Source organism: Schistocerca cancellata, chromosome 9, assembly GCF_023864275.1.
Source record: "Schistocerca cancellata isolate TAMUIC-IGC-003103 chromosome 9, iqSchCanc2.1, whole genome shotgun sequence".
Lineage (NCBI taxonomy): Eukaryota > Metazoa > Arthropoda > Insecta > Orthoptera > Acrididae > Schistocerca > Schistocerca cancellata.
The window spans coordinates 323,328,745-323,472,923 of NC_064634.1; the positions used below are offsets into that span (position 1 = coordinate 323,328,745).

The following is a 144,179-nucleotide window of genomic DNA, read 5'->3' on the forward strand; positions in this document are numbered from 1 at the left end:
AACAGCCCCGAAATACCTTTTAGTGATGCTGTGCTGTCACTTTCTTTGGATCATTAATTTTCAACAAAACAAAATATATTATGTTCTTATTGTTCTGGATCTGGCTTTCTATTAAAGGAACATTTTTTCGTTACCGTAACTCGCCATAAAGTTCAACATATCTTCCTTACTTTACAGGTTAACCTTGAAAAAGTTAATGAAAATTATTTCGTTATCAATACTGATGTTACAGTAAGCAATGATTGTTCAACATCAAAATTTTGCAGTAGATTTTTGTTAACAGTAAGACACCAATAAGTACCACGACTATCACGAGAACATGAGACTATTATCAACGAAAAAGATGTTTTTCCTATAAGGTTTGCCAGACCGGAACTACGCACAGCAAGATTTCTTTTATGTTATGAAGGTAAATTATCTTTTTGCACTGTTAATAATATATTATCAGCAGCCCGCGTCAACCTGTAAAACACATCATAAAATCTGCTGCTCTGCTCTGCAATTCCAGAAGCTGAAAGAAATAATTTTAGTTCACTATTACCTGCCCGCTTCTTTGCGGTATGATTGATTTCATTTAATGCAGTTTGAATGCGCCGCGGTAGCGGCTCGTTCGTTCGTACCGCAGCTCTGCACCATGAATAATATTTAAATAACTGAAAATGTCATAAAGGGATGGGATAAAATGCCAGGCAAGCTTATTACAAATCATAATGCAAGTTTTCACTAAGTAACTCTATTCAAAACATTTAAACAGATTAAGTTATTACATACCTTTCCAAATCTATGTCTAATGGCGTCCCTCCCACAATCTTGACAAAAGAATGCTACGCAAGCGTACAATATAACGTCACAGGCTCTTCCTACTCACGTAACTACAAGAAGACGACAGAGAAATTGATGTTCGGTATTACTATTTATAGTAGTCACATATTCTCATCTTTGTTTGATATTTAATCAGTATCGTCTGTGGCGGTTTCAGTACTCGCCGACACAGATATTATTTTTTAAAAAGCAGTACATAATTCTATACAATAACAAAACATGACACATAATGCTTTCTCTTTATTACATAAGGGTCACACAATCGTTGTCCACGCAATTACAATCATCCAGTTCAATTATTCTTTTCTCCTTTTTTTAACCACATGTAATACGTGTTTTGCTAAGAGACGTTACAACAAATACCCAAGATAAGTTGAGTATCATTCCAAAGTTGTGATCTGTACATATCGCATTTTGTTTACGACTGCCAACAACCTCAGCGATGTAGTAACAAGGCGGCGTCTCGTGTTATGTGTGTCAATGAGAAATAAATAACGCAAGTCGTGTTTGAATGTGAAAGTCTGTATAATATGCTTTCACGAAATCATTTTATTCCATGTCGTAATTTATGTCATAGCTACTAATCACATGTGCGTATGGAGCACGCATGACTAAATGTTGGCACCATTTCGAGCCGATACGTCCCTTTGTCCACGGAACTGTCTCAATATTTATCTGCCCGCACCCTTGTTAGAACATGGTTGACGCTGTACAGTAGAGGGGAGCTCCCACAGGGGGCAAATTTGAACTCCCAATGCAGAACGGAGGTGTATATGTTTGACCCGTAAGTCTGTCTGTCTGTCTGCCTCAAAATAGTTCTCAAACGAAAGTTCCAATTTTAAAGCTGTTCGTTTATTTGAAAGCTGGTTTACTCGGGACGTTTCTTAGCTATATTTCTGAAAGTCTGTTCAGCCGTTTAAATTTCATCAGCTATATGAAGTAAAAATATTTTCCGCCAGTGTGCTCTCTTGAAAAATGTTGGGTTGGGGTTGGGTTGTTTGGGGAAGGAGACCAGACAGCGAGGTCATCGGTTTCATCGGATTAGGTAAGGATGGGGAAGGAAGTCGGCCGTGCCCTTTCAGAGGAACCATCCCGGCATTTGCCTGGCGTGACTTAGGGAAATCACGGAAAACCTAAAACAGGATAGCCGGACGCGGGATTGAACCGTCGTCCTCCCTAATGCGAGTCCACTGTTCTAACCACTGCGCCACCTCGCTCGGCGAAATACGTTATAGTCCATAAGAACTACATCACGTTATGTAGCACCAGATTATAGAGCCCAAAAAGATGTACCTAAATAAAAGATTACGGTTGAACGATAATGATGATTTTTGTCTTCTGAAGTCGCCTGTTTCAGCACCTACAAAGCAGAAACAGTGTGATTGTGGCTCAACTGTGAAAGACAAACGTATGCTCTCGCCGACTTTTTGTGGCTCTTTTTGTGGTCCACAATTCATTACTAAATCAAATGATTTTGCTCTAATAGTTTAAGCAGCGTACTGCAAGAGAGCGCGACGGCAGCCCACTTTCTTGCGACTTGGCTTATAATTATAGCCACAGCTTATTTCTTGTGCTGCCTAAAGTAGCTGAATATATACTAATAGATAGTAAATGAATACATCTGTGAGTTAAAGAAAGAAACATGTAAATCTCATAAGTGGTTCTTGAGTTATAATTGCCTATCTGTATGTCTGTTTGTGAATTCAATCTTTGTAGTCCACGATTCAGACAGGTCGTGTCTACGGCTTTTTCAATTTGAATCAGTTTACCTTGTTAGCCATCACTCCCTCACAGAAAAGCCAACAAACAGTCCAACAGGCACTTTCGGAATTCACAGTCAACAATATTACTTACTCATTCTATGTACGTCAGTCGCTTGCAGTTCAGTTGTTGTTCTGCTCAGAACCGACAGCATTGTTTCGGTTTGTTCGTAGTATTTATTTACACATTGTGAATGTGAGTGGACACGAGAGTTTAATAGTTATGTATATCTCTACAAAAATTAGTGACTACTTTAAACCTAAAAAACAAAAAGTTAGTGAGAGCAATGAAAACCGCAGTTGAGATGTAGAATCCACGACTTCAGCTGTGGCTGGAGAAGAAGATGCAAACAACAAAGCAGACGATCCTTCTCCTACATCGTCGTCGCTAAAGGAAAATTTCTGTAAGTTGATGGATATAGATACGGACAAAACTACTATAGACAGCAATAATAATTGTAATGATTATGAAAAGACAGATAGTTGGTCTATCGAACAATGAACAGATTATAAAGCTAAAAACCCGTGGTTAATTATTTTAAAAAAGCTAGGTTGCCAAGTTTGTAGAAGTGTATCTGCACTAAGTGCTGAAAAAACGAAAGGGTTAAAGCTGAGTTAGCAATGAGCTGTAGGAACTGTAAGCTCATATGTGACAAATAAAAAAGAACAACTAACGTCTCTCAGGAAAAAAAAAAAACTATTTGATCACCGCACATCTCAATGTCACGGTTTAGCGAACAAAATCCAGACAAACGCAGAAAAACATCACATTCAGAGCTCAGTTGCTTCCATGGTAAAGAAACAACAAGTTGTTACTGAGCTTTTATTTCGCACAGCTTATAAGCAAGCAAACCTAAATAGACCATTTTATGAGTTTGAGACAGAAATTGATCTCCAAATAAAAAATGGTTTGGATATGGGCCGAATACTACATTCAAATGTTGCTTGCTCTAATATAGTGCTTCATATTTCTGACCAGATGACATCAGATCTAATAAATAATTTAATAAAGGATGACTCCAAATTTTCACTTCTTTTGGATGAAGCCACTTCTCTTTCAAACAAAAACGCTTTGGTTGTATACTTTAGAACCTTGTTAAAAGGAACCCCATGACAGTTTTTGACGCTTTTTGAGCTAAATGACACAACAGCATCTGGTATCTTGAAATAACTTTTAAAGCAGTTAGAATCAAAAAAGTCTAGGCTATGACTTTTTGGAAGACCATGAGCGTCTGTCACGTTAGGAAAAAAGTTTGGCCTCGCAAAGCAGGTGATGGAAATGTTTCCAAACTTATTCATCTGGCATTCTTTGAATCATTGTTTAGAACTCGCTGTGCACGACACGACAGAAGAAGTGGCGGGAATTAATCACTTTAAAATATTCAGGGATAAAGTTAGAAATATCTTCAGCTGCTCTCCGAAAATCAGCAGGGAGCTGGCAATTGTTGCTAGACGTTTGGAGCAAGAAATTTTAAAAATGGGTCGTGTACTTGACGCTGGTTGGGTGACCTCCAGTTTATTGGCAGTAAAAGCTGTATGGAAACATTACAGGGCTCTGTACAATCATTTTTTAAAAGCATCAGAGGACACGAAACAGGACTCAAAACAACGGTCTACTTACAAAAGGCTTTGTAATACACTGTCATCTACATCTTTTGTCTCCTATCTATCCCTACAGCTTCAAAGATCAAGTGTAAACCTTGTTCAAGCTCACAACGACATTTCACTTTTAATAAAAGTGTTTGAAAGTCGGGTTGATGCAATGGGACAACATGTAAATATAGCTAACATTGCACTGGAAAATAGGGACTTTTAATGTGTCGAACTTTCTGAAAGAACAGATATTCTAAGATTTTTGATAAACAGTTTTATCGCAGCTTGGCAAATAATTTATCATCCATGCTGTTATCAACAGTGAATGCATCTGAAAACTACGATGTTGTTGTGAATGACATGAAGGTCATTCACCCCACATTCTGGCCTAAAAACATATCAGTCACTTACAGGGAAAATGAGATTTTTCGAATGTGTGAAAGATTTAAGAATAATAGCCCTCATTAAATAATAAATGACTTCAGGGAGTACAAACAGGCTCTGAAACCAGTACTAAGCGGAGAAACGCCAACTATTCGTGTACAGCCACCAATGTTCAAAAAATTCTTATCAGTAATAAACAGCATTGCAGTGTCGAGTGCGGAAGGTGAACGTGGCTTTTCTGCAATGAACGCCACTGAGATCTTCACTCTACATCAGCACTGTTTGTAGTTTATTACGCATCAGACTTCTGGGATCACCTGTAGCTAGATACGAACCTGGGCGTCATGGTAAGTCTTCGCTGGCTAAGGGATATCATTCTGCACTTGCTACACAGTCAAAAGCACGAAGTGATAAAGTGCATAATGAAGACAATATTGTATTATGGAAACGTTTTCCGTAATCCTTCTCAAACTGTTTGTGATTGTGTTTGAAATAATTTCGCAATGCTTACATTTTCTTCCTTTGTTTGAGCCATTGAGTATGAACTTAGTTAAAACTATGAGCTCAGTTAAAATTCAATACGTTCTAAAAAGGTACTTTTTAACAATAAATATACAACGTATATTCTGTGTAAATTGACTGGTCATATGCCACTGACTTTTGTCAGAATAACAGATGTTTGTCATTTTAAGTTAATAAAATTTAAAGGGAACTATTTAAAAAAAGTTGTATACTCTTAGATCAAAGATTTATGCTGCATGTTGAGCTCTTATTTTATGAGTTAAGGGAAATTAAATTCATATTTCAGACTACAAAATTAGCACTGAATACGATTTATTATTAATGTGATGTTCTTGATTTGGAATCATTTGTAATTTTATCACAAATGAGTTAACAGGTCGGTACTCAATCCGACCGATTCAGTTTATTGGTCATTAGCGTTTTAATTGTTGAATGGCAAATAGAGCCAAAAATCTACTGAGATGAGGGATTCTTAATAAGTTCTGATCTGGTGCTTGAAACAGTGTAACATCTTCGTGCAGCCCACTGAGGTAAAATTGTTTAAATAATGGTTTAATGTACAAACCAATTTTTTATATACACACTATGTTATTGGCAATGAAAAAGTAATTTAAACAGTTCTGTAGCGGAACTAAAGAAGCTTTGATATTTTTGTAAAATATTCGCCAAAGATGGATGACTGTTATAAGTGAGACCTTGATTGAAATGGTCGACTTCATTGTGATGCTGATTTTAATTTATGTGCATGTTTATTTTTTTAATAATTCTCTCCCAATGCCAAATGCGTCGATTGCATTTCCTATAAGATGTATTCTATGTGTAAAACGTTTTTCGGTCAGATTGCAGCAAATGTGTTAATATTTATGACAACAGGTCCATTTTGATTGTTACTGGTTTAATAAATAAATATTCAGTTTACAGTGGATACTCATGTAATATATTTTTCTCAGTTAAAAGACAGTATGGCATTATACCAAAGAACAAATCTGTTGTCTCTATGACGAGTTTATCATTTTCTGATTATTATAACGTAATGTATAGCGTCACAGAATTTCCCAGTTTAATGGTTAGTTCTGAATAAAATTGGTCATTTTTTTATCAGATCTCTCTTTAATTGCTGTTACTAACAATAAAATCCCACGATCCTTGAATTTTCATAATTGTTTTCCAGCAATTAATTTCCGTATATAAAGGGTGCGTTCTACAAGGTTAAATATCTGTAAGAAAGTAATGTTATGTTTCTTCAACAGGTGGCAGCAGTGGCAAGGAAGTAACTGCAACATGGCGGACGTGCGTTTGAGCTTTGAGGCGTGGAAGCACATAATTAAGTGGTACTGGAAGTTTAAGAATGTAGCTGCGGTTCGAAGACAGTGGAGAAGTGAGTATGGTACAAAACCACCTTCAAGGTTAACAATTACACGTCTACGAGACAAATTCGTAATTCATGGAACAGTGTGTGATGTGCATTAAGGTCGATCTGGGCGACCTCGCATTGTTACAAGTGATGATTCCACAACTGCAGTCTTGGAACTGTTTCAGCGTTCGCCTCAAAAATCTTCAAGGCAAGCGGCATGTGAGAGTAATGTAAGTGCTAGTAGTGTGTACATTCCAAGGCTGGTGCAACAGCTAAGTGACGACGATCCAGATCGAAGGTTAGAATTTTGTGAATGGCTTCAGGAGATGGTGAGACATGAACTGGGATTTGTGGGTAGCATAATTTGGTCGGATGAAGTCAATGGAACTGTCAATAGGCACAGTTGTGTGTACTGGGCTGAAGATAATCCTCACATTACAGTTGAAAAGGCTGTGAATTTGTCTGGTGTAAATGTGTGGTGTGGTTTGTCTGCAAGGGTCTCGTTTGGCCTTTCCACTTTGAAGGTACTGTTATTTGAGAAACGTGCCTAACAATGCTTGCTGACTCCATATTCCCTACCATTCGTGCATTATATGGTAATGATGAGTTTTATTTCCAATAAGATGGCGCCCCGCCGCACTATCATAGGGACATATGAGAATACCTGGATCACAATGTGCCAGGCCAGTGGATAGGATGCAGGGGACCAATCGCATTTCCTACATGCTCTCCAGACCTCACGCCGCTGGATTTCTTCTTATGAGGCACACCTAAAAAATGAGGTGTACAAACGTAAATCACGTAACCTGGACACACTTTGGAATGAGATTCAGGCGGTGTGCGCAGAAATCTCATTGGACACTTTTGTACAATCAGTGGTGACTCGTACTCAGAAATGTATTGATGCTGAAGGCCACCAGTCTGAACATTAATCACATCTGCAAAGTACATTTTTTTCCCAATTGGACTTTAAGCTTTCCATTTCTAGAAATTTAACATTGTAGAATGGGAAATAAATTTTCTATGACACTTCAAAGTGTGTATACATTTTTTTGATGCACCCTGTATTTGAGTAAATTATTTTTGTGTGAATCTGTGCTATAGACAGAGAAAGCATTTCTTTGGTTATGCTCACTGCGGGATGCAAGACATTGAAATATTTAAATTACATGGCATTTTCCACAACTATCGTTTTCGTTTAGAAACAATACCCGATGATGCGTATTTTATGGTCAAGTATATTGAAACTTAACTGCATTACAGTTTTGTTATAGAAGTAACTTTATTCTAATTTCTGTGGGGTCATAATAGCCTGTGTTCTGTGTTTATAATAATGTACATTCAATAGCGCGGACAGAACAAAAGGTAATGTTTATTGAGCGATTTGGGAGACAGTACTGACATTAGTTGAATACAATATTTTGGTGTCGCGCAGCGTCACAACAGCAGTTAGGCCAACATTCCGTATACATTCAGAATTACTTTCCAAATTACAATGCTTAACAAGTTTCACTGGCATTTTCAAGCGCGCTTCATGTTTTAGTTTGATTACAGAGAAATAATCAGTAGATGCAGAAAGAAAGAGATGGAACTGACTTTATGAGGTAAGTGCAAAAGGCCTCTTCACATGACACCACCGAGAAGCGGTTCTCTGCGCGCCCGAGCATTCAAAAGGCACAGATCAGCATGCCACCACTGGCAAGTGGCAACGTGTGCTGCTGTTCCTGTGAGCGGTTTTAATGCATACCTTTGATGCTGCCGCCGTTGTTACTCCTATGCTGAAGTTACATGCCGATTGTTCATATGCGGCGACCCGCTGCTTGGCCCGGTCAGCGGCGCCACTGAGTAGTTGTCAAGGCCGCCAAAAATTACAAATAACAATAGTGGTTTTTCAGTTCAATTTTTACACGTAAAGTCTCATGTTAATTAAATGGTAAAGACCTTTCTCTTTGGCTAGTAACATAGAAACCACTGAATTATTTTACGAGTGTAAAAGTGAGTCATAGATATTTTTTATTCCAATAGTTACATTTTACATTTAGAAGCGAATTTATTTATTACCTGTATAAATAAAACTTCTGATTTCTTTTTTACTCACTATCGTGAAAGTTTCAAGTGACAAAATCTGACTGAAGAACATTACTTATAGTCTTTCCCCACGGCAGTGTAACATGATGTGCGTAGGAGAGGAGAGGAAGAAGATTACGGCAGCCTCAGGGTGAGTGGGGGGAATGTTTTATCTTTATCTTGCATTGTTATTAACTCATGCGCGATGCAACGATCCGCTGCTATGGTACAAAACGCACACAGAATTAACGTTGCGTGAAGACGTGGAAAATCGGAATTGTACGAGAGCCAGATGGAGCAGGTTTATCTTCATCGTCATTAACTGCTAAATGCCTTGTTGATTAATAATGAACACACGTTCATAGAGTAGCTACAAAGCAACTGTTAGAACGTTGCAGCTGACAGCATTTGAAAACATGATGTCATAGTGACGAAGACTACCGACTTGTGCCAATACGTATGAAGCAGAACTATGGAGCAAAGTGACACTGTTACGGCGGCAGGCGCAAGCAGCTGTTGTGATTATAATAGATTATGGTTCAAAAACCTGTATTTCAGAACAGTATTTTCTGAAAAAATGATTTCTCATTGTAAGTCTTATCACAAGTCTCTCTCTGTAGCCAACGGGGGGCAGGGGGAGGGGGGGAGTGGTAGAAGGGGGCGCGTTCCGGCACCTAAAAGTTCAGACATTAAGCACTGGGCGGCGCATAAGAATTAGCGAATACAGATCGGGTAAATACACAATCTTACATACATAAATGTATCTCTTAGAAGAATGTTGCTTCTATTAGGCGTAAATACAGAAGATGAATAATTGATTAGAAATAATAACAGAACTATTATATCTCAAAACAAAATGTACGGCCCGTGGCGGCTGTGAAATATTCAACGCCGATTGCAGCGGCCCTGGCGACTGGCACGGAAAGCCAACTGACAGCCGCGACTTAAAGAAAGGAACGAAGGCACAATACACGCGACATTTCACTGCACTGACGGAAAGTGAACTTTATGCAGGATTGTGATATGTACGAGAATTCTCGTACGAGAATTTCGTCATTTGTACGATGTACGAGGCAAAAGTGAATATCGTACACGAACGTACGAGAATTTTGCCTAATACTTTTTTTTAACTTAGTCTACAGACATCACAGAAACATACATGCCCACGGGGGAACTCGAACCATAGTAGTTGCGGGCTCGTGGCTCGTGACACCACACCAAGTCATGTGGCTATGGAGGCGGGCCCAAATTTTTTTACCAAATATACATTATACACATTTGTTTGGAAAATAATCAATTCATCTGTTATATTTTAAAAATGATTAGAAACTGTTACGAATCCATGCAGTCTCTGTCAATCAACAAAAATCAGGCAGGAGAGAGCGCCAAACTACCGACATGACAAAACGATTAAAGTCGAGAATGAGGCTTAGTTCAAAGCCTGGCCCTGGAAAATAAATTAAATAAGCTAACAATAACGAATCACTTTGCTTTGCATGACATATTTCACTCAGTTCGAATTGTTAAGTTTCAGAAATAGAGCGGCCAACGAATCTCAACGCACTAAATGGAACTTTAATCGAATATTATTAGAAAGCAATTAACGTAGACCTAATTACCCTACAATACTGTGGAATTCTTAAGTACAAACGAGACATTTCATCAGACGGTATTGTTTCGTCTTCAACAAACAATACTCTTAACAATGCGTATTTCGCGTATAGTCATTACGAGTACGTTTAGCTGAATTAATTTACTGTGTAGTTTCTTTTTGTAAGTGTTCCGGGTTACTGTGTGTTACTGTGAGTGAAGAAATGGGAAGTGACAGTGAATATGAAAACACAAGCACGAAACTTTCGTGCACGCCGGAGAAAAAACGTCTAAAAAGAGGTGAAATCTCGAAGACAGAACGGCCTGTCCATCGACAACAAAAATTTTGTGATGAGTGGCTACATATGGCAGGTTTACGTAATTGGCTGGTGCGCGATAGTGATCCGCTCAGGGCGCGAAGCAGATATTGCAATACCAGCATGGTTTTCGAAATCCAGAATATTAAAAACCATTCCAGAAGTAAGAAGCACCTAAACATGGTGCAGTCTGCTACCGTGCGACAGCCTTCAGTTGCTCAATTTGTCACAAACGCACAACCAGTTAAGAGGAAGGTTGCTAAAGCTGAAATCAAATTATCAGCATTCTTAGCAGAACATAATGTGGCATTTTTAGCTGCTGACCATTTATACGGTTTGTTGAAAAGATATTTTTCCAGACTCGGATATTGCAAGGGCAATGACTCTTAAACAGCACAAAGCACGTGCCATTGTTTCTAATGTTATTGGGACGTCCCACAAAGAAGTGTTGGCGAAAAAACTACAACACGCCAAATTTAGCATAATGACGGACGAGTCCACCGATATCGGAACTGTGAAAAATTCCTGCGTGGCGATCCGCTTTTATGACAAAGATACAGGTGTGTAATAATAAGATCTAGTTTTGAAATAATAACTAAATTAATTCTAAAATAAATTTTCCTGTTAAGTTACCACTTTGTATCACTTCTCCTTTTACAGGTTGTATTGAAAGTAAGTTTTGGGAGCTATATAAAGTTTACGAAGACGGAGACTTAAATGTTGAGAAAGCTTCTACTGCAGAAAACCTCTACAATGGTGTAGTAAAAACGTTTCAACAGCATAACATTCCATTTGCCAATATTATTGGCTTTGGAGCAGATGGTTGCAATACTATGATGGGAGTTCGTAATTCTGTAGCAAGCATATTCCGAGAGAGCTGCCCGGGAATTTTTGTAATGAAGTGTGTTTGTCATTCGGTGCATATATTCGCAAGCGAGGCGTGCAAGAACCTTCCAAGAGCTTGTGAGGACCTCGCGGGGAATATTTATGGTTTTCTCAAACTCAGTGCGAAGAGACAGGCAGAGTTCAAGGAATTTCAGGTATTGTAGCATTTTATATCTCATAGACTTTATTTTACGTCCGGTCGTGTGGAAATAGGCTAAACATTATGTTTTATTCCAGGTATTTTTAAACTTGGAACCACACAAATTACTACATCCTTCACAGACAAGTTGGCTGTCAATGATCGCGGTTGTTAGGACAGTGCTGGAAAACTGGGATGCTCTAATGCTATTTTTTAATCAAAAATGGCTTTCTGAGCGAGTTCTAAGTGCTGAACAAGTTTTTAACTGTTTACATGACTCTTTTGCAAATATGTATTATATGTTCTTCGAGTGGATTCTACTGCTTTCAACGAGTATTTCCAGTCTAGAGCAGTAGTAATTGTTGACCTTCATGACAAGATTAGAGCTCTCTATACAGAAATACTTCTGTATTTCATGAAACGCAGTTATGTCATGGGAAAAAATCTCAGTGATGTTGACCCAAAAAATGTAGCTCATCATCTGGAAGATTCACAACTGTATTTGGGTGTGAAAATTCTGAAGTACGTTGGCACACCAGAGATAAATAATCACACACATCTTATCAAGGATTTTTATCATCGTGCAGGAACTTTCTTGTGGGGAGTACACCTCGTTTGCCTGAAATCATATATAATTTGTGTTTTATTGTTTTCTATACATTTGTGTGTTTGTGTGGCATACCTAATGAGAGCTATTAATTTTCAAATATTACAGACAGCTTCGTGCCAGATCAAATTACGGTATGATACGGAAGATAAAGTGCTGTCCAAACTAGCGGTACTCAAACCTACAAATGCCCTGTCACAAAGTTTCCGAGATTCAACACCTTCACTCATGCCTTTAATGGAACTGTTGCCACGTATAATTCCTCCCTCAGATCTCGATTTAGCACAAACTACAGATGACCAGTGGAGGGGTTTCTCTCTGGTTTTGTCTTGTCTCCCAAACTCACTACAAAAGGAACAATCACCGGATAAAATGTGGAATATATTAAATAACGAATCTGAAGAATTTAAGGAATTGAACGTTTTCGATCTCTCAATTTTGAGTTTACCTCATTCAAATGCAGACTGCGAAAGAGTCTTTTCTAAGGCATCTAAAGCAATGAAGTTAATAACTAGTTAATAATACGATTTCATACTTGTCAGGTTATTGAAGTTTCATGTTCAACTTCAGGTAAACCTCATGAAAACCAAATTAGGAACAGACTCCAAACCAGTACACTGAACGGAACACTTCTTGCCTCTGAATGCATTAAAGAACGACCAGGAAACAACGGAACACGTGTAACTTTCGAGCCAACACACGAAATGTACGAGAAAATGACGTTGGACACTCTTTATAAAACGAAACAGGAAGAAGAAGATGTAGACATCGAATTTGTTTCATAATTACAAATTCTTGTTCATAGTTTTATTCATTTATAAATAAGGTTTTGTAATATATATATATATATATATATATATATATATATATATATATATATATATATATATATATATACTACGAATAAAAAATTTTCAAAACGTACGAGAATTTTTACTAAAATACGAGAATTTCATGAGGTTGTTACAAGAATCGCGCTGTCTGGATATCACAACCCTGACTTTATGGCTACAGTCTTATAAACTTCTTCGACAAGCGGCACTTTGCAGCAAGATAATTTTCCACTATCGCTACAATTGTAATGAAGATTGTGTGGTACGCTCTAAGGTTTTGTAACATGTACTCCACCGTGCGTCGAAATACCATTGTGCACGCACTGGCACATTAATGTGACTGGTGTGTCAACATTCTACCCAACTCTTCTGGATTATTGGGCTTGTTAATTATGAATAGGCAGTTCAATAGAGGAGAACGCTAAAAAAAGCAATGAGTTTTGCCTCGTTATGAGAAAAAGATTGAATAATCAACGAAAGGATAACGTTCTACGAGTCGGGGCGTGGAATGTCAGAAGCTTGAACGTGGTAGGGAAGCTAGAAAATCTGAAAAGGGAAATGCAAAAGCACAATCTAGATATAGTAGTGGTCAGTGAAGTGAAGTGGAAGGAAGACAAGGATTTCTGGTCAGATGAGTATCGGGTAATATCAACAGCAGCAGGAAATGGTATATCAGGTGTAGGATTCGTTATGAATAGGAAGGTAGGGCAAAGGGTGTGTTACTGTGAACAGTTCAGTGACCGGGTTGTTCTAATCAGAATCGACAGCAGACCAACACCGACAATGATAGTTCAGGTATACATGCCGACGTCGCAAGCTGAAGATGAACAGATAGTGAAAGTGTATAAGGATATTGAAAGGGTAATGCAGTATGTAAAGGGGGACGAAAATCTAATAGTCATGGGCGACTGGAATGCAGTTGTAGGGGAAGGAGCAGAAGAAAAGGTTACAGGAGAATATGGGCTTGGGACAAGGAATAAAAGAGGAGAAAGGCTAATTGAGTTCTGTAACAAGTTTCAGCTAGTAATAGCGAATACCCTGTTCAAGAATCACAAGAGGAGGAGGTATACTTGGAAAAGGCCGGGAGATACGGGAAGATTTCAATTAGATTACATCATGGTCAGACAGAGATTCCGAAATCAGATACTGGATTGTAAGGCGTACCCAGGAGCAGATATAGACTCAGATCACAATATAGTGCTGATGAAGAGTAGGCTGAAGTTCAAGACATTAGTCAGGAAGAATCAATACGCAAAGAAGTGGGATACGGAAGTACTAAGGAATGACGAGATACGTTTGAAGTTCTCTAACGCTATAGATACAGCAATAAGGAATAGCGCAGTAGGCAGTACAGTTGAAGAGGAATGGACATCTCTAAAAAGGGCCATCACAGAAGTTGGGAAGGAAAACATAGGTACAAAGAAGGTAGCTGCGAAGAAACCATGGGTAACAGAAGAAATACTTCAGTTGATTGATGAAAGGAGGAAGTACAAACATGTTCCGGGAAAATCAGGAATACAGAAATACAAGTCGCTGAGGAATGAAATAAATAGGAAGTGCAGGGAAGCTAAGACGAAATGGCTGCAGGAAAAATGTGAAGACATCGAAAAAGATATGATTGTCGGAAGGACAGACTCAGCATACAAGAAAGTCAAAACAACCTTTGGTGACATTAAAAGCAACGGTGGTAACATTAAGAGTGCAACGGGAATTCCACTGTTAAATGCAGAGGAGAGAGCGGATAGGTGGAAAGAATACATTAAAAGCCCCTATGGGGGTGAAGATTTGTCTGATGTGATAGAAGAAGAAACAGGAGTCGATTTCGAAGAGATAGGGGATCCAGTATTAGAATCGGAATTTAAAAGAGCTTTGGAGGACTTACGGTCAAATAAGGCAGAAGAGATAGATAACATTCCATCAGAATTTCTAAAATCATTGGAGGAAGTGGCAACAAAACGACTATTCACGTTGGTGTGTAGAATATATGAGTCCGGCGACATACCATCTGACTTTCGGAAAAGCATCATCCACACAATTCCGAAGACGGCAAGAGCTGACAAGTGCGAGAATTATCGCACAATCAGCTTAACAGCTCATGCAACGAAGCTGCTTACAAGAATAATATACAGAAGAATGGAAAAGAAAATTGAGAATGCGTTGAGTGACGATCAGTTTGGCTTTAGGAAAAGCAAAGGGACGAGAGAGGCAATTCTGACGTTACGGCTAATAATGGAAGCATGGCTAAAGAAAAATCAAGACACTTTCATAGGATTTGTCGACCCGGAAAAAGCGTTCGACAATATAAAATGGTGCAAGCTGTTCAAGATTCTGAAAAAAGTAGGGGTAAGCTATAAGGAGAGACGGGTGATATACAATATGTACAACAACCAAGAGGGAATAATAAGAGTGGACGATCAAGAACGAAGTGCTCGTATTAAGAAGGGTGTAAGACAAGGCTGTAGCCTTTCGCCCCTACTCTCCAATCTGTACATCGAGGAAGCAATGATGGAAATAAAAGAAAGGTTCAGGAGTGGAATTAAAATACAAGTTGAAAGGATATCAATGATACGATTCGCTGATGACATTGCTATCCTGAGTGAAAGTGATGAAGAATTAAATGATCTGCTGAACGGAATGAACAGTCTAATGATTACACAGTAGGGTTTGAGAGTAAATCGGAGAAAGACGAAGGTAATGAGAAGTAATAGAAATGAGAACAGCGAGAAACTTAACAGGATAGATGGTCACGAAGTCAATGAAGTTCAGGAATTCTGCTACCTAAGCAGTAAAATAACCAATGACGGACGGAGCAAGGAGGACATCAAAAGCAGACTCGCTACGGCAAAAAGACATTTCTGGCCGAGAGAAGTCTACTAATATCAAATACCGGCCTTAATTTGAGGAAGAAATTTCTGAGGATGTACGTCTGGAGTACAGTATTGTATGGTAGTGAAACATGGACTGTGGGAAAACCGGAACAGAAGAGAATCGAAGCATTTGAGATGTGGTGCTATAGACGAATGTTGAAAATTAGGTGGACTGTTAAGGTAAGGAATGAGGAGGTTGTATGCAGAATCGGAGAAGAAAGGAGTATGTGGAAAACACTGATGAAGAGAAGGGACAGGATGACAGGACATCTGCTAAGACATGAGGGAATGACTTCCATGGTACTAGAGGGAGCTGTAGAGGGCAAAAACTGTAGAGGAAGACAGAGATTGGAATACGTCAAGCAAATAATTGAGGACGTAGGTTGCAAGTGCCACTCTGAGATGAAGAGGTTAGCACAGGAAAGGAATTCGTGACGGGCTGCATCAAACCAGTCAGTAAACTGACGACCAAAAAAATAAAAAAAAATAAAAATAAATATTGCCTTACAATAAAAAAATGAGTTACTTGTATATACATATTGACATAATAAATGGTTCGATTGGCTCTGAGCACTATGGGACTTCTCATTACTTCATCTCCCAGTACCTACTGCACTCTACATCCTTCTGAATCTGCTTCCTGTATTCATCTCTTGGTCTCCCTTTACGATTTTTACCCTCCATGCTGCCCTCCAGTACTAAATTGGTGATCCCTTGATGCCTCAGAACATGTCCTACCAACCGATCCCTTCTTCTAGTCAAGCTGTGCCACAAACTCCTCTTCTCCCCAATTGTATTCAATACCTCCTCATTAGTTATGTGATCTAATCTTCAGCATTCTTCTGTAGCACCACATTTCGAAAGCTTCTATTCTCTTCTTGTCTAAACTATTTATCGTCCATGTTTCACTTCCATAGATGGCTACACTCCATACAAATACTTTCAGAAATGACTTCCTGACACTTAAATCAATACTCGATGTTAACAAATTTCTCTTCTTCAGAAACGCTTTCCTTGCCATTGCCAGTCTACATTTTATATCCTCTCTACTTCGACCATCATCAGTTATTTTGCTCCCCAAATAGCAAAAATCCTTTACTACTTTAAGTGTCTCATTTCCTAATCTAATTCCCGCAGCATCACCCGACTTAATTGGTCTACATTCCATTATCCTCGTTTTTCTTATACCCTCCTTTCAAGACTCTGTCCATTCCGTTCAACTGCTCTTCCAAGTTCTTTGCTGTCTCTGACAGAATTACAATGTAATCGGCGAACCTAAAAGTTTTTTATTTCTTCTCCATGGATTTTAATACCTACTCCGAAATTTTCTTTCTTTTCCTTTACTGCTTGCTCAATATACAGATTGAATAGCATCGGGGAGAGGCTACAACCCTGTCTCACTCCCTTCCCAACCACTGCTTCCCTTTCGTGCCCCTCGACTCTAATAACTGCCATCTGGTTTCTGTACAAATTGTAAATAGCCTTTCGCACCCTGTATTTTACCCCTGCCACCTTCAGAATTTGAAAGAGAGTATTCCAGTCAACATTGTCAAAAGCTTTCTCTAAGTCTACAAATGCTAGAAACGTAGGTTTGCCTTTCCTCAATCTAGCTTCTAAGATAAGAAGTAGGGTCAGTATTGCCTCACGTGTTCCAACATTTCTACAGAATCCAAACTGATCTTCCCCGAGGTCAGCTTCTAGCAGTTTTTCCATTCGTCTGTAAAGAATTCGCGTTAGTATTTTGCAGCTGTGACTTCTTAAACTGATAGTTCGGTAATTTTTACATCTGTCAACACCTGCTTTCTTTGGGATTGGAATTATTATATTCTTCTTGAAGTCTGAGGTAATTTCGCCTGTCTCATAAATCTTGGTCACCAGATAGTAGAATTTGGCAGGACTGGCTCTCCCAAGGCCGTCAGTAGTTCCAATGGAATGTTGTCTACTCCTGGGGCCTTGTTTCGACTCAGGTCTTTCAGTGCTCTGTCAAACTCTTCACGCAGTATCGTATCTCCCATTTCATCTTCATCTACCTCCTCTTCCATTTCCATAATATTGTCCTCAAGAACATCGCCCATGTATAGACCCTCTATATACTCCTTCCACCTTCCTGCTTTCCCTTCTTTGCTTAGAACTGGGTTTCCATCTGAGCTCTTGATATTCATGCAAGTGGTTCTCTTTTCTCCAAAGGTCTCTCTAATTTTCCTGTAGGCACTATCTATCTTACCCCTCATGAGATAAGCCTCTACATCCTTACATTTGTCCTCTAGCCATCCCTCCTTAGCCATTTTGCACTTCCTGTCGATCCCATTTTTGAGACGTTTGTATTCCTTTTTGCCTGCTTCACTTGCTACATTTTTGTATTTTCTCCTTTCATCAATTAAATTCAGTATGTCTTCTGTTACCCAAGGATTTCTACTAGCCCTCGTCTTTTTGCCTACTTGATCCTCTGCTGCCTTCACTATTACATTCCTCAAAGCTACCCATTCTTCTTCTACTGTATTTCTTTCCCCCATTCCTGTCAATTGTTCCCTTATGCTCTCCCTGAAACTCTGTACAACCTCTGGTTCTTTCAGTTTATCCAGGTCCCATCTCCATAAATTCCCACCTTTGTGCTGTTTCTTCAGTTTCAATCTACAGTTCATAACCAAGAGATTGTGGTCAGAGTCCACATCTGCCCCTGGAAATGTCTTACAATTTAAAACCTGGTTCCTAAATCTCTGTCTTACCATTATATAATCTATCTGAAACCTTTTAGTATCTGCAGGGTACTTCAATGTATACAACCTTCTTTCGCGATTCTTGAACCAAGTGTTAGCTATGATTAAGTTATGCTCTGTGCAAAATTCTACCAGGCGGCTTCCTCTTTCATTTCTCTGCCCCAATCCATATTCACCTACTACTTTTCCTTCTCTTCCTTTTCCTACTCTCGAATTCCAGTCACCCATGACTATTAAATTTTCGTCTCCCTTCACTACCTGAATAATTGTTTTTATCTCATCATACATTTCATCAATTTCTTCATCATCTGCAGAGCTAGTTGGCATATAAACTTGTGCTACTGTAGTAAGCATGGGCTTCGTGTCTATCTTGGCCACAATAATGCGTTCAGTATGCTGTTTGTAGTAGCTTACCCGCACTCCTATTTTTTTATTCATTATTAAACCTACTCCTGCATTTCCCCTGTTTGATTTTATATTTATAACCCTGTATTCACCTGACCAAAAGTCTTGTTCCTCCTGCCACCGAACTTCACTAATTCCCACTATATCTAACTTTAACCTATCCATTTCCCTTTTTCAAATTTTCTAACCTACCTGCCCGATTAAGGGATCTGACATTCCACGCTCCGATCCATAGAACGCCAGTTTTCTTTCTCCTGATAACGATTTCCTCTTGAGTAGTCCCTGCCCGGAGATCCGAATGGGTGATTGTTTCACCTCCAGAATATTTTACCCAAGAGGACGCCATCGTCATTTAATCATACAGTAAAGCTACATGCCCTCGGGTATAATTACGGCTGTAGTTTCCCCTTGCTTTCAGCCGTTCACAGTACGAAAACAGCAAGGCCGTTTTGGTTAGTGTTACAGGGCCAGATCAGTCAATCATCCAGACTGTTGCCCCTGCAACTACTGAAAAGGCTGCTGCCCCTCTTCAGGAACCACACGTTTGTCTGGCCTCTCAACAGATACCCCTCCGCTGTGGTTGCACCTACGTTACGGCTATCTGTATCGTTGAGGCACGCAAGCCTCCCCACCAACGGCAAAGTCCATGGTTCATGGGGGGGACCCTAGAACTTAGAACTACTTAAACCTGACTAACCTAAGGACAACACACACATCCATCCCCGAGGCTGGATTCGAACCTGCGACCGTAGCGGTCGCGCGGTTCCAGACTGCAGCGCCTAGAACCGGTCGGCCACTACGGCCGGCTCATATTGACATCGGATGATCTTCGCAGTATTACAATAAAATATGCGAAATGATTTAACGGCGTAAAACATACGACATAAAAAACTGTACAGAATAATAACATACATTTGTTGTGTAAACAGGTTAAATGACGGTCAGTTTATCACACAACGTATTCGGTAATTACTGCATAAACGAAACACTCAGGTAGCTCTGTAAAGACACTGCTACTTAATCAAAATATCCACGGGTGTGCTGCCGGTCTATAGTGTCCAACGGGCACAATATTTCGGCGATCATACATGTCGCCCTCATCAGGTGAACTGACGGACTGAGCTCCTGTGAACGTGCCGGCACGGAGATCCGTACGCTATGGCTGCTCAGAGGGAACTGGGTTCGGTCGCGGCGGCGGCAGATTTAAATACCCTCCGCCCGCGGCGCGCTCCTTCCGCCGTCCGCACCCCACGCCACGGTCGCGCGGTGGAACAGATTGCGATGGCGTCTGAGATGACGTCGGTGTGATGGCTCTGTCCGCCGTGGTCGTCACAACTATACATTTGCTCGATTTACTCTTGATTAACCCAATCGCTGGTTCCCAAGCCTTGCTAAGATTATAGCCACAGTCACGGTTTATGAGGTCGTCATTGGTGGGAATTTCGATGGCCTCTCTAACAACGCTGTCCCAGTATCTCGACGTCTGTACCAGAATCCTCGTGCGGTCATACTCCATGGCGTGATTTTCCGACAAACAATGTTCAGCGACCGCCGACTTGCTCGGATACATCAGTCAAGTGTGCCTCTGGTGTTCACGGCATCGATCCTCGACGGTACGCATCGTCTGACCAATATACGACTTGCCACATTGATACGGAATCTGGTACACGCCGGCCTTCCTCAAACCGATGTCATCTTTGGCGCTCCCCACCAGTGCACGAGTTTTATTTGGAGGACAAAACACAGTTCCGACCTGGTGTTTCTTCAGAATGCGGGTGATTTTCCCCGAGAGTGCGCCTGTGTATGGAATAAATGCAGTGCCTACCTCCTCCCTCGTGACTTCATCCATCTCAACAGGTTGTGCTGCAGTGGTTGGGCGGAGAGCACGTTGAATCTGCCACTCTGAGTACCCATTTTTTCGATATACAGTTCTCAGGTGTTCCAATTCCTGGGGTAGACTCTCTGCGTCAGAGATAGTGCGCGCCCTATGTACTAGAGTTTTAAATACCCCGTTCCTCTGTGAAGGGTGGTGGCAGCTGTCTGCGTACAAATACAGATCAGTGTGCGTTGTCTTCCGATACACCCCATGACCTAGGGTGCCGTCAGCCCTTCTCTTGACCAAGACGTCAAGGAAAGGTAATTTACCCTCCGTTTCAGTCTGCATAGTGAATTTGATGGGGTGTATGGAGTTTAGATGTGTAAGGAAGTCAAGGAGTTTATCCATACCATGTGGCCAGATGACGAACGTGTCGTCCACGTAACGGAAAAAGCAAGTAGATTTCCATATGGATGACGACAGGGCTTCCTCCTCGAAGTTCTCCATGTACAAATTCGCTACCACCGGTGAGAGTGGGCTACCCATGGCGACTCCCTCCGTTTGTTCGTAGTATTCTCCATTAAAAAGAAAATACGTGGAAGTCAAGACATGCCTAAAAAGTTCAGTGGTCTTCTCGTCAAACTTCTGACTAATCAATTCTAGTGACTCTCGAAGGGGTACCCTCGTAAACAAGGAAACGACGTCAAAACGCACCATGATATCTGACTCATCCAACCTGAGGCTATCAAGGCGTTTAACAAAATCCACGGAATTACGGATGTGATGAGGGCATTTACCCACATAAGGACTTAATATTCCCGTCAGGTATTTGGCCAACAAATATGTAGGTGCCCTGATGTTGCTGACAATGGGGCGTAATGGGACCCCCTCTTTGTGAACCTTAGGGAGTCCATATAGTCTAGGCGGTACCGGACCTTGGGGTAACAATTTCTTAGCGTCACCCTCCGGTAAATCTGCGTCCTTGAGAAGCGCCCTCTTCTTGTTCTCCACCTTCTTTGTAGGGTCAACGCTGATCTTCCGGTAGGAATCGTCATTTAGCAGGCTCTGCATCTTATCAGTGTAGTCCTTGTGGGAGACAACAACTGTAGCATTGCCTTTGTCAGCCGGTAAGACAACAATTTCAGAGCGCTCCCTCAGATCACGAATGGCCGCCCTCTCTTTACTGCTGATATTTGACTTCATCGGCTTGGATTTCGTCAACGCACGACAAGTTTCACGACGTATTTCCTCAGCTATATTTGCACGCAGACAGCTGCCACCGCCCTTCACAGAGGAACGGGGTACTTAAAACTCTAGTACATAGGGCGCGCACTATCTCTGACGCAGAGAGTCTACCCCAGGAATTGGAACACCTGAGAACTGTATTTCGAAAAAATGGGTACTCAGAGTGGCAGATTCAACGTGCTCTCCGCCCAACCACTGCAGCACAACCTGTTGAGATGGATGAAGTCACGAGGGAGGAGGTAGGCACTGCATTTATTCCATACACAGGTGCACTCTCGGGGAAAATCACCCGCATTCTGAAGAAACACCAGGTCGGAACTGTGTTTTGTCCTCCAAATAAAACTCGTGCACTGGTGGGGAGCGCCAAAGATGACCTCGGTTTGAGGAAGGCCGGCGTGTACCAGATTCCGTGTCAATGTGGCAAGTCGTATATTGGTCAGACGATGCGTACCGTCGAGGATCGATGCCGTGAACACCAGAGGCACACTCGACTGATGTATCCGAGCAAGTCGGCGGTCGCCGAACATTGTTTGTCGGAAAATCATGCCATGGAGTATGACCGCACGAGGATTCTGGTACAGACGTCGAGATACTGGGACAGCGTTGTTAGAGAGGCCATCGAAATTCGCACCAATGACGACCTCATAAACCGTGACTGTGGCTATAATCTTAGCAAGGCTTGGGAACCAGCGATTGGGTTAATCAAGAGTAAATCGAGCAAATGTATAGTTGTGACGACCACGGCGGACAGAGCCATCACACCGACGTCATCTCAGACGCCGTCGCAATCTGTTCCACCGCGCGACCGTGGCGTGGGGCGCGGACGGCGGAAGGAGCGCGCCGCGGGCGGAGGGTATTTAAATCTGCCGCCGCCGCGACCGAACCCAGTTCCCTCTGAGCAGCCATAGCGTACGGATCTCCGTGCCGGCACGTTCACAGGAGCTCAGTCCGTCAGTTCACCTGATGAGGGCGACATGTATGATCGCCGAAATATTGTGCCCGTTGGACACTATAGACCGGCAGCACACCCGTGGATATTTTGATTATCAAATACGCCGGGAGAAACTCAATAATCGCACACTGCTACTTGTTTCCTTTCCTATAGGACTTGATTGTGTTTACAAACTACTTCAAATCAAGGTTACTAAATAATAAGGTTGGGCAGTAAGCGCTCTGCTCTACCATTGGCTGGCCTAGTAACGTCAGCGTGGAAGCAAGCGCTCACAAGCAGACGACACGGCATGCGCGTTTACGTCAAGTTTTTGGCGGAAGATTTTGTTTATACCAGAACTGAGATGTCTAAACTGCTTTTCTGCTGCTAAAATATTACAGTTAAAACTGATGAGTTATATTCTTTCGCAGCTTATGCCTCACACATCGGTAAAATATCAGATCACGACCACACTGACACACACTTGAAATTCGAAACCTCGGCTCAAATAAATCAGAAACTATTCATTTAATCGCATTGAAATGAATTTACTTAAGAGCTCGAAGTTGCATACACTTGTTTGTAAGAACAGCATTCCTTCTTTCTAAAGCCGCTATAATATTCATCAAAGTAACTTTATCTGTGTCTGAAAAAAAAAAAGTGTGATCTGTAAATGTGCTCTTATTATGATGTTTCTTATTTGGTGACAGCTTTTCCAGAGATCTCTTACGTAGTTCTCGTTTCTTATACCGTTTGGTTCTGTCTTCTGTTGCGGGTGACACATTGACAGTCGCACTACTGCACGGCAAATTGCACCAAGAAACTGCATCTGGCTTGAGCATTCTTTTTCGGGGCAAATTAAGCAATTCAGACTGTAAATCCCTTAAGTAATCTGTTTCTGCGAAATGGCGAGAACATATTCGTGCATGCGCAACATTTACACTGCCTTTCCTACAACATTTCGACAACCATAGTTTTTGTAATGTTTCATTAGGCGGGAAACTGTGATACATTACGTCAGTTCCCTTTGTGCTCCGGTTGTAGGAAAAACAGCCCGTAACAGCACAGCCTGGCATTGTAAAACGTAATTTTCTCACTCACTTGTAGATTCTCCAATAAGAATTTCACAGGACGAACCATAAATTATAGAGCTGGCGAACACAATGTTGATCCCGCTGTGCGGTTCTAGGCGCGTCAGTTTGGAACCGCGAGACCGCTGCGGTCGCAGGTTCGAATCCTGCCTCGGGCATGGATGTGTGTGATGTCCTTAGGTTAGTTGGATTTAAGTAGTTATAAGTACTAGGGGACTGATGACCTCAGATGTTAAGTCCCATAGTGCTCAGAGCCATTTTTTGATCCCGCTGTCCACTATCGCTAACTATTTCAGTTCCGAATCAAATATCAATTACAGCAAAAACCGTTAACACTCCTGAATGCTTCCGCTGTTGACTGAGTACCTCAGAAGAAAGAACTCAATCAAAATACCCCTTCAAACACAAAACAACACAAGAAAAACAATCACACACAATTCGAACTGGGTACTGTTTGGCAAAGCTGCTTCCCGCGTGACGTCATGCGCACAGCTGAGAAAACACGTTGCTTTCTGCGCATAGCTTTCTGCGCCCCCCTGCCTCAAATATAGACGCCCATCGGCGTGCTTTTGTTTTTCATCGATTTTTCCCACAGGGCTACCATCATACAATAATTATTATTAGTAGTTGTTATTACGAAACCATATCGCCATCTTTGTCGTTAAAATCGCCGTTAGTCATAAAACGCAGTAGAGCAATCCCGTATGATCTGCATATGTTTTTCTCTAAATATCATTAAATTCCGATTAACACTCGAATGGCACAGTTCTGCTTACTGTAGTCGGTTGGCAATGCCATCGTACATTACGGCTAAACATAAAGTTGCGATACAGGGCGTCTGCTGTAGTCGCTCTTGTTTCGGAAGATAAAAAGATGGTGAGTATACGATAATAAATGTTGAATAAATCGTATGTTAACTAACTTCATTGCTGAATTTGAGTTTTCGGCATGTTCTGTGTCAGCCAATCTTCGCAGGTGTTGTAATATTCCTTTCCCCACCATCCGTCCATACAATGCCTAATACAACGTTTTTCTTTGTATGACGTACTACTAAATCTAGATCTTACGCGGTGTGGATTCAAACAATAAACACACTTGTGTTACACTTTCCCGAAACAGATTGGAGGGGGGGGGGGGGGGAGGGTCGCTTGACGTTTGCTGGAGAAAGTAGAGCCATTGACAATTGAAGTTTTTACAGAATTGTTCTTAAGTTCCATTATACGTACCAGTAATATTGTAAGCAAAACGTGCTTCCGCCAGTAGTTCAGTAACAACATTTTTTTTATCCAACGAGTTGATGATTGCCTCTTCCGGGAACTTTCGAGTGTTTGCAAATAGCACATTTAGCCCATTCACATAGTGCTTGCTGTAACCATATTGCGGGACTAATAATATGACAGTAACTTTGAAACCCTCCAAAACTTCTGATCCAACTTACTGATATCATTGCCCATGGGGCAGTAAACCATAATCTTTCTTCCTTTTTTCTTACCACTGTTTTGCATAGTCTGCTTCTATCAGTATGTCTCATATTTCGATTATGTTTGTTTGTTTTGTATTTGTTGCATACACTGCAGGAACAGAAGGAACCTGGTGACAATTGTGTAAAAGTACTGCTTTAATGTTTTTTTTCAAAGCATTGATCAGGACTGTGCATTCATCATCTGTGCATTTGCAGTAAGTGAACTCACTTTCCATTTTAAAGAACTGATCTAATTCTGCAGTTCATTGCGAAATGTGTATACCCTGTTGGAGTCGAGTTGATACTTTCATTGTTTCAAAAGTCATGCCAGAAGTTCTGCCATATTTTTAGAAAATTCAAAGCCTGTGGTGAGCTAATTGGTCTCCACTTGTGACAAGAGGGATATATGCTTATAGAGAAGTTACGTTCATCTAAATTTAAGGATTCATTATAGCTCACAGGAATCTTTGTAATGAGGTACATCGTGAATTAATGAGCTTATATTATGATGTAAACACTTTGGGATTAAAGGAAACCACACAATGAAAAGAATAATTGTTGAACTGTCTACAGGCACACACTCAAAGAAAAAAAATTGCTACATTTCAGTATAATGTGGTTTTGATCTACAGTTCAAATACAGACAAAACACTCACATGCACTCACACACATGCATATACAGGCCATACATATGCCTATGCCCCTATTTAATGCCAGCTAGATGCACAATGCTGCATTCTTTCAGGTGGTGGGCCTTGGGTGGTATTGTGTTGGGATGGATAGGGTGGTTGAGAGGTTTGGGAGGTGAGGGGCAACTGGTGTGCCCACTTGTAATGATGTTAGGGGAGTGAAATTGGGAGGTGGTGACAGGACAGAGGAAAGGGAAACTTTTGGGTTGAGGGTGTGGGGACATAGGTTGCCAGAGATTGAGGCCAGCATGATTGCAGGAGTGATCCTTGCAACACAGCCTTAACTCCATAATCATTCTGACCTCTGTCTCTGATAACCCACATCCTCCACCCAAAAGTTTCCCCTTCCTCTGTCCTCTCACTCCCTCCCAAATTTATGTCCTAACATAATCTTCAGCATGTCCCACTCCCCACTGGCTCTGACAATAGTGCATCTCGTGTCTAGCTGATGCTCCTGCCATCCCTCCCTCCCTCCCTCATTCTGAGCTGGCATAGTGGCTGCCTCCAGCCGAGCCACTAGCCATTCAATCCAGCCCTCTCCTTGGCTCTCGCTTCCCTCTCCCTTTACCCGCCATACCTGACACAAACTGCACCACAGTGCCAAAACGCAGTATTGTGCGCCCAGCTGGCGGCACGTGGGGGCACAGGCACATGCACATTTTTCACATTTTTCTTGTGTGTGTGTGTGTGTGTGTGTGTGTGTGTGTGTGTGTGTGTGGGCTCTAGCTCGAGAAACGATTACACTGGAAGCTAGCAAGATCTTTCTTTCTTTATATGTGCATTGTTAATGACAACACTTGCTATTTAGTCACCTTTAATGCAAAAGTATTTACATTCTATCAGAACTTTACTACAGAATTATATTGAGGTATACAGCTTTTTGTTTTTTCATCATGCGAACTCATTTCTTTCTAAAGAAACTATGAGGCAGTAACAGTCATCATTGACAGTCCAAATGGCAAATGACATCCTTTTCTGTTCATCCACATTATTTAATTGATGAGACGTATAGTGTAACATGTTTGTGCTGTGCACTTTGTCATAGACCTTACCTTGCAACCAAAAATATAAGAAATGTGCCTTTTTCATAGAAGACATAATTGAAAACTTCCTTGAAGCAAATTTCACTTCACCACAAATACGGCAGAAATTATCTACAGTATTGACTTTGTAAAAGACTGTTAATAGTAAATTGCCAGCTGGAAGAATATCACTACAAAATAAATGTGAGAGTACTTCAAAAAGTGTCAAAACATTAACAGTGTATTATAACAATTCGTAAGAATGAAAGGTTCTTATTTCGTCACAACACTACTGAGGCAGAGAATCTAAAGTAAATAGTGTTAATTCAGTAGAAGTGAGCAATAGATAGCTGTACATATTACAGGAGCCTCTCTTAAGATCTTAGCATTTGTACACGCATTTCACTATACATTTACTCCTTAATGTTTTTATTGCTGATAAAAAAGTTAGTTTGCAGTGATCAGTGATTTACATATTCACAATACAAGACATAGAAATAATTTTTGTGTACACTTTGCTTCCTATTCTAGGGTTCAGATAGGAGTTATGTACTGTGATGGGAAGATATTCGATAAAATTTTTACTATCATGATACCTTAAATTGGGAATCCATACTAACTGAAAAGAAAATTAAAAATATACATCTGATTAGCTGTTGTTTCTACAAATTATCTGAGTATTTAGACTCTGGGATTTACCTATATGGCAAGTACCGTAGGCATGTTGATCATGAAACTGCATCGCAAGTACTGATGTACTGTGAATAAGCATCAGTATTTAGTGATGTGGATGAATATTTTCCTTGAAAAATAAAGTTGTTATCAAATAAACATTAATCTAATAATAGCATATAAACAGCAGTTGTTTAGTGGAAATGAGGAGTTAGTAGCTTTTTTCAAAGTATTGACTTCTTTTGAATTTACTTGATTAAATTTATCTGTCATAAACATGACTAATATGAAACAGTGTATTGATAGTTTGCTGTTAATGTATAGCTTGACTTCATTCCACATCCCTGAAAGTTATTCTTGATAGGATCTACAGGACACAATGAATAAATGAAAGGGTTTGATGTAGGTTTCTTTATTTTTATCAGGAATGTGGACAAATTTGTATTAATCATTTTAGCATTCAAATTGACATATGGAAAACATTCCACACTGTGAGTACCTTTTCACACTATTGGTACATATGATTATTTAAAAAAAATGTTAAAATTTTATCAAAATCCATCTACACAATTTCTTTGAAGCATACATTGGCAATGTCAGTCATGAATGACAGTGAGACATGAGGTAGCAGAGTAGAGCAGGTAGTGATGTCCTAATGATCTGAGTTTCTTTTAGTTGTGGGGGAAGGAAATATTAATTTCTAGTGTGATGACAGCCTAGAATTACTATAGGTTAAGATGTAAGCAAACTACACTGTCAAGGAAAATAAATTCTTTGCTGTGGTAAATAGGCATGAACATATAGGAAATGAGTTAACACAGCACACGCCATTAATAATCTTTAAAGGCACAATTATAGAAATTCATATTTTCAGCTGCTTCACACTGCTCATAGCAAGTAAATTTATCACCTATCAATCTAACATAGACTTCAGACCATGTTGCAGATGAGTCTGTGACAACAAACAAGATTTCATATTCACATCCATTGGCTTCATTAGCCTATAACCCCAGTGTAGCTTCTACCTCAGGCCACACAACAGTATATCTCAGATGACACTGTTAATAAATTAAGGGGAGACAATTGCTGGCAAGTATTAGATTTGTGCATAAGTTCATAGGATTTTTGTTTTGCATGTTGATATTGGTATTTTGGAGGCTATAAGCTTATCAGTTGTCATTTTTTATGTGCAGTTCACTGTTGCTGTTTGAGTTTAAATGTTGTCATTTGGAAACAGTGCGTGGAGCTGTGGACACTAGAAAATGGTGCCAGGTTGAGAAATAAGAAAATTTCTGATATATTCTTCTGACTGATTTCCGTAGACTGGTGACCACAGTGGAGGCATTCAGAAACATTTGTGCCATGTGTGGGGATAATACTACTGGATGGAGCACAGCAAGAAAATGGTTTTCTCATTTTAAGGAGGATTGTTTTGACATTAGTGACATTCAGGAAGACCTTTGGGGATTCGATGAAGATTGTGTAAACACTGTAATCCATGATGATCCACATCAGTGTACTTGACAACTGGCAGATGCTATGAACTGTGATAATGGTGATCATTGCAGCACTGTGCAACATTTATATGCACTGAGGAAGGTTCAGAAATTGAGTGTATAGGTACTGCATGCTCTAAGCCAAAATCACAAAAATCAGGGGTGACCATATGTGCATCCCTGCTTGCTCATAATCAATTGGCTCGTGAACAGCACGGACCACTCCTATCCTGTATTGTTACTGGTGCTGAGAACCAGTGTCTTTATGCTAATGTAAAGAAAAGAAAGCAGTGTTTGAGCCCAAACAAAGTGATAACTTCCTGTACAAAAACCTGCACACATCCACAAAAGATAAGGTTATGCATAGGGGGAACAGTGATGGTGTGGTGTACTAGGAATTGCTTTCCTCAGGTGTAACCATCGTTACTGACATTTATTGTCAACAACTGAGATGTCTTGCAGATGCATTTCAAGAACAATGACCAGGAAGGCTGTGTGAAGTGATGCTCTTCCATGATAATGCCTGCCTGCAATCTGCTAGACTAACAAAAAACATTATACAGGTTGGCAAATTCTGAGCATGTTTTCAAATTGTCTCTGAGAAGTATTGTACATACTATGTTGGTGTATATTTAGTGTTTGATTTTGGGATTGCATCTGAAACACCATATGCTAGAGTACCCCTAATTGGAAATATCCAAATATTCATGCAGAGAGTGACAGCAGTAATCAACAGACATGGAGGTGCATTCAAAATGTAGAAAAACTGCAAGTTCAGATGTGCTCTACCCTGAATTTCTTATGCACAGTGGAGCTACAACGCAAAAATGGCTAGTTCACGTTTTTCGTGAAATTCTCTGCACAGGAACATTACTAGAAAAATTTAAGAGAGGAACAGAAGGAACAGCTGCAGAGGATTTTCACACAGTATCTCTACTTATCTATTCTTACAACCTACTGGAAATAATAATGTTAAACCAAATACAAGACCAAATTAATTCTCTGATCATTTGAACAAGCTGGATTTAGACCTCTTAGAAGCTACTGTGGGTAAGTGCTCTCCTTGACAGCATGTACAAAAAATGTCTACCAGAAAAAACTCAAGTATAGGGTAGATTTTGTTGATCTGTCACCAGCTTTTGATACTGTGTGGCACAAGGATCTAATACTGACATTTCTGAAAACACCACCATGTAAAACTCTTACGAAATATCCTAAGCAACATTCTGGGCAATCAGTGGTTTCAAGTACACCAAAGTGGAAAGAACAACAGGTTGCAGATATGCATGATGGCTTGGCTCAGGGCTCCATTCCAGCTCCTGTGTTGCTCAGTCTCTATGCAGCTGATCTGACGAACTTGGTCAGCTGATAATTCCCATATGCAGATGACCTTCCTATTTCACATCAGACTCAATATCTTTCTTAACACGAAGAATAGCTACCCAAGAGTGTCAATAAACTATACAACTGTTTTAAGACATGGTGACATAGATGTAATGTTTCTAAAACAGAAGTGTGTCCTTTTCATCTTTCCAATTAATCTCAGAAGGAAACAAATTTCATTATTGTGTATTCCTCAAATTGTTTAAGTGTATAGTTAAACACAGTTCATCAGTTCCAAGTGCACTACATCAATTTAACAGTTAGCCATGAAAATTAAAAGATTAAATGTGATGTAAAACATTTAAATATGAAGTAGAATTCTAGCTATAAAATGAAAGACTATTACATGTGATGCAAAACTTAAGAATTGTAGAATTTTCAATGTCTATTTTAATATTTGTTCAGTAAAGACAAAAATGAAGAAACTACGTGTCTAGCATCAGCAGACATCAGTCCATGGTCTGCCCTCTTGGCATAGTCAAATACAATAAACCAGAATACCTTGGCATCACCTTGACAGAATGCTGACATTTATAATTACCTTTCCAACACAGCCAAGAAATTACAAACATGAGAGCACCTCGTGGGAAAGCTGGCAGGTAAAACATGGGGAGCAAAAACATAAGTCCTCCCTGGAGCATGGTGTTGGTATGCTCTGCATCAGAATGTTACACATCATTTTGCTTCCACACAGCTCATCTAAAGAAAGTTAAGTTCATTTCAATGCAACTACAGGAGTTTGCCAAAAATATGGAAACTACTGGAGAAACATATGCCTGAACATAAGTGCAGATGGTAGCCCTGACTGCATGTTGCGCTGATGTATTTGATCACAGGTGGCACCTGGCCAATATCCTTAATACATTCTCAGTGTCAGTCGTAGTCAAAACATTGATCTGCATAGTTGTGAGTGCATTATGTCAGTGCTAAGTGAATGAAAACATGGACAAATTATTGGTGCTCATATGGTGTCTGCTTCTGTAATCAAGGTAGCCAAAGTGTTAGTTGTTTCAAGAGGCAACATATTGATGAATTATGCTGCATGCAGGGAAAGCAGAAAAATGTAATCCACTAAGTCACAATGTGGACAAAAGTGTGTATTGAGTGACCATGATCATGATGGATACTCATTGAAGAGGATTGTAATGAAAATACGAGGACAACAACTACAAAAGTCACTGCAGAACTGAATGCCACATTTGTGAACCTTATCAGCATCAAAACATGAAGGGTGCTCGATAAGCTTGGAATTGCAAGGTGAACTGGAATTCCAAAACCAGCTGCAGGAAATTGGTGCCAGAGCCATAAATCCTGGGCTATGGAGCAATGGCAGAATGTCATTTGGCTGGATGAGTCTTGATTAGCACTGTTTCCAACTTTGACTGAACTTACCTGCCAAGAACGAAACATATTGGATGCTCAAAGATGATTTGGGCAGTCATATTGTGGTATTCCATTGGCCCCATGGTTACTCTTCAAGGGCACATTACTGCGAATGATTATGTGACCATTCTGATTGGTCAAGTACATCCCATGTACAATGTTTAATGCCCAATGGTGATACTGTGTTCCAAGATGACAGGGCCCTTGTTGCGTCCCACCCGCCCCCTTCCCCACCCCAGGGGCCCACAGCCCTTTTGTGGTTATGTTTGTGATGTGCACAGGCCCTGACCTATTGCAGCTTTCTTCTCTCCCAGGCTACATTGCCTTCCCCATAACCACTCCTACCCATTCTAGTTGCTCCTCCTCCTCCCACCCCGGCCTGCTTATCCCCCTTTTTTTCTGGTTCCCATTGGGGGTTGACCTCTCGTTCTAAATTATTCCCGTAGTGTGAACCAATTAGGGAAGAACTAGCTCTGCCAGCCGTGGTGGCCGAGCGTTTCTAGGCGCTTCAGTCCGGAACCGCGCGACTGCTACGGTCACAGGTTTGAGTCCTACCTCGGGCATGGATGTGTGTGATGTCCTTAGGTTAGTTAGGTTAAGTAGTTCTAAGGTCCAGGGGACTGATGACCTCAGACGTTAAGTCCCATAGTGCTCAGAGCCATTTGAACCATTTATAACTACCTCTGCAGCCTCTCTGGGATTGGTTCCTCTCCCCCTCTCCTTCCCTCACCCCTCCTGTAGGTGCCACCCCCCTCGCTCTCTAGGTCACGAGCACTTGTAGCCAGTCCGTGTGGTAGGACTTTTATGTACCCGTCTGGCTCAGCACTCTGACAACATAGGGATCGGAGTTGTGGTACCTGAGCTGCCACCACCTCATGTATGCCTGGGAGTAGTTGGTCATGATTTTGGGCCATTGGAAATCCTGGCAACAACCGCGATGCCAGGGGCCCTTGCCACAGCTGGGAGGTACCCACAGGGTGAGCCCCTGAACAGGGTGGGTTGTACTAGGGCAAGTGCTCTGCGCATGCAAAACTGCGTACTACTGGCCACACTTCCGCGACTGTTGCTTCAGACAGACACTGTTCTCTCTGTGCTTCTACTTTTTCTTCTTCGGTCTTCCTTACTATGGCCAGCCGCTGGGAGGGGGCGAGCTCGTTGGCTTGGGGTGAAAGCTTTTTCCCTTACTTGGTTTTTTCCTGGACAGAAAGAAAGACGTTTGCCTCTACCATATCACTCTTTTTTCTTGAACATATCAAAGATAAATTTGGTGAAGCTGAGTCACTTATGCATTTTGGTTCCCTACCAATTAGAACCTCTTCTACTAGTCAGTCAGCAGCTTCCCTTTGTGCTTATGAGTGAGCATTACTCCTCACCTATCCTTTAATGTGACCCAAGGTATTTTCCTCCATAGGGACCTCCTCCTTCAATCTAACGAGGAACTCAGTACCTATCTGACATTGTGCCACTTTCATTTCATCTGGCGATTCCAGAGAGGTCCTAAGGACAATCGTACTGATACTGGTGCTTTCATCCTGGCTTTTGAGGGGACGCCCTTCTGGAAAAAGTCAAAATCGTAGAGGGAGACCAAGAGATGAATACACTAAGCAGATTCAGAAGGATGTAGGCTGCAGTAGGTACTGGGAGATGAAGAGGCTTGCACAGGATAGAGTAGCATGGAGAGCTGCATCAAACCAGTCTCAGGATTGAAGACCACAACAACAAACAACACAATTCCGAAGATAGCAAGGACAGATAACTGCAAGAACTATTACTGTTATGATGTGAAGTCCTGTATTCTCTGTTTCCAATGTCTTTGTTTTATTCACGTCTTCGCAATGTGAGGTGAACCCTGTTTGTTGTGACTGGGGCCACCCTCTCCATGTGGGGAGTCCTTGCACTCCACCACCCCAGTGTGTGAGCTGTTCTGGCCCAAATTCTCCTCGCCCGCCAGATTGCCCAATGTATAAAAAGGAAAGGAAGATTCAGGAATTCAGAACTCTCGACCATCTATCTTAATCTGGAGTCCCGATAGAAATTCGACCATCTCCACCTAGTATCTTTAACATCTACCTTTGCTTGTGTTGTATTCTTTCCTCCCCCTCCTCCTTCCTTCTTACCTTTGTCTTGTTCTCCTTCCCTTTCCTTCTCCTGGGTGGTTCCCATAGCCCCCTCCCCCCAATCTCGTGGACCACTCCTCTTCCTTTGTTGGATACAAAAACCCTCTTCTCTGGTACCTGACAAAGATGGGATTCTCTTTAACCACCTCCCCCCCCCCCCCCCCTTTTTCCCCTTCCTGGTGTCTCCGGGACAAAGAGCCTGTTATTTCAAGTTTGTGAACTTCAAGGCCACTTGTTCCCTTGTGAGTCCCGTTATTGCTGCAACTTGCTCTCTTCCTGACCACGCTATCTCTCACCTTCTGAAGGGGAAGACGAAGATGCGTACATCTCGGGATAAAGCATCCCAGGTGGTGTAGCATCCTCCCTCTCATTCAGGGTCCAACCTTATGTTCATGGATGTCACTTCATACTGACCAGTGAGAGACACTGACTTGGCACAGTGACCGATTCTGCCCTGCCTGATGTCTATCCGGCCTCTTGTACTACTATCCATCAGTGGAACTGTTGTGGTTATTATTGTCACCTTCTGAAATTGTAGGCTCTTCTTTCTCTCTACTCTGTAGTTTGTGTTGTATTGCACAGGGTGTATATTATCCGGGAGAAACCCGGGAATTTTTTCATCCCGGAGAAAACCGGGAAAAACCCGGAAATTTTTTAGATTTCCAGGAATTTTTTGTGTTAGTTTTCAGTTAAATTTTTGTTGTTTTGACTGATTTTTGTAGTTTTGACTGGTAAGAAACAATACTCTAACAAAGGATGTTACTGTATCCTGCTACTACAGAATAATACTGCAGCAATAAAACATGAACGAGAGACAAACAATGAAAATAAAACTTAAGTTGTAAAGGAAATACTCCATATACAACAAAAACACACTGATCATACAAGCATGTGGGAGCAGCAAAATGTTTCAAAGGCTTTAGCAAGACTATGCAATGCTTCATAACAACAAATTGCCTCCGATGACCATGACGTCACAACTGTTTATATTATATTTGTGTGAGCAGTTATGAGTGGGCTCATGCGCATGCGCAGTTGAGTCACGCATGTGTAGTACCTTCTCCCACTTCTGGATACAGAAGTGTGGCTGTTAGCTGTATAAGCAGTAGCAGCGAGCAGCAAGATGCTACCCAGAAAAATTTTACTGGCATGCGCAAGCTGCCAGATTCACGTGGGGCAAACTGGGGTATCTGTTCCCGAGAGAGGGGTCACCAAATTCTTATTCTTGAGGAAAAAAGTGCCTAGTATCCAGCGCATGTTGGTCTGTCGATTATTCATATGATTTTGAAACGCATCCCTGTTTTTATTTTTTGGAGTCTTGGAGTATCCTCTGATGTCTTGTTTCTTTTATGACACAGTGTAAGATCTTTTATTGTTTTTCATGTACGAACATACGGGCAGCCTACACCATCGTAGCTGCGCAAACGCGGTGATGCCTGTTATCTGGCACTCTCTGGCAGCTGCTGAAAGGAACCTATTTCTAACAGGTTGCGGGAAAATATTGTGAATGGTGGTTTGAAAAGCATTACTTTCAAAGTAAATTTATTTTTATGGAAATTGAACTATGTGCAAGAATGTACGATGAATTTCTTAAATCACAGAGCATTTGACTCTCATTTAAAAATCAACTCTTTGATGACGAGCCATTTAGAAGAATTTCGAGCCCAGAAGATTAGACATTTATGTCATTATTCAAACTGTTACTGATACATTTGTGTGAGATATGTTGAAGTGTAACGCGCAAAGAAGTTCAACATTATATGTGAAAGCTTAGCTTCTCTTGCAGCTTATTAACCTTAGAGACCAACATTATATGTGAAAGCTTTGATTTTCTTGTAGAAACACTATGTATATTAATTTAAACCATTAACTTTTCCTGCTTTGTGTACTCACGCTACATAACAGTGATGTTGCTATTGGCTGACTACATCATGTGTCCTATGCTCTGAATATCCGCTGTCATCGGCTGGCGAGATCACGTGGCATGAGATATGACTGGCTTATAAAAGCGAATCACAATCTCGATTTCAATACTTCAGAAAGTAACATATGGTGTTTGGTGAAATTCGAATTTATACTTTTGTAATATGAAAATATGCAGCGAATGTGTTGCTGCATATTGGAGATCTTTCCAATATGTATTTTTTTCCCCTGAGTTTCATTTCCTAAGTGCCGGGAGATTCTACACCCGTGTATAAAACCATAAACATTCAAAGGATTGGTAAGTTTTACAGTTTCAAGGGAAAATGTACTGTCACTTAACACAGAAAAAGTGTGTTTTTAACCAGTAAAACCAGTAAAAACCCAGAAATTTTTTATTCTTTTCCACGTATACACCCTGATTGCAAAAATCTCGTTTTATGGATACTCATTTGCCGTCTCTTCATGGTTTCCAAGCCTTATGCTGGGAAGTGGGTCAACCCTTTGCAAGCCTCTGATGGTGTCTTTACATTGAAACACATAGACATTGTTAGCTTCTTGGTTTCTGTTCATATTGCACTGGAAGCAGTGGCCATTTGCATCCATTTAGACTCTCTGTTAATGGTATGCTATCTCTCCCCAGACAGCCCCCTATGCTTCCTGCTTCTCTCTTTAGACAGCCCCCTCCCCCCTTCCTTCTCCTTGGTGATTTCAATGCTCGTAACCTTCTGTGAGTTAGTACTGTGACCACTGACAGCTCTAGATCTTTGCCTCCTCAACGCTGGAGCCCCCACACACTTTAGTATGGCACACACCACTTTCTTGGCCATTAATCTTTCCATCTGTAACCCTGGATTCCTCCCTTCTGTCCAGTGGGGAGCTCTACATCTGCATCACTGAAGAAGATGGCACAGTGGTTAGCATGCTGAACTCCCATTGAGGAGGATGACAGTTCAAACCCACGTCCAACCATCCAGATTTAGGTTTTCCGTGATTTCCTTGCTTTACCCACAACATTGTCTATGTGATTGTTCCAAATTAAATTATTTGTAATTGCAATCCCTAGATATTTTGTTGAATTTGTAGCCTTTAGATTTGTGTGATATACCATGTAACTGAAATTTAGCAAATTTCTTTTGGTACTCATGTGGATGACTTCACACTTTTCATGATTTAGAATCAGTTGTCAAATTTCATACCATACAGTATCTTCTGTCAATTATTTTGCAATTCGTTTTGATCATCTGATGACTTTATAAGATGTAAATGACAGCATTGTCTGAAAACTGTGCGAGAGTGCTACTCAGATTCTCTCTTAAATCATTTTGTGTAGATCAGAAACAGCAGATGGCCTGTTACTTTCTTGGGCAATGCCAGGTATTACTTCTATTTTATTCAATGATTTTACATTAGTTACTGTGAACTGTTACCTTTCTGACAAGAATTCTCTAATTCTCTCGCATCTAAGACACACAATTTGATTAGAATTGCTTGTGAGATACAGTGTCAAAAGCCATCTGGAAATTTAAAAATATGATATAAATTTGACATTCTCTGTTAGTAGCACTGATTACTTCATGAGAATGAAGAGCTAATTCTGTTTCACAATAACAGTATTTTTTAAATCTGTGTTGGCGGTTTGTCAATAAATCATTTTCTTTGAGATAACTCATAATATTCAGGCACAATGTTTGTTCAAAATCTTACTGCAAATTAACATTTGCGATATGGGTGTGTAATTCAGCAGATGAATCTTATTTCCTTTCTTGGGTATTGGTGTGATATGTACAAGTTTGCTGTCTTTACCTACGGATTTTTCAACGAGTGATTGGTTGTGTATGATTGCTAAATATGGAGCTATTGTATCAGCCTGCTCTGAGAGGAACCTGACTGGTATACAATCAGGACCAATGGCCATGCCTTTATTAAGTGATTTAAGCTGCTTTGCTACAATGGGGATATCTACTTCGAAGTTACTCAGGTTGGTAATTGTTCTTCATTCGAATTATAGTATTTTTACTTTGTCTTCTTTGCAAAGGAATTTCGAAGTATAACTCTCCTTATTGTTATTGCACAGTAAAGGTATTGATTGTGTCTTTCTACTGGTCTGCTTTACATATGATCAAAATCCCGTAGGATTTTCTGCCAGATTTCGAGACAGTTTCATTGTGGAAAATATTAAAAGCGTATCACTTTGACATTCACACTGCATTTCGAGCTTCTGTAAGACTTTGACGATGTTGAGGGTTTTGCATTCTTTTAAATTTGGCATGATGATTTGTGTGCCATCAATCAGCTTGTCTTTTGTCCAGCATCACTTGCCTGGATGCCTTCCCAGGTGGACCTTAACTAATGTGGATTGGGATGTTTTTTCCTCAGCTGCCATCCCAACAACTTCACCACATGACAGCATTGATGAGTCTACAAGGAATTTGACCAATGCCATCCTTTTGGCAGCTGCTTCAGCAATTCCTCCATGATGGAAGACTGCCCCTTGATGGACCCCTGAAACTGCTGAGGCTCTTACAGGCCGCTGCCATGCCCTCCAGCACTACAAATGGCTTCCATCTTTTCGCTGCCTGTTGGCCTTAAAACAGCTTGGTGCCTGGTCATCTCCTCCAGACGAGGATCTGTCCTTGCTGGGCTGTCCTGAGCTAGCTGTCTTGCGGCAGAAAAAGACTCAGAGTCTGAGTTGCTACCCATGGTGCTCAGCAGATGACCTGATTTTACAGTTTATTCACGAAGAGGGTTTTTACCACTGTCTCCAAGGGGTTGCAGGACACCTTGTTGCCCCCCTGTGTCTTGGACAGGCAGCAACCGTCTGCTTGGTGGTCAGCCCCAGCCGTCGCCCTACGCGCTCTTTTGCTCTTCTTCCCCCTTCACACATGTTCTGTTTGTCTTGGTGTTCTTCCTCTGTTGTCCTGTGCTTTTCTCACCCTGTCCATGTTACTAATCTTTTCTAGGTATTGTTGGGTGGGGTGCCTCTTGTAAGAGGGTGGAGTATGTCCCCCATTGCACTTTCTGCCTTTGGTGGCCTCCGGCTGTACCATAGACAGGGCACCTGACCCACATTTCTTCCTCCCCCCCCCCTCTTTTCATCTTTCTTGTTCCTTTCTGTAGACTTTGTTGAGTTTTGGTAGGACTTTGGTAATCCTTGGGGTTTTCTTTCCTTGGGTTTCGTGCACTAGGCCCTTCTTTGGGGTGTGGTTTTGTCAACTTGGCTGTTCCAGGTAGGAGGGCTGATGACTTTTTAGTTTGGTCCTTTTAATCATTAAACCAACACACCCACCCCACCCCAGCTGTTAATGGTCATTTCTTTGGCATTTTCAGTCAGTCCTGGAGCTGCAAATGCATGAGGGCAGAGCATCAGTAGGGAGTGTCCAATGAAGTGAACTGCTTGCATTTGCAGCCTCAGCACCAATTGGAAACTCCAAACAAGTGACAGTAGTAGCAGTCCACTGCAGTAGATATGTGTACCATAAGGGTAAATTTATACTGATTATGTTGTAACTGATGCATATGATGATGAAGATGATGGTGGTGATAATAATAATAACAATAATAATAATAACAATAATAATAATAAAAATAATAAAGATACAGGTTGGGACCAGGCTTTGTCATGGCGGGGTGAGTCAGTACCCAGTGATCTAGATGATAAAACAAGGAAGCTTAGCTTGCTGCCTTGTAAGAGGAGATGAGAAGTGAACTAGTCTGCAGTGTGGGATGTTGGGTGGCACGGAAGGGGCGATGAAGGCCGTCAGTGTGTCAGAGTTGGCAGAAGAGATGTGCTGTGAAATCCACTCTGCATCTGACTTGAAGCAAATGGTAAAGTGATCAGTATCTGATCACCAGTGGTGTGACTGGAGTTCTTGTTCTGGAATTAACACCTCAGTCCTAAAAACTGTGTTTTGGTCCAACACTTGAGATAGTCAAGTACCATGAGGCATGGTAGGAAACAACTCCTTACACCAGGTGATAATCAATCAACTGCTGTCAAGAATAGTATAATCAGATGATCAAATTCTGGGGCCTCTGCATTGACACACAAACGGAGTTCTCCGACCATCTTCATCCAAACACCAAAACCTTTTGCAACACACTAAATATATGTAGTTCATTATGAGTGAGAAAGTTTCAAGAACTAAAGCAAACCCTAAACAAGAAAAAATACAAATACTGGCACTCCAAGAAACGACACCAGCTGACAAAAATGCAGTGGATTTTTAGAATTTTCAAAAGTAAAATAGACACCACTTTTATGGGTCACTTTTGCTGTCAAGAGAGAGACAAATTCACCTCCATAACAGTTGTGACTGTAAACAACAGACTAATTGTGGTCAGCCTGAAGTTTGTAAATAAAACAACATGCCAGTCAATGTTGAAAATTAAACCAACTGTGAAAAGGTGGAGAAATCAGGACATACACTAAAAGAAATAATATAAAAAATTCCAAAGAATTCTGTCAGAATCCTACTAGACTATATCAGTGCACAGCTAAGCACAGAAGGTAAGTACGGGAAAACAGTTGAAAACTTCCCAGCACAGAAATGAACCAGCTAGATTGAATAGAGGTTAGTTGAACTCTGCAAAACAGAGAGAAACTTTGAAAGAAACAACACAAATTTCTATAAGAACTTTGGACATGAAGTCACAGGATATCAACCACAAAGTCTGTGCTCCAAGAAAGAATATGGACAGTTGGTTCTAAATAGTCAAGAAAAGAGCAAGGAACATGCAAGATATTTCAAAGAACTACACTCATGCTCATAAATTAAGGATAATTGCAGAATGTGGTGCTGCACAATGTGGCACCACACAAAACTGGCGCTAATAGCATAGGCACATAGGGAACACACACGACACAGATATGTAAGTCCACGGTATTGGTGATAAGTTGAGAAAACCATCCCGAAACCATGTGCTAAAAAATGCCACTGTTTCCTGCGCATGTACCCTGACATCAATGTGGGTTATGATCACCATGCACACGTACACAGGCTGCACAAAGGGTTCGCATACTCTGGATCAGGTGGTCGAGCAGCTGCTGGGGGTATAGTGTCCCATTCTTGCATCAGTGCCTGTCGGTGCTCCTGAAGTGCCCGAGGGGTGTGAAGACGTGCAACGATATGTCGACCGAGAGCATCCCAGACATGCTAGATGGGGTTTAGATCTGGAGAACAGGCAGGCCACTCCATTCACCTGATATCTTCTATTTCAAGGTACTCCTCCACAATGGCAGCCTAGTGGGGCCATGTGTTATCATCCATCAGGAGGAAGGTGGAATCCAATGCACCGCTGAAAAGGCAGACATACTGGTGCAAAATGATGTCCCGATACACCTGACCTGGTACAGTTCTTCTGTTAATGATATGCAGGGGTGTACGTGCACCAGTCATAATCCCACTCCACACCATCAAACCACGACCTCCATACAGGTCCCTTTCAAGGACATTGAGGGGTTGGTATCTGGTTCCTGGTTCATGCCAGAAGAAAACCTGGCGAGAATCACTGTTCAGACTATACCTGGACTGATCCATGAACATAACCTGGGATCACTGTTCCAATCACCATGTACTGTGTTCTTGACACCAGGCTTTACGGGCGCTCCTGTGACCAGGGACCAGTGGAATGCACCTTGCAGGTCTCCGGGCAAAAAAACCATGTCTGTTCAGTTGTCTGTAGACTGTGTGTCTGGAGACAACTGTTCCAGCGGCTGCGGTAAGGTCCCGAGCAAGGCTACCTGCAGTACTCTGTGGCTGTCTGGAGGCACTAATGGTGAGATATCGGTCTTCTTGTGGTGGTGTACACTTTGGACGTCCTGTACTGTAGTGCCTGGACATGTTTCCTGTCTGCTGGAATTGTTGCCATAATCTTGAGATCTCACTTTGTGGCACACGGAGGGCCTGGCTACAACCTGCTGTGTTTGACCAGCCTCCAGTCACTTTACTATTCTACCCCCCATAATGTCATCAATATGTGTTCTCTGAGTCACCATTAGCATGTCTGAAAACATCTGCACACTTACTCGCTGCACCGTACTCTGACATGCACCAACACACCTCTGCGTATGTGGACTGCTGCCAGCGCCACCGTGTGACGACTGCAGGTCAAATGCACAGCACGATCATATGCCTAGGTGATTTAAACCCGCAAACTGCCTGCCAGAGCATTGTTTCATGATGTATCAGCATTATCCTTAATTTATGAGCATGAGTGTACTGCCCAGAATCTATACTAAGATTCCCAGCACAAGAACCTGAGGACATTAATTGAAATTCATCATGACAGATGAAGAAGAAATAACTAGACACATCAAAAGACTTAGAAACAATAAAGCATTGAGGGAAGATGAAATCATAGCAGAAATCCTCAGATCAGTGGGCTCAGACACCATAAAAGGAATCACCAAAATCATGCAAGACTTTTGCAGACAGAACATATTCCAGAAGATTGGAAAAATGTATTAATTCATCTGTTACACAAGAAGGGAGACAGAACAGATGTATATAACTACAGGGGAACCCCACTAATCAGTTGCATACAAAATTCTTTCTCAGCATCCTGTCGATAAGAGTACAGAAAACAAGAACAAAAAATTGAAGAATGCAGTGCAAGATTCAGACCAGGCTAGAGCAAATCTTGGACTTAAAGCTTATCCTTAGGTGTCTGGGAATTTGTAGCAGAGTATAGTCTGCACATTCGTTGATTTCAAAAAACTGTATGATTCAGTTGGTCACGAATCACTCTTCCAGGTATTAAAAGACCAAGGTCTAGATATGAAAACACTTGCAGTCATAAAAATGACAAAGTCCAAGGGTGAACTCTCAGAGCCTATCACAATCAAAATGGGAGTAAGAAGAGGAGATGGGCTGTCTCCATTACGTTTTAACTGTGCTCTTGAGAAAGTGATACAAGAATGGTGCAAACAGAAATCAATCCTCAAAATTGGCCAGCCAATCATTTCAGGCAGAGGCAAATTATCTGTAGATTGCCTAGCATTTGCAACTGATTTACTAATATTAACTCATGTCATTTCATCACCCAATATCTGATTGAACTCCTAAAAGGAACTGCAGAAAAGTTGGGCGGACTACATGACCTGCAACAAACACCAAACTTCATAGAGACAAAGTATGGCAAAATGAAACGAGTTCCACAATTTAAATATCTTGGTGTAAACATTCAGGAAAGTGGAATCGAAACAAAGGTAAATGAAATTAGATGCTAAAAGATGGCTTACCCAAAATAATTACAACAAGAAACGTATCTCCAAGCACCCAAAATTGATGTTACCACAAAGTAATTTAACCAGATTGCCTCTATGGGTCAAAAACCAGGAAAACAGACATTGAAAACAGTGATAAAAAGGAATATAATATTGTATGAAAAATTTTAGGCTCAAAAGTTGTATATGCACAATACCAGTTGGGAAATCAGACAATATGCAAATACCTGTAGTGACATATGAAAATGAAGGTAAGAGTCTATGTAAAAGAATGAACACAGATAGATTTGCAAAACATATAGTCACTCCCCCCTCCCCCAGTAGAAGTGAATTCAAAATGGACACAATGAAATTGATTGATGAGATGAAACCTGGTCTGAAATTGGCAATAACTGCTACAGAAGATGTTCAAAACTGAGAAATTTTCAGGACCAAAATTCCCAGGCGGCGATGTGATCAAGAAGAAAAACCAAAGAAGACAACGTGGACAACATAGTCTGAAGGAGAGAAAGAAATTGCATAGAAACAGAAGGAAAGAAATGTGGACTCAAAGAAAGGCAAATGCCCAAGTCTTAAGTACTTTGTGTTGTCCTAATGGGCTTAATGCCATTGTACAGGTAGGTTTTTCAAATTCACAAATCAAAAATAGAAATAAGGGACATACTGATTGATGAAAAGAATCCTATAACAAATTAGATATCAAACACAAAATGCTTTGATCTGCAGGCACACTGAGACACATCTGAAAGCCTTAGTGAGAAGTGGAACTGAATCTTTGAATGATACATTAGAAAAACCACAACAGAACTACACAAAAACCTTAAATACATGACAGTCACTGATTCCAAAAAGTTGTGTTTTGAGACAGCAACTCTGTCCTCATCCAGAAGATTTACTTGAACATTCTTTGCTTTCCTAGTTGTGGTCCTACTGAAAGTGGTATGCCCTTGCATTCCTCTGATTTTTGAACTGACCCAGCCACTTATAGAAAGACTTTACTTGTACCATGGTCCAGATTGCCAATTTTCACATTAACAAATCATTTCAAGGGACGATGAATGTGGTAAGTGAAGGCGAAAAAATCCTAGGATTGGCCAGGAATGAACTTCCGAGGCCTTTGCATTCGTGGTCTGACACTTACCTATTGAGCTACTGGGTCATACACCTTTTCCTAGTTTGTCTTGGTATGAAGTAGAGGTACTGATTAATTTAATATGTCTGCGATACCATTAGCCTATCAGCAAAAAAGCTGGTTTAGTTGTACTAGTGTTTTATTTTATGCTGATCTTCAGTTTGCCCCAAACTCTTTGCCTTTACAAATGTCCGCTTGCGTCTGTGTATATGCGGATGGATATGTGTGTGTGTGCGAGTGTATACCTGTCCTTTTTTCCCCCTAAGGTAAGTCTTTCCGCTCCCGGGATTGGAATGACTCCTTACCCTCTCCCTTAAAACCCAAATCCTTTTGTCTTTCCCTCTCCTTCCCTCTTTCCTGATGAGGCAACCGTTGGTTGCGAAAGCTTGAATTTTGTGTGTATGTTTGTGTGTCTATCGACCTGCCAGCGCTTTTGTTTGGTAAGTCTCATCATCTTTCTTTTTAGATATATTTTTCCCACGTGAACGAACACATACACACACATAAAATTCAAGCTTTCGCAACAAACAGTTGCCTCATCAGGAAAGAGGGAAGGAGAGGGAAAGATGAAAGGATGTGGGTTTTAAGGGAGAGGGTAAGGAGTCATTCCAGTCCCGGGAGCGGAAAGACTTACCTTAGGGGGAAAAAGGGACGGGTATACACTCGCTCACACACACATATCCATCCATCCAGTCTTTCCGCTCCCGGGACTGGAATGACTCCTTACCCTCTCCCTTAAAACCCACATCCTTTCGTCTTTCCCTCTCCTTCCCTCTTTCCTGATGAGGCAACAGTTTGTTGCGAAAGCTTGAATTTTGTGTGTATGTTTGTGTTCGTTTGTGTGTCTGTCGACCTGCTAGCACTTTCATTTGGTAAGTCACATCATCTTTGTTTTTAGGTATATTTTTCCTACGTGGAATGTTTCCCCATTCGATGAGGCAACAATTTTGTGTGTATGTTTGTGTTCGTTTGTGTGTCTGTCGACCTGCCAGCACTTTCATTTGGTAAGTCACATCATCTTTGTTTTTTATATATATATATATATATATATATATATATATATATATATATATATATATATATATATATTTGCATAGTGCCAGTCCCTACAGTGTTTAAGGCACTTTATAGAGAGTTTTCAGCTTCAGTACTCAGGCACTGGTCAACTCCAACTAGAGCCAGGGTACCCCAATGCTGTATTAGCCTAGGCAGTGTGGAACTGGACATGTGACACGGTTGATATCCTTTTGTCTTTCCTTCTCCTTCCCTCTTTCCTGACGAGGCAACCGTTGGTCGCGAAAGCTTGAATTTTGTGTGTATGTTTGTGTGTCTACCGACCTGCCAGCGCTTTTATTTAAATATATATATATATAAAGTGTGTGTGTATGTGACACACACACACACACACACACGCACACACTGATGTGGATGATTTGCTCTCTGCTTACAGGATTCTACAGGAGGAGATGTAGGAGCCACTCTGTCTGGAGAAATATGTATCAAAGAAGAGCCTGTAAGTAATAGCACTTAAATAACTCATTGTGGTCATTCATTGTAGTAGTTCTTGGTGCACAGCCATCATGAGAAAGACAATGTCTCATTTTCCCAAAAAACATTGCATATCAATAGAGACTATGGTCTTGCATAGTGCCAGTCCCTACAGTGTTTAAGGCACTTTATAGAGAGTTTTCAGCTTCAGTACTCAGGCACTGGTCAACTCCAACTAGAGCCAGGGTACCCCAATGCTGTATTAGCCTAGGCAGTGTGGAACTGGACATGTGACACGGTTGAACACTTTCTGCTGAAAGACTGGGGTAGATACGTGCATGGTCAGCCATCTGGTAGGAGAGCAGCTGCAAGCTCTTTAGTACGATGGTGAGACACACAATTTTGTAGTGAAAAAAAGTTGTGCTGACACAGGTGCAGTGTTGATAATCAACCAATATTGTTAGATTTATGCAAAGTAAAAAGCCACTTCAAACTAAATGATACATCTTTGGAGAAATTGAATTGAGAAATTAAATTGGACATTTGCAGATAAATTGAATCAATCTGCACTTAAATTTATGTGCACTGTATTATTTTAATGTAATTATAAGGATGAAGATATTAATATTACTCACATGTTTCAACTGAAGAAGTTCTTCAGAATGAATAATATTGTTTCAAACGCCTTGTCCAGCTGGCTAACAAGCTAAAATGGAGTCAGTGCATAGATTAACTAATCAAGAATCTCAGTTCAGTGTGTTATGCCCTTAGAAGTGTCTCTCATTGTATTGACTTAAAGAAAATTGTTCCGTCTTACGTTGCATAGTTTCACTCCATTTGACATACGGATTTATCTTATGTGGCAGTGCACCTAAAGTAAGTAAAGTGTGTATTCAGCTGAAGTGAGCAATAAGGATATTGGGTACAGTAGGTAACTGCACATCATGCGTGATCATTTTAAGGATCTGGGGATTCTTGTATCCAGTTCTACAACTACATCTACATACGTAATCTGCAAGACACCATACAATCCATGGCAGAGGGTACTCTGTACTACCACTAGTAGCCTTTCCTGTTCCACTTGCAGATAGAATGAGGGAAAAATGACTGTCTGTGTGCCTCCATATGAAACCTAATTTCTCGTTTCTTATCTTTATGGTCCTTACGTGAAGTGGATGTTGGCGGGAGTAGGATTGTTCTGCAGTCAGCTTCAGTTGCCAGTTCTGTAATTTGCTTAACAGTGTTTCTCAATAGGAATTTCACTTTCCATACAGGGATTCCCATTTGTATTCCTGAAGCATTGCTGCAACACTTGCACGTTGTTCGAATTGACAGGTAACAAATCTAGCAGCCTGCCTCTGAATTGCTTCAGTGTCTTCCTGTAATCTGACCTGATGCATATCCCAAATACTCGACCAGTACTCAAGAATAGGATGCACTAGTGTCCTATATGTGGTCTTTTTTTGTAGGTGAACCACACATTCCTAAAAATTGCCCAATAAAGCAGACTTGACCATTTACCTCCCCACCACAGTCCTTGCATGCTCATTCCATTTCCTATCACTTTTCAATGTTATGCCTAGATATTTAAATGATGTGTCTACTAATTCTGTAGCCAAACATTATGTGTTTATTTTTCCTACTCATGGACATTAATTACATTTTTCTACTTGAATAGCCAGCTGCCATTCATAACACCACCTAGAACATTGTCATCAGTACCATACAACTGCATATTGCTGCCTACTTTTTCTGCCAGATGATCATTTATGTATGTAGAAAATAATAACAGTCCTGTCACACTTTCCCAGGCACTCCTGACATACTTTTGTCTCTGATGAACACTCGCTATTGAGGACAACATACTGGGTTCTATAACTTACGAAATCTTCAAGCCACTCACGTATCTGGGAACCTATTCCATATGCCTGTGCCTTCATTAACAGTATGCAGTGTGTTACTGTGTCAGATGCATTTTGGAAATATAGAAATATGGAATCTGCCTATTGCCCTTCATCCGTAGTTCACAGTATATCATACGAGAAAAGTGCAAGCTGAGTTTCACATGAGGGATGCTTTCTCAGACCATGCTGATTTGTGGACATAAGCTTTTTGGTCTTTAGGAAATTTATTATATTCAGATTCATAAAATATTCTAGAATTCTGCAGGAAAAAAGAACCTTAGCTATGTTACGGATATGAGTCTGTAGTTTTGTGGGTCAGTTCTTTTAAATTTCTTATGTACAGGAGTCACACACTCCTTTTTCCAGTCGCTTGGGACTTTGCGCTGGGTGAGAGATTCGCGATAAATGCAAGCTAAGTAAGGGGTCAGTGCCTTTGAGTACTCTTTGTAAAACCGATCTGAGATTCCAACCAGACCTGGCAACTTATTTGTTTTGAACTATTTCAGTTGTCTGTCTACACCGTGGATGCTTATTACTATGCAATCCATATGGGACTTTGTGCAGTGGTCAAATGACGGTATGTTTGTACAATTTTCCTGTATGAATGATTTATTAAAACTTTTTGTTTTTTTTTTTGCTATCTTGAACTGCCACATCAGACTGGTCAGTGACTGGATGAAGGCCGTAGACGTGCTTCGCAATTTTCCGTAGGACCATAATTTTCTTGCATTCTTAACCGTATCTTTTGCTGAGGTACGATAATGATAGTTTTATGCTTCATGCATAAATCTCTTCACAGACACACAAATCTCACCTAACTTTTGTCTGTTGTCATTTGCACATTCTCTTCTGGACCGACAGTGCAACAGCCTCTGCTTGCCCAGCATTTTCCGAATTTTGTAGCTAAACCACAGTGGGTCTTTTCCATCCTTAAGCCTATTACAAGGCACGTACTTCTTCAGAGCACAGTTTACAGTCATTCTGGAAATAAATGTTTGCAGTTCACTATGCTAACAACTGCTTATCTGCTGTTTCTAACAGAAATACTCTCCTAGCCTTCTTGACTGATTCATCAACTTTCTTAACCACAGTTGCTTTTATATTATGATCACTAATCCTGTCTCTATACTGATGCCATTGATAAGGTCTGGCATGTTTGTAGCAACAGTCTTAGATCTTTCCATTGTGTGTGGGCTGCCAAACTAGCTGCCCAAGACATGTTTCCGAAAAACATGTTCAAAAGTGCTTCACAAGATTGTCTGTTTGCAACCCTGCAGTGAATCCATAGACATCCCAGTCTATATTCGTTAGGTTAAAGTTGTCTCTAACTAGTATTGAATGATCTGGGTATTTACATGCTGACAATAGATTTTCTTTCAATGACTGTAGAACTGTCACGGTGAAATCAGGTGGCCAATAAAAACATCCAACAATTAACTTGGTTTCACCTAGATCTGTTACACACAATCCAATAAGTTCACTGCCACACTTAATTTCAACTTCAATAGAGACAATATTTATGTCAACAGCAATCACCACTCCCCTAGTGTGGCATGTAATATGTCCTTTCGTTCCATGTCTCGCTAAATATCTCAGAGCTTCCTACTTTGGGTTTTAACCAACTCTCAGTCTTAAGAATGATTTGAGTGTAAGAACTTCCCAATGTGTTTACTCTACAAAGGTTTCTGTTGATGAAAATAAAAATAGGTTTCAATAGTGGTGAGGTATTCAACAAGCTCCCATCTATCATAAAGTAAGAAATTGTGCATGCTTACCAGTTAAAAAGAAATTTAAAATTGTAGGCACTCTTTCTGCAAATTATGTGAATATCTAGATTCAGGAATTGAAAATTTTTAGTAACTCTGTGGAATTAGCAATGTTTGTTATAAAGCTGTATGATAAGTGTAATGTTAAAAAAAAAAAGCTTCAGAAATTCGTGATGGCACTGTAGAGGGTTCACCAAGTATAGATTCAGTTATTCAGGATATTGGGCAGATACTACAGCATATACAAAATATTAGATCACTTTATTAATACTTGAACACTGAAATACTTAACTAAGTTTGACATGGGATCTCATTCTGTGGAAAATGCCACATTCCTTCCCCCTTTTACATACACACCATTATCATGTATGCTGTGTCGCACGATGATGGCAGGAGGGAGATTTGAATGTGAATGTCGATGAGGAAGGAAGGAGTGTAACAACGGCCAATTGCAGCACCCTGTCTCCACCCCGGTATCCACGGTGCGTGTGACCGGGAAAACCAGCCGAAAAACTGACCACAGGGTACATGCTGACATCCAGTGATGCAAGTGCTGTAGTTGGGTTGACTGCAAGTAGAAATCCGGGTGCATCATGATGGCTGTCTGAGGGCATCACCTATATTGACATTGACTCAGACTGCAGGACCACAAGCAATGGTCACGGCGCAATGTCGATCTCCATTGGCATCCTTCTGGATGGTGCCAGCTGCGATGGGAGATGACTGTTTTTGCAGGCCTCAGAAGTGTGCTGGGTCTGTGGGCAAAAGTTCTGCACCAGAACCACTGACATAAGAGAGCAGGAGCTGTGTCTGGTGATGCTGATGCAGGGCTGATGAACTTGGATCAGTGTAGAATGAATGTCCCATTACTTGTTTGGTGAGGCAGTGCTCCCAACACTGTTTCTTGCCATAAACTGTAAAGAAAATTTTGTCCTGTGGCTGGAACTTTAACTGATACAGCAGAAAGAACTGTTTCTGTAATGGCCTCAGTAGATGGATCAGGGTACAGTGATGACGACTGTGTAACAATTCTTCAGGCAACTTTCCGTCACATGGCAAGAAGTGGTAGTAGGAAAGAAAAATCTTTAAGGCTTGCTCCCATGTATGGGAGGAATGGCATTTCTCCATGAGACTGTTGAACATTCGAATAAACCCCCAGCTTCACCATTAAACTGTGGATGAAAAGGTGCAGTAGTTACATGGCGAATGCCATTGTTGACAAAATACTATTGAAAATTGGCTGATGTAAATTAACATTCCATTGTGACAGACAAGGACCTCAGGAGGACCATCAAGACAAAAAGTAGAACACAAAATTGATACAGACTAGCAGTAGTGGTGTATGTCAGAGGGCTATACAAAGAAATTTACTGCATGTGTCGATCAACAACTATCGGGTGTTCCACAACGGGCCTGTAAAATAAAAACGGATTTATTGCCATGGCCACTGAGAAAAGCATTGCAACAGAGTGGATTGTTGCTTCACATACATAATACAACTGGAAGTAATTTGCTGAATTTAGGAGTCAATGCCTTACAAAAGTAAAATGACGTCGGGTGAGGCTTTTCATGTGAACTATGTACTAGTGACCTTGATGCAACTGTGATAAAAACTCCCAGTGAAGGAAGTAAGAAATTACAGCCTGTGTGTAGTTATTCTCTGTATGGAACAGCAGAACACCTGACCTGGCAGGTATCACATGGCAGTGGGAAAAGTAATGATGCACCACTGGGTGGGGAATTTCTTTCAAACTACGTAGCCTTCCATGGTGCATGTATTGTAAAATTACCAGAAATGCTGGGTCACAGGCAGTTGCTCATGAAAACTTGTTTGTATTTTTTCTCAGTACAAAATAACCAGTTTCTATCTTTTCCATGAAGGAATTTCTGCTTTCTTCAACAATTTTTCATTTTGGTCATTCCCACCATATTTCAGAGTACAAAATTGCTGCTAAAACTAATGTAAATGAACTGGCACCTACAGAAATGTGCAATGGCTCCAGCAAACATGGTGAAGATGTATGGAGGCAACCATCGGCCAATCTGGATAGGCACAGGAACATATCATTGTTGCAGTGTTCATGCCGGTGCTATTTGTAAACATGTAGCAGGCTGCATACAATGTAATAGTTGCAGTTTGTACCTTATGAACACTACAGGGTGACATTGCAGCTCAGATACTGGCCAACTGAGTGCCGTACAGGGCACTGATAGAAACCATAGGTGTCAATGTAATTCATTTTTATGTGGAACTATTCTGTCACAAAGGAAATGGTGGGAATTATAAAGTGTTAGACACTGTATTACATAAACAGCAGCACAAGATTTTTCAGGTCATTTCTTAGAAGCTCTGTTGCTTAAAAGGTGATAAAATGAGAAATATTAATTGGGACTGTGCGACTTAGATGGACTGTATAGAAGCCAGTTTGTTGGTTGTGCAGATGGTGAGCACAAAATAGAAGAAGTGGTGGTACTTTTCAAATCACTAAAAATGAGGAAACTACTATCTGAACTTCACAAAAGTTCTTCTGCATACTGTGCTAGACTAACTCTTGTGGAAAAAAATGGAGCTGTGTGGTTTGATTGTCAGTTGTGCCTCTGTAGTTCAATAAATAACAGCTTTACTTGCAAAACACAAGGTGCTTGAAACTTCCTGGCACGTTAAAACTGGGGCTCCAGACTGACACCTTTGCCTTTCGTGGGCAATTGCTCCACCAACTGAACTATCACAGGATGACTGATGAACTGCCTTCACAGTTCCACTTCTGCCAGTACCTTTCTCCCACATTCGAAACTTCATTGTGGAAACAAGGTTCTCGGTTTGAGTCTTAGTCTGAATGAGATGGCACTGTGATTAGCACACTGGACTCACATTTGGGAGGATGATGGTTCAGAATTTCCCTAAATTGCTCAAGGCAAATCTGAGATGGTTCCTTTCAAAAGGCCCAGCTGCTTTCCTTCTCTATCCTTGACACAATCCGAGCTTGTGTTCCATCTCTAATGACCTCAGTGTTGACGGGACGTAAACACTAATCTTCCTTTTGAGTCTGAGTACAGCACACATTTTAACCAGTAAGCTTCAAAACAGTGAACACTGTGCTACAGAGTAAAGATTTCATTCACTGACATAGATAATAAATAAAGTGTGACCTTCAATATTACAATTCAGTGTTCAGAGTTCATAAAGGATAAACTAATCATTTGTACAAGATGGAGTTTCTCATTTGTTATTGAGTAAATATAGCCATACATTTACAGTAAAAATCAGTGTAATATTAAAATATTGCTCGCTCTTCTTAGTTGCAGTCTTAGTGTATTAGTTTTGTATTTTTATCTCAGTGACATTGTGTATTACTGATGTCTCCTGTATTGCAGTCATATGGTTAAACAGATATACATAATGCAACAAATATATCACAACTAGAAATGTCCTTGCAAGTTTGTGACAATGGCAATGACTTAGTTTTTCCATATTGCTATGCCACAGTTGGTAAGATAATTGCATTCACCAAGTACAGGTTTGAGTTTGAGTCATCTCACAGGTATAATATGTCGGTTAGTTTCATTACAATTTCTGTACCACTGCAGAATGAAAACTTTATTTTATCAGCCTATATGTCAAACGTTATCACTGTATAAAAAGCTTAGATACAAAAAAGTTTTGTCTAGAGCAACATATAGAAGCATGTGCCTGTCAACTTAATCTGGAGAAGGGCACTTTTATAATTGTAACAGTATATAGGTCCCCTGCTGAAAGCAAGGGGAAACTACAGCCATAATTTTTCCCGAGGACATGCAGCTCTACTGTATGATTAAATGATGATGGCGTCCTCTTGGGTAAAATATTCCGGAGGTAAAATAGTCCCCCATTCGGATCTCCGGGTGGGGACTACTCAGGAGGACGTCGTTATCAGGAGAAAGAAAACTGGCGTTCTACGGATCGGAGCGTGGAATGTCAGATCCCTTAATCGGGCAGGTAGGTTAGAAAATTTAAAAAGGGAAATGGATAGGTTAAAGTTAGATATAGTGGGAATTAGTGAAGTTCGGTGGCAGGAGGAACAAGACTTTTGGTCTGGTGAATACAGGGTTATAAACACAAAATCAAATAGGGGTAATGCAGGAGTAGGTTTAATAATGAATAAAAAAAATAGGAGTGTGGGTTAGCTACTACAAACAGCATAGTGAACGCATTATTGTGGCCAAGATAGACACAAAGCCCATGCCTACTACAGTCGTACAAGTTTATATGCCAACTACCTCTGCAGATGATGAAGAAATAGATGAAATGTATGACGAGATAAAAGAAATTATTCAGGTAGTGAAGGGAGACGAAAATTTAGTAGTCATGGGTGACTGGAATTCGTCAGTAGGAAAAGCGAGAGAAGGAAACATAGTAGGTGAATATGGATTGGGGGGAAGAAATGAAAGAGGAAGCCGCCTTGTAGAATTTTGCACAGAGCATAACTTAATCATAGCCAACACTTGGTTCAAGAATCATAAAAGAAGGTTGTATACCTGGAAGAATCCTGGAGATACTAAAAGGTATCAGATAGATTATATAATGGTAAGACAGAGATTTAGGAACCAGGTTTTAAATTGTAAGACATTTCCTGGGGAAGATGTGGATTCTGACCACAATCTATTGGTTATGAACTGCAGATTGAAACTAAAGAAACTGCAAAAAGGTGGGAATTTAAGGAGATGGGACCTGGATAAACTGAAAGAACCAGAGGTTGTAGAGAGTTTCAGGGAGAGCATAAGGGAACAATTGACAGGAATGGGGGAAAGAAATACAGTAGAAGAAGAATGGGTAGCTCTGAGGGATGAAGTAGTGAAGGCAGCAGAGGATCAAATAGGTAAAAAGACGAGGGCTAATAGAAATCCTTGGGTAACAGAAGAAATATTGAATTTAATTTATGAAAGGAGAAAATATAAAAATGCAGTAAATGAAGCAGGCAAAAGGGAATACAAACGTCTCAAAAATGATATCGACAGGAAGTGCAAAATGGCTAAGCAGGGATGGCTAGAGGACAAATGTAAGGATGTAGAGGCTTGTCTCACTAGGGGTAAGATAGATAATGCCTACAGGAAAATTAAAGAGAGCTTTGGAGAGAAGAGAACCACTTGTATGAATATCAAGAGCTCAGATGGCAACCCAGTTCTAAGCAAAGAAGGGAAGGCAGAAAGGTGGAAGGAGTATATGGAGGGTTTATACAAGGGCGATGTACTTGAGGACAATATTATGGAAATGGAAGAGGATGTAGATGAAGACGAAATGGGAGATAAGATACTGCGTGAAGAGTTTGACAGAGCACTGAAAGACCTGAGTCGAAACAAGGCCCCGGGAGTAGACAACATTCCATTTGAACTACTGATGGCCTCGGGAGAGCCAGTCATGACAAAACTCTACCATCTGGTGAGCACGATGTATGAGACAGGCGAAATACCCTCAGACTTCAAGAAGAATATAATAATTCCAATCCCAAAGAAAGCAGGTGTTGACAGATGTGAAAATTACCGAACTATCAGTTGCAAAGTCACAGCTGCAAAATACTAACGCGAATTCTTTACAGACGAATGGAAAAACTGGTAGAAGCCGACCTCAGGGAAGATCAGTTTGGATTCCGTAGAAATGTTGGAACACGTGAGGCAATACTGGCCTTACGACTTATCTTAGAAGAAAGATTAAGAAAAGGCAAACCTACGTTTCTAGCATTTGTAGACTTAGAGAAAGCTTTTGACAATGTTAACTGGAATACTCTCTTTCAAATTCTGAAGGTGGCAGGGGTAAAATACAGGGAGCGAAAGGCTATTTACAGTTTGTACAGAAACCAGATGGCAGTTATAAGAGTCGAGGGGCATGAAAGGGAAGCAGTGGTTGGGAAAGGAGTAAGACAGGGTTGTAGCCTCTCCCCGATGTTATTCAATCTGTATATTGAGCAAGCAGTAAAGGAAACAAAAGAAAAATTCGGAGTAGGTATTAAAATTCATGGAGAAGAAGTAAAAACTTTGAGGTTCGCCGATGACATTGTAATTCTGTCAGAGACAGCAAAGGACTTGGAAGAGCAGTTGAACGGAATGGACAGTGTCTTGAAAGGAGGATATAAGATGAGCATCAACAAAAGCAAAACGAGGATAATGGAATGTAGTCGAATTAAGTCGGGTGATGCTGAGGGAATTAGATTAGGAAATGAGACACTTAAAGTAGTAAAGGAGTTTTGCTATTTAGGGAGTAAAATAACCGATGATGGTCGAAGTAGAGAGGATATAAAATGTAGATGGCAATGGCAAGGAAAGCGTTTCTCAAGAAGAGGAATTTGTTAACATCGAGTATAGATTTAAGTGTCAGGAAGTTGTTTCTGAAAGTATTTGTATGGAGTGTAGCCATGTATGGAAGTGAAACATGGACGATAACTAGTTTGGACAAGAAGAGAATAGAAGCTTTCGAAATGTGGTGCTACAGAAGAATGCTGAAGATAAGGTGGGTAGATCACGTAACTAATGAGGAGGTATTGAATAGGATTGGGGAGAAGAGAAGTTTGTGGCACAACTTAACTAGAAGAAGGGATCGGTTGGTAGGACATGTTTTGAGGCATCAAGGGATCACAAATTTAGCATTGGAGGGCAGTGTGGAGGGTAAAAATCGTAGAGGGAGACCAAGAGATGAATACACTAAGCAGATTCAGAAGGATGTAGGTTGCAGTAGATACTGGGAGATGAAGAAGCTTGCACAGGATAGAGTAGCATGGAGAGCTGCATCAAACCAGTCTCAGGACTGAAGACCACAACAACAACAACAACAACAACAACAACATAGGTCCCCTTCAGGAAGCTTTCATTTATTCCTGGAAAATTTGGATGCCATGTTGTGCTATCTGTCAGATAGGGGAAAGCAAATTATTATTTGTGGGAACTTCAGTGTTGATTCACTGAAAGAGGTAATAGAAAGGATGACGTGGAAGTCTTGCTTGGTTCTTTCAATTTGACATCTGTCATTATTTTCCTACTCAGGTAGTAAAGGGCAGAAGCACATTGATAGATAACACTTTTATACACCAAGATAAGTTTAAAAACATAAATTCTTGTCCTGTTGATAATGGCCTTTCTGATCATGGTGCTCAGCTAGTTACAGTATATGACATAGCTCCATTCAGTAATTCAAAACTACCCTCCAAAACTGTGCATTCAATTAATGACTCAACAATTAGAAGTTTCAGAGAAAATCTTCAGCAGTTAGACTGGGATGAAGTGTACAAGGGACCCGATGCTAATTTAAAATATAACTTTATTTCATGATACACTTGTAAGAGAATTTGAAAACTGTTTCCACAAGAAAGTAGTTAAATCTAATTATAAGAAACCATGCAAAAAACCTTGGCTTACTAAAGGAATAAAAATATCTTGTAACCACAAAAGGGAACTGTATCTAACAAAAAGAAAGAGTAATGACCTAGAAACAGCCAAATATTATAAAAACTGCTGTGTTTGCATTAAGAAAGGTTATTAAATAGTCCAGGAGCATGTGCATCATGTCTGAGATTAATACCTCTATTAACAAAATCAAAACAATTTGCAATATTATTACAAAGGAGACAGGGCAACTAAGAGTACAGGATGACGGCATTACCATCAAAGCAAATGGAAACTTGACAAACAACAAGCCGGAAGTTGAAAACTTTTTGAGTAATCATTTCTTAAATGTTGTAGAGAAAATAGGATCTAAATGTTCATTAGAAGTAGCAAGGCAGTTAATGCAAGAGGCCTTACCCACACCATTTGGTATAATTGAAATTCCACCCACCTCTCCTTCTGAAATTAGGAAGATAATAAACTTTCTCAAGAATAAAAGCTCACATGGAATTGATGGCATTTCCAGCAGGATAATAAAAGCTTGTTACCAAGAGATAAGTGGGATTCTTAGCCACATATGTAATAGCTCTCTGAAGCAGGCTATTTTCCCAGATAGACTGAAGTATGCCATTGTTAAACCACTGCATAAAAAAGGGGATATGTCTGTTGTCAACAACTACTGCCCAATCTCTCTTCTGACTGCCTTATCCAAAATTCTTGATAAAGTAATGTATGGTAGAGTAGCTTCACACCTTTGTAAAAATAAAATTTTGACAAAATGTCAGTTTAGTTTCCAGAAAGGGTTTTCAACGGAAAATGCTATATATACTTTCACTAATGAAATTTTAATTGCTCTGAGTAACCGGAAGTGACCCGTTGGGATTTTTTGTGATCTCTCTAAGGCTTTTGATTGTGTATATCATGGATAATTCTAGATAAGCTCATGTACTGTGGTATGAATGGAACAGCGCTCAAATGGTTTAAATCATACCTAACTGGAAGAGAGCAGAAAGTTGAAATAAACACTTCACATAATATGCAAAAAACTGGTGATATCTCAAATTGTGGAACAATCAAGAATGGGGTACCGCGAGGTTCGGTCTTGGGTCCTCTGCTGTTCTTAATATATATTAATGACTTGCCATTCTATATTCACGAAGATGCAAAGCTGGTACTTTTTGCCAATGATACAAGTATAATTATGACACCCAACAGACAAGAATTAACTGGTGAAACTGTAAACGATGTTTTTCAGAAAATCATTAAGTGGTTCTCTGCAAGTGGGCTCTCATTAAACTTTTGACAAAACACAGTACATACAGTTCCACACAGTAAATGGAATGACACCATTAATAAATATAGACTTCGATCAGAAATCGGTAGTGAAGGAAAAATATTCAAAATTTCTAGGTGTATGCATTGATGAGGGGTTGAACTGGAAAAAACACCCTGAAGATCTGCTGAAACATTTGAGTTGAGCTACTTATGCTATTAGGGTCATTGCGGTGATATACATCTCAGTAAATTAGCTTACAATGCCTATTTTCATTCTATTCTTTCATATGGCATCATATTCTGGGGTAACACATCATTTAGTAAAAGAGTGTTCATTGTACAAAAGCGTGTAATCAGAGTAATTGCTGGAGCACATCCAAGATCATCCTGCAGACACTTATTTAAAGAGCTAGAGGTCTTCACTATAGCCTCACAATATATAGATTCACTTATGAAATTTCTTATTAACAATCCTAACGAATTCAAACGTAATAGTAGTGTACATGGCTACAACACTAGGAGAAAGGATGATCTTCACTACTCAAGGTAAAATCTAACTTTGTCTCAGAAGGGGGTAAATTATGCTGCCACAAAAGTCTTTGGTCACTTACCTAGTAGCATCAAAAGTCTGACAGATAGCCATATAACATTTCCACATCATCCGAAGTGTCGTATTCATGATCTATGGAACAAGTACTAATCTAATCTAATCTAATATAATCTCTTTTATAAGTGTATTTAATGTCAAGTTATAAATTTTTCTGAAAATTTCCTGCATGTAGGCAACATTTTATTCATGTAACTGAAATTGAAGATGATATACAATCATTGCTGTGTTTGTCATCCAATGTAACAGACTTTTTTTTAATATGTGAGCTGGAGATGGAATTTAGTGTTGAGGAAGAATGGGTTGTCACATTACTACCTACCATTACTTTCAAAATGAATAGAAATTCTGTTTACACTGTAGTACCAGACAATTATAACTTGATCACAGACCTTATAATTGGGCATTTAGATACCCCTCGTGGCCTCACTTTGTTTTCTTACTTGCAGATATCAGCTGACACATGCGGGAGACCATCAGAAGAAATTGAACCGAACAACATGAAAGATGAAACTGTTGTAAGTAGTGGCATATGTTTCTGTGTATCTATGGCAGCATTTTCTCAGGATAAGGGTGAACTTCTGAACGTGGTTCATTGAGACCTGAACTACTGCACAACACATGTTTTTAATGCTGTAGCGGCACCACAGTTTAGGATAGGGAAAGTTAGTTTTGTGCAATATTCTGAGCACAAGTTACAGCCAGGCGCGGGCCAGATTGCAGTGAGTTACGAATACCAACAGTTGCGAAGTAGAATAGAGGTAACAGGGCTGTCAAATTGCTGAAATAGTATACGTTGTGGTTTTGCATGTCGCAAATTACAGGCAGAAGGGGCCAACTGGCCAACCTAGTGTGTTATGAGTAAGTGATGTGGAGTGGCGCGTATGGGAAAAATGGAGGCGCACAGCCGCGTATAAATAGGTGCGGGTTTCTAATGAGATTCATTCAAGTGTGGCAGCTCTCCTGGACTGTGGGGTGTGTCACACCACCAGCTAACCACTGCAGCAGATGGGTCGCCAGCGTTCCAGTTCACAGTGGGTCATTGGTTTGACCCTCTGAGGCCGACACGGGGTCTGTAGCCAGCTAGCGGCGAGCCACTCCGCTCCACGGATAGACTAGCTCTTGTGGAAAAAAATGGAGCTGTGTGGTTTGATTGTCAGTTGTTACTGTGTAGTTCAATAAATAACAACTTTACTTGCAAAACACAAGGTGCTTGAAACTTCCTGGCACGTTAAAACTGGGGCTCCAGACTGAGACCTTTGCCTTTCGTGGGCAATTGCTCCACCAACTGAACTATCACAGGATGACTGATGAACTGCCCTCAAAGTTCCACTTCTCCCAGTATCTTTCTCCCCCATTCGAAACTTCATTGTAGAAACAAGGTTCTCGGTTTGAGTCTTAGTCTGAATGAGATGGCACTGTGATTAGCACACTGGACTCGCATTTGGGAGGATGACAGTTCAAAATTTCCCTAAATTGCTCAAGGCAAATCTGGGATGGTTCGTTTCAAAGGGCCCAGCTGATTTCCTTCTCTATCCTTGACACAATCCGAGCTTGTGTTCTATCTCTAATGACCTCGATGTTGATGGGACGTAAATCCTAATCTTCCTTTTGAGTCTGAGTACAGCATACATTTTAACCAGTAAGCTTCAAAACAGTGCACACTGTGCCACAGAGTGAAGGATTCATTCACTGATATAGATAATAAATAAAGTGTGACCTTCAATATTACCATTCAGTGTTCAGAGTTCATAATGGATAAACTAATCATTTGAGCAAGATGGAGTTTCTCACTTGTCATTGAGTAAATATAGCCATACATTTACAGTAAAATTCAGTGTAATATTAAAATATTGATCTCTCTTCTTAGTTGCAGTCTTAGTGTATTAGTCTTGTATTTTTATGACAGTGACATTGTGTATTGCTGATGTCTCCTGTGTTGCAATCATATGGTTTAAACAAATGTACATAATGCAACAACAGGGTGTGTACGACCTGGGCCAACCGGGAGAAATGGGAAAAACCCGAGAAAACCGATACTCTAACAAAGGATGTTACTGTATCCCGCTACTGCAGATAATACTGTAGCTCAATAAAACATGAACGAGAGAAAAAATGAAAATAAAACTTAAATTGCAAAGGAAATGTGCCATATACAGAATCAAAATACAGTGCCCATACCAGCGTATACCAACAGCAAAATGTGTCAAAGGCTTTAGGAAGACTACGCAATGCTTCGTAACAACAAATTGCCTCTGATGATCGTGACGTCACAACTGTTTACATTACATTAGTTTTAGCAGTTACTAGCGGGATCAAGCGCATGCGCTGGAGAGTAGTACCTTCTCCTGCTTCTGGCTACAGAAACGTGGCTGTTGGCTGTGTAAGCAGTCGCAGCAAGCAGCTAGATGCTATCGGGAAAAATTTTACTGGAACGCCCAAGTTGCCAGATTCATGCATGCGCAGCAGGTTCAAACCTTGGCGGTGGTGGAGGAAGGGGGGGGGGACAAATTTGTTCCCGTTAAGGGAAAAAACCTTGTTTCACAAAGCAAGATGTTTATAGTGCTGATATAGTAGACGATAATTATAATGCTTTCCTCAAGACTTTTCTCATGTTCTTTGAAAGTTGCTTTCCGTTAGAACATTCAAAACAGGGTACTAGCACAAACAGGCAGCCTGGGTGGCTGACTAGAGGGATAAGAATATCTTGTAGAACAAAGTGGCAATTATATCAAAAGGTTAGAAACAGTCAAAATCTAAATGCAGCAGCCCATTACAAACAGTATTGTAAGATGCTTAAAAATGTGATTAGGAAGGCAAAAAGTATGTGGTATGCAGATAGAATAGCTAAGTCTCAGTATAAAATTAAAACCATATGGTCAGTTGTAAAGGAAGTGGCTGGCCTGCAGAGACAGGTCGAGGATATAGAATCAGTGCGTAGTGGGAATATCCATGTTACTTATAAGTCACATATATGTACAGTATTTAATAATCACTTTGTGAATATAACAGGAGAACTAAATAGAAAACTAGTCCCAACAGGGAATCATATAGCACTCTTAGAAAAAACTGTTCCGAGACTGTTACCTGAAATGCCCCTCCATGATACTGACAAGAGGGAGATTGACTTAATAATTAAATCACTAAAGACCAAGAACTCTCATGGATATGACGGGGTATCTAGCAGAATACTGCAGTATTGTTCTATGTATGTTAGCCCAGTACTTAGCCATATCTGTAACTTTTCCTTTAGGAGGGGTTGGTTTCCTGACCGATTAAAGTACTCAGTTGTGAAGCCACTTTATAAAAATGTTGACAATATTAGACCTATTTCTATGCCTTCAGTGTTTGCTAAAGTTACCGAGAAGGTTGTATATACAAGGTTACTAGAGCATTTAAATTCACATAATTTGCTGTCAAATGTACTGCTTGGTTTTAGAAATGAATTACCAACTGAAAATGCTATATTCTCTTTTCTCTGTGAGGTTTTGGACGGATTAAATAAAAGGTTGCGAATGCTAGGTGTTTTCTTTGATTTAACGAATGCTTTTGACTGTGTTGACCACAAAATATTACTGCAGAAGTTGGACCATTATGGAGTAAGGGGAGTAGCTTACAATTGGTTCACCTCTTACTTTAAGAACAGAAAGCAGAAGGTAATTCTCTGTAATATTGAGAGTGGTAGTGATGTTCTGTCCCAATGGGGCACTGTTAAGTGGGGCATTCCCCAAGGGTCGGTGCTGGGGCCACTGCTGTTTCTTATTTTTATAAATGGTATGCCTTCTAACATTACAGGTGATTCAAAAATATTTCTGTTTGCTGATGACACCAGCTTGATAGTGAAGGATCTTGTGTGTAATATTGAAACAGTATCAAACAATGCAGTTCATGAAATAAGTTCATGGCTTGTGGAAAATAATTTGATGCTAAATCACAATAAGACTTAGTTTTTACAGTTTGTAACTCACAATTTAACAAGAACCAATATTTTGATCAGACAGAATGGGCATATTATAAGCGAGACGGAACAGTTCAAGTTCCTAGGCATTCGGATAGATAGTAAGCTGTTGTGGAAAGCCCATGTTCAGGATCTTGTTCGGAAACTAAATGCTGCTTTATTTACCATTAGAACAGTATCTGAAATAAGTGACAGTTCAACATTGCATATTTTCATACACTTATGTCGTATGGTATTATTTTTTGGGGTAATTCTTCTGATTCAAAAAGGGTATTTTTGGCTCAAAAACAGGCTGTTCGAGCTATATGGGGTAAGTTCGAGAACCTCTTGTTGACCCCTATTCAATAGTCTGGGAATTCTGACATTGCCCTCACAGCATATATTTTCTTTAATGTTGTTTGTTGTTAGCAATATTAGCTTATGCCCAAGAGTTCGCAGCATTCACTCAGTTAATACCATGCAGAAATCAAATCTGCATGTGGAATGCACTTCCTTGACTCTTGTGCAGAAAGGAGTGCGGTATTCAGCTGCATCCATTTTCAATAAGCTACCACAAGAACTCAAAAATCTTGGCAGTAGCCCAAAAAACTTTGAAGTCTAAACTGAAGAGTTTCCTCATGGTTCACTCCTTCTATTCTGCCGAGGAGTTCCTGGAAGAGCTGAAAAATTAAGCAAATTCCAGTGTTACATTGTTGATTTTCTTTATTTAAACTTACGACTTGTCGCCTGAATATGTTTCTTATATTTCATTTTATCTGTTTCTACTATCGTGTTATAATTTCATGTATTGACTCGTTCCATGACCATGGAGACTTCTCCTTCATTTGGTCCCACAGAACAATAAAACAATAAATAAACAAATAAAAAATAAATAATAGGCATTTGATATTAGTACTTTGTGAATTATATTCTGTCGATACAAGAAAGACCATTCGTGCCAAAACAGTTTCGTTTATTTAGTGTGTGTTAAAATTGTTGCAGTATTAGAAAGGTTTAGTTTGTTTTATCTGGCAGACAGTGGCAAAATAGACGTAATCAGATCAGGAAAACCACACCAGTCTTGGGCCCTATTTGTATTAGCCTAACAGCTTTTTCAGTATCAGGCAGCGCCATTTCGATTTTTCGTGTAGCAAAACATTTGACCAACTTTCGCAGAAAGGAAAGTACATTATGTAAAGCTATAGCAAGATTAGAGAGAAAAAAAATCTAGAAGTTAAGGATTGAATAAATGTGTATTGTCTTGCTTGTCTCATGCCTTTACTGGGTCTATGTGTCCTATATTTAATTTTATGTCACACAAAGCAGCAAGTTGTTAGCTGATAAGGCATCAAGAGTGCATATTTTCTGAGTAGTTCTTTTTTTTTGTAATGAAAAAGAGGGACAAGATGTCAAACCAGCTGACTGTAAGCAGGAGAGGCACCACAGGAAATTTTAATTTCCATTGTCCTGAATAAGGTTTGATGGCATCCATTAGAAAATACACATGTTTCAATTCCACATAGCGAAATACAGTGACGTGCGATAGAAGAATGCTGTGTGAGGAGGCGAGGCACTGCACTTTGGCGCACTTACGACCAAATAACATGTTTTACTTTTTCTCAAACACATATGTTTTATGCATCAGACTCTTCAGAAAACTGTGCGCTACAAAATGAACATATTTTTGAAAATTCATTTTTGGCTTCTTTTTTTAAAATTTTGACATCCTATTTCAAGTGCTCGAGGGAATGGTGGGGTGTTGCCCCGGTTTCGAAATATCATAGACCCGGGGCTGATGCGCAGAGCAGTCTGAGTTGTAGTGGGGAAGTGGGTAATCTCCACGTGACCCATGTTTACATTTAGTGATTTTGCTGTTTCCTCTTCATTTACTGCTCTCATGTCAAATGAAAACAAAACAGATTTCTGTAGCCAGGAGCTATCAAGTGAATTAAAATACATTCATATAATTAAGGAAGGATAAAATGTGTTGTTAGTTGCAGATTTAATTTTATTTCCACCTTCCTGACAGTCGAGCATTAATTGCCTTGCAGAACAATGAAGTTATTTTTGTCAGTTTGCTAAAGAAATTTTCCTTTATTAATCTTTTCCGCTGAGGCAGAAAATATATTTGAAACAAAGTGTTTAATTCCACACACTGTTTGCTGCATTTCAAGTGAGCCTTTTCAAGTTTTGTATGTATGGCATCATGCCATAATGAACAACCAAACATGAGATAACACAGTATTGGTACTCCAAGAAAATTTACATCCCGAAAACCGCATTGATAAGCTTAATATCAGGTCATGGCCTACTTAACTGGGAATCTGGACATAACGAAAGTGCACTTTAATGTGCACATTTTAGTATGGATCACGAAATTCCAATGCTCTTGGAGTATCCTCTGATGTGTTGTTTCTTTTATGATATAATGTAAGATCTTTTAAAGTTTTACACGTACGAACACATGGGCTCCCTACGGCATCGTAGCTGCACAAGCGCTGTGATGCCTGTCATCTGGCGCTCTCTGGCAACTGCAGAAATGAACCTAATTCTAACAGGTCTCGGGAAAATATTCCAAATGGTGGTTTGAAAAGCGTTGCCATCAAAGCAAACTTCTTTTTACGCAAGTTGAACTATGTGCGAGAATGTTTGATGAATTTCTTAAATCACAGAGTGTTTGACTCTCATTTAAAAATCAACTCTTTGATGACGAGCCATTTAGATGAATTTTGAATCCAGAAGATCAGACATTTATGTCGTTACTAAAAATTTTAGTGGCACATTTGTTCAATATATCGTAAATTGTAATACGCGCATAAAAGACCAACATTATATGTGAAAGTGTAGCTTGTCTTTCAGCATATTAATCTTATAGACCAATATTATATGTGAAAGCTTTTTGTTTCGTGTAGCGACATTATGTATATTAATTTAAACCATTAACTTTTTCTGTTTGTGTGTTTGCGCTACTTAACAGTGATGTTGCAATTGGCTATTATTATTTGTGGGGACTTCAATGTTGATTCACTGAAAGAGTGTAATAGGAAGAATGCCCTGGAAGTCTTGCTCAGTTCTTTCAGTTTGACATCTGTCATTAATTTTCCTACTCGGGTAGTAAAGGACAGCAGCACATTGATAGATAACACTTTTATAGACCAAGATAAGTTTAAAAACATAAATTCTCATCCTGTTGAGAATGGCCTCTCTGATCGTGGTGCTCAGCTAGTTACAGTATATGACATAGCTCCATTCAGTAATTCAAAACTACCCTCCAAAACTGTGTGTTCAATTAATGACCCAACACTTAGAAATTTCAGAGAAAATCTTCAGCAGTTAGACTGGGATGAGGTGTACAAGGAACACGATGCTCATTTAAAATATAACTTTATTTCATGATACACTTGTAAGAGAATTTGAAAACTGTTTCCACAAGAAAGTAGTTAAATCTAATTGTAAGAAACCATGCAAAAATCTTGGCTTATTAAAGGAATAAAAATATCTTGTAACTACAAATGGGAACTGTATCTAATGACAAGATAGAGTAATGACCCAGAAACAGCCAAATATTATAAAAACTACTGTGCTACATTAAGAAAGGTTATAATAAAGTCCAGAAGCATGTGCATCATGTCTGAGATTAATACCTCTATTAACAAAATCAAAACAATTTGGAATATTATTACAAGGGAGACACTGCAACCGAGAGTACAGAATGACGGTATTACCATCGAAGCGAATGGAAACTTGACAAACAACAAGCTGGAAGTTGAAAACATTTTGAGTAATCATTTCTTAAATGTTGTACAGAAAATAGGATCTAAATGTTCATTAGAAGAAGCAAGGCAGTTAATGGAAGAGGCCGTGCCCACACCATTTGATATAATTGATATTCCACACACCTCTCCTTCTGAAATTAGGAAGATAATAAACTCTCTCAAGACTAAAAACTCACATGCAATTGATGGCATTTCCAGCAGGATAATAAAGGCTTGTTCCCAAGACATAAGTGGGATTCTTAGCCACATATGTAATAGCTCTCTGATGCAGGCTATTTTCCAGATAGACTGAAGTATGCCATTATTAAACCACTGCATAAAAAAGGAGATATGTCTGTTGTCAACAACTACTGCCTAATCTCTCTTCTGACTACCTTATCCAAAATTCTTGAAAAAGTAATGTATGGTAGAGTAGCTTCACACCTTTGTAAAAATAAAGTTTTAACAAAATGTCAGTTTGGTTTCCAGAAAGGGTTTTCAACAGAAAATGCTATATATACTTTCACTAATGAAATATTAATTGCTCTGAGTAACTGGAAGTCACCCATTGGGATTTCTTGTGATCTCTCTAAGGCTTTTGATTGTGTATATCGTGGATAATTCTAGATTAGCTCATGTACTGTGGTATGAATGGCACGGCGCTCAAATGGTTTAAATCATACCTAACTGGAAGAGGGCAGAAAGTTGAAATAAGCAGTTCACATAATATGCAAAAAACTGGTGATATCTCAATCTGTGGAACAATCAAGAATGGGGTGCCGCAAGGTTCGGTCTTGGGTCCTCTGCTGTTCTTAATATATATTAATGACTTGCCATTCTATTATTCACGAAGATGCAAAGCTGGTACTTTTTGCCAATGATAAAAGTATAACTATGAGACCCAACAGACAAGAATTAACAGAAATCGGCAGCTAACGTATAATATTCAAAATTTCTAGTTGTATGCATTGATGAGGGGTTGAACTGGAAAAAACACACTGAAGATCTGCTGAAACGTTTGAGTTGAGCTACTTATGCTATTAGGGTCATTGCGGCGATATACATCTCAGTAAATTAGCTTACAATGCCTATTTTCATTTTATTCTTTCATATGGCATCATATTCTGGGGTAACTCATCATTGAGTAAAAGAGTGTTCATTGTACAAAAGCGTGTAATCAGAGTAATTGCTGGAGCTCATCCAAGATCATCCTGCAGACACTTATTTAAAGAGCTAGAGATCTTCACTGTAGACTCGCAATATATAAATTCACTTACGAAATTTGTTATTAACAATCCGAACGAATTCAAACGTAGTAGCAGTGTACATGGCTACAACACTAGGAGAAAGGATGATCTTCACTACTCAAGGTAAAATCTAACTTTGTCTCGGAAGGGGGTAAATTATGCTGCCACGAAAGTGTTTGTTCATTTACCTAATAGCATCAAAAGTCTGACAGATATCCATATAGCATGTAAAAGGAAATTAAAAGAATTTCTTAATGGTAACTCCTTCTATGCAGTAGATGCATTTTCGGTTATAGTAAGTGGGTAATTTCTCTAAAAAAATAAAAAAAAATTAAGTGTCATGTAATATTTTGTGTAATGTAATATCTTGTATAGACACCTTTTATTAACCTGACAAGTTCCACATCATTCGAAGTGTTGTATTCATGATCTATGGAACAAGTAATAGTCTAGTCTAATCTAATCACATCTCTTTTATAAGTGTATGTAATGTCAGTTACAAATTGTTCTGAAAATTTCCTGTATGTAGGCAACATTTTATTCATGTAACTGAAATTGAAGATGATATACAATCATTGCTGTGTTTGTCATCCAATGTAATAGACTTTTTTTTTTATATGTGAGCTGGAGATGGAATTTAGTGTTGAGGAAGAACGAGTTGTCACATTACTGCCTACTGTTACAGTAAAACAGAATTACTTTCAAAATAAATAGAAATTCTCTTTACACTGTAGTGCCAGACCATTATAACTTGATCACAGACCTTATAATTGGGCATTTAGATACCTGTTTGGACTCACTTTGTTTTCTTACACGCAGATATCAGCTGACACATGTGGGAGACCATCAGATGAAACTGAACAGAGTAACACTAATGAAGAAACTGTTGTAAGTATTGGCATTTGTTTTTGTGTATCAATGGCAGCATTTTACTCAGAATAAGGGTGAACTTAAGAACATGGTTCATTGAACCTGAACTACTGCACAACACGTGTATTTTTAATGCTGTAGCGGCACCACAGTTTAGTATAGGAAAAGTTAGTTTTGTGCAATATTCTGAGCACAAGTTACAGCCAGTTGCGGGCCAGATTGCAGTGAGTTACGCATACCAACAGTTGCAAAGTAGAATAGAGGCTACAGGGCCGTCAAATTGCTGAAATAGTATACTTAGCAGCTTTGCATGTCACAAATCACAGGCAAAAGGGGCCAGCTGGCCAACCTAGCGGTTATGAGTGTGTGACGCGGAGTGGTGCGTATGGGAAAAACAGAGGCGCACAGCCACGTATAAATAGGTGCGGGTTTTTAATGAGATTCATTAAAGTGTGGCAGCTATCCGGGACCGTGGGGTGTGTCACACCACCAGCTACACACTGCCGCAGATGCGTCGCCAGCGTTCCAGTTCACAGTGGGTCATTGGTTTGACCCTCTGAGGCCGACACGGGGTCTGTAGCCAGCTTGCGGCGAGCCACTCTACTCCACGGCTCGACTAGTTCTTGTGGAAAAAAATGGAGCTGTGTGGCTTGATTGTCAGTTGTTACTGTGTAGTTCAATAAATAACAACTTTACTTGCAAAACACAAGGTGCTTGAAACTTCCTGGCACGTTAAAACTGGGGCTCCAGACTCAGACCTTTGCCTTTCATGGGCAAGTGCTCCATCATCTGAACTATCACAGGATGACTGATGAACTGCCCTCACAGTTCCACTTCTGCCAGTACCTTTCTCCCCCATTCGAAACTTCATTGTAGAAACAAGATTCTCGGTTTGAGTCTTAGTCTGAATGAGATGGCACTGTGATTAGCACACTGGACTCGCATTTGGGAGGATGACAGTTCAAAATTTCCCTAAATTGCTCAAGGCAAATCTGGGATGGTTCGTTTCAAAGGGCCCAACTGATTTCCTCCTCTATCCTTGACATAATCCGAGCTTGTGTTCTATCTCTAATGACCTTAGTGTTGATGGGATGTAAACCCTAATCTTCCATTTGAGTCTGAGTACAGCATACATTTTAACCAGTAAGCTTCAAAACAGTGCACGCTGTGCCACAGAGTGAAGGATTCATTCACTGGCATAAATAATAAATAAAGTGTGACCTTCAATATTACCATTCAGTGTTCAGAGTTCATGAAGCATAAACTAATCATTTGTGCAAGATGGAGTTTCTCATTTGTTATTGAGTAAATATAGCCATACATTTACAGTAAAACTCAGTGTAATATTAAAAGATTGATCTCTCTTCTTAGTTGCAGTATTAGTTTGTTAGTTTTGTATTTTTATGACAGTGACATTGTGTATTGCTAATGTCTCCTGTATTGCAATCATATGCTTAAACAAATGTACATAATGTAACAACAGGGCGTGTACGACCCGGGACAACCAGGAGAAACGGGAAAAACCTGGTGAATTTTTTCATACGGGAGAATTCCGGGAATTTTTCATGTTTTTTGTTTTCAGTTAAATTTTTGTTATTTTGACTGGTAAGAACCGATACTCTAACAAAGGATATTACTGTATCCCGTTACTGCGGATAATATTGCAGCTCAATAAAACATGAATGAGAGAAAAAACGAAAATGAAACTTAAATTGCAAAGGAAATGCGCCATATACAGCAACAAAACACAGTGCTCATACCAGCGTCTACCAACAGCAAAATGTGTCAAAGGCTGTAGGAAGACGACGCAATGCTTTGTAACATCAAATTGCGTGATATCACAACTGTTTACATTAGATTAATTTTAGCAGTTACGAGCGGGATCAAGTGCATGCGCAGCAGAATAGTACCTTCTGCTGCTTCTGGCTACAGAAATGTGGCTGTTGGCTGTGTAAGCAGTCGCAGCAAGCAGCTAGATGCTATCGGGAAAAATTTTACTGGAATGCCCAAGTTGCGAGATTCATGCGTGCACAGCAGGTCCATATCTAGGGGGAGGGAGGGGGGGGGGGGCAGTAATGGAAATCCATAGATTCAGACTGCAGGAGTGGAAATAAACGAGTAACAGGTAAGAAAGATTACGTATTACCTTCTCTGTGTATTGAAGAAAATGAAATTTTGACGGAAAATTTTTGCCAGATCGCTCTACTAGTAGCGGCCAGTTGTACAGTCCCCATCTAGCAGCCGCTTTAACTTCTATTTTGGAAGAAGCGCAGAAAACGCGTTGTACGAGCATGTAACAACGCCTAACCAGAGAATAATTGTGGGATAACTAAACCGGGGATTCTGGCAGAGTTAGTGAAGTTAACCTGTGTATAAGTTTTGACATTGGCAGGAATATAGTTACAGAGTTAGTGATAACAAGACTGTTTGTTAGATCGAGGAAGGAGGGGAACAGGAACATTACACAAATTATGGAACAATATGACGATTCCAAGTTTGTATAAAAATTTCATACTACTACTTTTCGATCACATGCTTGAGAAACTGGAGCGTATGAATGAAGTGTGAAACTATTCCCAAACGTAAAGCTTTTTGCTTGCAGGAGGCCTAATAGTCATTTGATATTGGTACTTTGTGATTTATACTCTGTCGTTACAAGAGAGACATCATCATCATCATCATCATCATCATCATTTAAGACTGATTATGCCTTTCAGCGTTCAGTCTGGAGCATAGTCCCCTTTACAAAATTCCTCCATGATCCCCTATTCAGTGCTAACATTGATGCCTCTTCTGATGTTAAGCCTATTACTTCAAAATCATTCTTAACCGAATCCAGGTACCTTCTCCTTGGTCTACCCCGACTCCTCCTACCCTCTACTGCTAAACCCATGAGTCTCTTGGGTAACCTTGCTTCTCCCATGCATGTAACATGCCCCCACCATCTAAGCCTGTTCGCCCTGACTGCTACATCTATAGAGTTCATTCCCAGTTTTTCTTTGATTTCCTCATTGTGGATACCCTCCTGCCATTGTTCCCATCTACTAGTACCTGCAATCATCCTAGCTACTTTCATAACCGTAACCTCAACCTTATTGATAAGGTAACCTGAATCCACCCAGCTTTCGCTCCCATACAACAAAGTTGGTCGAAAGATTGAACGGTGCACAGATAACTTAGTCTTGGTACTGACTTCCTTCTTGCAGAAGAGAGTAGATTGTAGCTGAGCGCTCATTGCATTAGCTTTGCTATACCTCGCTTCCAGTTCTTTCACTATGTTGCCATCCTGTGAGAATATGTATCCTAAGTACTTGAAACCGTCCACCTGTTCTAACTTTGTTCCTCCTATTTGGCACTCAATCCATTTATATCTCTTTCCCACTGACATTACTTTCGTTTTGGAGATGCTAATCTTCATACCATAGTCCTTACATTTCTGATCTAGCTCTGAAATATTACTTTGCAAACTTTCAATCGAATCTGCCATCACAACTAAGTCATCCGCATATGCGAGACTGCTTATTTTGTGTTCACATATCTTAATCTCACCCAGCCAGTTTATTGTTTTCACCATATGATCCATAAATAATATGAACAACAGTGGAGACAGGTTGCAGCCTTGTCTTACCCCTGAAACTACTCTGAACCATGAACTCAATTTACCGTCAACTCTAACTGCTGCCTGACTATCTATGTAAAGACCTTTAATTGCTTGCAAAACTTTGCCTCCTATTCCATAATCTCGTAGAACAGACAATAACTTCCTCCTAGGAATCCGGTCATATGCTTTTTCTAGATCTATAAAGCATAGATACAGTTCCCTGTTCCACTCGTAACATTTCTCCATTATTTGCCGTAAGCTAAAGATCTGGTCCTGACAACCTCTAAGAGGCCTAAACCCACACTGATTTTCATCCAATTTGTCCTCAACTAATACTCGCACTTTTCTTTCAACAATACCTGATTAAAGAGATACCTCTGTAGTTGTTACAATCTTTTCTGTTTCCATCTTTAAAGATTGGTGTGATTACTGCTTTCGTCCAGTCTGATGGAACCTGTTCTGACTCCCACGCCATTTCAGTTATCCTGTGTAGCCATTTAAGACCTGACATTCCACTGTATTTGATGAGTTCTGACTTAATTTCATCCACCCCAGCCGCTTTATTGCACTGCAATATATTGACCATTTCCTCCACTTCCTCAAATGTGATTCTATTTCCATCATCATCATCATTCCTATCCCATTGTACATCGAAATCTGAAACATTACTGATTGTATTTTCACCGACATTGAGCAACTCTTCAAAATATTCCCTCCATCTGCCCAAGGCATCAACAGGATTCACCAGCAGTTTTCCTGACTGTCCAAAATACTTGTCATTTCCTTCTTACCTCCCTTTCGAAGACTGCTAATTACACTCCAGAATGGTTTTCCAGCAGCTTGTCGCAAAGTCTCCAACCTGTTTCCAAAGTCTTCCCAAGATTTCTTCTTGGATGCTGCAATTATCTGTTTGGCTTTGTTTCTTTCTTCAACATAACTTTCTCTGTCTACCTGAGTTCTAGTATGTAGCCATTTCTGATAAACCTTCTTTTTCCTTTTACAGGCTGCCTTGACTGTGTCATTCCACCAAGCTGTTTGCTTCATCCTACCTTTACACACTACTGTTCCAAGACATTCTTTAGCCACTTCTAGTACTGTGTCCCTGTACCTTGTCCATTCTTTTTCCAATGACTGTAATTGACTACATTCAACTAACTGGTACCTTTCTGAGATCACTGTTATGTCCTTGTGCCTGATTTCCTTATTCTGAAGTTCCTCCACTCTTATTCTCCTACATATGGACCTGACCTGCTGCACTTTCGGCCTCACAACACCAATTTCACTGCAGATTAAATAGTGATCAGTGTCATCAAAGAATCCCCTGAATACACGTGTCTCCTTCACAGCCTTCCTGAATTCCTGATCTGTTATTATATAGTCAATGACAGATTTGGTTCCCCTGCCTTCCCAAGTATACCGGTAAATGTTCTTATGTTTAAAAAAGGAGTTTGTGATTACTAAGCCCATACTGGCACAGAAATCCAAGAGTTGTTTCCCGTTCCTGTTGGTCTCCATATCCTCTCGAAATTTTCCCATAACCTTTTCATACCCTTCTGTTCGATTTCCAATCCTGGTATTAAAATCACCCATGAGCAGAACACTGTCCTTTACTCTAACAACTATGTCACTGAGTGCGTCATAAAAACTATCCGTCTTATCTTGATGTGTCCCTCCACAATGCGAATATACTGACACAATCCTAATTTTCTTGCTAGACACTGTCAAATCTATCCACATCAGTCGTTCATTTACGTACCTTATTGCAACTAAGCTGGGTTCCATTACTTCCCTGATGTAAAGCCCTACACCCCATTCTGCTATTCCTGGTTTGACTCCTGACAGGTAAACCTTGTATTCTCCCACTTCCTCTTCTTTCTCACCCCTTACCCGAATGTCACTAACAGCTAAAACGTCCAACCCCATCTTACTTGCAGCCTCTGCTAACTGTACCTTCTTTGCAGAGTAGCCCCCATTGATATTAATAGCTCCCCATCTCGTTACCATTCGTTTGCCGAGTCGTATCTTAGGAGTCCCTGATTTGTCATTTAGAGGTGGGCCTCCGTCTCCTCCAAAGGTCCGAGGCATTTTGCTCTGATTGTTGCCAGCATCATATTTGAAGTACCAGGGAAGCAGGTTGCTAGCCTTACTTGCCCCAGGACCCATTGGGTTTTACCCCTAACGGTTGAGGGACTAACCGATGGATCTGGTAGTCTTTGCCGTCTGAGCACAAAGGTGACCACGACTCAGAATATGCAGAGAGGCCCAGCCTTATTCCAAAGTAACTGGTATCCTGACTGTCAGGACCACTTACTTGGCCACTCATATGTTGCCCATGGTTCATGAACTAGGACATAACAGGAACCCACACCATGAACCATGAGAGACTGTTTGTGACAAAACAATCTCGTTTATTTAGTGTGTGTTACAATTGTAGCAGTATTAGAAAGGCTTAGTTTGTTTTATCTAGCAGACAGTGACAAATTAGACATAATCAGATCGGGAAACCACACCAGTCTTGGGCCCCATTTGTATTAACAGCTTTGTCAGTATTAGGCAGCGCCGTTTTGAATTTTCATGTAGAAAAACATTTGACGAACTTTCGCAGAAAGGAAAGTACGTCTTGTAGAGCTGTAGCAGGATTAGAGAGAAAAAATTCTAGGAGCTAAGGAGTGAATAAATGTGTATTGTCTTGTTTGTCTCATGTCTTTACTGGGTCTGTGTATCCTATATTTAATTTTATATCACACAAAGCAGCAAGTTGTTAGCTGATAGGGAATAAAGAGTGCATATTTTCTGAAGAGTTCTCATTTTTTTTTTTTTTTTTTAATGAAAAAGAGGGACAAGATGTCAGACCGGCTTACTGAAAGCAGGAGAGGCACCACAGGACATTTTAATTTCCATTGTCCTGAATACGGTTTGATGGCATCCATTAGAAAATATACACGTTTCAATTCCACATAGCGAAATACAGTGACGTGTGATAGAAGAATGCTGCGTGAGGCGGCGAGGCACTGCAGTGTGGCGCACTTACGACCAAATAACATGTTTTACTTTTTCTCAAACACATATGTTTTATGCATCAGACTCTTCAGAAAACTGTGCGCTACAAAATGGATATATTTTTGAAAATTCCTTTTTTTTTTATTTTTAAAATTTTTGTGTCCTATCTCAAGTGCTCGAGGGAATGGTGGGGTGTTGCCTCGGTTTTGAAATATCATAGACCCGGGGCTGATGCGCAGAGCAGTCTGAGTTATAGTGGGGAAGTGGGTAGTCTCCACGTGACCCATGTTTACATTTAGTGATTTTGCTGTTTCTTCTTCATTTACTGCTCTCATGTCAAATGAAAACAAAACAGATTCCTGTAGCCGGGAGCTATCAAGTGAATTAAAATACATTCATATAATTAAGGAAGGATAAAATGTGTTATTAGTTGCAGATTTTATTTTATTTCCACCTTCCTGACAGTCAAGCATTAATTGCCTTGCAGAACAATGAAGTTATATTTGTCGGTTTGCTAAAGAAATTTTCCTTTATTAATCTTTTCCGCTGAGGCAGAAAATATATTTGAAACAAAGTGTTTAATTCCACACACTGTTTGCTGAATTTCAAGTGCGCGTTTTCAACTTTTAGCGCGTGTGTCATTATGCCATAATAAACAACCAAACATGAGATAACACAGTATGGGTACTCCAAGAAAATTGACATCCCGAAAACCGCATTGATAAGCTTAATATCAGGTCATGGCCTACTTCACTGGGAATCTGGACATATGAAAGTGCACTTTAAATGTGCACATTTTAGTATGGGCCACGAAATTCCGATGCTCTTGGAGTATCCCCTGATGTCTTGTTTCTTTTACGACATAATGTAAGAGCTTTTAATGTTTTACATGTACGAACATATGGGCTCCCTATGGCATCGTAGCTGCACAAGCGCTGTGATGCCTGTCATCTGGCGCTCTCTGGCAACTGCAGAAATGAACCTACTTCTAACAGGTCTCGGGAAAATATTCCGAATGGTGGTTTGAAAAGCGTTGCCATCAAAGCAAACTTCTTTTTACGCAAGTTGAACTCTGTGCGAGAATGTTTGATGAATTTCTTAAATCACAGAGTGTTTGACTCTCAATTAAAAGTCAGCTCTTTAAAGACGAGCCATTTAGATGGATTTCAAGCTCAGAAGATCAGACATTTATGTTGTTATTAAAAATTTTAGTGGAACATTTGTGTAATATATCGTAAATTGTAATACGCGCATAAAGTCCAACATTATATATGAAAGTGTTGCTTCTCTTTCAGTATATTAATCTTATAGACCAATATTATATGTGAAAGCTTTTCGTTTTGTGTAGCAACATTATGTATATTAATTTAAACCATTAACTTTTTCTGTTTGTGTGTTTGTGCTACTTAACAGTGATGTTGCTATTGGCTGACTACATCACGTGTCCTAAGCTCTGAATACCCAATGCCATCGGCTGGTGAGATCACGTGACATGAGCTATGACTGGCTTACAAAAGCACATCACAATGTCGATATCAGTGCTTCGGAAAGTAACATGTGGTGTTAGGTGGAATTCGAATTTATACTTTCGTAATTCGAAAATACACAGCGCAAATGTTGATACACATCAAAGATCTTTCCGAAATGGTTTTTTTTTACCCGTGTTTAGTTTTCTAAAGCACAGGGAATTTCTAGGCCCGTGTATAAAACCATAATCATTCAAAGGACTGATAAGTTATACAGTTCCGAGAGACAATATATATTGCCAGTTAACAGGGAAAAAAGTATGTTTCACTCGGGAGAAAGTGTATTTTTAACCAGGAAATCCGAGAGAAATCCGGGAATTTTTTTTCCTTGTCCACGTATACACCCTGAACAAATATATCACAACTACAAATGTTCTTGCAAGTTTGTGACAATGGCAATGACTTAGTTTTTCCGCATTGGTATGCACAGTTGGTAAGATAATTGCTTTCACCAAGTAATGGTCAGAGTTTGAGTCATTTCACAGTTATGATATGTCAGTTAGTTTCATTACAATTTCTGTACCACTGCAGAATGAAAACTTTATTTTATCAGCCCATATGCCAAAAGTTATCACTGTGTAAAAAGCTTAGATACAGAAAAGTTTTGCCTAGAGCAACATATAGAAGCATGTGCCTGTCAACTTAAACTGGAGGAGGGCTTTTATAACTGTAACAGTATATAGGTCCCCTTCAGGAACCTTTCATTTATTCCTGGAAAACTTGGATGCCATGTTGTCCTATCTGTCAGATAGGGGAAAGCAAATTATTATTTGTGGGGACTTCAGTGTTGGTTCACTGAAAGAGTATAATAGGAAGAATGCCCTGGAAGTCTTGCTCGGTTCTTTCAATTTGACATCTGTCATTAATTTTCTTACTCGGGTAGTAAAGAACAGCAGCACATTGATAGATAACACTTTTATAGACCAAGATAAGTTTAAAAACATAAATTCTCATCCTGTTGAGAATGGCATTTCTGATCGTGGTGCTTAGCTAGTTACAGTATATGACATAGCTCCACTCAGTAATTCAAAACTACCCTCCAAAACTGTGTGTTCAATTAATGACTCAACAAAAAGAAATTTCAGAGAAAATCTTCGGCAGATAGACTGGGATGAGGTGTACAAGGAACCTGATGCTAATTTAAAATATAACTTTATTTCATGATACACTTGTAAGAGAATTTGAAAACTGTTTCCCCAAGAAAGTAGTTAAATCTAATTATAAGAAACCATGCAAAAACCTTGGCTTATGAAAGGAATAAAAATATCTTGTAACCACAAATGGGAACTGTATCTAACGACAAGAAAGAGTAAAGACCCAGAAACAGCCAAATATTATAAAAACTACTGTGCTACATTAAGAAAGGTTATAATAAAGTCCAGAAGCATGTGCATCATGTCTGAGATTAATACCTCTGGTAACAAAATCAAAACAATTTGGAATATTATTACAAGGGAGACAGGGCAACTGATTAGAAGAAGCAAGACAGTTAATGGAAGAGACCTTGCCCACACCATCTGATACAATTGAAATTCCACCCACCTCTCCTTCTGAAATTAGGAAGATAATAAACTCTCCCAAGACTAAAAACTCACATGCAGTTGATGACATTTCCAGCAGGATAATAAAAGCTTGTTCCCAAGAGATAAGTGGGTTTCTTGGCCACATATGTAATAGCTCTCTGAAGCAGGCTGTTTTCCCAGATAGACTGAAGTTGCCATTCTTAAACCACTGCATAAAAAAGGGGAAATGTCTGTTGTTAACAACTACTGTCCAATCTCTCTTCTGACTGCCTTATCCAAAATTCTTGAAAAAGTAATGTATGGTAGAGTAGCTTCACACTTTTGTAAAAATAAAGTTTTAACAAAATTTCAGTTTGGTTTCCAGAAAGGGTTTTCAACGGAAAATGCTGTATATACTTTCACTGATGAAATTTTAAATGCCTTGAGTAACTGGAAATCACCCGTTGGGATTTTTTGTGATCTCTCTAAGGCTTTTGATTGTGTATATCATGGATAATTCTAGATAAGCTCATGTACTGTGGTATGAATGGAACAGCGCTCAAATGGTTTAAATCATACCTAACTGGAAGAGGGCAGAAAGTTGAAATAAACACTTCACATAATATGCAAAAAACTGGTGATATCTCAAATTGTGGAACAATCAAGAATGGGGTACCACGAGGTTCGGTCTTGGGACCTCTGCTGTTCTTAATATATATTAATGACTTGCCATTCTATTATTCACGAAGATGCAAAGCTGGTACTTTTTGCCAATGATAAAAGTATAACTATGAGACCCAACAGACAAGAATTAACAGAAATCGGCAGCTAACGTATAATATTCAAAATTTCTAGTTGTATGCATTGATGAAGAGTTGAATTGGAAAAAAAACACCCTGAAGATCTGCTGAAACGTTTGAGTTGAGCTACTTATGCTATTAGGGTCATTGCGGTGATATACATCTCAGTAAATTAGCTTACCATTCCTCTTTTCATTCTGTTCTTTCGTATGGCATTGTATTCTGGGGTAACTCATCATTGAGTAAAAGAGTATTCATTGCACAAAAGTGTGTAATCAGAATAATTGCTGGAGCTCATCCAAGATCATCTTGCAGACACTTATTTAAAGAGCTAGAGATCTTCACTGTAGACTCACAATATATATATATTCAATTATAAAATTTGTTATTAACAATCCGAACGAATTCAAAAGTAATAGCAGTGTACATGGCTACAACGCTAGGAGAAAGGATGATCTTCACTACTCAAGGTAAAATCTAACTTTGGCTCGGAAGGGGGTAAATTATGCTGCCACGAAAGTGTTTGTTCATTTACCTAATAGCATCAAAAGTCTGACAGATAACCATATAGCATTTAAAAGGAAATTTAAAAATTTTTTTAATGGCAACTCATTCTACTCATTAGATGAATTTTTGGATATAGTATGTGGATAATTTCCCCAAACCCCAATAAAAAAAAATTAAAAATATTAAGTGTCATGTAATATTTTGTGTAATGTAATACCTTGTATAGACACCTTTTATTAACCTGACACGTTCCACATCATTCCAAGTGTCGTATTCATGATCTATGGAACAAGTAGTAATCTAATCTAATCTTTTTTATAAGTGTATGTAATGCCAGTTCTATATTTTTGTGAAAATTTCCTGTATGTAGGCAACACTTTATACATGTAACTGAAATTGAAGATGCTATACAATCATTGCTGTGTTTGTCATCCAATGTAACAGACTTTTTTTAAATATGTGAGCTGCAGATGGAATTTAGTATTGAGGAAGAATGAGTTGTCACATTACTACCTACCATTACTTTCAAAATGAATAGAAATTCTGTTTACACTGTAGTACAAGACCATTATAACTTGATCACAGACTTTATAATTGGACATTTAGATACCTGCGTGGACTCACTTTGTTTCTTACATGCAGATATCAGCTGACATATGTGGGAGACCATCAGAAGAAACTGAAGAGAGCAACACTAAAAAAGAATCTGTTGTAAGTATTGGCATTTGTTTGTGTGAATCTATGGCAGCGTTTTACTCAGAATAAGGGTGGAGTTCTTAACATGGTTCATTGAGACCTGAACTACTGCACAACACATGTATTTTTAATGCTGTAGTGGCACCACAGTTAAGGATAGTAAAAGTTAGTTTTGTGCAATATTCTGAGCACAAGTTACAGCCAGGTGCGGGCCGGATTGCAGTGAATTACGCATACCAACAGTTGCAAACTAGAATAGAGGCAACAGGGCCGTAAAATTGCTGAAATAGTATACATAGCGGTTTTGCATGTCGCAAATCACAGGCAGAAGGGGCCCACTGGCGAAACTAGCGTGTTATGAGTACGTGATGCAAAGCGACGCGCATGGCAAAACAGAGGTGCACAGCAGCATATAAATAGGTGTGGGTTTCTAATGAGATTCATTCTAGTGTGGCAGCTCTCCTGGTCTGTGGGGTGTGTCACACCACCAGCTACACACAGCAGCAGATGGGGCGCCTGCATTTTAGCTCGCAGTGGGTCACTGGTTTGACCTTCTGAGGCCAATATGGGGTCTGTAGCCAGCTAGCGAGTGCCACTCCACGGCTCACTACCGCGGGCAGTCGTCCTGGCTTCCAACACACGCTGGAGGCATCCCAAGGTGAAAGTCGCAGATTCGGATGCTGGATTGCGGGTGCTTGTTTTTGCCGCGATCTCAGCCATGCTGGCGAGAAGCATGCAGCTGGCCACCTGTGGCTTACACCGAGCAGCGCTGAGTCGCTAGGGACGCAGACCGCTGAGTCGACTGCCGGCATCCTGATGACACTGCAACTTTGCTGGTGCACAAGGTCGACACACAGCAGTGTGTGCACAGGTCGCTGAGGCAGCCATTCTGCGCCAAGCTGTTTCGCAGACAGCGAAGTGGTGTCCTCAGCAATGTGGGACCTGGTGACGCAGAACCTGGGGAACATGGCACTGTAGTTGGAAACAATAAATCACCTGGAAAACACAGATGAGTCCTAATATGGTGCCTTCTACCTTTTCCCGCTACATTTGGTCATCCTGATACATCGGTGATTACAATGCATTTCTGCTATGAATTGGATGCCACTGTTTTCCAGCTTGGAAATCTGAAATAAAATTTACATTTGAGGACTGGGCAGTTAGCGTGTTAATAAAAATAATCAGCAATTGTGGCATAAAAGAAATTTGATTTCTTAAGCTGTTTTATGAACTAAGTGACCTTCTTTGGAAGGTTGTGACCATCACATTGGCTTCTTTATACCATTTTTGTAGAGGCACTGTGAACCCCATGGCCATAGGAATATGATATACGCATCTTTCTGTTGACACTCACACAGAGTGTGATAGGTACAACTTTCTGAAGTTAAGAAATTAAATTTATTTATGCAACTGGTTGCTGATTATTTCAATATATACAACTACAATTGCTCAAGATGGATAAATCACTAAGCTAGTGTGTTGTTCAACTGGTTGATACTTTGTGTTTATCTAACTTCCTGAATTTTGTGTAGCAGGTTCTACTACACAGAACTTAAGCTTGCTTATTAAGTGTAAAAGAGGGGCCTTTTTTCTATGTACTACTGCAAAGGAACATAGTTAGTGACAGTGTTTATGCTGAAATGAAAACTAGTTGTTTTCACAACAACAAAAATTTTTCATCTTTAGTTTCATAGTTGAAGATAAGATTAGGAGTCATTAGAACACAAAAAAAAAGTTTGGAAATGGTTTTTTATTGAAAATTAGTCAGGTATTGTGCCTTAGAATGAAAAATTTTGAAGCATTGTGGAAAATAAAGTTCTACATCACATTCTTCCCTGTAATAGTTAGTATCTTTTCTTATCACTTTCCCAGATTTTGCCTTGCTTTGTTCTGCACAAACTTTATATCTACTCACAGGCTGTTTTAGCTTTTGACAATATTCACTGGAATACTCTTTTTCAAATTCTGAAGGTGGCAGGGGTAACATACAGGGAGCGAAAGGCTATTTACAATTTGTGCAGAAAGCAGATGGCAGTTATAAGAGTTGAGGGACATGAATGAGAAGCAGTAGTTGCGAAGGGAGTGAGACAGGGTTGTAGCCTCTCCTCGATGCTATTCAATCTGTATATTGAGCAAGCAGTAAAGGAAACAAAAGAAAAGTTCGGAGTAGGTATTAAAATCCATGGTGAAGAAATAAAAACTTTGAGGTTCGCCGATGACATTGTAATTCTCTCAGAGACAGCAAAGGACTTAGAAGAGCAGTTGAATGGAATGGACAGTATCTTGAAAGGAGGGAATAAGATGAACATCAACAAAAGCAGAACGAGGATAGTGGAATGTAGTCGAATTAAGTCGGGTGAGGGTGAGGGAATTAGATTAGAAAATGAGACACTTAAAGTAGTAAAGGAGTTTTGCTATTTGGGGAGCAAAATAACTGATGATGGTCGAAGTAGAGTGGATATAAAATGTAGACTGGCAATAGCAAGGAAAGTGTTTCTGAAGAAGAAAAATTTGGTAACATCGAGTATAGATTTAAGTGTCAGGAAGTCATTTCTGAAAGTATTTGTATGGAGTGTAGCCATGTATGGAAGTGAAACGTAGACGATTAATAGTTTGGACAAGAAGAGAATAGAAGCTTTCGAAATGTGGTGCTACCGAAGAATGCAGAAGATTAGGTGGGTAGATCACATAACTAATGAGGAGGTATTGAATAGAATTGGGGAGAAGAGGAGTTTGTGGCACAACATGACCAGAAGAAGGGATCGGTTGGTAGGACATGTTCTGAGGCATCAAGGGATCACCAATTTAGTATTGGAGGGCAGCGTGGAGGGTAAAAATCGTAGAGGGAGACCAAGAGGTGAATACACTAAGCAGATTTAGAAGGTAGGCTGCAGTAGGTACTGGGAGATGAAGAAGCTTGCACAGGATAGAGTAGCATGGAGAGCTGCATCAAACCAGTCTCAGACCACAACAACAACAACAACAACAACAACAATGACGAGGCTGTTTTGACTTTTCTGTACCCGGACTCAGTTTAGTTAAATGTCTGCTGCCAAGTCTGTTTACAAGTGAACTGTTTTCAGTGGAAGTTGAATCAAGCAGACCTCCTTTGTTCACCAAAGGCTCTGGCAATTCAGTAAGGAATTCAACAAGATGTTTGTTAGTGTGCCTCAACTTCTTACATAAACTTTGTGTTAACATTTTATATAAAACATGCAAATTTACAATAATCTACATAGTCCATTAACTGATCAGTGTGATCCTCACACCTTTTTTGATTCCCAACTTTGTTCTGACATTGACATTGGATGCAGTGATTTTGTAATCATTAATGCAGCCCTGGTGTCTTTCCTTTTCGCAAACAGCAACACCTGCAAAAGAAAATTTCATTTTTTTTTAGCTTTTAGGCAACCAGCTCTTTCTACCCCTTTCCTATTTTTCCTACTGCCTTCATTTCTTCTTCCCATAAATGATTGAGTAGATTGGGGTAGTGTAAAAATGATCCATCTACAGAGTATGGTCTTTATCTTAGGAACTTTGTCTGCATGCAGAATGCTGTTATCAGCATATGCCTGTCTACCAAAATAAATTTCACATTTCGAAATATATCCACTTTCATGTAACAGAAAAATGTTAAGCCATATTTGTTAAAGGCTTATTCTTCATATAGACCTTGAAACTAAGTGTGCCACAGAAAGGGCAAATACATGGTGAGCAATGAAGTACTTTACAGTTTTTAAGATTCATACAAATAAAATGGTACAACTTTGCTTCAAATCTCAGCTTGTTAATAGAGAGAGTTAATAATAGTTAATAGTTTAGAAAAACCTCCAGAGATACTCTATTAACAGGTATTGGCATTATACCTTTCTTGGAAGCTGATGCTGCTGCCACAGAGTGCTAGTATAGAAAATGACAGCTACGCCACAACAAAAGAGCTGGTGTGTCCTTCAGGTAGCAGAAAGGGAGCTAGTAACTGCTGTTCAACAAGCTTTTAATACTCACTTTCTCCAGGAACCACCCAGCATAGTCACCATGTATGCGTGGTGCAAATAGTTTGAAGACAAGGGCTGCTGTTGCAAAGGAGAACGTTCTGGTCGGCCTTCTGTGTTGGGGCAAAAAGTTGATAAAAATGTTTAGCATTCAAGAAATGCACACGTTGAGTAAGTAGTGAGCTGGAGATCTCACAAATAACAGTTAGGAAATTCCTGTGTAAATGCTTACTCACAGAAGTGCCGAGATTCCTGTTGGCTCAGGCTTTAACCCTACAAGATCATGCTGAACGATTGGACTGTTGCGTCGAGGTGTTGACCAGGATGGACAGTGACAATTACAAGCCGAAGAAGTTAATTTTTAGTGTCGAAGCCATGTTTTACACTAATGGTAAAGGAAATTGGCACATTGTTCATTTTTGGGGAACAGAAACCCCCATCACAATTCCGGGCTATGATGCCTTGGTCAAATGGATTTCACATTTGAACCCAAAGTTTCATCTCCATTGCAATGTTTCCTCTCCATCTGCAGAGGACATTTTCAAGGAGGATCATAGCTTCTTTGAGTATTTGATTCATACCCTGGCCCACTACTGACTGTGACAAAATTCTGTTTACCAGTGCCTCTGTGCAGTGTTATGACGTCACTCAGTTTGAATACCTGAGCACGACTGGCCATTATTGATTGACATCATGTGCTGTTGCTATCACCCCATGGTGGAAGACTGGTACACATCTTCTTTAGCACGCAGATCTACATGCCATTTAATTTCGAGCCTTCCACCTTTCTATTGGAATTCCTGGGGTATTTTAGAATCTCCGTGGCCTCTCACAGAGGCTGGAAAGAAAAACATGGGTTCAAAGAAGGTAACTGTAAAGAAACCATGGGTAACAGATGAAATGCTTCAATGAAAGAAGGAAGTACAAAAATGTTGAGGGAAATTCAGGAACAGGGAAATACAGGTCACTCTGGCATGAAATAAATAGGAAGTGCAAGAAAGCTAAGGTGAAATGGCTGCATGAAAAATGTGAAGAAACTGTTAAAGAAATGATTGTCTGAAAGATTGACATAGCATATAGAACAAAAAGTCTATACAACCTTTGATGAAATTAAAAGCAATGGTGTTAACACTAGAAGCGCAGTGGGAATTCCTCTGTTAAATGCAGAGGAGAGAACATATAGGTGGAAAGAGTACATTAAAGGCCACTATGAGAGAGAAGAGTTGACTGATGATGTGATAGAAGAAGAAACAGGAGTCAATAGGGAAGAGATAGGGGATCCAGTATCAGACTCAGAGTGTAGAAGAGCTTTGGGAGACTTCAGTTTCAGTAAGGCAGAAGGGATCAGTAACATTCCACCAGAATTTCTTAAATTATTGAGAATTTCTTAAATTATTGAGGGAAGTGGCAACAAAATGATTATCCACATTAGTGTGTAGAATGTATGAATCTGGTCACATATCATCCAGTTGGTTAAATGATGTTGGTGTCCTCTTGAGTAAAATATTCTGGAGGTAAAATAGTACCCCCTTTGTGATCTCCGGGCGGGGACTACTCAGGAGGACATCATCATCAGCAGAAACAAAACGCATTCTATGGATTGGAGTGGGGAATGTTAGATCCCTTAATTGAGCAGGTAGGTTATGAAATTAAAAAAGGGAAATGGGTAGGTTAAAGTTGATATAGTGGGAATTAGTGAAGTTTGGTGGCAGAAGGAACACGACTTCTGGTCAGGTGAATACAGGATTATAAATACAAAATCAAATAATGGGAATGAAGGAGTAGGAATAGGAACATGGATAAGCTACTATGAACAGCATAATAAATGCACTATTGTAGCCAAGAAAGACACGAAGCCCACACCTACAACAGTGGTACAAGTTTATATTCCAACTAGCTCCGCTGATGAAGAAGAGATTGATGAAATGTATGATGTGATAAAAGAACTTATTCAGATAGTTAAGGGAGATGAAAATGTAATAGTCGTGGGGGACTGGAACTCGATTGTAGGAAAAGGAAGAGAAGGAAAAGTAGTAGGTGAACATGGATTGGGGGTAAGGAATGAAAGAGGAAGCTGCGTGGTAGAATTTTGCACAGAGCATAACTTAATCATAGCTAACTCTTGGTTTAAGAATCATGAAAGAAGGTTGTACATGTGGAAGAGGCATGAAGACATTGAAAGGTTTCAGATAGACTATATAATGATAAGACAGAGATTTAGGAACCAGGTTTTAAATTGTGAGACATTTCCAGGGTCAGATGTGGACTCTGTAATTTATTGGTTATGAACTGTAGATTAAAACTGAAGAAACTGCAAAAAGGTAGGAATCCAAGGAGATGGGACCAGGATAAAACTGAAGGAACCAGAGGCTGTAGAGAGTTTCAGGGAGAGCATTAGGGAACGGTTGACAAGAACAGGGGAAAGAAATACAGTAGAAGAAAATTGGTATCTTTGAGAGATTAAATAGTGAAGGCTGCAGAGGATCAAATATGTAAAAAGATGAGGGTTAGTTGAAATCCTTGGGTAACTGAAGAGTGATTGAATTTAAATGATGAAAAAAGAAAATCTAAAAATGCAGTAAAAAAGCAGGCGAAAAGGAATACAAACGTCTCAAAATTGAGATCAACAGGAAGTGCAAAGTGGCTGGAGGACAAATGTAAGGATGTAGAAGCATATATCACTTGGAGTAAGAGAGATACTAAAAAACTCAACTCCTCCTGAACAGACTATAAAGGCCCAACAGTACCATCCGGCTGTTGTGTCATCCTCCGCCCACGGGCATCACTGGATGCAGACATTGATGGACATGTGATCAGTACACCACTCTCCTGGCCATATGCCATTTTCTGAGACCAGAGCCACTACTGCTCAATCAAGTAGCTCCTGAGTTTGCCTCACAAGGGCTGAGTGTCTACAGGAAAATTAAAGAGACCTTTGGAGAAAAGAGAACCATCTAAATGAATATCAAGTGCTCAGATGAAAAACCAGTCCTAAGTAAAGAACGGAAAGGGGGAAGGTGGAAGGGGTATTTAGAGGGTCAATACAAGAGCGATGTACTTGAGGGCAGTAGTGTGGAAATGGAAGAGAGCTAGACGAAGATAAAATGGGAGGTATGATACTGCATGAAGAATTTGACAGAACACTGAAAGATGTAAGTCAAAACAAGGCCCGGGAGTTGACAAAATTCCATTAGAACTATTGATAGCCTTGGGAGAGCCAGCCATGACAAAACTTTTCCATCTGATGAGCAAGATGTATGCGAAAGGCAAAATAGCTGCAGATTTCTAGAAGAATATAATTCCAATCCCAAAGAAAGCAGGTGTTGGCAGGTGTGAAAATAACTGAACCATCAGTTTAATAAGTTATGGTTGCAAAATACTAACACGAATTCTTTAAAAATGAATGGAAAAACTGGTAGAAGCTGCCGTTGGGGAAGATCAGTTTGCATTCCATAGAAGTGTTTGAACACGCAAGGTGATGTTGACCCTACGATTTATCTTATAAGATAGGTTAATGAAAGACAAACCTACATTTCTAGCATTTGTAGACTTAGAAAAAGCTTTTGACAATGTTGACTGGAATACTGTCTTCAAATTTTGAAGGTGGCAGGCATAAAATACAGAGAGCGAAAGGCTATTTACAATTTGTACAGAAACCACATGGCAATTGCAAGAATCGAGGGGTTGAAAAGGGAAACAGTGATTGAGAAGGGAGTGAGACTGGGCTTTAGCCGATCACTGGTGTTCAGTCTGTATATTGAGCAAGCAGTAAAGGAAACAAAAGAAAAATGTGGAGTAGGAATTAAAATCCATGGAGAAGAAACAAAAACTTTGAGGTTTGCCCATGACACTGTAATTCTGTCAGAGACAGCAAAGGACCTGGAAGAGCAGCTGAATGGAATGGATAGTCTCTTGAAAGGAGGATATTAGATGAACATCAACAAAAGCAAAACTAGGATATGGATTGTAGTCGAATTAAATTAGGTGATGCTGAGGGAATCCAATCAGGAAATGAGATGCTTAAAGTAGTAAATGGGTTTTCTTAAAGTACTGAATAGTTTTGCAGTTCACGGAGCAAAGTAACTGTTGATGGTCGAAGTAGAGAGATTATAAAATGTAGACTGGCTATGGCAAGGAAAGTACTTTTATGGAGTGTAGTCATGTGTGGAAGTGAAACATGGACAATAAAGAGTGTAGACAAGAAGAGAGTAGAAGCTTTTGAAATATGATGCTACAGAATAACGCTGAAGATTAGATGGGTAAATCATGTAACTATTGAGGAGGTACTGATTAGAATTGGGGAGAAGAGGAATTGGTGGCACAACTTGACTAGAAGAAGGGATCAGTTGGTAGGGCATGTTTTGAGGCATCAAGGGATCACAAATTTAGTACTGGAGGGAAGCATGGAGTGTAAAAATTGTAGAGGGAGACCAAGAGATGAATACATTAAGCAAATTTGGAATGATGTAAGTTGCAGTTCTTATTCGGAGATGAAGACACTTGCACAGCATAGAGTAGCATGGAGAGCTGCATCCAACCAGTCTCTTTGACTGGCCACAACAACTACATGTGTAAAATGATTATAGACATTTCGTGGATTCCAGGGTGATCAGGACACCCATATTGGTGTTTTCCAGCAGTTGTTCAATTTATTCCTGCAACAGTGTCAGTTTCTTCATAGAGTTGTATTACACAGTCTTGTTTGATGCTCCATTCATGTTCATTTGCTTTTGAGCCTATAAGGTCTCATCATAGGGTACACACAGAAAATAGAGTTGCCTCATAATGACCCCATTGCAGGTATCATAATGCAAAATACAAATTGTAATTAACAACAAAAGTAAGGAGAAATTTAGGTATTTTATTAGTTAAAAGGTAACAAGTGCATACCAGCCAAACTGTCAAACTCAGGGTGTCACAAGGGCCCACCTATCATCTGTCTATAGTAGCAGGAAGTCAAATAATACAAGTGCATCTCTTGAAGGCACAGGCCACCACACTTGAATATTGAGCTCGTGAAGATAAGTAATTAATTCTATAATAACCGTCAGTTAAGTTAATATTACACTGTAAGGAAGTTAATTACAGTCTGTTTCATATTATCTATTGAAGGTTTCACTCATTTCAAAGTAGTGCTTGAAAAAACAAAAACATAACGTGAGAGCTGGTTTCCATGTACTTCAGACATAGGTTTATGTACAACTTTAAGACATTTGTTTAAGTATTAAGTGAAGAATTTAGGTTCTTTTCATTACACATGTATTTAGTAGCACCGTATCTACTCAGGGAATTAGAGGTTTTAAGTTTTATCTTTTACTTCCTTTCAAAACGCACAATGTACATATTGCACATACACGATCTTTGCCTAATTTTTCAGGTACACAAGTTTTGATTTAGTTTAAGAGTGTTACGTTTCTATATTAATAGTATACACGTATTTAGTGTTCCACATAACTTTAGTGACTCTTATGATCTGTAGTTAATATAATATTACTGTTATTGCGTAGATAAATTTTGTAAAAATGTTGTAAACAACTGTGAGTGAGAAGTGTTTGAGCTGATGTAGGAAAGTTAGTTCTGTGGTTCTGTGCAGCTGTTGTGACAGATTGTTAGATTACGGGGAATGTAGTGGCATGGGAATTGGGGAAGCAAAAGGGTGTATTACTTGCTATTGCAGAGTATGTTCAAGGAATAGGAAAGATTAGAGCCCATAAGGCCGAATTGAATAGTGCTAGGGAAGAACTGGTGATGTTGAGGGGGGAGAAGGGTGAAGACAGGTGGGAAGTGGTATCAAGGAACGGGGGCCATGGAAGAGAACAGTGTCTGACAATTTCATCATTGGCACAAACAATAGATTTGCCTTGCTACCTCAGTCAACTAAGGAAGAGGCTCAAGTGGATGTAAGTGTAGTCAGCACTCAACAATCTTTCACTAGGAAACCAATCGTTTCAAAAAAATTGAAAGCAGGAGGGAAGAGGTGTGGGCCATATCCTGCAGAAAAAAATTAGGTGACAGGTACCAGGTCACAAGTATTTTCAAGCCCAGTGCATGTCTTAGCCAAGTGACAGAGGATGTAGGATCATTGTCCAAGGGTTTTACAAAGGAGGATCATGTTGTGGTATTGGGTGGAGCGGGAAACAGTATTGATAGGGATCAGGGCTACTGTATTTAATGTGAACTGTTAAAAATAGCATCTGCAATGAACCATACAAATGTTGGCTTGGTTCCTGCTTTCACGCAGTGTGATTGGCCCCAATTGAACAGCTCTGTCACGAGGGAGCTAGATCAGCTGCTTCGGGTGGCTACTTTGTCAGGCATAGGTTTGGTTCCTGTTGATGGTACTGGTAGGTGGGACTTCACAAGACATGGCCTGCATCTTAGTAGGACATGGAAGGGTAAATTGGCTGCAATGATAGCAAAATCTTTAAGGGGGGGGGGGGGGCACTGAAACTCATGGGAGTACCTCTTTTTTAGGCTAAGATAAGTGCCCAATCATCCAAAGTTGATTGAAATTAAGCTTAATGAGAAGCCCAGACAGGCAGGTATTAGAGATGTTAAAATATCACAAAATTATCATAAAGTACAGTGAAAAATAATGTTAGTATATTGCATCGGAATATCAGGGGACTAAAAAACAAGGGAGATGAGCTTCCTGTTTGTTTAGAAGATTTAGAAACTGAGGGTGGAGTAGATGTACTATGCCTGTCTGAATATCATATAGTTACAGGTATGGAAATGGTAAATGTAGGTGGATATAAGCTTTCAGCATATGTAAGTAGAGGCACTATGGAGAGAGGAGGAGTTGCGATATCTGTTAAAATCTGTCATAGTGTGAAAAATTTGGGAACTAACAAATTTTGTGTAGAGCAACATATAGAAGCATATGCTTGTGAGCTTAAATTAAATAATGGTACTTTTATAATTGTAGCCGTGTATAGGTCCCCATTGGGAAATTTTCAGCAATTTTTGAAAAACTTGGATTCTTTGTTGTGCTATCTGTCAGAGAGAGGGAAGAAAATTATTGTTTGTGGGGATTTCAGTGTAGATTTTCTGAAAGAGTCAGATAGAAAACTTGACCTTGAAATATTACTTGGTTCTTTCAGTTTGATGTCAGTTATTGATTTTCCTACTTGGGTGGTACAGGAAAGTGGCACACTGATAGATAATGTTTTTATAGGCCAAGATAAATTTAATCAAATAAAAACTTTTCCTATTAAGAATGGTCTGTCTGATTATGATGCACAGCTAGTTACAGTATCTGACATTGCTCCATACAGTAATGCAAAACACTCCTCCAAAATAGTGCGTTCAATACGATTTAAGAATTGAAAAGTTTAGGGAAAGCTTGCAACAGACTGGGATTAGGTGTACAGGGAACATTTTTCATGATACCTTGGTGAGAACATTTGAAAATCATTTCCCTAAGATAACAGTGAAACATAATTGTAAGAAACCACCTAAAAAGCCATGGCTTATTAAAGGGATAAATGCATCTTTAAACAGGAAAGGGAAATGTATCTTATAGCTAGGAGGAGTAATGATCCAGAAACACTGAAACATTATAAAAACTACTGCACTGTATTAAGAAAAGTTATTAAAAAGTGTAGAAGTATGTGCATTATGTCTGAGATTAGCAAATCTGATAATAAAATTAAACAATTTGGAATATTGTTAAAAGGGAAACAGGGCAACCGAGAGCACAGGAAGACTGTATTCCTATCAAACTCAATGAAATGTTTGTTAACAAGAAGTCAGAAGTAGAAAACATTTTTGATAATAATTTTCTAAGTGTTGTAGAGCAAATAGGATCCAGCTATTCATTAGAAAATACAAGGCAGTATATGGAAGAGGCAATTGAAATTCAACCCATCTCCTACTGAAATTAGGAAAATAATAAATTCACTTAAAAGCAGAAGCTCACATGGCATTAATGGTATACCAACAGAGTACTAAAAGCTTGTTCCCAACAGATTAGCAGGGTTGTTAGCCACATTTGCAGTAGCTTACTGAAACAGGTCCCCCCCCCCCCCCCCCCCCCCCCCCAAGATAGACTAAAATAATATATTGTTAAACCATTGCATAACTACTACTGCCCAATCTCATTTGTGACAGCTTTATTGAAAATATATTGTATCAAAGAGTAGCATCACATATTTGTAAAAATGAAGTATTAACAAAATGTCAGTTTGGTTTTCAGAAAGTTTTTCAACAGAAAATGTTATATATGCTTTTACTGATCAATTAGTAGAAGCATTGAATAACCAAAGATCAACTTTTGCGATATATTGTGACCTCTCAAAGGCTTTTCATTGTGTGAATCGTGGAATTCTTCTAGATAAGCTTAAGTATTGTGGTGTGAGTGGGAAAGTGCACAAATGGATTAATTCATATTTAACTGGAAGAATGCAGAATGTTGAAACTAACAGTGCAGTTAGTGTGCAAAAATCAACAGTCCTCTAACTGGGGAGATGTGAAGAATGATGTCCCCCAGTCTTCAGTCTTGAGTCCTTTACTTTTTTTTAATTTACATTAATGACTTCCCACACTATATTCATGAAGATGCAAAGTTAGTTCTTTTTGCTGATGGTGCAAGTATAGCAATCACACCCAACAAACAAGAATCAGCTGAGGGAATTGTAAATAATGTCTTTCTGAAAATAATTAAGTGGTTCTCTGAAAATGGACTCTCACTAAATTTTGAGAAAACACAGTATATACAATTCTGTACAGTAAATGGCACATTACCACTGATAAATATAGAATATGAACAGAAGTCTGTTGCTGAGACAGAATACTCAAATTTTCTGGATGTGTGCATCGTTGAGAAATTGAATTGGAAGTAACACATCGATGATCTGCTGAAACAATTAGGTTCAGTGACTTGTGCAATTAGGGTTATTGTAAATTTTGGTGATAAACATATTAGTAAATTAGACTACTATGCCTATTTTCATTCACTGCTTTCATATGGCGGCACATTTTGAGGTAATTCATCATCAAGAGAAAAAGTATTCGTTGCTCAAAAGTGTGTAATCAGAATAATAGCTGGAGCCCACCTAAGATCACCTTGCAGACATTTATTTAAGGAATTCGGGATATTCACAGTACCTTTCCAATACATATATTCACTTATGAAATTTGTTATTAATAACCCATCCCAATTCAAAAATAACAGCAAAGTGCATAGCTACAACACTTTTCTTCGCTATTTTGGGTTAAATCTGACATTGGCAGATAAAGGGGTGAATTATGCTGCCACAAAAATCTTTGGTCATTTGCGAAATAGCATTAAAAGTCTGACAGATAGCAATCAACATTTAAAAACAAATTAAAAGAATTTCTGAATGACAACTTCTTCTACACAATAGATGAGTTTTTGGATATGAAGTAGTAACTGTAATTATTTTGTGTAAGGAAAACTTATGTTAAAGTGACACGTTCCACGTCATTACGAAATTTCGTATTCATGATGTATGGAACAAGTATGTATATGTGTATGTGTATGTAAGGAAAAATGAAACCTACACTACTGACAGGTGGCACTGATGTGTGCTTCCAAAATCTACGTATGATGTCTAGGATGAGAATGTTTTTGTGTAGCTCTTCTTGTGTAACTGTTAGGAAGCAGTATGTACTACATATGTTTCGTACATATGTCTAGTTTCCATTATTCTGTATGTTCTCCCTGTGGGTTCGGGGGTTAGAATATGCCCACGGTATTCCTGCCTGTCATAAGAGGCGACTAAAAGGAGTCTCAAACATTTCGGCCTATATGTGATGGTCCCCTCTCAGGTTTGACCTTCATCTTTCCAAATTCTTCCGCAAGGGAGCCAATTGCGGAAGGGCGCCTTACATGGTGCATTTTGTCCATCATGCCTTGAGACCTCTAGCCAGCTTTATCATCGTCACTTTGCCGTTCTGCTCGTTCTCCATCTCTTGGGTGAGGATGCGTTTCTGGGTGCAATTTCCACTATGCACTGTGGAGTGTTGCTTTTTGCAGAGGCGACGGCCATGGACTTTATTGCACCTAATATCCAGCACGGTAGCCAGTCTGTTGTGATGGGGCCACCATGTACCCTCTTGGTTGTGGCCCTCTGACAACACAGGGATCGCTCCACTGATGCCTGCGCCATTAACTCCCCACATATGCTAAGGAGTAGATGCCCATCTCCCTGGGGCATCAGGACTCCCGGCAATGGCCATCCTGCCAGGTGGCCCTTGCTATGGCTGGGTGGCGCCCGTGGGGAGGACCCTTGGTCGGAGTAGGTGGCATCAGGGTGGATGACACGCAATGAAGTGTGGCACGTGATCTCTTGCTGGTGGCCAGCCACCAGCAGTCTCTAAGCGTTCTAGGGCTCACTTTAAAACTAACGTGTATGACCCCAAATCGTTCCCCTCCCTGGCCACACTATGGAAGGTACGAAAGGCTATGAGTGACAGCGAAACGTATTCGTCCCGGTATCTCGTCTGTACCATAGCTGACGGGGAATCCTTTGTGTCTGTGAAGCCTCAGTTCTTTTTAGAGCATTTAGAGGACACGTTCGGGGAGGTGGAGGGCTTGTCCAAAATGCGGTCAGGGTCAGTCTTGATAAAAATAGCATCCTATGCCCAGTCACGAGCCTTGCTCGCTTGTACGAAGTGGGGAGATGTTTCTGTTACTATCACCCCCCCCTCCCCCCCTCCCCCACCCCCCTCCGTAAAAGCTTAAATATGGTCCAGGGCATTATTTTCCACAGAAATTTTCTTTTACAATCCGATGACGAGCTGTGTGCCAACTTAGAGTGACGAGGTGTCCATTTCGTCCGGCGCATCCACCAGGGGATCATCAAGTTGCCACCGGTGCCTTCATCTTAGCCTTCGAAGCTGACACATTACCTGAGAAGGTCAAGTGATGGTCTACTGTTGTAATGTTAAGCCATATATCCCTCCCCCGATGTGGTACTTCAAATGTTGGAAGTTCGGCCATATGTCTTCCCGCTGTGCTTCCAGCCTAATATGTTGCAATTTCTGATACTCCATGTGCCCCGCCTCCCATCTGTGTCAACTGCGGAGAGCACCATCCCCCTTGCTCGCTGGACTGTAAGATCCTACAGAAGGAATGGAAAATAATGGAATACAAGACCCTGGATCGACTGAACTACACTGAGGTTATGCGGAAATTTGAACGACTTCAACCAGTATGCATGACGTCATCTTATGCTGCCACTGTCACTCTTGCTAAAGTTCTCAGCTGCACCACATACTGTCAGCTCTCGGAGCCAGAGGACCACACCTGCCCCCTTGATGGTGGGGGCCACTTCTCTCTCTGTTGCTCCCGCACCACCTACCTTGGGAGCAGCACCCCCTCAACCACTGGGGACACCAGTCCCCACTTCTAAGCCAGAGAAGCGTAAGTCTTCTTCGGCTTCTCTCGCTTGGAAGGGACCCCTTGGTCACTCCCTTCCCAGGTTCCTACCAGCGTCACAGCAGTCACCCACCAGTGGCTGAAGAAGCCACAGGTCACTGGTCGTTGAGCTTCGTGATCCTCTTCGGTCCCGGAGACTGACTCAAAAAAGCCCTCCCAGCAAGTGCAACCAAAGGAACAGTGTGAGAAAGTGAAGACCCCTAAGACCAACGAACCTGTGGTGGCACCTACTCCACCGCTACCTACAAGCTCTGCGTCTGAGGATGAGGTGGAGATTCTTGCATCCACTGAGGACCTCAATCTCGCCGGACCCTCGGACGCAATGGACGTCACTCACACGGGTAATCAATCGGTGGCAGCAGGTGACCCAATGGCATAATCTGCCTCCCCTGTCTCTTCACGCCTTTTTCAGCCATGGACAATGTCATCCACCAGTGGAACTGCAGTGGTTTCTTCCACCATCTTGCTGAGCTCCGACAACTTCTCAGCCTTCACCCTTTCCTCTGCATTGCTCTTCAAGAAACTTGATTTCTGGCAATGTGAACCCCCACCCTCTGTGGCTATCGGGGTTATTATAGGAACCGGGCAGCTTATGATAGGATATCTGGTGGCGTGTGCATCTACGTCCTTCACTCCCTTCACAGTGAGTCTGTCCCTCTATGAACACCTTTAGAGGCTGTCTCTGTTTGGGTGTGGATGCCTCAGGCTGTTACTGTCTCCAGTCTGTATCTTCCACCAGATGGTGATGTTCCACAGCATGTCCTGACTGCGCTGATAGCCCAGTTGCCGCCCCCTTTTCTGTTACTGGGCAACTTCAATGCCCATAACCCTCTGTGGAGTGCATCAGTGGCCTCAGACTGAGGTGCCACCGTTGAGCATGTATTGGCAAAGCTCGACCTTTCCCTTTTAAATGATGGTGCCTTCACACATTTCAGTGTGGTGCATGGCACATAATCAGGCATCGACCTTTTGATCTGCAGCCCTAGCATCTTACCATGTGTCCAGTGGAGTGTGCACGACGACTTGTCTGGTAGTGACCAATTTCCGATCTTTCTGTCACTGCCACAGCATCATTCTTCTAGGTTCCCCTGCAGGTGCGCTATGACTAAGGCTGACTGGAACTTGTTCTCCTCCATTGCCACTATTGAGCTTCTTTCCAATGACGCCATTGATGCAGTGGTTCACTCAGTCACCACTGGAATCGTTAGCGCTGCGAAATCTGCCATTCCCTGTTCTTCTGGATCCCTTCGGTAGAGGACTGTGCCTTGGTGGTCGCCTACGATCGCTGAGGCGATTAAAGATTGCAGGCGGGCACTCCAGTGTCACAAGCGGCATCCTTCATTAGAACACCTCATCACCTTTAAATGGATCCGTGCGCGGGCCCGCTGCCTCATTCGCCAACACAAGCAGTCGTGCTGGGAATGGTATGTCTCCACCATTGGCCTCCATGCCTTTCCATCGCAGGTTTTGGGCCAAGATTAGGTGCCTCTATGGCTATCAGACCCCTGTCAGTGTCCCTTCGCTTTCACTGAAGGGAGCAGTTTGTACTGACCCCGACACAATTGCCAAGCGCTTAGCAGAGCATTTTGCTCAGAGTTCTGATCCTGCGAATTACCCACTGGCCTTCCGCTCCATTAAAGAGCAGTTGGAACATCGGAGCCTTTCATTTCACATGTGCCACCCTGAATCCTACAATGTTCCATTCAGTGAGTGGGAATTCCAAAGTGCCCTAGCCGCTTGCCCTGATACGGCTCCCGGACCAGATCGCATCCACTGTTAGATGGTGAAAGACCTCTCGGTGGACTGCCAGTGATGCCTCCTAGACCTTTACAACCCTATCTGGGTTGGGGGTGAATTCCCATCGCAATGGCAGGAAAGCACTGTAATCCCCGTTTTGAAACCTGGCGAGAACCCACGGGAGGTGGACAGCTACCGTCCCATTAGCCTCAGCAACGTTAGGCCACTCAACGACAGATAATTTGGTGTGCCTTGAGTCTGCCGTCCGCACGTCATTTTCTAGGTGCCAACATCTGGTCGCCGTCTTTTTTGATTTACGGAAGGGCTACGACACGACCTGGCGCCACCACATCATTGCCATGCTGCATGAGTGGGGCCTCCGTGGCTCGCTCCCAGTTTTTATACGGATCTTTCTCTCCCTCCGTACCTTCAGTGTTTAAGTAGGAGGCTCCTATAGCTCCTCCCATATCCAAGAGAATGGGGTCCCGCAGGGCTCTGTATTGAGCGTTCCACTATTTTTGGTCGCTATAAATGACCTAGCAGCAGCTGTAGGGCCGTCAGTGTCACCCTCGTTATACGCTGACGATTTCTGCCTTTATTTCAGTTCCTCAACCATTGGTGTTGCAGAACGCCGACTACAGGGAGCCATTCAGAAAGCGCAGTCATGGGCTCTCGACCATGGGTTTCACTTCTCTGCAGACAAGACCTGCGTTTTGCACTTCTGTTGGCAACGGACAGTCCACCCTGATCCAGCCCTTTTCCTTGATGGCCATCTACTACGGATAGTCGAAACATATTGCTTTTTAGGACTGGTTTTCGACGCCCAACTAACATGGCTCCCTCACATTCGTCAGCTAAAGCGAAAGTGCTGGCGGCATCTTACCGCCCTCCGCTGCCTGGGCAACACCACTTGGGGGGCAGATTGCTCTATGTTGCTGCGGCTCTACAAAGCCCTAGTTCAGTCGCGTGTCGAGTATGGGTGTGTCGTGTATGGTTCGTCAGCACCCTCGGCATTAAAACAGCTTGATCCTGTGCACCACTGCGGGGTCCGTCTAGCGACAGACGCTTTTTGAATGAGTCCAGTGGATAGTCTCCTAGTGGAGGCTCGAGTCCCTCCATTGCACATCAGGCGCTGCCAACTGCTCGCCCACTATGCAGCGCATGTCCATAGCTCTCTTCAGCACCCGAACTATCGTCTTTTGTTCCCGAGCTCTGTGGTTCCTCTTCCGGAACGGCGGCCCCAGTCAGGGATAACGATTGCTGTACGTGTTCGTTCCTTACTGGTGGAACTCGAGTCCTTCCCTTTCCAGCGTCTCGTGTGGGCCCATACACCAATGCCTCCATGGTGTGTGCCTCGGCCAAAACTACGGCTGGACCTGTCGTGCTTTCATAAGGTCTCTGTTCCTCCTGAGGCACTCCGCAGTCACTTCATATCCATCCTTGACGAATCCCGAGGTCCTGAAGTCATCTATACTGACGGCTCCCTGGTAGATGGTTGCGTAGGCTTTGCCTATGCTCACTCGGCCCATATCGAACAGCTCTCCTTGCCGGATGGCTGCAGTGTCTTCACTGCCGAGCTGGTGGCCATCTCTCGTGCCTTTGAGCATATTCGTTCCTGCCCCGGTATGTCCTACATGGTATGCACTGATTTGCTGAGTGGCTTACAGGCCATTGATTAGTGCTACCCATGCCATCCTCTGGTAGTTTCCATCCAGGAGTCGGTTTATGCCCTCTAACGATCTGGTTGGTCAGTAGTCTTTGTATGGACCCCGGGGCATGTCAGAATCCCGGGAAATGAGCTTGTTGACAGCCTGGCCAAACAGGCCACTCATAAGCCGCTTATGGAGATTGGCATACCAGAACCTGTCCTCCATTCGGTGTTACGCTGCAAAGTTCTTGGGATTTGGGATGCTGAATGGCGCAGCTTAGTTACCCCCAATAAACTCCGTGCCATCAAGGAGAGCACAAATGAGTGGCAGTCTTCTCTGCGGGCTTCTGGCAGGGACTCTGTGGTCCTTTGCTGCCACACTTGGCTGACGCATGGCTATCTTCTCTGGCGTGAGGCCCCGCCATGTCGCTGCGGCTCCCGCTTGACAGTGGCCCACATTTTGGTGGACTGTCCATATCTCGCCACTCTAAGATGGCATTTTAATCTCCCTGACACCCTTGCTTCTATTTTAGGAGATGATGCCTCCATGGCTAACTTCGTTTTATATTTTATATGTGATGCTGGTTTTTATTCTTCAGTTTAAGTTTTACTTCCTGTTTTTTGTCTCCAAGTGCTTTCTATCCTAGTCCTTTTAGGTTAGAGATTTTAATGTGGTACAGAGTGGCTAGCTCATCCTTTATTTTATTCTCATGATCAGCCAGCCCTGGTCATCTGCTCCGCTGTTTTAAGCTCTTATGCCTGTTTCTTGTATGTCTTTGCTGCTCTTGTCTTCTATTGTCCCTGGTGTGTTCAGCTGTGTTTTTTATTTTTTGTCCCTCCTGACCTCCTGTGGTGTCTCTTGTATGTTTTCCATTTTAACCCATGGACTTGGTGCACTGGAACAAGGGACCAATGACCATGCAGTTTGGTCCCTTCCAACCTTAAACCCAACACCACCACCACCACCTCTGTGTGTTGTTTGTTTTTCATGCTCATTATTATTTATCTATACTAATTTATGGAGACAACACATTCATAAATGTCTAAAGAACTTGACCGATTTACTTCAGACTTTTACGTGATACTCTAATGAACCTTTGGATTGACATAGGCTACATTTTTTAAACATATTATGTATATAAATATATATGTGATATATAAAGGGGAAACATTGTTGCGAAAAATCTCAAAAGTTCTTGACATATTTCCTTCATATTTTTATATGATACATTAATAAATATCCAGATAGACACTATATACTTGTTTAAGCAACAGTGTGCAGGCAAGAAAGAAACTGATGTGCTGTACTGTAAAAATGTGAGGTTTCATTTTCTTTCTTGCCATGAGTTTCATTAGATAAATTGTCTCTCACATATATATTCTTTTTCCTTTTGTATAATTTAAGACAAAAACAATGTGCTCTTTTGTTTTTTCCTTGCCATCAGCTTTATAAAAAGCAGGAAACATGTATTTATGGGTTATTGGCTTATGATTGGAATATTGCTTCAGAATCTGGTACACAGAGAGAGGGAGGGGAGAATGTGGTGGTAGACCAAGAGAGGGAGCATGAGGATATGAGCAGAGATGGGTCAGAATTGTGATGAGGCTGATTATATATCTTTTTTCTGAGTGTTTGATGATGAGATTACTTAGTCTTGAAACTGACTGTGCATAAATTGAACATCAAACTAAGGTTGGAATACAGCTGCATTAATAAACTGAAGGTGTAGCTGAAATAAATTAATGAATATAGCATTTTCAAAATAAAACATCAACACACTTAAAAATAGGGTTGTATAGCAATGGTACCCATAAGTGCATTATTTGAAAACTTGGTCTGTTTGTTGAATTTGTGAAAGAATATAAACAACCAAATACATAAAAATATCACAAACTAGCAGTGCAGGATGGGAAAGACCAGGGAGGGAATGAGTGACAAGCTGTGACTGGTAAGTAGCTGTGTTCTGCAATGCTCTGCCTAGAGAACTGGAATTGTTAATCACTATAGATTTAATATTTAGTACTGAATTAAAGACCAAGCATATTATTTATTAGGATAGCTAGTAAGTACGATATTGGTGCCAGCAGTAGTATATCTGTTCATTGTGACTGCATCTTCTGTGCCAGTTCATAAATAAGTAATAAGAATATAAATTTCTTTTTACAAAAGGAGTTAAATTAGCTGTGTGTGTGTGTGTGTGTGTGTGTGTGTGTGTGTGTGTGTGTGTGTGTGTGTGTGTACATACATAATGTGTTGTGAATGAAGCACTGTTAATCTAATCAACATTCACTTTTACAGAAAATGGAAATTCCTGAAGTTCTTACCATACGTGATTTCAAATTACATGTTAAGAGAAAGGTAATACAAGTTTTATTTTTTATTACTTATATATCATTTAAAGTTGGCTCTATGTACTATGAATATACAATACCTCAACAAAGATTGACATTCAAACATTGTTGTCGGTCAACTGAATGCATTTGATATGGATTTTTAGCACTCTGAGAATTGTTGTTGTGCCTCTCTGCCACTCCACCATTTTTGAATGCTAATTCATCAGGAAACTTAAAATTGTAGAAAAAGTAAAATATTCTTGAATTTTTGCTAGGTCTAATTGCAAAAATTAATTCTCTTCATGAGGTCTTCAGCTTGCAAAGATTGCTTCAGCTGTGCTTTTGATCAATGGACACCAGTTTCCCATTCAACATCTTGAAGATTCACATGAATTAGTGGAAACATGACAGATTGTATGTCCTCAGCTTACCTGCCCAGATAGCAGTGCACGTCAAGGCACCACTTCCAGGACGGGGAAATGCACACATCCCAGATTGAATCCATCCAATGGATTGATGACGGGCGTCGTAATGCAGGCCAGCATAGATGTGGTTTTTAAGCAGTTTTCCACATCCCGCTAGATGAATACCAGGCTGGTACCAAAGTACTACCTCAGTTACATGATTCACAAACATCTTGGAAGACTTTGCTCATTTTCACAAGAAAAACATTACACGTAGACAGTTGGGATAGATATATTCTGTCCTGGGGGGTAATGGGATGGTGACAGGAAGGTCATTCTGGCACCCCTTAAACTAACATTGTCAAATCCATACATAACAATGCCGAGCCTGTGCCGATTCCAAACAAAGGCACAAGAAAAAGAATTAGTAATCTGTTGTCAGGATCACCATCACAGGCATATTTTTTTCCATTCCACTTCAACTTTACAATTACATTAAAATTTTGGAATTTGACACCAGATGGACATCTGCAATTTGAGTAATGGGCATGAAACACAGAGCTCTACAGTAGTTCACCCGTTCTACATCAAGGCACATCAAAATATTTACTTGTTATCATAAATATCTCACTATATGGCAATGACATCAATAGTAAACTGAATCAAAATTAATTTCCAGTCATTTGGAAATTAGAAAATAATAAATGTCATTGTTTTTATTCCAAATAAAATGAGAAAATGGATACAACAAATATGGGAAATTTCTCCTCCAGAAAAATTCCAAAAAAATGGATTGGTCATGTAGGACCAGTGACATTATTTATCAATACCCTTCCGAAGGCCCCAAACAAGCTCTGGCAGGATTGTCGATTAAGTCTGAGCAGTCCATCAGAAGACCAGCGGCCAGAACATGTGTATTGTCTGACTTGTTTGTACAGTCCATCTTATTTGGTACCAAACTGAAGAGTCCACAAAGGTGTGTGTGGGGTGAGGCAACAGACGGACCAACCAGGCAGCTGCCAACTGACATTACACATTTATTATTGAGTTGGTTTATTTCCTGAAGCAACAGGAAATGTGTTTGGAAGGATTTATCACCATGTGTTAAAGCAAAAGCTGGCCAAGGAATGTGAGGGGGAAGTCGAATGAGCCCAAGTTGTGGCGAAAGAGGAAGAAATTTAACTGCATTTCAGAAATCAACAGTTGTAAAGGAAACAAATAACTTAAGGAACAGCTACCAGCAGGAGATGAAGAAGGTTAAGGAGTCTATGAAAATTGGGGCATCTGCAGATGAAATTTATGCACCAAAAATTTGATATTTGCTTGAGTTTGAATGAGGAAATGCCCAGAAATTCAGGAAGCAGCTAGCATGTGACAGCAATACCAGTGAACAGAATAATGTCAGCCTAATATAAAGCAACAATGAAATTTCAGTAAGGTAGACAATTTTTAGCATTTTTTCCCTTACAGAAAATTATTTATTTGATTTTTTAGTTTTTCATTAAGAAATTGCAAATTTATTCTACATCGGTGTTCATTGAATGAAGTATAATTATGGAACATGACCTTTGTTTACAAAATAACTCATAAAAGCCTCCTGTTCATTTTTTTTTGCAGCTGCAATGGTATTTTCATACTTAATTGTCACTCATACCAGTTTTCGTGTTCACAATAATAGCCAGAAACAGTGATACAAACTTTTATGTCATCACTATCAAAATGTTCTGGAGGAGCATACGTATTGGTAACTGTATTGATCAGAATTATTGTGTAGTATGCAACATACCATTACAACTGACTCAGTTTTGGAAGGCTCAAAGTTCATGTGGGTGTGAAATGTTCTGAACAGGGGTACTTAATCTCCTCAGTCCTGAGCTTAGATTTTGTAAAGTTTATATTGGTAGTTAATGCATTACTCTTGGGCAAAGTAAGAATAAAATACTAAATTTAAAAAAAAAACTTAAGTGAGTCACAGAATTTTAGAACATGTTCAAAGTGAATACCATTAAGGTTATAAAATGAGTGAAATATGTGCAATACTTGGGAAAGTCAGTATTAAACACCGAAAAATAATGAAAACAACATCACTGGAATGACAAAATATAAGTCATTACCAAATGTAGTCTCATTTTTTTTATTTTGATGAAATAAACACTTATTTGATAGCCTAGGATACATTAGCATATTGCGGCATGGTCTGAACACATTTTAGTCCAAAATTACTGGAAACAAACATAATGTACCTTTATTTTTCAAAACTGTACTGACACTGTGATAAAAAGCTTTTTTCAACATATGCTGCTAGCTACTGAGAATATGCAGAGATGATAAAGTGATGTGGTGAAAGCACATGGTGTTAAGTAAAAGCTATAATTAGACACAGCAAGTTTGCTTGATTCCCTGACCCAGTAAAAAATAAAATTTGGATGTAACATATATGCTACATAGAGACTGAGGGGGTTATAATTTCTCATCACTGTGTTACATGCAGAGATTAGGTATATGCTTGTTCTTCTTTTACAATGTTTAAGTCCATAATTTCCTTGGCTGACCTATATCTCACCTGCCTTTTATGTTGTAGTTCAGAATTTTCTTGGCAGTCTTTTGACTTTCATTCTATTCACATGTTGTTTCCACCTCTCTGAATTCAATTATTTCCCCATTAATAGCGTCTGCATTCAACTCATTTCAAACTGGACTGGGGTGAATGACCTCTACTGTGGCAGGATTGAGTTGAGACAAGGGATCGTTGTCAGGACAATGACTGATAATTGCTCAGAGGCTCGTGATCATACATTTTATTGAAGGAGAAACAACAACACTTAGTGGCACTCCTTGGTGGTAATGCCGTCTGAGGCATGTGCTAAAGGCAGTGAGTGGGACGCACTGATGTGGCAGGCTGCCCACAGCCTGCTGTAATGCCAGAGGGTTGGGAGAAATGCAGATGTGCAGAGTATATGGCAGTGCATGTGCCATCTGGGCACAGCTCTGCAGCTCCAAGCAGGACACACCAGAAGGTGGTGTATCCTGTGTGATCTTTGTAGAGAAAGACTACTCTTAGCAATTGCAATTGCCCTTGTGAATGGGGGTGTAGAGCGAATGTCAGCCAGATGTAGGTAGTTGAGCAGCTGCACCGCCGTTGTCACTAACAGAAACTCTCCAGGGCAGAAAGCTGGCTGCAGCAGAAACGATCCCAGAGGTGGGCCTTCTGCAATAGCTGTGCCAGTGTCACTATTTTACTGAGTAACACTGTGCTGGAAAATAGTGGCGATGCTATACCACCCCTCACTGGTAGGTCTGGTCTCCGGATCTTAGCTCATGGTCGTTCTGCAAAAACTCAACTTTTCCTTAAGAATAGTCAGTTTAAACTGCAATGTTCATTGACTACATACTTAACTTATGGTATTAGGCCCATGGCTTTTTCAGTTTTCCTGTGAACTTCTTGAAATGGCCACTTAAAAACTAACAAAGTAATGTTACCAGAGCCATCACTCTCATTTATCATTCCTTAACACTCATGTAATAATAAATCGATTAACTCAGGAAAATCTTTACACCTGTCAAAACAGTGTGTATATCTCACTTGCTTAACTAGCCCTTCACATAGCAAATTACAAATAATAATGGGGAAGCTTTTCATTCTCAACAAAAGCATTTAAAAATGTTTGAAAGAGCATTGTCAGCTTTGTGGCAATCTTGTGCACATTTTAGCTGACAACAGGTAATTGTGACCAGCTGTTGCTCATGTGTGTGTCCTTATGTCCTGCGTTGTTTTGGTGTTCTAGACAACTTATTGACTTGAAAGAATGGACACTATAATTTATTGAAGACTGCAAGAAAAGAGAAGTACTGTGTAACTCCTCATCAAAAGATTACTTGAACAATACTTGAAGATATGATGTCCCTCGGTGCCAAGTTTGGGCTTGACTTGGTGGAAATACAAAACAAAGCGGTCTCCTTTCTTATTACTGCTATATCTGATCCACAAATTATGGTGGTTTGCACATTTCGAGGCACAGACGGGAATTGCATTGTTGCCAGTTCCAAGTAACAGTTGTGGTATGTGCATACATGTCCTTTGAACTTGAAATCCTACAAATTATGTGCCTCGCTTGCTTATGCAGAATTTGCCACTTACCACCACCATCAGCGATGACAAGTAGGGTAGGAATTCGCTAAACAATTCACTACAGTCATGTTTAATGGCCTCATTAGCTTTGGCATTCATAGCAGAGTGCTGCGAACTCTACTGAACACCCACTGGCTGTCGGAGACTGCATGACGTACGTGTGCGGAACAAGCCTAAATTCGACCACTATTGTTTGTGACTCTAGCTATAGTGTGAAAGATCCCATAATAGGCAAGGTGGAAATGGGGTGAAAGAATATTATGGATTTAATTGGTTTGATTTTCCTGCATTATCATTTTTCAAAGACACAGATAAGCCCTGGAATACATGGCATAGACATCAGACCTGTATCAGGGCAAGTTATGTTTCTCCAAGATTGTGCCATTACCTCTCCTGAACTAACATCCTCAGCATCCATTGATCCAAAAAGTGATTTTGACTGATTTTGAAAAAAAAATGGCTGTATGATGTTTAATGTGTGAAATACAGGTATATCTTTACAGCACATTGTTGGTGAATGTCTTAGGTACAGCCACAATGTAATTTTTTTTATGACTATCTTCATATCTGTTCATTTCATGCTAGAGTACTACATCATTTTGCACACTCAATAGCATCATTATGGAGACATGTACTACATTGTGATGTACAATATGATACCTTGCCTGCAGGTTGGAGCAAAAAACAAAGGCAAAAGAGTTGATGTGGTTAGGCCTGTCCAATCACATTCACATTTGACTCCAAAAAAGAGGAAATTGGAAGAGAGGTACAGCTTAGAGGAAGCAGCATATGAAATTATTAGAAGAGAGTATGCTCGAGTGAAATCTGATGAATATTCACACTTTGGCAGATTAATTGCACAGAAATTGCGGCAGCTCAAGTCTGAAAGGTTAAAAAAGGTGGCACAAGTGGAGCTCCTAAGGAAATTATTGGAAATTGAGAGAGAGGACATGGAGGAAGACAATCGTTAATGTGGACGATACTTCCTTTACTGTAATGATAGACTGTATGTTGTATGAGGTATCCTAATTTATTTTATTTTTTATGTTTATAAAAAAATCTGTATGTGTATATGTTGATGAAATAACGTTTTTATAAAATAAAGTAGGAGTTATCTAATCAAAGCTAACTTAATTTAACCACTAAGAATGTCCCATATGTGATTCATACATCCAACAATAATCAATCAACTGAAATGCATTGTTGTAAAACACAAGACAAATATCTCAGACTGGTACATGAAGAAGCAAGTTACCAGGTTACAAAGTGTCATTTCTAGCTGTATCTCTACAGGAAATTGCATTTTGCATGACAGGGTCATGCTTAAAGATACAGCTGTCCTGTTTCCCTATTAAAAAATTGAAATCTTACAGTGACATTCTTGTGCAATTTGCAGACAATCACAGTAAACACAGCATCAACTGCTGAGCAAAGAAGGTGATCAGTAGCAGATATTTCAACAATGAGACAACATGTGGACATGGCCTGCATGAGAATTGCATCTTTCCACTGGTTTCATTGCATGCACTTTTGTTTTCATGTATCTGTGAGTGCACATGGGCAAAATGGCATCATACAGACATACCCTTATGGGACTAGTATACCATGTAACAGTGTGTGGACTGTTGAATTCTGGGTCCAGTGTAGCACAATGTGGTCTGTAGTGCATTGCAATCTATCAAGCTCACAACAAACTCTGTGAATGTACTAACTGTTCAGGAAACACTGTATTCTTTTTATCATTGTTTTAGATTTTACATAGGAATTACCACAAAAATTAAATTAAGTTTTTTTAGATCAAATTATTTTGAACTGTATCATCTTGCTAATCCCATCACTAATTATGCACTTTGAAGAAGAAATTCAGAATTTCTCACAGGCCAGACATTTCAACAAAAACTGTGGAGGTTTGCTTATTGCATATTTGTGATTCATTGTTAAATCCCTGATAACACTTATGTGATCTGTATCTGTCTTTCCTGTTGGAATTTTTCTGCTATACTTGCTTAGGAATATCAAGAGCATTGTTACCAACACCTGTTAGCTGTTAAACAGGATTTTCTTGGAACTGAGTAATGGATATGTTTTTTTATGAAAGTTCATTATAAGTATTTACTAATCTGATGATAGTCAATATGTCTATAGCTCATATTTGGATCTATTAAATCAATAAACAGGTTGCATTTGTTGCCCTCTAGTCCACGTAAAGGTGAAGGAAAATGTGCATAAAAGAAATAAATCACTTTGTGACTTATTGGCCTCACATGTCCCAAACCATTGGGAGGTAATGTTGATCTCCCCATGAGACTTACATATCATTACACTTTGAACAAAACAATTTGACTGAAATTTTTTGCCACAAAAACTAAAACACAACTCTCTGAAAAAGATTCAGTATTTAGAATGCAGAAAAAAACTGACCGTAAACAAAATTTTGTGCACTCCATGTCTCACATTAGTTGTGAACACACACACACACACACACACACACACACACACACACACACACACACGACCACTATCTCTGGTAACTGTGACCCAACTCATTTGTGGGAGTTGTGATTGTGTAAACATATGTAGCATATTTACTCGAATCTAAGCCGCACCTGAAATTTGAGACTCGAAATTCAAGGGGAGAGAGAATTTTTACACCGCACCTCCAAATCGAAACAATGTTGGTCCATTGTAATATGAGACACAATTTAGGTCGAATGAATGACGATACAGCTACTGTAGTTTGGTTCGAGTCGTAAGCTTAGCTGTTAAGCTATACTAGGTAGCCATTGCTATGCGTCAGGCACTCCGTCCGTATTTATACGGGTACCCTTCCTTTTTCACGTGCTTCGTCTGGTTTGAATTGATTGCTTATTTTTCTTTGATATGATAAATGCCGTTCTCTTTGTTATAGGTGTTTACGTCAATCTAAGCTAAAAATGTATTACTATACTGTGTCATGCATTGTTTGTTGCATTCTGTGTTTACGGCCTCTCACCCTCGCGGCATGGCTTGCTTTTGTGCACGCTACCGCTGCTTACAATTAAGAAAAAAAAAAAGAGAGGAATCGTCTCATTAGCGAAACAATGGCAAGAGACTGCTATTTGTTGTTACTTACACTGCTGCTTGCTTTGATAATGATCAACAGGAACCAAATAATAGAATTCGTATGATGAATATGTTCTGAACGAGAGTTTAGCGAAACTTTTTCTCCGTTTGAAAATCTTTGCAGACGCCTCTTTAGTACATTACATTCTGCACAGAAATTAGAGTCATCTTAGATTTAAAAATCTAGTCAATTGCCGTGCTTCATTTCTGACTGTATCACTATTAGGCACAAGAATAATACGAATATAAACATGACATGATATGTATATTCTTCCGCATTTGCTGTTGTCTCACTCTAGTTTCGTAGTTTATTAGGCAGACAGGTTTTAAATGAGATAGCAGCAAACACGAAAGAATACATGGCAAAATGTTTATATTCGTATTATTCTTATGGTGAAGAGAATATTGCATGTGATTCACAATTCATAAAAGTTCCTATTAGCAACCATCTCTTCTCACAGGTAAGAAAAAATTCAGAACATAGATTTGGCCATATTGACAAACATCCCAAACAGTCTTGCCAGTCGGATTTTCATAGTACATTGAAATGATGCTAAATTCGAAAATGAACAATACTTAATTTGTATTTACTTCGTTGGATAATGTATCAAAATGCAGTGGTCGAAACTCGGGGCGGAGAAAAATGCTCGTCTTCACCTTTTTTTTAATTTATTTACTGACGCAGAGGTTTTGACGACAGTATTTATCTTTGTGCCTGCAAAGCATGCCTGTGTAGCACTACATTTATTCGACGACAGAAGTTAGTTGTGTTGGCACCTACCAACATTTTTCAGAACTTCCGCTTGCTTTGCACTCGATTCTAAGCCACAGGCGGTTTTTTGGATTACAAAAACCAGAAAAAAGTGCGGCTTAGATTTGAGTAAATACGGTATTTACTATTCCTGAAGAAGGACTTTTGCCTGAAAGCTTAAATGTTTAGCAGTCATTTCATTGTGCCTGTGTGCAACTCAACACCTCCTCTAGGCAGTGAGTAGCAGTCTATCTTTTTCATAATTTAGTTGTTAATCATTGTTTATGTGTGTACTTATTGTTGTGCCCCCCACCTGGGTGACTGCAGCTCAACTGATGCAAGCAGAAGATGTGCAAGAAGCTTTGAACTGAGAGGGAGAAGAAGGAAGCCCACATACCGCAAGTTCGAAAGGTAAACAAAGGAGAAAAAACAACCACTGATCTTCAGTATTCTCTTTCATCTCTTCCTCTCCTGGCTCCTGTTTCCTTCCGTCCAGTTTCCTGTGGATGTGTGTGTTCTCTTGTGCCTAATACTGCTTCTCACACACACACATTGCCTAATACTGTTGCTCTCTCTCTCTCTCTCTCTCTCTCTCTCTCTCTCTCTCTCAAACACACACACACACACACACACACACACACACACACACACACATACATACTTATATCAGATGTACTTTTCATTTCATAGATCAGTAGTGAGGAGATCCTCAACCTTATTTACATTTTGCATGATTCCCTCACAGGCTCTTCCAATACTGTCCATCGGGGCAAGGGCACTTGTCATCATCCCTGCAGGCTGGCACAGGTACTATGGACCACCTGCCAGATGCCCCTCTTGCATGCATTCTGTGCACCTGTGAGCTGCTTGACCATCCCTGGCAGTGTGCTTTCAGTTGGTTCAGTACAAATGTGTACACTATGGTCTGGCTGCAAGACTGCCCCTACATCAGCTGCTTGGACACCTGTATATGTGCCTGCCTGGCAATCCTTGGGCAAACATGTGGACTGGACCAGTGTAAACTATTTCTGCAATAAGTTCTCCCTCTCCTCCACTACTCCTGAACTTGGTTTCCCTAAACCATATAAGGCAATTGTCAAGATCAATGGTTCTCACAAGGACGGATAAGAGCATCTGAAATGAGATTTCTAAGAACAGTGACATGTTGCACATACCAAGACCAGATAAAAAAGGACAGATAAGAGAATAAATGAAATTTGAAGGGCTAAACAACACAATAGAGAAATATAGAAACAAATGGAAAGAGCGTGTAGATAGAATACCAAAAGAAAGACTGGTGAAACAACTGTTGATACAGTATGAGAAGAAGAAGAAACCCAGATAGCCTCAAAATGAGGTTGGCTCAATAATAACCTTTGGAGACAGAGAAGGCAGTTAGCCTAATCCCTGGGAGTGAAGAAGAAGAAGAAGAAGAAGAAGAAGAATGCAGTGTTCTTTTTCAGGTGCTGCAAGTTGCAATGTTACACGTACTTGTTGGCTGCCTTTCAACCAAGAGTGAACTATTGTTGTTCCCACACTGCTCTTTATAGTTGATCACGAGTTCGACTCCCAACACCATTGTGTGCTTTATGCTGTCATGTTTTTAAAATCCCACACTGATATTCCATGAAACACACATTCTCTCAGCATTTCCCAGTTCTGGTGGATATGATGGCCAGCGGCATATTAATACAGTATTTCTGATATCTTAATCTTGATACACTCCTTAATTATGCTGGCCAGAAGTTTGGTAATAGTACTATAATACTGGTCTCATTGTATTTCTTTTCATGGTTATATTTGAGGCGTGTCACTGATGCTGCATCTCTCCCCAACTGTTCTCGTAGTCAGCTCCATGTAGGAAATGCTAAGTTCATACGATATGTGGTACACATCAGTTTGTGGTGATCTAGATCCTCAGTAACATTATCAGGGGTCAAAATAGTGTATATTATATGGAACAACAGCTTGGTTGAATGCCTGGAAGCTCATCATTAATCAGTCCTGCCAAGAAACTTATGAGATCACAATTGCTAAGGTGGTAAAGAGCAGTTGATTCCAATAGTTCTTTTATCACTTTCAATCACTTCTGCTTACAGAACTCAAATGCTTCTAGTGATGTAGCATAGTACTTACATGTGATGTTGGTATGTGTGGTGTAAAATGATGCTGTGGTATTTTAACCATACTGTTAAATCATATTCAACTTAAATGTGGCTTTTGTTGTCGCAAGGTGGTAGTTTGTGAATCACCTTCACTGCTGTGATACCTCATTCTAACTGGGCTCTGTACATGCACATCAGAATACTGTGGTAACATGCTAACTACTTAGGAACTAAGTCAATGCATTCGTTTTTTTTAACTTTGTATGTATTATCAAAACCCCACAAAGTTTGTCCAAAGACTGCCTGTACAAAGACTGGTTCATAACTGCCTAAAGACTGTGTCACATGGTCACTGCCACCTCATCTTGAAAATTTTACAATAATCAAAAGTATAACATTACCTTATCGAATGCGCAATATTAATTGATATCAATTAAAAGTTGTAATTTTTGAATAAAATTTCACACATGAACGATCTCTCTACATTATAAGGGCTCATAAGTTAAAACGATGTTTCAGAATAAATTATAATCTTTGCATGAAATTGTACCACATTAGATTTTAAAATGATGATCTTAATTTATCTTTTAATGACATCCAAACTACAACAGTCAATTTAATATTAACATAATTACAGTATTTGTGTGTAAAGGGTGTTCAGTTCACTTACAACTTTTGAAGTGAGGTAGTGATACAGTTCGATTCCATAAATGTAAACATGTTGACAATAGTAAGAATTTTCTTCAGACCATTAATTTGCAGTACAACATTGAATATGTCATTAAAATTACATAAATGAGCAATATAAGTTGAATAAAAGATCATATGAGAGTAAAGCATATGGATACACAAATTAGCCAATGTTCACAATGTGAAAATCAAAAGCGTGACTGTGGCATTAGATATCCTGGTTGACTTGGTATCGGCAGACGAAGTTAATATTATCCTTCTCTGCCATGTTGCAATATGTATGTACAAAAACAGTTTGCACCATTGGATTTTACACTTGTGGTCTCGAAAAGCAGCTGAATTCACCAAAATTCAGCAGCCCCCAAGATACAAGAGACTTGCTGGTGAGATGTGAGAGCATGATGGAGGTGGATCCAAACATTTTTAACCCATATGAAACTTTTTAGAAAAATCTGTATACTCTACATTATTGAAGTTTTTAGGAAAATAATGATGACAAGTTATGGAACTTTATAGACTGCAGTTTTATGTTACTAACAGTATTTTTTTCGTAACAGTTGGCAACAATGTGTAGAGAGTACATGAGGTCTGCAATGGTCCATGTTTATTATTTTTCACTGTAATTTAAAATGGAACAACATATCACAGTTAAGTCTTGTTTTAAAAATGCCAAAACTGCAGCCAAAACAACCGAAATGATACGAGTTTACAAAACTGATTTTCCAAGTCCAGGGATGTTGTTGGAATGGTTTTCATGTTTTAAAAATGTTTGTGACTCCCCAAAAATCCTCATGCCAGTAGACTGGTTGTTCTGACCAGTCCTGCTTGCTCCTTCACAGCTAATTAAAATTCAAAGATGATTAATTTGACTATTATTTCGCCACGATATTGTTACTCTTCCCTCTTAGATCATATAAGTCATTATAGGCTGTATGTGGTGGAAGGCATGAGTACTATCAATTCTGTCATTGATTTGGATTTTACTGCTTATGAGTGGAACAGCTAATAACAGGTCTTCAGTAAAGCAAACAGAATGGTGCACAGAGGGTTGTGGATAGCCAGAGGTATTGGGTCGCAAGAGTGAGTGTGTTGGTGCCGTATTAGAAACATTTTTTCCCTTTTTTTTAACACTTTAATTGAGTGAAGGAATCTTATTATGAAAGACTGCGTACGTGTCATCACTTGGGTTCGAGTGCGGGGTTACAGTTGTGGACACTTCTGGTTTTAGCTTCAGAGTTCATGAATCATACAGAATGTTCAGAGGAAGAATAATATTTATGTGCTTACTACCAAACACTGAACTAGTTCATAGCAATAGTGTGGAGCCTACAACACACACAGCAACTCCGTAAAAACTTTGCACGATTGGCTTCAACACCTCATTAAATAATTATTGCTTTGTACATCCATGGTGGACTGTCCAAATTACATGATAAACCTATTGATTGGGCATCATGTGCATTTTGAATGGTTATGAAAAGACACTAAAAATCTGCTCATGAATATCCCAGTTGGTTGTCCATCTCAAACTCAGCCAAAGTGTTTTCCAGTGTGCAGATCAAATGGACACTGGGAGGTAAGAAGTTCATGGGAATGCAGTATGCAGTAGTTGTCACCGAATGCGCGTCGCTGTTGAGATCACAAAGAAGTGAGTAATATCCATCAGATAGGGAAGAAACAGACTAGTGCCCATTGAGTCAAAGCTAAATGCATAAGTTTGTTCAGCTAATACACAATAATTGACTTAAAATCTGAGGAGTTCCAATTTCTGTAATTTAGTTGGATCTAACCAAGACTCATTTTATTCCGCTGAAGGTCTCAATGAATACAAAAAATAGTCTAGCTTTTTTCCCCTAAAACCAGGCCACTGGTGTGTTTTCTAATTTTTCTTTTTAGTTCAGTAGTGAGGTTATTATCTGTATATGTGCATGTATGTGGTTCGAGACTTCTCCAAGTCTGAGTATTGTCTTTCAGTGTTCCTACTTCTCCAGTGAATGAGCAACTTGGACAACAAGGTGACAATACTGTAAACAAAATTATAAGTGGTAATTAGTTTTGACAGCTAAACAATTATTTAGGTAGCCACCCTACCAACTCCATGAGGGTTTGAGTTATGCAGGAAATATGTCCTGAATGCAAGACTGCTGCCCCGTTAGAAAATGACAAGCCAGTTGAAGTGTGGGACAGGGGTATCTATGAGACATCAAACCCCATGCAGCTGGCAGAGATGTAGGTAGCCTTCAGGCACACTGGGAATGACCAAACCATTGGCGGCCTTGTAACTGCCTGCTCTGCGAGTGTAGACAGCCCAGACTGAGCCGCACATAAATGCAGAGATAATTTACATATCTTTACTGTCTGTATCTTATTTAGTCTTTATTTTGCTTAAACTGATCCACTTTAATATCTTAAGACATTTCACTTCAAACATTCAGGTTGACCTATGTTGGTTCCACTAATGAGAGGTCTCTTTGAAAAATTTCCTTTTTTCTACTTGGCTTGCATTAGCCCACATTCTGCAACACTTTTCCATTGAAAATATTTAATAAAAATAGTTGTTTCATTTACTGAATGTACCATAATCATTACATGGTTGCCACCTGATGTGATAAAAGTGTGAACCATGTGCAGTAACTTCACACTAGCTGACAAACAAGCATCATAAAAATTGTAGGTGAACTCTATTCCTGTAGGCATAATTCACAGTATTGTGCATGACAATTTATATGTCCAGAAAGTGTGTACAAAGGTTGTTCTACAGTTGTTGACACCTGAGCAAAAAGGAGTGGCACATGCAGATCTTTGTAAATGTAGGAGTCCAATAAATTATATCTTCTGCACTAGGCAACACTACACAGCAGTGTTCCTGTGTGTCAGTTTTTACCTGAGAGTGGCATAAATGTCCTTATTCACTGCAGAACACTTCAAATTTTTCTCCAACTTTGAGGATGCTGAATCAGTATATCAGAATGTGAAGGCAATTCTGAACTAAAATCCATTCAGAGCTTGAGCTGAAATCTTCCAGAGCTGCATGGATTGGTGCTGCAAGTATGTGACAAGGGAAGGGATGTGTGTGTGTGTGTGTGTGTGTGTGTGTGTGTGTGTGTGTGTGGGTGGGTGTGTGCGCAGACTTAAGTTAAAAAAAAATTATTTTATTTTGGGTAGACCTTAAACTTATTCACCCTACTGCCAGAGTAGCATATGTATATATGAAAGTTATGTAATATCATGCAGATATTTTACAGTATCTTCCACCTAACTCTGAAATCTCCAAGGACTATGCTAGTTCCAGACAGCACACTATTTAAATGGATATAACAGCAGCACAAAAATTACCATGTTCAGTGTATTTTTAGTCTGTAATTTTTTCTCAGATCTGTATGATATTATGATATTACATAACTTTCATACATACATACATACATGTGCTATTCTGGCAGAGATATATACTGTACTTCTCATTTGAAAAAATGCTATTGAACAATGTGTTTTTTGAAGATGTCATTCAGGTGATCCTTGGTAGCATGAGAGACGGGCCTTTTGAAACCAAGTAACTTTCATCTGAATGATTTTCTTGTCACATGAAAATTAACAAAATTCTCTTCTACAGAGAGAGTACATAATCTTGCTCTGTCCACCTTTTCAGTTAAGACGTAACTTTCATACTAGAATTAATTTTTCACTCTGATGTAGCGTGTGTGCTGATACGTAACTGGTAGATTATGTACTGGTAGATTAAAACTGTGCACTTGATTAGGACTCGAACTTGGGGCCTTTGACTGTCATTGGAAAATGCTGTACCACCTGTGCTACCCAAGCAAGACTTATGACCTGTCTTCACAGCTTTGCTTTACTTAGTTGGCAGGACAATTGCCCATGAAAGGGAATTTCCCAGGCTTGAGTCCTCACCTGACACAAAGTTTTAATCTGTCGGGAAGTTTCAACTATCATTTTGTTGGCACAGGAGTATGTGTCAGAGCAGAAACCAGCTCTCTACCTGGTGTGTAATACTAACTCATAAAAATTCCAGTGTATTTTTGTTGACATGATATTTTTCTAGCAGCAGATAGCAACCTAACCAATTGTGTCATGATAGGAATAAGTGTTTGCACTCGTGCTTGTATGGTAATAATTAAATGTTACTTCCAGTGATTCTGTAATTTGCTACAAATGAACAATCATACAAAAGTTGAAACTGTGTGTTGGTTGAGGACTCCATACTGAGTACCAATTGTTTACAGTTAGAGAATACCTCAGTCTTCCCCACCTGCATTAAGGACCAAACCACAGCTTTAGCTTGACAATGGTTCTGCTCACTTTCTTCGAACTCAATATTACTTTCCATTATTTTTCCATTAGTTAGTGTCTACAGTTATTGTTCTTCTGTATACTTTAGTCAGCAGTTCGCAAGCAGAAGCCTCTCTCTATGTTCTTCAGTAATGCAATGAAGATATTTTCTGAAACACTACCATATACATTATTAAGTATATTAAGTAAAATAAAACAACAGAAAATCCAGGAGGGAATAAAGACAATATTATGAAAAGGATAAATTGCTACTCATTATATAGTGGAGATGGTGAGTCACAGATGGGCACAACAAAAAGACTGTTAGACAAGTAAACTTTTGATCAAAAGGCCTTCTGAATTAGACAACAGCAACAGCAACAGCAACAAAAACAAGACGCACATACATGCTCTCGGCCATACGGCCTCCTTCTGAATTAGACGGCGGCAGCAGCAGCAACAACAACAACAACAACAATACGTGCACACATGCTTGCGTGGCCCCCCCCCCCCACACACACACATCGCCACTGTCTCTGGCTGCAAATGTCAGACTAGGAGCAACAACTTATGATGGCAGAAGCAATATGGTTGGTGGGAGTGAAGAAGAAGCTGGGTCAAGGATGGAGTGGGGATGGGGAGTGGGGGAGAGGGGGAGATAGCAGGGTAGTGTTGGAGGATAATGAAGTGCTGTTTGTGTGAGTGACAGAGATGAGGTGGGGGGAGGGGGATGGGGGAGGGGGGCACAAAGGAGAGAAGTAAAAGGACTGTTGGTGTGTTGGTTGTATAGAAGGCTGTGTAGTGCTGGAATGAGAACGGGGAAGGGGATAAGTGGGTGAAGGACAGTGACTAATGAAGGTTGAGACCAAGAGAGTTATGGGAACATAGGATATATTGCAGGGAGACTTCTCACCTGTATAATTCAGAAAATATGATGATGTTAGGAAGGATCCAGATGGACAGGTTTTCATTTGACTCCCCCTCATACTTGAACTCAGGAATGTAAACCTTTCTTAATTTTAATATCTGTATAAGATAGATCCTGATTTTGCCGGTGTATAGACAGGTAATAGTGCTCTGTGTAAAGCTAAAATGTGTGCTTTGAAGCATTAGACAGTTGCAGTAGCTTAGTAGTATAGAAGAAGGAGCAGGGGCTTTTCTCAGAGAAGCTAGTTTCACCCTAACAAATATATATATAGTTATCAGGAAGTAATTCAATAATCATCAGTTTAAACAGATTAGTACTAATCATAATTTGATGTTAGTATACGTTACATAACTAGCCAGCAGTGGTTGCTTCTGCCTGTTAACGTATAACTTGACTAGTTCAACATCCTTGAATGATCTTGTTCATGGTGGGATTGAAAGAACACAATATGTGATGGATGGATGGATGGATGGATGGATGGATGGATGGATGGATGGATGGATGAATGAATGAATGAAAGCTCTGAATGATATTCACTGATATTATTCCACATCATTGCATCTTCAGTGATTTCATCCACATTTACTCGATTAATTTCATTTCAGTGAATTTACTTCGGTTGATGGGGTATTTCACTTTTTATCCATTCTTTTTCTCTTCTACTCTTAACTACCCACAGTCATAGTCCCTTAACAAGTAACCAGTGGTTAATTTCTCAAACAGTCTTTACTTTATGTAAGTCTTTCATCACTACACTGAAATACAAGCCTCTGTTAATTATAAATTAAATCTGAGGTGTGTAATATATATGTACAAGATTTATTTAATTTTTGATATGCCTGTGGCTATAGTAATATTCCATTCCTGTCACTTCCTTCATTTGAGCACAGTTGCTGCATTCCACATCAACAGTCAACATTATGTAAAAATATTTTATTGCTAGGTCTGTCTTGGCCATTCCATACAATATGTTTGTTTGCATGGCTATCTGGCATTGTGGCTGTTATACGAAGGTAAGTCAATTATTATCAGCAATTTAGTTATATTTTTGTTTATTTTGGTTGTACTGTCATTTTATGTTGATGATGCATGCTTTGTTTATTTGTTGTTATATCTTTGAAATTTTCAAGCTGCTAGGTTAGTTTCATTATCACTAACATGCTGTTGATCATGGCTACTCCGCTGTCTATTTGCACCAAAGAAGAGCAGTGGTCAGTGATCGTTTTTTTTTTTTTTCTTTTTTTTTGTGTTCGGAAGGTGTATCAGGTGCCAAAATTCATTGAAGACTTTGAGTATAGTATCGAAAAAGTGTTTTGCCGCAACGGATTGTCTATGAATGGATTGAAAAATTCCGAAATGGGCGCACAAGTGTTATGCTCAATGAAGGAGCCGAACGACCGTTTACGGCCACAAATGAAGAAACCATTGAACATTTACGTGAAATGATTCCCTTAGACAGATGATTAACTATTGATGAAGTGGCATATCGTCTGAAAATTAGTCACAGTTCTGCGTATGAAATCATCAACAGATTTGGGTTTCGTAAAGTTTGTGCAAGTTGGGTCCCAAACCAACTTACACAGTTGCATAAAAAATCTCGATTGGACATCTATAAAAACATTCGGATCGTTATGGTAATGAAGGGGACAACTTCTTAGACAGGATCATTACTGGTGACGAAACTTGGATCTATCATTACGAGCCGGATAGTAAATGGCAGAGTATGGAATGGAAACATTCAAATTCACCATGCAAGAAAAAGTTCAAGACCCAACCATCCGCAGAAAAACTGATGCTTATGGTTTTGTGGGATGCACAAGGTCCAGTACTGGAACACTATAGGGAAAGGGGCACAACAATAAACAGTGTACGTTACAGTGAGATGCTTACTGCCAGGCTAAAACCTGCAATTAGAAGCAAGTGCTGAGGATTGCTGTCAGAAAGTGTTGTGTTGTTGCAAGACAATGCCCGTCTGCATACTGCTACTCATACTGCTGAAATGCTCCAGAAACTCAAAATTTGAAGTACTGGATCATCCTCCATATTGTCCCGATCTTGCCCCTTCTGACTATCACTTGTTTGGTTCACTCAGACAGGTATTAAGGGGCCTTCGATTTGCCTCAGATGGAGCAGTGAAAGCAGCAGTGCATTGCTGGCTCACAGCTCAACCAAGAACCTTCTTTTATGAGGACATCAGGAAGCTTGTACAAAGATGGACCAAGTCCATCGAAATGCAAGGAGACTGTCGAAAATTGATGTTCTCGTAAGTTTCCTATTTGATTACAATAAAATTTTATAACTACTTTGTGGATAATAATTGACTTACCCTCATATATCAATTATCATTTTTTCCATCTTTATCATACTGCAAGTATTTTCACCAGATGTGTTTCGCTTTTATTTTTGAATCATCAGCAGTTGTTGTCATGTAATCACTGCGTACATAATATTTTTTTACATTTTGTTATTTAGTGAGTAAACTGTATACCAAATAGACCAAAATCAGAAAGTAAAACTATTTTTTACCTATAAATTGCAAAAGTAGAAATGTCAACAATATTAGGAAAAGGATAGATTGCTATTCACCATAAAGATGACACGTTGAGTTGCAGATAGCTACAACAAAAAGACTATTATTCAGTTACCTAGGCCATCTGAAGCCTCCGCTTCACTACCAACTTTATTAAACTCGCAGATAGGAGTTATCTTTATAACACATTCTCTGTTCCCAAAATTATGCTGGCCTCAAACTACAGTAATTTACTGTTCCCACACCCAGTTTCCACCCCCTCTGTCCTATCACCACTTCCCTTTTCACATTCCCCACTCCATTGTATGCTGCCTGTCCTTTCCCCTTCCCCGCTCCCTGTTTTTTTGCCAACACCCCACCTCCCAATGCTGCACCCAGCAATCTCGTCATCAGGCCGTGATTTAGTCCCTGCAAGCCCTGCCACAGAATGCTTTTCTTCCCCCCCCCCCCCCCTCCCCATACCCTGCTATCCCTGCCCCTTCCCCACCCCATTCCAGATTGATACTTACATGATAGTTGCATTCTGGTCAGAGATAATGTTGTTGATACAGTATTCCAACCTGGAGTTTCCATTGTTTGAAAATGTAGAAATGTACTGTTTATCCTATGTTTACGGAATAAACATTGGTGAGTTGTGTAAAGCGAATCACATCTGGTGTAAAACACTCTTAAGTTCCAGTATGCTTAAGATGGAAAACACATCAATCCATATGTTGCTTCAGTCTTGAAAAGCATCATTTTAAAGGCTAATTGTATCTTTGTCTTCCCCATTGTCCATGTTTTGCATCCATACAAAACCATTTCATGCACTGTTCATATTTTGAAAATGGTATCCTGTGGGTGGCCACCATTTTCATCTTGACACTCAGACAGTTTGTGATGTAAATAATTCACTGTATGTTCGAGTCTCTGTATTGGACTGTTTCTGATTTCTGCATGAGTGTTGTCTTTCAGTTCCACAATTGTGTGTGGATGTGTAGCATACACCCTGTGTTTCAGGAACCCCTAAACGAAGTACTGACAGACTGATAAGTTGGGAGATCTGCAAGCCCACAAAATGTCCCCATTCATTGAAATGCTGTGGTTACCAAACACTCTGCATGCCACAGCCGTTGAAATATGAGTTCAATGAGATATGTCACATCTTGCTGAAACCAATATTCGATTGCAGGAATCTGTTAAAGTTCAGGTGCGAGGAATGTGTCAACCCTGGCAGTATACCACTGCAATTTGACTGGTTGCTCTTCCATGTTTATTCCCAAAAAAGAAAGGGCCTGTTATGCTCATTGAAGAGACATCCACCACACTGTGACATTCTGGCTACGTAAGGGTAAGGGGTGCCGACGGAGTGAGGATTATTCTCACACCAGTAAGGGCAAGTCTATTTGTTGATATAACCACTGAGATGAAAGTTTGCTTTGTCACTCATCCATAGCAAATTTAAGAAGCCTTCGTTGTCCCTAATTTTAATGAACAGTACAACAGAAAATAATTTGGTTTTCATAATTGCTTTTATTTAATTGTGGCATAAGCTGTATCTTATCTTCTACTGTTGCAACTTTAAATCATTCTATAAAAATCTGTGTACACTACTATTGGACATTCCCACTACAGCCGCATTTTGCCCCTTCTCTGTTTGTTCGTGTGAGTGACAACTTCTATGTCTTCCTGGCTTTTTTAGCTTAAGTGCACTACCTGTTGCTTCCAAGTTTTTCACCCACAACTTGACTGCTTGTGCTGATGGTTCAGGGTCATTCCATCTAAGGTTGAAATGATGACAGTATTCTTGTCTAGCAGCACTAACACAAACACTGTTTTTGTAAAAGGCCTTCACAGCCACAGCACATTCAGGCCCTTTCCACTGCTACATTTCAGCAAATGATGTATCTACATGAAACATATTACAAACATTCAGTGTTCCCAATAGTATCATTCCACTTTTAGAGACTAATCAAAACAACCCATATTTTCTGCCACATTAACCAATGCACAAGCAATGTGATCATTGACCATTTTCGTGATTTTGACTGAGGGAAAGTCATGCTTCAGCGGTCTTCTGTGGCATACAGTATAGAAGATGTCACAGAATCAGCTAAACAAAAAGTCTATGCAGTGTGTACATTTACTTATATGTAATAGCCAACTTTGGAACTTTCCTGTTTGCAAGACCACCTGTGCCAGATTCATGTGTTGATTTGTAATTCTAGATGCACATATTTTACTGCTTGCGTCATTCTGCATGTCTTTCAGTGATTGAATCAGTACTCGTAACATATTTTGTAACTAACATATTGTTGTACATCTAGTTTCCCCTTCAAGAGGAGTATATATTATCTACATTTATCATAAATTAACTCTACTTTCTTGTTTCTTAACAACTATAAGTATCAAAAAGTTTTAGGAAGCTAGTTATTTTCACCACAAGCTGCCTTTCATAAATCTTGTTTCACATGCTTGCTTCAGTTCATGTAGGGAACTAGTAATTTTTTAGCCCAACAGATTAAAAGACAGTCAGCAGGTTTACTTTAGTTTAAAGTTATTTCTTCACAGTCCAGTAATACATTGCACCAGTCACAATGCAGTTTCATTGTGAATGCTGGATAGCCTGATGTTCGTAAGTAGCAGGGAATCACCCAGACTACTGTTAAAGGATTGGAAACTGCTGCAAATCATTGTGTTGGGAGAGCTCAAACTCATGTACCTGGGGTACTGGTACCAAAAATACCTCAGGTACTGTTCTCTCCTGTGGATCCTGCCTCTTCTGCAGGAAGTATGGGATCTGTCATTAATCATCCATTTGACTGTGAGTGACATGTGAGTGTTGGATCTAGGCATCCTGTACACGGTAGACAGGGAACGAGGGAGGACTCAATGTGTTATAATGATCCTCTTACCCAACAAGTTCAAAGTACTGTCTTTCACTGAAACTGAGCCAGTGGGACTCACATTACCTGTTTTGGGGAAATCTGCTTTGTCTGTTTCAAGAGGAAGCAGACACAAAAGGATATGGGTCTAATCATTGGCAATTCAATCATACAGTGTATAATGTTACCACTTAGGGAAATGGTGACTGGGTGATGTAATTGAAAACTAGAGTAACCAATAGTTCAATTGTACAGAAGTTTCCTATTCCTACGGTGATCATCAGTGGAGATTTCAACCATTCAACAGTCAATTGGGAAAATTGCAGTTTTGTTATTGGCGTGTGTGACAAGACACCCTGTGAAATGTTATTAATTCCGTCGCTGAAAACTACATAGAAAAAGTAGTTTGGAACCTCACTCATGATGGAAATGTATCGGATATAATGGCAACATATAGACCTGACCTCTCTGAGGATTTCCACGTTGAAACTGGTATCAGTGACCATGACACAGCTGTGGCAACATTGGTTACCAAAGTACAAAGGACAACTAAAACAAGTAGAAAGGTATGTGTTTAGTAAAGTAGGAAAAAAAACAATAGTGCCATATTTGAATGAGGAACTCCATCACTGGACATATGTAAAGGCTGTTAGTGACACCAATCACTAACAAATGAGACATGAACTGAAATTGAAGATAGCAAACCAAAAGATGAAATTATTAAATCCATTGTCAAATGTTCTTTTATGAAGGAAAATCCTGGTGAATGGTCCCAATTTAATCCTCATTCCACTGAAAAGATGAATGACATAGGTATTTGTGTAACTGGTACTGAGAAAGACCAGAAATCGTTAAAATTGGACAAAGCTTCAGGGCCCAATGGGATCCCTGTTAGATTCTATATGGAATTTGTAGCAGAGTTAGCCTCCTTTTCTAACTATAACCTATTACAGATCCCTTGAACAAAAGACCATGCCCAATAGTTGGAAGAAAACACCGGTCACACAAGAAGGATAGTGGAAGTGTCCAATATCCTTAACACCGATTTGTTGTAGAACCTTAGAACATATTCTGAGCTCAAACATAATGAAATATCTTGAACAGGATGACCTCCTTCGTACCAACCAGCATGATTCCAGAAACATTGATCATGTGAAACGCAACTCGCACTTTTCTCACATGACATATTGAAGCTTTAGATCAAGGCAGTCAGGTAGGTGCAGGATTTCTTGACTTCTGAAAAGCATTTGATTCAGTGCCACATCCACACTTATTGTCAAAAATATGATTACATTTTGTATCAAGTGATTGGATGAGGATTTTGTAGTAGGGAGGACGAACATGTTATCTTGGATGGAGAGTCACCATCTGATGTAGAAGTGACTCTGGGTGTTCCCCAGGGAAGTATGTTGGGACCCTTGCTGTTCATGTTGTATATTAAAGAGGTTGTGCACAATGTTAATAGTAAACTCAGACTTTTTATGGTTGATGCAGTGTATATAATGAAGTACTGTCTGAAAGAAGCTGCATAAATATTCAGTAAGAGCCTTACAAGATGCCAAAGTGGTGCAAATACAGGCAACTTTCTTTAAATGTTCAGAAATGTAAAATTGCTCACTTCACAAATGTAGTATCTTATGACTATAGTATCATAGAATTTCCCAACTCAGACAAATACCTGAATATGTAACACTTATTATGAGAAGAAAAGTTGCCATTCACCATGTTGCGAAGGCACAACAATAAGATTTTCACACTTAAAGCTTTTGGTCAACGGCCTTTGTCAACAAAAGACACACACACACACACACACACACACACACACACACACACACACACACCTGCAGTCTCAGGTAACTGAAACTACACTGGTTTCAGTTCCCTGGGACTGCAGTTGTGTGTGTGAGTTGCGTTTGCGTGAGTGTGTGTGTGCTTATGGGTGTCTATTATTGACAAAAATGCCATTGGCCAAAAGTTTTAAGTGTGAAAATCTTTTTGTTGTGCCTATCGACCACTCAGTATCTCCACTATATGATGAGTGGCTATTTTCCTTCTCATAATATTGTTACATTCCATCCTGGATTTTCCATTGTTTGAATGTAACACTTTATAGGGATATGAAATGGAATGATCACATAGACTCAGTTGTGGGTAAAGTAGGTGGTAGACTTTGATTTATTGGTAGAATACTGGGGAAATGCAATCAGTCTACAAAGGAGATTGCTTAAAAATCATTCATACAATCCATTATAGGATATTGCTCAAGTGTGTGGGACACACATCAACTCGCCAGGGTAGCCGAGAGCGGTAACACGCTGCTTCCTGGACTCGGGTAGGCGCGCCGGCCCCGGATCGAATCTGCCCAGCGGATTTATGACGAAGGCCAATATGCCAGCCTGCGTGGATGTGGTTTTTAGGTGGTTTTCCACATCTCGTTAGGTGAATACTGGGCTGGTCCCCATGTTCCGCCTCAGTTACACAGCTCGCAGACATCTGAACACAGATGACAACAAAACATCAGGAGGAAGAATTTATGTTGTTCGACCACGGCCTCTCAGTCTGGAAGTTTTAATTAATGAAGACGCTGGCCATGAAAGCCTACACGTTGGGATTCCCATTTACTTTTTTTTTTTTTTTCAGGCATTTCTATTATGGTTTAATGTGGTGGGCTGTATCATCATACTAATACCCTAACAGCATGTGTCTTAACTCTTTTTATACCTGTTGACATGTCTAGTTGATAAGGGCTCCAAAAACTGGAAAGGTACTCTAGAATTTGTCACACTAAAATCTTATACGTTATTTCCGATGAAGGTGCATTGCACTTTACCAGAACCATTCCAACAAATATAATACTTCATTTGGCCTTAACTGCTACTGATTCCATGTGTTCATTCTATTTTGTAACTGTTCCTAGAATTAACACTAAGTATTTAAATGATGTATCTTCCTCCAGACGTTCACCACTAATATCAAGCGAAATGGAGGACTCACATTCTGGAGGACGACAGTTCTCATCTGTCTTCAGCCATCCAAATTTAGGTTATCTGTGATTTTCCTAAATTTCTCCAGGCAAATGCCAGGATGGTACAAAAGCAGCCCTTCTTGAATAGTAGAGGTGACACATTTTTCAAATGGCTGACTGTGGTCTCATCAAAAAGCCAAAGTTTGCTCTCCTTTAGACATTACACTTTCTTCTGAAGTAACAACAGTGGCAGAATATGGAATGGTGTTTTTGATTTGGTTAGTGTTTTATTCCATGTATTACATGTACAGCAATTAACTTTAATGTGGAAAATGTCAATACATTTGCTTTGGACCTTATTTAAGAGATCTGCAATCCATTACATCAACAAAATGATTGATTAGCAAGTCAACATATTTTACACATTTTGGTTTAGCCCCACATCAGATACATGAAAAAACAGAAATGAGAGTAAATATACCAAAATAGACATTGTTACACATGAGAAATAAGCTATAAAAAAAAACTGCTGTTTCTAAGTGACCCATCACATAGTTCATGCAGTACCATCATCAGTGCTAACCGTCATGACACAGTTTCAAGGAAAACAATTTTCACCACCAGTTGCCACTGATCAAAGTTACAAGTCTGAAAATTGTGAGTGTTATTCAGAAAGTAATCTGTGAAAGCATTACAGCCGAAATCTCAGTGTTAAATAACTTTCTGTGACAATATAAAGGAGGCAAATTGACTGTCTTTTTCCCGTAATTCATTACATGCAATGAAGACAGAAAATCATTAATATTTGTAGGAAGTACTCTCTGCACATGCTATACAGTAGTTTGTGGAGACCACACAGTGTGACTTTTCAGTGTGGATAGAAATTTCACCAACAGAAAGTACAGATGATGTACAAACAAAAATTCTGTTACATTCTTTTGTTTGGCTACCAGTTTAGTCAATAATTAGCATAAAAATTATTTTTTTTATTTATATGGAAGACAGACAACATGGAAGACTTGCTAGTTCATACTGACAATACATTGCAAACATGTACAAGAAAAATGTAACCACGACAGGAACGGTCATGGGGTTGCCGCTAATGAATACGCGGCGGGACCAAATGGGAGTGGCCCGTGGACAAACAAAACAGTCCAACTCGAATGGAAGGACAAGCACAACGACAGACAACTTGTATGTAGGGGCGAAAACGCCCTGGATGGTGCCATGGTGGTCAGCAGAGGGGAGAAGATGCGGACTCGCCAACTGCCGATGTTGGGGAGGAAGGGATGTCCGTGTGTCCATGACGGCCGACCAAGAGGCCAGGGCGTGGGGGTATATGGGCGGAGCTGGTTATGATGGTGGTGCTCCAACGATTTTGATGTCTGCACTGATGTTACACGCTGCCCATGGACCGTGACAACCATGGCGATCGTCCAACCCGCCTTGCTCTTGTACACACGGGCCCACACGGCCCCGCTGGGGGCGTAATGCTGAGAGGGCCAGGAGCGGGGGTGGGAGGGTGACAGCATCAGCAAACGGAGCAGGGTCTGCGGCTGTCGCCCATGGAGGAGCTCCACAGGATTATGTCTGTCAATTGACATGGTGCGATATGTGCTGAAGAACAGGATGAGGGCTGATGTGGTCGGATATGTTTCGACTGCCTTTGTCAACTGTTGTTTAAATGTGCGGTCAAGTCTCTCCGCCGCGCCATTGGAGGAAGGGTGGAAAGGTAGGCTATGAATATGTTTGATACTGCTGGCCTGACAGAAGTCATGGAAGGAGGATGCCATGAAATGGGGGCCATTATCGGAGACCAATGTGTGAGGCAGGCCCTCAATGGCGAGAACGCGGGCCAGGGCTGTTGAGTGTGGCCTCTGTGGTGGTGGATGTCATGTGGATGACATATGGATATTTGGAGTAGGCATCAATGATAAGTAACCACATGGACCCCAAAAACAGGCCCGCAAGATCGAGATGGATGTGATCCCAGGGCCAGCGAGGCACAGACCAGGGTGCGAATGACTGAGGGGGGGCTTTGCCTGGTGATGCGCACACACAGTACACCTGCAGACCAGGTGGTTAATATCACCGTTGATGCCGGGGCCAATACATGTGCTGGTGAGCCAAAACTTTCATGCGGGACGTACCCCTGTGCCTGCAGTGTAACAAACTGATCACGTGATGTCGGAAATCTGGAGGGATGATCACCAGGTGGGCATCTGACTCTGTGGCCAACAGATGGACATCATTGACCACAGAGAGTCTGTCAACAGCTGACACCAGGGGCTGAAGTCGGTCCGCATCTGACGAGTAAGATAGGAGGGCCACGTAGCCGAGAACCTGCTGCAAGATAGGGTCTCGGCGTGTAGCCGTGGCAATGTGAGCAGCCATAAGAGGCAGACTGTCCAGCACATCCCTGCATGCGGAATCAATGTGAGAGCATAGGACCACCTGTTGGTCAAATGCAGGATCGGGGCCTGCTGGGAGAAGTGACAAAGTGTCCACGTTAGCATGGTGGGCGGTGGGCTTATACGGGATGGTGTAAGTGTGATTCCATAAATATAATGGCCAGCATTGGAGACGTTGATCCATCCTCTCTGGAAGGTGAGAGTGGGGTCTGAAAAGCATAAATAAGGGTCTATGGTCCATCAGGAAAGTGAACTTTGCCCCCAGGAGATAGATGTGAAATTTTTGGATGGTGAACACTACCGCCAGGGCCTCCTTTTCAACCTGAGAGTAGTTCCGTTGTGCTGGGGTTAATGTCTCAGATGCATAAGTAATGGGCTGCTCTGAGCCATCGGTATTTTGATGTGTGAGGACTGCACCAATGCCGTATGCCGACGCATCAGTTGCCACAACCAAGGGGCAGTCTGGAGAGAAGGGAGTAAGGCAAGGGGTTGACTTCAGCATCGTCTTTAAACGGAGAAAAGCCTGGTCACAGGCAGGAGTACAATCAAAAGTCACCCCTTTGCAATGCAAGTGATTGAGGGGTTGATCAATGGAGGCAGCTTTAAGTAATAAGTAACCTTGCCCAAAAACACCTGGATAAGTTCTTGGGACAAGGAAGGGCCTCAATGGCCGCAACATTGCGATCTGAAGGGTGGATGCCATCTTTGCTAAGCCAGTGGCCTAAGAATTCCACTTCCGGTTGAAAAAACAACACTTGTCCAGCCGACAGCGTAAACCCGCAGACTGCAGAGCGTGAAATAAGGCACTGAGTTTGTGCAAATGTTCCTGGTGGGAACGCCTGATGACAAAGATGTCATCCAGATAATTCATGCAGGCTGGGATAGGCTGTGTAAGCTGCTCAAGGAACCACTGGAAAATTGTCGGCACTGAAGAGACACTAAAGGGGACGCACTTGGACTTGTATAATCAGAAAAGTATGTTGATAACCATTATGTTCAGGGAATTGACATCCAAGCGTAACTGGTGGTATGCCTCAGCGAGGTCAATCTTAGAAAAGTACTCCCCCCCCCCCTCCCCCCCGCAGGGACCCATTGGGTTTCCGTACAACCATTAATGGCGTTGCCCAAGCACTGTATGTCACAGGATCGAGCAGGAACCGAGTAACTTCCTGCTTGACTGCTGGCCATAAGGCCACCGGAATGGGTCTGGCCCAGAAAAAGCGAAGCTGTGCATCCGGCCGAAGTGTGACGTGCACATGAAAATGTGAGAGACCTGGTAGTCAGGGAGAGGAAAGATAAGGCAATGATTGTGGATGGGGCTGTAGTCAGCTACCGTTGGCTGCAGTAAATACACACTTTATTTGAAGAAATAATTTTCAACAGTCATTTTAAGGAAATTTACTACTCTGACAACTGAAAGCCTTGCTAAGAAAGAATTCCAAATTATTTGTTGGCTGAAGACCACAAGCAACTTCAGAGTACTCAACAGCTGAAGGCTTGAATTACAAGTGAGTAAGGCAGTTACACCTTTGAAATGGCATGTAGCCTCAACAGGCAGCTGCACATGGATGGCAATCAAAAACTGTAACAAGCTGTAGTAACAGCTAAAGGCCTTATTAAGAAAGAATTGAAAATTATTTGACGGCTGAAGGCCACAAGCAATTTTACACACAATTAATGGCTGTAGGCCTGATTAAGAAAGGATTGAAAATTATTTTTTGGCTGAAGGCCACAAGCAATTTCAGAACACTCAATGGCTGAAGGTCTGAATTACAAGTAAGGAAGGCAATTACACATTAAAACAGCCAGATCTCAAACAGTGGAGGTTTCACTCAACTTCTAATGTCTTGGGTTTGGTCATCGGCTTCAGCCCTTCAATCTGACAGTGCCTGCATGCCGCCAGCGGTCCCAGCCTGCCCTCGCGCTGCGGACCTCCTTGCTGCTTCGTTCAAAGCTGAACTACCTCACACACACACACACACACACAATGACCTGGAAATACAAGTGGTCACACCAAAGATAGTACCACAGTACTGGCTATCGATAAACGCTGCTGCTGCCACTCGCAGACAAACAATACTAGCAAACTCGTTGGCGCCATTAACACAGGAAGGAAATGGGACGCCACTACCGCTATCACAAGGCGCCAAGTTAAGAACAACAAGAACGTGAGCTGCACATGGCTCAACTTGAAGCACACCTGAGATCCGTTGCAAACAATGATGCAAAAGAAGAGTACAGCACGTCCAAGTTCTGAAAAGTCACAGCCGTGGAAATGACCTTAACTTGATCGGAAATTGAAAAGCTAAACAGTTGAAATGCACCCAGGCCAAAAATATTCGAAGCCAACAGATGGTCGATGACAAATAGGGTAAGGAGCTGGGGAACATGTTTGTATGTTGCCTGGACGACGAACTACCCACGAAGTGGAACAGAACCATCGCCGTAGGTGACCAAATGCTGAGAGGGAGGTCACAACTCAAGGGAGCCCAGGCGAGTATACGTCACAATATCAATCAGGGAGATAGTGGCCCCAGTATCGAACTGAAAACTGACATCCTCAGTAAAAAGGTGGAATGTGAGGAAGAGCTTCCGTGCTGATGGGTCTTCCAGCGGGATGACCAATTGCCAAGCATGTACTGTATCCTGAGGCCCAGTAGGGGGGTAGTCGAGCGACTATGACAAACAGATTGGATGTGGCACATTTTCCAGCAGTGGGGGCAATCAGCTCGATAGTGTGTGGTATAGCACTGTGGGCAAGATGGAAGTGGGCTGCGCAACTGGCGACGAGGGGTGACCGGAGGCTCTGATGCCACAGAGACGTTGGGCAAAGAGGAGGCCTGATAGCGCTGGCCTCTGTTGGCTGGGCCACATCATTGTCGTGAGGATGGAACCTGCAGAGACACATCAATCGCCGCCACTTGGGGCCACACCATGAGGCGCTCGTTAGCTGCCTGAGCAATTTCAAGAGAGTGGGCAATGTGGAGAATCTCTCCCAATGAGGGATTATCAAGTTTGAACACCGCAGTGCAGACCTCAGGATCGGGAGCCAGCTGTACCACCACATCCCGGATCAGGGAGTCCGCATACGAAGCCTTACACTGCTGATTGGTGCATGTAAAATAGCATTGACGGCTGAGACCCTGCAAGTCCATGACCCAGAAATAATATGATTGACCAGGCTATTTATGGCACTGGTGGAACTTCAGGCGAGAGGCGACCACATGGTAGCGCTGTGAATAATAGTTTGTCAGCAAAAGGCATATCTCCTGGAAAGAGAGAGCCACAGTATCGCACAAGGGTGCCAACTTGCAGAGAAGAAAGAATGTCTCTGAAGAGGCCCAAGACAAAAACAACTACTGCAAGGGGTCATTTGTTACTTGAAAAGCTTTGAAATGTTATTTCAGCTGATGTAAGTATGTTCCCCAGTCTTTTTTAGCGTCATTAAATGGTGGGAATGTCGGCAGCCGTGGGAAAGCATCGGACACCTGAGGAATCAGAAGCTGTTGTGGTGATGCATCCTGGGCATCGACTTTGTCCAGTAGCAAACACATTGACTTTTGTAAGAGGTCTAACTGCAGCTGCTGCTGCATGAGCTGCTGCTGTTGGAAGAGTGGTGAAAGTGGTCCACAAAACTATTGTCCCATATCCTTAACATTGATTTGTTGTAGGATCTTGGAACATATTCTGAGCTCAAACATAATGAGGTATCTAGAACAGAATGACATACTCCATACCACTCAGCATGGATTCCGGAAACATCGATCATGTGGAACCCAACTCTCACTTTTCTCACGACATATTGAAAGCTTTGGGTCAAGGTGGTCAGGTAGGTGCACTATTTCTTGATTTCTGAGAAACATTTGACTCAGTACCACGCCTATGGTTCTTGTCAAAAATTTGATCATGTATTGTATCAAGTGAAATTTGTGACTGGATTGTGGACATTTTGGTAGGGAGGACACAACGTGTTGTCTTGGATGGAGAATCATTCTCAGATGTAGAAGTAAGTTCAGATATGCCCCAAGGGAGTGTGTTTGGATCCTTACTTTTCATGGTGTATATTACTGACATTGAAGATAGTATTAATAGTAACCTCAGACTTTTTGCAGGTGATGCAATTATCTACTATGAAGTGTTGTCTGAAAGAAGCTGTATTAATATTCAGTCAGATCTTGATAAGATTTCAAAGTGGTTCCAAGATTGGCAACTTGCTTTAAATGTTCAAAAATGTAAAATTGTGCACTTTACAAAACAACAAACATAATATTGTATTACTATAACATCAATGAATCACTATTGGAACTGGTCAACTCATACAAATACCACTTTGCAGGGATATGAGATGGAATGGTCACACAGGATCAGTCGTGGTTAAAGCAGATAGTGGACTTTTGTTTATTGGTGGAATACTTTGGAAATGCAATCAGTCCACAATGTGGATTGCTTACAAATTAGTATTGTTCAAATTTGTGAGACCCATACCAAATATGACTAACAGGGGATGTTGACTGCATACAGAGAAGGGCAGCACGAATGGTCACTGGTTTATTTGATCCATGGGAGACTGTCATAGGAACTGAACTGGCACTCTCTTGAAGATAGATGTAAGTGTCTCAAAAAAAGTCTATTAACAAAGTTTCAAGAACTGGCTTCAACTGATGACTCTAGGAATATACTACAAATTCCTATGTATTGCTCATACAGAGATTGTGAGGATAAGATTAGAATAATTACAGCATCCACAGAGGCATTCATTCAGTCATTCTTCCCACTCTCCACATGAGAATGGAACAGGAAGAAACGCTAATAACTGGTACAACTGGACATACCCTCTGCCATGCATTTCAAGTTGGTCGGCAGAGTATAGATGTAGATGTAGAACTGACTCTGCTGGCATGCCATGAATTGATCTTCAATGCAAACTATGAAGATGTGGTGACAGCACTGGTTGTGGATAATGCCTGGAATCCAGTGATGGCACTGTCTAAACGCCCTTCCCCAAACAGTGTGCAGGACATGAATGTTATGAAAACCAGCACTGCTGGGGGATGCCTGCTCAACAACGAGAGGTTGAGCAGTGTCCGTGGCTGATGGCCATGCTGGAGGTCGGTCGGACCTTTGGCACCAGTCGGCATCATTCTGTAAGAGCTTAAAAAATATGAGAGCCTCCTTGGCCAGGAAATCTTGTATGTACTTTTATATTTACATCTAAAACTTTAGGACAAGGTGTTTTGCGTGCTGTTCGACTGGGGATGGAACAGAGGTGTTGAGATGTGGTCAATGCCCTTGTGTGCACAAAAGCCATTGAAAGATTGCAACATGAATTGATGACCAATGTCTAAAAAATGACCTCTGAAATCAATGGGGACTCTTTCCCAAAGCTGTGTAGTTGTCGGTGAAAAAACCATGTGCAGTGCCACCTGTTGAATCCCACAGTGACCCTCATATAATAAACACAGAACATTATGCCACAGAGCCACTGGAACCACAACAGGAGTAGTATACTCCTTCGTTGAGAGGAGACAAATGCTATCTGAGAGGCAGAGGCGATGGTGCAATGCGTAAAACTTTTGAACCAGGTCCAATGCCTAGCTGAGAGGAAGGTCATGTCACCTGTGTTATCATGTGTACAAGCCACTGGAGCACAGGATCTTCTACCACAGCTGAGGTAATATGGGAACTAGTGATGGGGAGGCAATCCACCCTATGCCTGGCCTCCTTATCCAGTTGAAAACAAAGCAGTTCCTCCTGATCAAACAAGGGGTCAGGACCCATGGGGAGCTGGGACAGTGCATGTGCATTTGCTCGCACATTTGTGATGTCAAACAGAAATGGATCTTATAATTGTATCAGGGCAAGAACGGTGTCCACTGCTAATGATGATGAGTGACTTTATCCGATAAGGATGCCAATGGGCTAAACAGGGGAACCAAGGGCTTATGGTATGTAAGTAAATGAAATTTTGTTTCATACAAGAACACATGAAATTTTTATTAAGGCATAGACAGTACCAAGAGCTTCTTTTTACACTTAAGAATAATGTTGCTGAACTTAGTTGAATGTTTCTGACACAAACACAATAGTTCAAAGCCATCTCAATAGCAATGGGCCAGGAGCGCCCTCACCTCATACTAGGACACATTTGTGGCCAGGACCAGATGCTTGCTGGGTTGAAATGTTGCAAGACACAGCACAGAGTGAAGACTACCCACAGAACAAACAATCGATGTACTGCTCTGATGTGATCTTTTCTTTATATGCATGGCAAGATGCCTACCATTTGGAGCAGGCTGCCTGCTTGTGCTGTACAAAACAGAAGGGGAACTTAGGAAGTGGCATTCACTGATGCTGCTGCCAACAATGTGTGTGTCTTCGTCAGCACTGTTGGAGTGTTTGTACTGTGGCTACCTCCTCTTCCCCCCAGTATGCTGGACATCATGCACTGGGGTTGCATGCTGTCAACAATGCCGACATCACTCCAAGCCTCTAATCCGTGGCCTGTGGTGTGAGAGACCTTGAATAACTCTGCAATAATCAAAAGGATTGCTAACGTATGGTCTTCAAACTGAAAAGTACATTGACTCACCTCCTTATCTGGGACAGAATGAATGATTGCATCTCCGGCTATGGAGTCTGCATAAGACTCCTGAGACTTAGCCATGACGAACCGATACATACAACTGAGGCTGTGAAGCTTGGCTGCCCAATCTTGATACAATTGCTGTGACTGTTTGTGATGATGGTGGAATTCGACATGCACAGCATACACTTTCTACATCTACATCTACATATATACTCTGCTAGCCACCAAGCGGTGTGTAGTGGAGGGCACAATTCAGGCCAAAGTCATTTGTTCCCCCTCCCCCTCACCCCCTCACCCTCACCCTCCGTTCCACTCACAGATCGCATGAGGGGTAAAACAACTGTGTGAACACCTCAGTATGAGCTCTAATTTCCCTTATCTTTGAATGTTGATCATTGTGCAATCTGAATGTTGGTGGTAATAATATAATAATATATGCTCTACAACCTCGGTGAAGGCTGGATTTCGGGATTTAGTGAGTAGCCCCTTCTGTTTAGTGCGCTCTCTACAATGGCTAAATGTGCCAGTCATGAATCTTGCCGCTCTTCTTTGGACCTTCTCAATCTCTTGAATCAGACCCAACCGGTAAGGGAGCCATACAGACGAACAAAACTCTTAAGACTGGATGAACTAACATATTGTAAGCTATTTCCTTTGTTGAAGGACTGCTTCACTTCAGGATTCTACCAATAAACCGCAAGCTAGAGTTTGCCTTACCCATTACTGTGATAGAAGGCAGCAAATGACACATATCACCAAAAGAAAGTGATGCGCTCTTGCAGAGGAGCTAACTGGCACAGTTAGGGGGGTATTCATGGTAAGAAGGGAGCCTTGTAGATCTCTGTGGTAATCTTCTGGAACACCATGAAATTTTGGCAAGGCCACTTCTTGTAAGCATCCCAGGCTTCCACAGATTCATCATGGGAAGGGGGGATGGCAGTGGGTGAATGACTGGTGGCTGAACCAGGATCATCATAGCCAACAACTGTTCCAACACAGGCTCTTTTGTTGCAGAAGTGACCAGAGTTAATCCTCCATGGGGAGTTGAACAGCAGAAAGACCACAGAATCCAAAAAACACAAAAATTTGACCCTCAACATCGTCAAATTTACATGTCTGGAACACATTTAATATCTGATGGCCCAGAGGTCCATGCGTGACCTTATAAAGATTCTATCCACATCAGGTTATAATGTAACCACCTTGTTGAGCTATGAAAGTTAATACAGCTTTTAATTCTCAGTGTTTGAACATGAAGAGTATTTATTCTCTGCAGTTTTCTCCACCGGAAAGTAATTCATAGGTTCTCTGTACTGTCAGGCAATTTGTATTACATTAATCAATTCTTGTGAAATGATGTGCTGAAACAAAAGAATTTGCTTTATAACAGTTTATTACACCACAAAAGATGTCACACAGAAGAGTAAAAAATCTGTGACAGAAATGAGCCTGACAAAATTTGTAACAAAGCTAAGCCTGTGTGGCTGTTGTAGCCACCACTTATATAGCTTACGATAATGGAAGCTTAAGTACAAGTAAAAGGTTAAAGCATTGATTTCATAGAATCAAAAGTTAAATTGTTTTTGAGAACTAGTTGCAGAATTTGGATCTACGTTTTGATATAAACTTTCCAAAATAGAGAACATGCCAAAATAAAACAGTTATCACTTGAATTTAAAAACTGAAATAACTTTTTAAGTGTATATTGGATTTTCTTGCTAATATATTCCCTAGGTCTTTTCATGAGGCTGAACAGTAATAGCAATTAGGTTTTTGTATACAAGTTTTTGAAATATGACTTCCAGCTTTGTTTACACTGTCTGTACATGGTTTTGAAAAGAATCTGTATTTCACCAAATTTTAATTATAAATAATTATAAATCATCATAATTATGTTTTAAGTCTGCAGGCTAAAGTTAAACCAGCCACTCAGCATGGTTATAGTATGTGCTCCTTAACATTTGATACATCACGTATACATCATGAAGAGGTATTGTACAGTTCACTAAGCTAAGAATCATAGTTTTTAGTGTACTTCATGCACTCACAAAATAATGGACATAGAAACTATGGGCAAGACTTTGTCCTAACATGCACATATCAAAATAAGAGTATGTCATACAATACTTTTAATGAGACCTTAACTTTTCCTGGCGAATTGAATGTTCAAATAACTTATGGGTTTGCTGTTGTATGACATCATCGACCACCGCCGATATTTCGACAGGAGCACACTCTGCCATGCTCAAGGCACAAATGCAAGGAGGAAGCAATATGCAAGGGAATTTAATACCTCGGTTCACAGAGGAGAAACAGGGACACTCATAGAACAAGTAACCGCAGAGTCAACACACAATCAAAGATAACCAACATCAGAAATATCATAGTGGCTGTTAATCAACAGGTGAGGTAGCACTAATTCTGTCCATCTATTTTTTGATGAGAGACAGAGCCGGATTCCAAGCAGCATTTAAACAAAATCTATTTATAAGGTTGCTTGATAGTTTGATTTCAACAAGCAATCTTACAAACAGAGATGGCGGATTTTGTTTAAATGCTGCTTGGAATCCGGCTCTGTCTCTCATCAAAAAATAGAGGGACAGAATTAGTGCTACCTCACCTGTTGATTAATAGCCACTATGATGTTTCTGATGTTGGTTATCTTTGGTTGTGTGTTGACTCTGCGGTTACTTGTTCTGTGTGTGGTATATTCCTTGTTTCTCCTCTGTGAACCGAGGTATTAAATTCCCTTGCACATTTCTTCCTCCTTGCATTTGGGCCTTGAGAATGGCAGGGTGTGCTCCTGTTGAAATATCGGTGGTGGTTGACGATGTCACCCGGCACAAACCTGTAAGTTATTTGAATAATTTTGATGTGTGCTTCTGTTTGTGTCCAGTGGGAATTCATAATTATCACGTCATCAGTAGGCTCCTTGAGTCCTTTTCAATTGTTTTGTTTTTCTCAGAAACAACACAAAGTCTCTGACACCAATAGCTCAGTCAGAACACAAATATAGGAGGTTAAAAAAGTTCTTTAAATTATCAGTGCATGGTAAAATCTTTACAAGTTTGCACAGCATACAATAAAAATTTAAACTCCTCAGGAAATTATATTATTTACTAATTCGAGCATGAGATAAGAGTAGTAACATACGTATGTTCTTAACAACTGCAGTATGTTGTTACAGTTGTGGGGATACGTGCAGATCACTATGAAGTCAATGTTTACGAAATTAGGTATTAAAAAATGTAAAGGGGCATGAAAGGGAAGCAGTGGTTGGGAAGGGAGTGAGACAGGGTTGTAGCCTCTCCCTGATGTTATTCAATCTGTATATTGAGCAAGCAGTAAAGGAAACTAAAGAAAAATTTGGAGTAGGTATTAAAATCCATGGAGAAGAAATAAAAACTTTGAGGTTTGCCGATGAGATTGTAATTCTGTCAGAGGCAGCAAAGGACTTGGAAGAGCAGTTGAACGGAATGGATAGTGTCTTGAAAGGAGGATATAAGATGAACATCAACAAGAACAAAATGAGGATAATGGAATGTAGTCGAATTAAATCGGGTGATGCTGAGGGAATTAGATTAGGAAATGAGACACTTAAAGTACGGTAGTAAAGGAGTTTTGCTATTTAGGGAGCCAAATAACTGATGATGGTCAAAGTAGAGAGGATATAAATGTAGACTGACAATGGCAAGGAAAGCGTTTCTCAAGAAGAGAAATTTGCTAACATCGAGTATAGATTTAAGTGTCAGGTATTCGTTTCTGAAAGTATTTGTATGGAGTGTAGCCTTGTATGGAAGTGAAACATGGACGATAAATAGTTTGGACAAGAAGAGAATAGAAGCTTTCGAAATGTGGTGCTACAGAAGAATGCTGAAGATTAGATGGGTAGATCACATAACTAATGAGGAGGTATTGAATAGAATAGGGGAGAAGAGGAGTTTGTAGCACAACTTGACAAGAAGAAGGGACTGGTTGGTAGGGCATATTCTGAGGCATCAAGGGCTCACAAATTTAGCATTGGAGGGCAGCGTGGAGGGTAAAAATCGTAGAGGGAGATCAAGAGATGAATACACTAAGCAGATTCAGAAGGATGTAGGTTGCAGTAAGTACTGGGAGATGAAGAGGCTTGCACAGGATAGGGTAACATGGAGAGCTGCATCAAACCAGTCTCAGGACTGAAGACCACAACAACAACAACAACAACAACAACAACAATACCAACTAAATTCAGTTCTCTTCTAGTTTTCACTGTGGTCAACTTAGTCATTAGTACTTACTGTATAGTATCAAGGGTAACCATTTTTGGTACTTTCTGTAGCATACCTCTTTCACATGTGTGATGTGGGAACATCTTTCTCATTAAAGTCATCATAAGATATATAATATGTTCGTGTGTCAACTAATTATTTTGACATCAAGAACATTGTAAGTTGCATTTGTTCTTTATATAGCTTTCAATGTCAGGCAATGTACTTCAAACTGGTTCTTCATATAATCAGTGCCCATGAATAAATTTCATAGCACATTTCATGTGGTTTTTGACATGTGATCATTAGCAGTATTTTTTAACTTTATCTTAAACAGGTAAGATACATAGCATTTCATAAATATGGTCAGTGAAGTGTACATATAGGTAAATCGCATAATATCTCTTTGAATATGAACTTATATCAATGTTGCTTTCACATATGTATAGATCAGTAGTTCCAACAGTGTCTTTCTCTTCACAAGAAAAATTAGATTATTGTATCAAAGTTCACAGTGTTTCATGTTTTTTTCATATGTCCATTAATACATTCTTATACAGGATGAAATCAAATGAGGTACTCCCAGTGCAATAGTGGTGCAACAGTTTCAAGGTATATCCATGGTACAATGTTTATAACATGTAATAATGGTAGTGACAATGTGGATATTCATACATGCATTAGACAACAGCACAGAAGCATATACCTTTGTATGCTCTCTCCATGTATAACTTATGTAAGTACATGGTCTCTTGTATCAGAAATTGAACAGTACTGAACATTTCTAACAAAATGTGTTCACAAGTAATAAAGATGTTAATTGAATAAGCATGTAATCTATTCTTGATGTCTTTTCATGTGTACAATGCATAAGGAAAGTAAATATGTGTAACGTACTTCAACACAAATGATAATAATCCTATACGTATTCATTAATCCATCAGTTTACATAAAATAATCCAACGGCCTTGCCACAGTGGTAACCCCGATTTTTGTCAGATCAAAGTCAAGCAGTCGGGCTTGGCTAGTACTTGGTTGGGTGGTCGTCCATGTCTGCCAAGTGGCATTGGAAAGCAAGGTGCACACAGCCATTGTGAGTCCAACTGAGGATCTATTGGACTGGGAAGTAGCGGCTCAGGTCATGAAAACTGAGAACGGCTGTGAGAGTGGCGTGCTGACCACATGCCCCTCCATTCCCACATCCAGTGATGTCCATCAGCTGAGGAAGACATGGCAGTTGGTCAGTACTGTTGGGCATTCCAAGGCCTGTTCGAATGGAGTTACATAAAAAGAAATTAAATTCTGTTCAGTGTAGATAGCTGCTTGCCAAACTTTGGTGCTAACAATAATAAGTTACAAGATTTTGAAGTGCATCAGAATATGTACAGACTTCAAGTGTAGGTAGGCATATAAATCATATATAGCAAAGTGTAACCATAATAACATGATAAAATAGTAAAACCTATACTTTACTGAATTACGTTCTCAGACAAAGTTTAAAAAAACGTCAAATGTTATTTACATCATTAATAACGATCTGACAAAAACCTACAGCAGCTTTTTAAATTTCAGTTACAAATTGTGTTTCTGAACAGTAGTGTTCCATTGTGTTTATTACTTCTTAAGATAAAATACTATATGGCAACAAAATTGTTTGGTATACTGTCAGACAATGCAATTCCCCACTTATTTTCTACATCAGTAAAAAGTTTCCCTGGTTTCACTATAGACTGCCCCCCCCCCCCCCAATACTTCCTTAAGTTTTATTTTATTTAAATACTCTAGATTGCTACAAGAATTATTCAGTTGGTGTAAAATATTTTAAAATATTTAGCAGCTATTTTCCTGTCTCTCAGACATTTTCCAGAAATAACCAACTTTCTCATCTCAAGACATGTCCTGTAATGAATTCATCAGATATAGTTTGTATACTTCTTCACATTTCTATTAGATTGACAGTAAGTACAGTACAGTACAAACCTTCACCTTATTTCCAGGTACAAACATTTAATTTATGACATAACTGATCATCACACACCACAGTACAGAATAAAGTTGCCTAACACAATGCAACCTAATCATTATCATTATCATCATCAAAATACCATACATCCATATATCTTATCTATAGCTCATTAAACCACAAAGAAAAATTCCTCTGTACTAATCGCAGCACACAGTGTACATAATCCTACTACATCATATCTTCATAATACTCACAAACAACTTCTCATGTTTCACCATAGATCCACAACTTAATGTCTCCATATTACAAATTATTCTGACCATAGAGTATCAACCCTCAAATCTCTATCACTCAGCATATATTCGACACTTTGAAAAATGACAAAACTGTTTTAACATATTTCAAATATTATTCCAGTTCACACTCAAAGTTACTCACACAAAACATAATTTTCACCTTTTATGTGGTCTGACAAATAGTCTCCTCACTCTAAACATTGTTCACAGTAAAATGGACTTCAAATAAAAGACATGTGTTCTTTAGATTTGAAATTTTCAGTGTAGTATTCTCCCCTCATACCAAATTTTTTAGTAAAACTCTCATTATAATGGTTTTATTTGTTTGCTGACCTTAGATCTTGAAAATTACAGTAATTACCTAACAAGCCTGACTTCCTTCCTTTACAGGATAAATGTTTCCTTAGTGTAGTGGATGGGTGCCAGGAGGTGCCGTATTAAAACTCGTCCGAGCTTTTCAAATGATTTATCTTCTACTACACAGCTTCGTTGATCTCGGTCTGTGTCACAGGCCCTGCATTGCTGAGGAAGTACCCCCAGCGGCCTGTGTCGAGCCGGCCTTGTACGCCAGCTGTAGAGTAAAAATTATGTCAGGATGGCTGCGCTAGCAGCTGACTCAGCGGCCACCATCCCCGTTGACTCTGCACTGCTCCGCCGGGAGCCGTAGCTGGCCGCACTGCTGCTTTTTCCTCGGCTGACGTAGCTGGGAATGTGGCGGCAATGACCGCTTCTGTTACGGTGTCCGAACCTGCAGCCCTCGCCTTGTGTGTCTCCGGCGTGTGTCGGGAGCCGAGATGACTGCCCACGGTAGCAACCCGAAGAGTGGCCCGCCCTGGCTGGCGGCGGACTCCGGGTTGGCCTCAAAGGGTCGAACCAACGACTGGGACGCTGTCGCCCCATTTGTTGCCATGTGTCGCCGGTAGTGTGACATACCGCGCCGTCCAGGAGAGCTGCCACACTTGGATGAATCTCGTTAGAAAACTACATCTATTTGTACTCGGCTTCATGGCTCCGTTTCGCTAATGCATCGCTCCGAGTCACGTACACACCACTCCATGGTTGCGGCAGTGGGCTCCTTCTTCCTATAGCTTGCGACATGCAAACTGCTGTGTTTACGCTTTTCAGTGGTTCGATGACCCCTGTGGCTTCCATTTCACTTCACAACCGCTGGTCAGCGTAACTTACTGCAACCCAGCCCACACCCGGCTGTAACTTGTGCACTCCGAAATACTGCACCAAATCTAACTTCCCTATCTTAAACTGTGGTGCCGCTACATCATTCCCCACTTTGGAAAGACCCGGTCCCCGGGTCATCCTTTAACTAACTCTTAAACTTGTTTGAATTGGCACTTACGACATGCTTACTTACTACTAGAAAACTTAAATGTGGTATAGTGCCCCCTTAAAACCATGACATAAAACAATACATAAAAATTCCTTACTGGGCGACCACTGCTTGATCAACCCCTTACCTACTCATCTCATGCCCTCGGTATCCAATCCTCTGGGACTTGGACTACCCTTGGTTCCCTTTTGGAATTAGCTCTCCGCCTGATTAGAAAGGAAACAACACATGACAAAGTTAAGGCTGCGATGACACTTGGCACTATGGTGCTCAAAATGATCGTTATTTGCCGTTGCCTTTCCCTATACTGCGTGACATGTTGAACAAGCTGTTTGGCTGATATGCACCCCTCTTGCTCTATAATGAACTGGTTTACGGATCTCAACAGACCTGGCTCCAGAGTTTGATTTAACAAGGTCAGATTCTGCCTTGGCAAAAACTCTAAAGTGGTTTCTGGCCAGTGCAGCTGTGGCTGCGTAACATTAAATTGTGTGACTCCTGAAATTGACACTGGCAGGTGAAAGGTTGGTCCTATTATGTTACACTCAGTTCCACTGATTAAAATTCCACTTCCTTCGAGCTCCATACGTTTCGCTTCCGTAAACACTCCTTGCTCAGAACAACTTGCTACTAGTATCAAATTCTCCTAGGTGGAGAAGATCCAATGCATCCCGACTTGTTGCAAGTTCAATTTTGGTTCCACGATGTCCTTGAACAGTCTATTCCTTTCCCCCTGGCTAAAAATAACTGCACCATGCATGTGTCCCATATTTGTAGCTTTACAGATTTTCCTCCAACATTCATTATTTTAATTCAAACTCAACACCGATTGTGTGACTACTTTTATCCTTAAATTTACATTATATGAACTGGTGCAATAAACACAACTTTCCTGACCCAGCACTCTCAATAACTAAAAATTTAAACAGGAAATCATATGGCTCTGACATTATTCAACACATATTTATTACGGCTATGCTGCAAAATTTACTCCAAACTATTTATTTCTCCAGCAACACTCCACATACGTCATACGCTACACTTCCCTTTTCAGTGACCTGAGGACAGGGATCACCATCACCCTTCCTCTTCAAAAAGACTACTGCCCCTAGCAGGCTTACAATACTCGAAAACACACATAAAATACAATGCCTAATTAATCTACACAAACCCAA

General features: G+C 40.3%; 1 protein-coding gene across 3 annotated transcripts; it reads left to right on the forward strand.

Moving 5' to 3' along the window:
- Nucleotides 1–24,600: 24,600 nt before the first annotated feature.
- LOC126100728 (uncharacterized) lies at nt 24,601–107,052 on the forward strand. Of its 3 annotated transcripts, XM_049911347.1 has the most exons (7): nt 24,607–24,821; nt 45,900–45,962; nt 59,289–59,357; nt 68,598–68,666; nt 80,227–80,295; nt 101,361–101,420; nt 106,600–107,052. In XM_049911347.1, the coding sequence occupies exons 1-7, from the start codon at nt 24,819–24,821 to the stop codon at nt 106,897–106,899; spliced, it is 633 nt and encodes a 210-aa protein (XP_049767304.1). In that variant the 5' UTR covers nt 24,607–24,818; the 3' UTR covers nt 106,900–107,052. The 3 variants fall into 3 exon arrangements, with proteins under 3 accessions (XP_049767306.1, XP_049767305.1, XP_049767304.1); XM_049911349.1 differs by lacking the exon at nt 80,227–80,295 and having other exon boundaries at nt 24,601–24,821; XM_049911348.1 differs by lacking the exon at nt 68,598–68,666 and having other exon boundaries at nt 24,603–24,821.
- Nucleotides 107,053–144,179: the final 37,127 nt, after the last annotated feature.

What these genes read in the sequence shown, in the direction of transcription:
- LOC126100728 (XM_049911347.1), top strand. An exon ending in TATGTATCAAAGAAGAGCCT is followed by an intron (nt 45,963 to 59,288) that starts GTAAGTAATAGC and finishes TCTTACTTGCAG; the next exon opens with ATATCAGCTGACACATGCGG. An exon ending in ACACTAAAAAAGAATCTGTT is followed by an intron (nt 80,296 to 101,360) that starts GTAAGTATTGGC and finishes TCACTTTTACAG; the next exon opens with AAAATGGAAATTCCTGAAGT.